Raw genomic sequence first — 144179 nt, forward strand, 5'->3', positions numbered from 1 at the left:
TTTCGCAGTTTGTATTGAATCCGGGTGTACGTCGGGTTATTCTTTTTTTCTCTCTCTCTCTTTCTTCCTGTTATGTAATCGAGCAGCTGTTAGAGCGCATATATTGGCCAAGCATGCAAACATGCCAAAACCATAGTGACATAATACAACTACACGTTACTCCGCTGCAAACTTAAAAAAATAACGCGATACCGCTAGCAAACAAAGGTTTCGTGCAGATATTCCTAACAGCCACATCGCGAGCCGTTTCCCGCGCATCCGGAATGATAAATGCAAATGCAACGAGATGGCGCCACATTAATGGTGAGAAGCAGTGAAGACTTTTACTGGGCGTTTGTTTCGCAGCACTTTCATGTACGCCATTCCAACTGCCATGGAAGGAACTACCCATGTCGTATCCGCATGTGGTCGTCGGAACGCTTCCCTGGTACATGATCTCTCGACAGTACCAAGACAGTTTTTCGAGGTGTGTAGAATGCGATAATTTCCCCTACCGGGTGGAATATGAAGTGGCATCCGGAAGCTATTATAATTCTCGCTAAGACCTCTGCCGCGCCTGTGGGTGCATTGAGTTGGTTTATGTAGAACTTTTCTGCTGTATAGCTGTATCAACTTTGGACATTCGCTTTGGCTGTTTCTCATACATTTAGCCTATGTAGTCCGTGAAACGATGTATGACAAAGGGGTGTATCCCTCGATTGCACAACGTATTATCATAAAAGTAACTAAAAGTATCTCGCTCGTGTGGGTGTAAAACCGACCGAAATTCTGCGCCCATTAACGGCACAGTTCGGGGTCAAACACTGTCGATGTCCGTGTGTTTGCCTGGCATAAGGAATTTGTGGAAGGCCGTGATGAGGTTGAAAACGAAAGCCCCTGTCAAAGCTTAGACTCGGCCCTCAGCTAGCAAGGTGCTTGAAACAGTTTCTTTTTCTTCTTTGTACGAGCGCGGTATTTTGCACATTAATTTCTTGTGCGATCGTCGTACCATCATCGCTGCATCTTACTGTGAACTTTAAATGAATGAACTTGGTTAAACTTGCTTATCAGAGCAAAACGTGTGTCCACCAGCACGCAAAGCGAGTCTCCTACATGACGACGTCAGACACCACACTGCAGCTGTGGCATGCGCAAAATTAAGGGAAGTAGGCTGGACGCCACTAGAACACCCTCCCTATGGCCCTGACTTATAGCCGTGTGACTGACGCGTTTGGGCCACTCAAAGAAGCTCTCGGAGCCAACGGTTCAACGACGACGCCGACCCAGTGGAGGAGTTTGTGCGCAACTGGCTGCTAATATAATCCAATTTCTTTTTGTGAAGAGGGGATCAAAAAGATACCGTACCGACCCGCGGCGAAAAATGTATTTCTACGTCGGGAAAAAATGCACAAAAACAATGCACACTTGTTTTATCTCGTGCTGCTAACAAAAATAAAATAAAATGTAAATATGTAACCTGATGAAGATCAGGTTACATATATCACCTGATCGTCTGACATATCTCACGTGATATGTTTTCTTCTTGTGTCTAACGCAGCCATCGGACTCTGCTGTTTGTTGGCCTCCTGCATTCTCAAAGACAGCGGAAAGGATCATGGACACTGAAATTTGGAGAAAGGGAACGAAATAATCGATCATGTAATTGACATAGATACTGTGATAGCTCGGGTATCCCATGTAGCAACAGGACAACCAGGGATAACCAAGGACAAGATCAGGAAGCGCAGACCGTTCACCTCCGCCTTACAAAGGGTCCGCGCGGGGACCTTTGACGTCATGCTGACCGACAGTCGGCGCGGCGGCACACGCAGCACCACAATATTTCATGATCCATTGCCTCGTGTGAACTCATCCTCAAAGGGACAAGTTACATCTGGGACACTTTCCATGCGTAAGTGAGAACACCCTCGAAGAGGAATGCGGATATGCAAGGGAGCAGCTGTTATCAGATTTATACGTATACAGGGGAGGGCGTATGCAAGGAAGGTTACAGGAGTATTTGCAGATGCCATTCTTCTGGATGTACTGTCGGTTCTATTTGCGTGGGCTGCCTCAACAAGCCTGGTACAAGAACCCTCTGATATCGTGTAAGTGCGACACACAGAAGAAGCAATTTGTAATAGAACCAAAAACCGCTGAAAGCAGAGGACTTGAACCCAACACCGCTTACCTGAAGGCAAATTATCGTTTTCGTTTAGAACAATGTGCCCCTGTACCTTCAGCATAGAAACAGACGAAGAGCGAACGGAAGTGGGGCCAATGAAACGCAATGCACTGAAGCGAGCAGTGTAAGATGCGCCCTCAAGTCAGGGCGCGTTTATATAGCAACATACGGTATGTTAGACGTGGACGTTATTCAAGGAATACGCGTTTCAACAATAGTATATGGGCACTACTTTTCGCGGCGTATGTTAGAAGATATGACCCATGGTTCACACAACTTTCTCATTCATCGTCCTCGTAGACACGTGAGACAGCCACATAATTACACTAAGAAACAATTATCCTTTAACCTGTAAGTAACTTTTAAGTAACCTCTTCACAGAGAGCTGAAGCCAGAGCTTCGCTAACTGGGCAAAGTAGGAATGGTTCATAACTTTAAAGCGCTACAGGGACAAGGACGGAGAAAGATATATAAGACATAGGCGCACTTCCAACAGATATTCCAACAATTTATTGAATAGTACACCAACTGATTCAATGATAACTGGAGCCACCCTTCCGTGGGCCCTGCCCTGCCATCTGCGGGCACTCTTCCATACACCTACTTAGATACGCTAGTTCCTGATCAGGCAACAGGATGGAGGGGTTAGTGACACAGGCATGCCCCAGTTGTGACATGTTAGCTGGTTCGGTTATCTCACTCGTGGTCCTATCGGTACCGCCTGTGAAGCAGGTGGATCGTTTCTATAGCGGCTCTCTGCCACACTGATTGCAATGTACACCCTTAAAAAGTGTTGTTACTTGAACCCCTTTCCTTGCCACATATATCACTCCCTTTTGGGGAGTACAGTTACTGTCAGGCAGAGAGAAAGGTGTCATGCTACTCCTTTGAGAGAGTGAGAACACTCCTTTTTTTAGAGTAACTGAACTCGCCAAAAGTGAATTATAGATGTGGCAACAAAAATGAGTTAAAGTACACCCCTTTTTTAAGAGTGTAGAAGCATCCATCCATACCGTTTGTTGTCGACATGAAGCCAATGTTCCCACAACCGGTCGTTGATGCAGTCCGTCCCAGTCTGTCTCACATGGAATTAACCGCATGACAAGGGTACTTGATGCACAACCTATTCCCCGTATTCGACATATGGGGTTCTTTGGCGACCTTGCCGCTCAATGTAGTTGACGGAACGACAAACCTTCCCGATTTTATTTGGAGCAGAGAGGTCCATTTGAACACCAGCTCGCCCAGCCATCTTCTTTGCTTGGTGCGAAATATTATGCATGTCGGGAATGATTACGGTGTTCTTCCGCCGTACTGGCGACCTTGTTTCAGAAGTTACAGGGGGACAGCCCCTTGAGGAACGACTCGGCGACCGCGGAGAGCAAGGCTAACGGATAGTCTAATTCACGCAGCTTGAGAGCCTGTTGCTCAAGTTCTCCTGAAGCCTGTTGGATGTACCACCGTTGCTGTTTTACTGACTTTGAATTGGCCGACGCGAACGGGAGGGGCGCTTGGTACATCCAACACGTGTGGCTATCAGTGAATCTCGCATGCATGTCTAAAAACCGGATGCAATCTTCGCAAGGCAGCTGAAACGCTATTGAAACAGTCCAACTGCTTCACAGGCAGTACCGATAGGACCACGCGTGAGATAATCGAAGCAGACAATCGGAGCATGCATGTATCAGTAACTACTCCATCCTGTTGTTTGATAAAGGACTAGCGTATCTAAGCACGTGTATGCAAGAGTGCTCGCAGGTGGCAGGGCAAGACCCACGCAAATTTGGCTCTATTTAGCATTTAAGCAGTTCGTGAACTTTTCAATAATCATTCGATGAAACTGCGCATCTGCGCATACCTCCAGTTTCTGGTCCATTGTAATTAATCTTTCGGTTTCCTGTCTGTTGTAATTAATATTTCTCTTTCCTGGTAAACTCTAGGTGAATAACTAACCAATAAGCAAGAAGACACAACACTGTCCCCATCACGGCCAACTCAGTATCACCGCTAGCATCCCTGTCACTAATAGCAACTACTGCCTCAGTATCAGTTATAACAGCAGTATCTCCCTTGACAATGAAATCACCACTGGGAGGAACATTCTCGGCTGCCGCCACGACAATGTCAGGTATAGTGACACCAACATCGCTTTCATTCGCAACTGCCACGCTAACAGCTTCTAGAGCGGGATACTCTTCCTTATTGGCCCTAACGGCCCATCTTCCTTATCGTTTTAGCCTACCACTCCCTAATTTACTCATATGCCTTATTCACTAGACACAACCATATGGTTGGGGAGTCAACACTGGTGGCAGGAGCCGGAGCCACAGTGTGTACTGTCATCAAGCAAGATAACTACTTAGACTACTAGTCTATATAGTAGAACTGTAGTAGTTAGTATACTAAATACTACTTACCCTACTAAGCCTATCTTACATACCAGACAATAACGCTCCAAAGGGAGATTGCTTTTTCTACGTGGCATGCCCTGCAAACAACCCTGAAACTCCGGAAGAGTCGCTACGTGTGTGTGGGGGGGGGGGGGGCAGTACAGTCCTGGTGGGCTTACTAGAACATGATATGCCCCTCACCGTGATCACGATCAAAGAGCCGATTCGCTGTAAGCCAGCGGCGACAGCACTCAACAGACCCTCACGGATGATGACTGCTTACGGATGATATTTGAACGCAGCTCCGCTCTCACTGTTTGGAAAATAGCCATGCTCCCAACATGAGAGTGTATTCATATTGCCATCTGTAGGATGGGACAAGCGAAAGCTTGCCCACATCACATTTCAAAAATAGTACTGCTCTCGCCATAAAAACGAAGAACGGAATCAACAAGTGCTAAGCAGGCTGTCCCACTGAACTGCCAATCCCAACCATCCCTCAGTAGCCTTCATTGGGACAGGAGTGAATAACAAACCGAAGTTCGACAGTGTATTGGCGACAGAGCGACAGAGTGTGTATGGGCATCAAATGGAAGGTCGGCCACGCGGCGTGCCACAGCTATAGTTAATGCAACTATCGTCACAAATCGGCAATTAGCGTTCGGCAACTGGTCCGTGTCATCAGTCGCCGTCCCCCGAGTTTGCCGGTGTCGTGCAAGCATTAAGAGTGAAACTGTCGGCGTCTCCCATCCCTAAGCTGTACTCAATGACGACGACGACGTTTCCTTCGAAACAAATGCCTGAAATATATTCCGGCTATGCTCTAATGCGATCGAACCATGTTTATATAACAAACATATCCATCCCCCCCCCCTCATCCTGCGATCGAGCGATTGGGGAACGGCCATCTTGACACAACGGCGTCTGAACAAAGCGAAATATACAAGGTATTTTTTATACAGATGTTTCATAAAAACTATAACGGCTATAGACATTATGATTTTACGTCTGTCGGCCGGCATGTGTTCTTGGCCATCTGTTGCTCAGCCGCCGAATGACTAATTCCTAACAATCGTTCCTTAACTATTTAGTTATAAATGCCACGAAGTAGTACAACGAGAACGTCTGCTCCTTCCGGACACCTGATATCATAGCCGTTTTCAGACCAGAAAAGTGTTCCGTAAATTGTCCACAAAAAATTCGTGAATGATAACATTTTTTTATTAATTTTATTCATTGAGCATCATCAGAGTCTTTACATTTGGCCCAATGTGACTAGGGTGAAAGAGCACACTGTCGCGTCTTGCGTTCTGAAAAAAAAAAGATTAAAAGAAAACAGAAAGCGAAACCCAAGGTAAGGGGAGTTCAGATAGCGTCACTCGATACAAGTGTTTTTGTTGCGTTTCTGCAAGTTAAAGCTCATCTTCGAGACATGAAGCGGCTCCACTCTGCTCCTTCACTCTCTCGCATTAAAGGTGAAGGAAATGCGAGTCCCAGAAGATGCGCAATGAACAAAATAAAGAAGAAAAGGTGTTTCTTCACGAATTTTCGCGGACGATCTACCGTACGTATTTTTCTTCCGATAACGGCTCCGATTTCACGTGACCGAAACGAATGGATGTTTTCATTGGGACAACTTCATAGCTTTTATAATTAATAAGTTAATTAACGGTTTGAAGGAACTCTTCATTCGACGGCTGAGCAGCAGATGGCCAGGAACATCCGCCGGCCAAAGGTGATAGTGATAGAAGTGAAAACGGGGTGTCTATAGCTCTTAGTTTTCTTACGAACATTTTCACCGAAAAAGACACACTGTATGTCGGCATAGGCTGAGCGGATAAAAAACACCATCTAACCAGATACTTCGTGTCCGAAAAATTGATATACTCTGATAATATGCTCAGGCGTGCCATCATTATAAAAGAGGACAGAATGAAGATGTGCTCATCAAATTCAATGAAAGGAAACAAACAAATTTAATATAATGAGCGGGTTAGAAGAATAGGCAAAAGGTAAAAAATCTCGCCGCACTCCACAATACGTATCGTATTAACGTACGTCGTTTAACGTATTATTATCACATTTATTGACGAAAGTGAGCTTTGTGCAACGTAAGTATGACCCAAATGAATTTTGCTCTTCTAGCTTGATCATTATAATATAGGTAGAAAATGCATCCTTAAAGGGACAGCCTCCTACCCTCTGGCCCTTTCATCAGGAATATCATTCGATTGCCCTTCGTTGAATATGGAGCACTACGAGGTGACCTAAAAAAGCGCGTCACGGTTATTAAGTAGCCGAAGTAAAATTATAAAGACTGCTGAGCATGCCGCGATCTGTGTTGGCAACAATAAGAATGGCGATGTCGCCCTCCGCGAAAATCCGAGATAGGTTACAGAAATCGTCTGGTTCTGCGCGCGCTAGTGCACTGGCGTGAGTAGACGACTTTCAGAAGTGAGTGGTGTCATCGGCAGCTCTCGTACATTTTTCATTCAGTTCCCATGCGGAAACGCGCATTCTAACAAGATGCCCATATGGTGGTTCAGAACTACAATGATAATCCCCAGAGGCATGTTAAAAGTCACAGAAGAACGCCGCCTACAATCACAAATGTACAGTCGCAGGCCACCGGGGCGCACGATCGCATATTACACCTCCGACAAAAAATAGATTACACGCGCTTCCATTAGACACTGCACACTTCCATTGCACACTGGTCATGTTTGCAGATGGAGCGCGGCTGACGACGTACATGGAGGAGGAGGGCTTGACCATTTTAAAAACTGCATTGTGTACTGCATTGTGACTTAGATTACACATATCTGATTATGCGTCACCTTATCGATGACCCCACAGTGAATGCATGGGCTACATTCTCCGTTGGCGTATACCGGGTGTTTGAGTTAAATCCCCGGGCTCAATAATTCTCGAACAAGTGCATCGATCTAGGAGCTTTCTTTTTTCACGTGTCTGTCAGGTACGATGAACAGGCCCTGCACTGTGCGAATAAGTGGAATGCGCTCATTCTTTAAATAACAGTGCAAGCGAGATTGTGATAAAAAAAACGTAACTTGTGTAAAACAGGGCGCCGTCGGCCTTAAAATGGGTTCAATTCCTTTAAGGAACCTTAGTGGACACCTTTTAGAGAAAAATCTGCCAACGACACGGGTCATTTGTTGCAGTGATTAATTGGTTTCGGTTCACATACTTTTGTAGATGTCCGTGAGGGGCGAAGCGCAAAACGGAGCAATTTATTGGTGGATAAGTGAGTGAAAAAGCGACCTTCAGAGCGACCATTCGTGACGAAAATTTGCAAACAGAAACCAATTAATTCCTGCAACAAATGATTCGCTTCCTTTGCAGATTTTTTCTCTAAAAGATGTACACCGAAGGTACCAAAATGGGTGATACCCATTTTAATGCCGTCGGCGCCGTGCTTCAGAACTTCCATTATGCGTACAAACCATATATGTACAAACTATGACGGAAATCGGAGATGGCGTTTTCGAGGAACAGGATTGCAAAACCCCCATTTTTATAGAGCATAGCCGATAGGCGGCAAGGTGGAGACAAATTTCGCATGAATTTATGGAACATGTTTTGGCCTACACGCCCGTACCTCATACACCTCCGTGGCGTGTATAGGAGGAGCACAGCCCAGACAAATATCAATATCACAAATTTTGTTGCAACTTTCACGATTTTTAATTTGAGACCAAAATGGGATTGACCCGTGCTGTTTACGCACGCTAAAAGCTATTGTATCTGACACATTGGGCAAAAACAGTAGTGTCAATTCATGACGTTTACTCTAATTGCGCAAAAAAAATAACATGACTTTATCTTTTGTGGTACCCTCACTTTCCCAACTCAATTATACAAGAAAAATCTGGTACGGATGTGCACGAGTCAACGTATGTAAGGATGCTCAGGGCATTCCCCTGGTTTGCCTGAAGACGTGGACTGGAACGACCACGACATCGGAAGGGACATCACTTTTCGTGCCCAGCTAAATCGGCATCCCTAAAGTCTCAACTTATCCCATTGTTAGACGTATACTAGCGCACCATGTGTTTCCTGAAGTTTTCAGCCTACTCAGACATGAATCACGCTCGGGCGACTCAGATGTTCACCATAAAGCAGGCGATCATTATCGCAGGTGGGCACTACGGCTACGTAGTAGCCCCTATATCGCTTCATCATTTTGCAGCTGTGTTTCTACGCGGGCTTCAAGGGCACGGTACAGCGTCTGAAGCAAAGTGCATGTTCTTCCAGGACTATTCGCGGTACGCGTTCTGAAGCTCGCCGGCATGTTTGCACAGCATACGCGTACTTTTGGAATGCGTCTCAACACTGAAGCCTTCCGTGTTTACAGTGTGTGAGCGCGTTCATGCATCGCCCGAAAGCTCTACAAGTTTGCTTCGCGTGTTCACCTGGAGGTAACGCTGCACCAAACACAAACAATACCCCACGCACATCCGTTGTCATACCCAGGAAATAATCTTGGATGTTTATACAACAATGCATGTCCTTCGGACATCCTTGTTCGTTATGAGTGTGGACCTATCTGCTGTCACAACGTATGCTGCATTCAACTACTTTTTGGCGAGAAAATTGACTACGTTTGTACCACCGGCTCTTGTTGCTCTCACTTGTTTGGTTGGCTTATTGATTTATTTTGCAATTCTGTCTGCAACATTACAATACTTAAGAAGAATAGGTGCATAACGCAAACCTGTCCCAGCAAGGTGAAAGGAATTGAGGGCGACCTGCAGTACGGCTTTCCCTGTACTCATATCTTCCTGAGCGCATGCGGTGCAATCTTGTGCAGTCTGCAACTGTCCATTGTTCGCTGTCTCCTGCCGCCCCACACTGTGTATGTGTCCGCGCAGAAAGTGAGTCAGCAGAACTGTATATTTATACAATATTCGCATCATATAACTTAACTAACCCTATACGACAGAAAACACGACGGTTCGTATGCACGTGATCATCAGGAATGGGCAAAAGTTGTCTAAACAACAAATATATATGTTTACACTCTCCCTCCAGCACATCCCTGCGCTTCCTACCATGCACTCTCTTGTTTGCATTTCGTTCCTCGTCCCCGTTTCCATTCGTTGTCGCTGACGTTGGGGAGGTATATACGAGATGGCCGTTGATATTTAAACATGTGGTACTAAGAAGTAACAGTCGTGCTGATGAGTGACAAAGATGTAAGTTAGTGAAGTAGATGTTCGTGTCGGAAACTGAGACAAACTGAATGTTTTCCATGATTCATTTAAAAAGAGGGCATGTGTCGCCATCTTCTGTAGAAGAGGAATACCATAGCACGGTACGAGGCAATCCATTCCCCACTTGGATTGACTCTCAGTAACACTCCAGGTTCGATTTACACTAAGACACCGACGCTGTAGATATCGCCGATCGATGTAAGGTGTTGGGTCTCGTGATCAAGACGACACAGACCATGAACTTTGATAAAGGCAGCGTTATCAGCGAACTGATAGCGACTTGCGGGGGCTCACACGCTCCCAAGCAGTGGGCGCGAGTGATGTGTGGGAAGCGGATAAAAGCGAGTGGCGTGACAACGCAGGGGTGCTTTTTCCTGGATATTGCCGGTTGCGGGCTGGTCTGTATTAAGCAAGTGCGAAAGTATGGAATAAATCCTTGTTTGTTGTTTGAACCTTTTCCTTTGCTGTGTCTTCCTTGGCGACGGAACGGACGGACTGACGCCCCGAGGTTGTGGAAACACGGGTTTCCACAACTGGCGCCCAACGTTTGGGGTCACAGTTCGTCCGTTCGACAGCGGGGAAGACGCAGCACGCGTTGTTAATTTTTCGTTTGGTACGTTTTTTTTTTCTTTTCTTTCATTCAGGACTCGCCGGTTTGTTTGCGTTCTTTTTCCGGGGTGTCATTTTTTTTCAGCTATCGTTTTGTTTCAAGTGTGTTTGATTTGTTTTGAGTGCTCCAGAGCTCCCACTCGGTGCCCGAGCCCCGGAGCCAATGCACCATTCGCCGCCAGGCCGATACGACCTCCGGAGCGGAAGGAAAGGCCTTGTACTGCAGCGGTCCCGTTCGCAGGAGTCGCAGCCATCGGACACCTCGGTGCCTTCGGAGCCGAAAGGACCAGCCGAGGACAAAGAGGTACATGCAGTGCCTCCGCCCCAAGGTACGTTAACTAAGGTATCTAAGGTAAGAGATTACATCGCCGTTATCGACACGGGAGCTACAGTCTCCCTTATCGGCGATTGTGTTTACGAGCACTGCGCATCACGGAATGTGGAATTGCAATCCACAGATATCACTCTACGTCTTGCTTCCAATGACGTGATTCCAGCACAAACTGCAGTTGTGCTCTGGCTTCGCTTTGATGGGAGACGACGAAAGCAGCTCTTCGTCCACCTTCCTGGGCTGGCAGTGCCCGTTATCCTGGGCAGGGACTTCATCATCCGGCAGAAATTTGTGCTGGACCTGCCCAATGGAGGATACGTCTACCACGGATCGTCATGATTTTTTCCTTTCGCCGTGCCACAGGACAGCAGTTCAGCTAAGCAAGCTGCAGCAACGTCCGTCGAAACGTCCCCACTCCCGACTGTCTTAGGGTCATTCCATGGTGCCGAGGAGGAGCGCCGTCAGCTTGAACAAGTACTGCGGCAATTTGACGGTGTCTTCACGGAAAAACCCGGTAAGTCGTCTGTGTTACAGCATGGCATAGACACGGGTAACGCTAGGCCCAGGCGTTGTAATCCGAGACCATAGAGTGTGCATAAGTGTGCTTTGTTAGACGCTGCTCTTGATGAAATGCTCCAAACCGGTGCAGTTCAAACGTCCCAGAGCCCTTGGGCGTTTCCTGTCGTCCTGGCTCCGAAACGTGATGGTACGGCTAGGTTATGCGTCGACTACCGTCGACTTAACGCAGTAACTGTACTTTCTTACTTACTTCAGTAACTTTCCGTCCATCGAGCCTATTATGTATTCCCTGGGCAACGCTACAGTGTTTTCAACGCTTGATTGTAGTAGACGGTTTCTGCAAATCCAAGTTGCCCCGGAGGATGTCCCGAAGACAGCCTTTACCTGTCATAGGGGTTCGTTTGAGTTTGTACGGATGCCTTTCGGTGTGTCTAACTCTCCCGCCAGTTTCCAACGGCTAATGGATACTGTATTGGGAGATGCGAAGTATAACTTCGCGATGGCGTACATGGATGATGTCGTAGTGTTTTCCAGAAACTTTCAGGAACACTTGGAACACCTGTCAGTCGTCCTTGCAAGGATGAAGCTGGCGGGGCTAACCATCAACCCCCGCAAGGTGCAGCTGGCATCGCCTAGGATCAGCCTTCTCGGCTTCATGGTGGACGGAGGAACCATCAGTCCTAGCAATGACAAGCTAAAGGCGATCATGGAGTATCCGGTTCCCGGTAACGTAAAAGCCTTGCAGCGTTTCTTGGGTATGGTTGGTTTCTACAGACAATTCATTCCTCATTGCGCTGAGTTAGCGCAGCCGCTTAACCAGTTGTTGCGCAACGATACACCCTGGCAGTGGGGAGAGGAGCAAGAACGATCCTTTCGGGCTCTTTCTCACGCAATCGCTGATACGGCCAGGCTATACTTGCCTGACCTGAAAAAACCGTTTGTAGTACAAACAGATGCTAGCAATTATGGTGTTGGCGCAGTTCTCTTGCAGGAGCATGACGCTATTCTCTGTCCAGTGGCTTTTGCAAGTCGCACACTGAATCCTGCAGAACGGAATTACTCCGTCACGGAAAAGGAATGCTTGGCGATCATCTTCGCTCTCAGGAAGTTTGGCCTGTACCTGGACGGCACCACTTTCACCGTCCAGACTGACCACCAGGCATTTTCTTGGCTGCAGCGGCTCCGCAACCGATCTGGACGTCTTGCCAGGTGGGCCCTGACGCTACAAGGCTACTCCTTCAACGTGGAGTACAGGCGGAGCTCGACGAACGTGGTAGCAGACGCGCTTTCCCGTGCGCCTCTACCGGAGGGGGGACAGGAAGGCACCGAGGCGCCTTCCCAGCTCCTGGCAGCAGCACAAGTGGCACGAGACGTATCTTCGTCTTGGGGCACGGTCGTGAGCAGAGAGCAGCTCCTAGACGCTCAGAGAGCGGACGACTTTCGTCAGCGGGTGTCTCAATGGTTAGCTGAGCAGGACTCAGCAGGCACCGGAACGACTGACGGACGGCACGACTCCTATCTGCTGGGCGAGGATGGCATCCTGTTCAGATACATACCCCAGGCGGATGACGATGACGGCTCATCCCCATTCAGAGTCGTGGTGCCACGGAAGTTGCGTAAGTCTTTCATACGATACTTTCATGATTCGGCCTTGGCAGGTCACAGCAGTGGCAGGAAAACTTATGAAAAGTTATGTCGTGTTCCGACATGGCCAGGAATGAGGCAGGATTTAACAAAGTATGTTCGTACTTGTCCCGTATGCCAGAGAGCAAAACCTCGTGGTGGTTTACCCCCCTGGGCGCTTACAGCCTATTCAGAGCAATATGCCCTGGCAGATAGTTGCTTGTGATGTGATGGGACCGTTTCCACGTAGTCCTAGAGGTAACCAGTATTTGTTTGTGGTTACTGATCATTTCACGAAATGGGTTGAGCTGTTTCCTCTCAGGACGCTGACTTCCCAGAGAGTGTGGGAAAGATTACTCGACACCTTTTGCCAGTTCGGGTTTCCTGCTCAGCTCATCACAGATAACGCAACCTACTTTACAAGTAAGGTGTTCTAAGATTCTTGCGCTGTCTTAGGCATTCGGCACAAGAAGACTTCCCCATATCACCCTCAGGCTAACATTACCGAACGTGTTAATCGGAACCTGAAAATGATGTTGGTTGCTTTTACTAGTCAGCACCACCGTGATTGGGATCTTCGCCTGGCTGAACTGGCGTTCGCTACACGGACAACAGTAAACAGATCTACAGGCTTCACCCCGGCGTTCCTGAACTTGGGACGAGAGGCCCCTTTTCCGGTGGAGAATGCTCTGGGCCTCCGGGATGTTGCTACCCGGCCTCCTTATTCAAGGTTTGCTGAGGACCTCCGGAGTCGACTGGACGATGCAGCCCGGACGGCTCGGGAGAACCTGGACGTCGCAAGGTTGGACCAGGCTCGCCAGTACAACCGTGGACGTCGAAACCTCACCTACAGCGTCGGTGACCTCGTCCTTCGACGGACTCACCCGCTAAGTGATGCGTCGCGAGGCTTTGCAGCTTCACTCGCAGATAGGTGGGATGGCCCCTTCGAGGTAAGTGCGTGCTCCTCCGGCCTCACTTACAGGATTCGTCGTTGTGACACGGGCGAAGAAACTGGGCCAGTACACATCTCGGACCTGAAAACTTACCACCTCCGAGACCCTGAGGGCGAGGAAGCAGACGTTGAGCTTCCTCCTCTAGACCTGGACCAGGACCCCGTTCCCGGACCTTCCAGGCGCTACAGTTTGCGTCCCCGCAGGCGGCGCATGTAGCTGCCACTATCTCCATCGCTAAACTTAGTGCTTGAGACTTAGTGTACAGTGTCTTGTTCGTGTGATTACCGTTTCTTCCACGACAGGTTTTCTGGGGCCTTTTCAGACCCTTGCCGTTAGGAGATGCCTCCTGACTGTTCCGTCTTTTTTCGCACTTTTTTTAGTTATGGCTCCTCAACCAAAGCAACAAGGAACGGCCGTCCGTTCTGGTCAACAGCAACACCGCCAGCCAGGGAGTTGCCGAAGTTCGCGGGTTGCCAGACCGCCACCTCCCCCCAGACGCCCCTCCGTCGCGACGCGGACAGTTGTGGCTTTCAATCGGCCTGTTTCTTGGGATTCCAGGGCCCGCTGGTCGAGCCAACAAAGACTGCTCCGTGGAGATGACTCCGACCAAGTCCCTCCTCCGTTCCGGGACTGACACTTCTGGACAGGCATCCCGCGGACCCCCCGATTGATATAACTGAGGACGAAAGACGACTGCTGTGTCCGGTCTGCGGGGTGCCTGAAATTCACCGCTCCATCCATCGCCAGGGACGCCTTCACCACGCCAAGATGGACGCCTTGCGAGAGGCCAGAACAACCGGCTCTGATGTCGTTGCTGCCGTCGCCATTCTGCAACGCCACCGCCCGGACTTGTTGCGTGGACAGGACCCCCCTCCACCACCTGCTGACCACATCATAGACATGCCTGACGACATTGAGGTCTAACGTGAGACTTGGACATTGAATTTCTGTAAGGTGTGCATCACCGTTTCGTATGGGACTTACTCCGCGCAAAAAAACTTTTGAGGGGGCGGAAGTGTTGGGTCTCGCGATCAAGACGACACAGACCACGAACTTTGATAAAGGCAGCGTTATCAGCGAACTGATAGCGATTTGCGGGGGCTCACACGCTCCCAAACAGGGGGCGCGAGTGATGTGTGGGAAGCGGATAAAAGCGAGTGGCGTGACAACGCAGGGGGGGGGGGGGGCTTTTTCCTGGATATTGCCGGTTGCGGGCTGGTCTGTATTAAGCAAGTGGGAGGGTATCGAATAAATCATTGTCGGTTGTTTGAACCTTTTCGTTTGCTGTGTCTTCCTTGGCGACGGAACGGACGGACTGACGCCCCGAGGTTGTGGAAACACGGGTTTCCACAAAGGTTAGGCATTTTATCCAGACAACGTTACTGTTGTCGCGATGTTAGGTCACGGCTATCAGCGAGACGGGTTGAAACAACGTTTTTACTGCGTGAGGGCCGCATACGAACTGTTGGAAGTACCGCACGAACAGTGAGCACGAAAAGGGCAGTCAGGCGCGGTTGTCTTCATCAGCAGGTGCCGCTAAATGTTCCCACCCCCACCTCCGAGACCGGAGGTTGACGAAGGTAGGGCTTGAAGGCGTGTTGGAAATCGTCCCGGCTGCGAAAAATGCGGGGTCGTCACCGCGAACTTCCGAATAGGTAGGAAGCGGGGAAACTGCGAACTTGCGAAGAGTCGGTAGCCCAACGTACGGCTCGTGGAGCCGGTTGGACGGGAATGAAAGGTGACGAGGCATTTGCCGAGGGGCCAGTGCTTGGTAATACTCCCGGTACGCAGCCGTGACGGGGTCTATGGATACAACCTCAAGGCGATCTGGGAACTTGAGGGCAACTGTCTTCTCTTGGCCCGAGTGTACCAGGAAGGCGCCAGGACCTCTTGGCTGAAGGCACCGTGAAGAAGAAACACTTGTGTAGAAGTGGAGAGGGCACGAAAATCGCTCGACAAGATGAGTGGCGTGGGGGTTGGTGAGCGAAAGTTACCCACATGTTCTTGGAGGCGTCTGGCTAAGTGAAGACGGCTTGGCTGGCTTAGAGTCGCTGTGTCGAAGAACCGGCTTGAGAGACACAAGGTGGACCCGAAGGCGAGGGCAGATGGTGTAACGCAGCAACCTACCTTGGAAGCTTCGTGAATACCGATGAGCGTTAGTAGCAAGTGCTTTACCCAAAGGTCTTCAGTGGCGCGTAAAGTGGTCTTCAGCGTACGATGCAAACGCTCAACTCGTCAGTTGGCGCATGAGTGGTGGCGTTGCTGCGGTCGCTGGTGTGAGATATGAGGCGCCGTGAAATGCATGGTGTTTGGAAGTGTAGAAGCGTCACTGCATAGCGGAATTTCGGATAGTAGGATAGGGTTCAGTTGCAATACATGATGTCCTCTTTTCGGGTCACCAAATATATAGGTCGATGGTCTTCCTCTACAGGAGTTTCAGTGACGCCCGCCTGGACAGCGGCCACGCCACCAGGCCCTCCAGAAGATCCCGTAGTCATCAATCCGGACCCGTGTAAGGGATGACCATCGTCATCCACATTGCTGCCATCAACATTTTTAGTCGCATTTTTAGCCACCGTTTTGCCTCCCATTGGGTGAAACCTTAGCTGACTCTTTTTTCAGAGTGCATGAACAATTTCCTTGTTGTAGTTTAAAGAAGAATGAAGGGGCTGGGAGAAATAGGACGAGTAGATATTTCTAGTACAAGCTCCGAGTACAAGTCAGCACTTACAAGTTCATGGAAAGATTCGAAAAGAAATATATCACGAGAACTAATTCCAAGCCCTGGGACACACATTCGCACAAACAATATGCATGCAGCGCGTAATCCTGTAGCCCAAGAGTGCTTTCAGTCTCGCGGTTCAGAAAACCTGCTCTCCTCGGCTGTCAGTCTGCAAAGTCATTTTCCTCACCAATAATCAGACGAGCGACTTCATTGTCCTTCCTTTCTTTTTGCAGTCGATTTTTCCGCCGCCCCTCGCGCTTCTGGACTGGTCGCTCTCGCTACCAGATAATTCTTCGCAGCGAATGAAGAGTCCACTGTCAACTTTAAGTCACGAGACGGGAGGAGGGGCTGAGCGAGATGGTCGCCGGTGTGCACTCTCTTGCAAAGCAATTTCTTTCAGGCAATTAATAAGGAAGCTGTACCGGGGTGGTTGGTTAGTACATACTTGAGTGAAAATGCAGCAAGAGACGTGGACACTCACCTGTTTTAACCCACCGGTCCGCGTCTCTTGCTGCATGTTCACTCAAGTAAGTACTTTCAGGCAATTCGCAGTTCCGAAAGGAAATAATTTGCGTGGTTTCTGAAGGTAGTGTGCTCACATGCATGGTGTAATATATATATATGCAGGGTGTCTCAGTTAAATCCCCCAGCTAGTTTACTCGCGAACGGGTGCACCAACTGAATAACTTTCTTTTTTACAAGTATCTGTCCGATACCACCTACAAGCCGCGCGCTGTGTGAATGAGTGGGAGGCAGTCATTACTTAAATAAAAATTTAAATGAGTTTCGTGAAAAACGTAACATCTACAGCGGGGCGCTGTCGGCACTAAAATGGGTGCTACCCCTTCTGGAACCTTCAGTGGGCACTTTTTCGATAAAAATCTGCAGGCGAAGCGGGTCAGTTGTTGCAGTGATTAATTAGTTTCGGTTTACATACTTTATTGCAGCCTAACAACACCCGAACTTTATTTGCCCCATCGTTCCAGCAGTGTTATGCTACGCATCCGCCTACATGCGGACGTTCTATTGTTTGTTCATTATGCAGGTGTATCCACACAGCTATGTCAGGGGCGGAATATCGCCAAAGCCACCTCAGTGAATCAGAGCCCTGCTGTTTTCACGGCATTGCCTCCATTTTCTCATCAGCATTCGCATTGTTCAGCATGCTGAAGAATATTGCTTCTGTCTTCTTGTGCCTCTTGCTGTGCCGCTGTACGGGCCATGGAGCTCCTCACAATATGTGCGATGTGGACCCAAAGACAGGTAATATATGTGTCAATGTTTAGAGACGTTATCAGGGATGGAATTTATCAAAGATTCACAAGAGTTTAGGAGGCATACGTCCGAAATCACGTTCACAATGGCCAGCTTGTTACTTAAAGTTCGAGAAAGATTTTAACTGCATCTGAAATTGAACGTGCGTCTCAAGACACTCATCAGAGCTCGTAGCAGTTAAATTAAATCGTTCTCCCTAGGATGCTTGAGACACAGTTACCTACAAGGTGCTGCACTCAAGTGTGCCACATTTCCGTCACTTCATCAGAAAAGAAGGTAAAGTTCAACTTGCCTGAAATTTTTCACAGTGAGAGCCATTTTCCTGGGGATTTTTTTAAAGCTTTCCTTGCCGACGTCGTTTGTTCAGGCACACAGGAGATAAAAATTGTTCGAACTTTCGACCCCATGCATTTTCTACGGCGTATTCCCTGTTATTTTGGGGACACTTCGTTGGCGAACGGCATCACAACGAGTTTCGCCCCATCACACACAGGTGTCGGAGGGCTTGCTCAAAGAGTTGCGGTTCCGCTAAAAAACTTCAGGAAAATGGCCCTCATTGTGCAAAATTTCAGGCGAATTAGACTATACCTTCTATTCTTATGAAGCGACGGAAATGTGGCACACTTGAGGGCCGCCCCCTGTAGATGCCTTGGTGGCTCGATGTTATTTCCTTCATTCGCTGTTGATCAGCATGTTGAAGAATATCGGTTCTCTCTACTTGCGGCTCTGTCTTCGATTGTGGGTCTTGGAGGTACTTGCAAATTGCGCGATGTGAACCAAAAGACAGGTAATACTCGTGTCCATGTGTAGAGCCGTTATCAGCGAGGAAACTGATCGCAGATTCCCAGGGGTTTAGCAGACATACGTCCACAATCACGTTCACAATAACACAATTGATCACTTTCATAATGAGGAGTGCGTCACTGAATGTGACCCTTCCATAAAAGCACACAGATAACTGGGATTGATCTCCATGGGAAGTTTGAGACACAATTATTTAGACACCTTGGTGGTTCCACGTTATTGAAACGAAACACACGCATGAGTACATTCTAGTCTCTCGGGCAGAAAAATGAATTGTTTCGATTCGCCGTGCAGCGTGGTCCGCAAATGGCGACAATGGTATTGGACATCGCTTCCGTTTTCTTCCAGAAATACGCCATATGCGTCATGGGTGATGATCCGGTGCTAACTATGCGCCCGACACATCTCACACGGCGGCTGTACTTTACGAATATGCTAATAATACAGCCTTCCCCGATCGCATACAAAGCCACGGATTCTTTGCAGTGTTAGAGGAGGCAGCAGTTCTTGCTGTCTGTGCATCCATTCTTTCCACCATCGACCCTGAGTTGCTTCGACGATATCGAGTTGTGCTGGTGTTTTTCTTCCCTTTCTTCTTTCTACGTTATGTTTTTAAGCTATATTTCTATACGAAAGAAGATATGAGAGCAATACAGGTGCCGCTTTCTTGTCGTTTTTAGCACCGTAGTACAGCCAAGCGGATATTCACAACAGATTGTGTAACTGGCCAATGATCCCCTAAAATTCATAAGCTTTGAGAAACGAAACGACTTCTTTAGCGAAATGTTATCATTAAAATGGTAATGTTGTGTCAATAGTATTCATGTAAGTCTGAGACAGAAGAAGAGGATGCAGCGAATATCGAAAGTCATCCCCCTTTTTGTTTTGTTTTCTTAATCCTGGAGCGAGCATGTTACGGACACCGCTTCCTATGTCGCTTTCTGCAAGAGCGTCGAAATATTCGGGTATAGTCCTTGCCCCGTTTGGTGCCTCAGTACCCAGGTATTCTCAGCACGGCATTCAACCGTGACAGCCTCCGCGCCATCATTCGCGGAGTAATACGAGAGGAACATGCGCGAGCCGGCAGTAGCTGTGAGTGGCCGTGCCCTCTTTGCTCCTGTGTACACTTCCATCGTGCAGACCTCAGTTTCGTCGTCGAATGTGTTGAACCAACGCCGCCTAGATACAGAAGGCTTGGTTATTGCCCTCCTTCGCTATGTGGACATATGAAGTTTGAATTCTTCTGCTACTGCGAATCGCCGTTCCGCGAATTCAAGAACTCGAAAATGATTGCAGCTAACTTGGAACCTATAGACCTGAATCTGTTGACAAAAAGAGCAACACGCTTTCCAGAAAACCAATCCTGAGAAATATATAGAGCCGTCTTACGCTTTATTTTAGAGTTTTCGCACTTAGTACGCGGGGACGTTCAGTCACTCCTCGCAGACGACGGTGGTTTGCCTCCATGGCTACGACCGCTGAAAGATCGTTTGTGATTGGCTACCGCCGTTGAAAACGCGGTCCCGATTGGCTGACTCTTAGCTGACTCTAAGTAGGCTTTTTTTTTACCAGCTCCCAATGCATAATAGTTAGGATGATCGCCTTCCACGCCGAGACTGGTACGTCACACGGGTTCGAATGCTGTCACCGGTTGTGCTATCTGAGGTTCTCCCTGGTTTTCTAAAGGCTTTGCAGACGAATGCCGGCACAGTTCCCCCTGAAGTAGGCCCCGGACGCATACTAACCCCCTTCCCCCACTCCTTCCTGATGTCCTCTCTCCATCTGTCCACATCTGTACGCCGCTCATAGCCACAGTTGTTTCGCGGCGCTAACACGGAATTAAAAAAAAAAGATGAAAGGCATCAGCAGACTTTCTCAATCCAAGTAGCGTTAGTTGGACTCCCTGCTGCCCGTCGCCACCGATGCACCGATTCGGTTCACCTCAACCGACTGAAGACCTTCGCACCTGACTAGCTTTCTTGAAGGACGCCACCTGGTTAATCTTCCTTCCTCCCGGGGGAAGTTTTGAAGCCAATTCGTCGCCATCACCGCTATTTCGCAGCGGCTCATTCTCTCTTGGCCTTCGATGCCTAAATTCGCTTCTGAGTTTCGCCTTCTCACTTTTTTTTTTCAACCCATGCGTCTTTTGAGTTGAGCTCTGCTTAGCGACTTTTTTTACGTTTTTATTTTTTTTTGTAGGCTGGATTTAGCGGCTCTTTTAGCGACTTCCTCCAGCAGACCATGAGGTCTTTAAAGGCAGTGAAAATGCGAAAACGCGGGTAAAAAATCGGTTCGTGGAGCATTGAACACTCGATGGCGTCAGTCTGATAGAACGTGGAAATAAGAAACGGCGGGAATTATTTCTGGTTCGTATGCTACTTGAAACTGCTAAAGCTAACAATATTGTTGTGCGCTCCGCCAGGAAGCCAGGTATCAGTGTCTCCTCCAAATGAGTAACGGTGCGTTGGCGTGGACTACTGAGAGATATGACAGTGCACCCTGAGCCTACCCGTGCGCATTCGGTGACGATCTCACAGGAACAGGAAATTCGACCAGCAGTGCAATGGCAAGACGCTCGTGAACGTGGTGCTCAGTGCGCTTGTAACCAGCGCGCGTCAAAGTGCGTATCGAACACGACCTCAATTCCTGTGAACCAGAGAGAGAATGTGAGTGGAAGGACAAGTCAAACGGGGCTAAGGGAGTGTTGCCCCGTATGCATTCCCGATTCTAGTCGTTACAAGTCCCTAATAGCCCGCTCTGTGTCAAATTCCACATGCTACATGATTGGAGCTTTTTTTTGTTTTTTTTTTGTTTTGTGTGTCCGTGCATACATGACAGTTAGAAAGAGGCGAATGTGCGATTGCTAACGAGCTTCCAGTTATCCCTAGAGTCACTAAATAGAAAGCAGAGTAGCGATACTGAGCCACACCGGCAAGCGACAGCGCCATCTTGGACCCGACACGGCTGCGTCGACTAGCAATGGGACGCCAATCTCCCCATTCTGCGCTGGGGAACAGCATGAAGCCGAGTCAGCTCGCAACCGGAGAACACGGTTTCGGATGGAGTGGGCTCAACATGAGCGGCGTGTTCTTGAAATGAAAAACCACGTGACACGATCAGCCCAATCCCGGCCACCGAACGGCGGCTCCGGCGCGAAAAAAGAATGCGATACTCTGTACCCTTATTTAGTGACCATAATCTTGCTGTCATATGGCTCTTTTTTACGTGTTTACAATCCGTCTTGAGACTTGTTGAATTCATGATCTCCCTTTCTTTTACTCTCATCTAATCTAATTTAATATACCCTTTTCCTCTATTGTTGCCTTTTAAAGCCGTCCGTCAGTGCAGTTTCTGCATTCAGTACTCAGTGCAGAAGTAAATAAAGCTTTCTTTTTCCGATATCATGGTCGTGAACAAATTAGAATGGGTTTCAAAGCTTCACATTAGTCGACCTAGTGTGAAGTTCCAAAGCCAGTGCAGAGTGCAGTGCACCTAGAGCACGTATTTTGTGATGCGCGCGCCAATAACCGTAATGTCAAATTGTTGAACTGGTTCTGAAGAATATCGCATGCAACCAGAAAGGCTTCCCTCCACCTCAAAGAACAATTGGAAGAAAGATGGTTGGAAAGGTAGTTGAGAGATTTATCCAGACTCCCTCTAAGACACCCGAAAATATTCAGAGACACCGCGTAACTTTTTGACCTGTGTATCCCCTACATGGTGTGCCCGCTCTTGCTGTTTCAGCTTTAGACATACGTCGGTAATGATAAGTTAAGATGTAATGGCGCATCAATAATAATGACCCCCCACCCCATATTTTTCCCACCACCTCTCAGTGTTCGAAACTCTGGATAAACCAGTGACTTACTTAGTTCTCTAAAGCTTCCAATGACAGTACTTGATGACGACTTTTAGCAACTTTTTGTCCAGGTTTGGCTAGGTTTATTAAATTTTTAGACCAAATTTAGTGATACATTCAGAGCTAAAGTGGCAACACTGTCCCGCTCGGCCCATTCTCCAGGATGAAAGGAGGAGGAGGAGAAACGCCCCCGGTGATTGAAGCACACACTGTCGCCGGACGTTGTGCATGCGAGCCATGTTTCATGTTTTCGCACATCTGTGCTTTCATGACGCTGTACTGAACAATTTATTTTTATTGCTCACTCCATCCAGCGATGAACAAAAAAATATAACAAAGGCGCATGCACATTTCGTGACACTCTTGTTTCCTTTACTTTGGCAGCGATGTTTCACGCAACAGCGATTGGACGATCTACGCACCTCATCTTTAAAGTTTGTGCTCGAATGGCCGACGACTTTCACAAGAAGCCCGATGCAAAATTCCTTTATGATGTGAGTGTGCTGAAGGATATACTACTAGGTGTTTTGATCTTCAGCATATTTTTTTACAACAAAACTAATTAGAGCTACCTAGATGCGACATTCGCAGCAGGGTTATGCAGCTGCGGGACCGAGCGTGTAGCTATAAAATTCTTACGATTGATTAATTGACTTAGTTATGTTTTATGTTCTTGACATGATGTTTTGGGTAAATACGATAGGATAGGAGAACTGGATGCAGGGATTATTTCAGTACACCGGATCTCTTATAAATACGAAGGGGTGGACGGACCCCAGTGAGAGCTGCAAATAGCGAGGGAGTGGTGAACCACAGGATCTTGCGTAATATTGGCAGAGTGGTGTTCATATTTAAACCGGCAGCGGTGGTTACCTCTCCAGAAGATCTCCAGAAACTCTGCACGTTGGTGAAGCAGGACGGCCATGAAGAAAAAAAAGACCTTAGGTGAACCGCGCATAAAAGTACGCACTAATTTATTCAGACGTAAGTAGTAACTGTAAGTAATTATTCTTTCTAAGGAAGTAACTTTCATCTGTATCTAGTTGTCTTCTTTCAGTGATGAGTTACTTTTTTGATGCCATAGGTTTTTCGCCGATAACTTCGGAGAACCACGCTTTCACTACCCATTGTCGCATGTTATTCGTGGCTTACACAACTGTCCCTTGCTGTAAAACAATGGTGATAGGGAAGGGCGCTGCTGTTACGCTACTAAGAAACACCTACGTGGTGCGTCCCCTGCATGCGGACGTTATCCTTTACTCGAGGCTACCCATGCAATGACACCCCAGTACCTCACTATGCTGGGATGTGTTCTCAGTGCCCTCGTAGAGAAGTACGGTTTAGGGCAGGTTGTGTAAAACCTCCAACCCATGGCGGACCAATCTCCTTTCGGCGATGCCGCGTGCGAACTCTACCCATCGATACCTAAAGGAATCGCGCATGTCACACAATCACGGAACTGCAAGCGCTACAAAGGAAACATGTTTTCGTTGAATGATGTGTTAGGACGTGTACCTGTACTTACAAAAAGATTACACGATAAATCTGTACACATGTTTCATGTTCCTTCTTCAGGCCGTCATGTTCGGCTGTGCCAATGCTCTTCGCTGCATCGAGAAGGTGGGAGAAGAAATACCGAAGGTGACACTTGATACTTATACATTGAATAGATTGGAAGAGCGACAAATACAAAGGATAGAATGCACAGCCATGCTTTATTAGAGAGTTTTAGTATACCGCTACCGGTGCCCGGTAGGCTACCGCGGCTACCGGTGGACTTGCTTACCGCAGTCCCCGGCTCCGGTATAACAGGGTCGTAGTATAGCGCGACTCTACCACGACATTTCACCGGTAGCGACGCACGGAGACGGGAAGGAGAGCGGCGGCGCTGCTGTCGATCTCGCCGGTGAAGCGAGCGTTAGGCTGTGCGGTATTTCGCCCCTCCGACCGGCGGCCGGTAGGACCGGGAGGCCGGTATTCCGCTCGCGCTTGCGCAGAGAAGGCATGACGTCAATACCGGCCCCACCGGTAGCCTATGGCCGGTATACTAAAACTCTCTATTAAATGTGGTGTGAAGCGGCAGACAGACAGGTTGTGTTGCTGGCGTAGTCTAATACCCGAAATGCACTGATACAGGATCCACATCGTGCGCAATCGTGATTAGGCAGCAATTGTGATGGTTTTCAGGTGCGGACAAAACGAGTCTCGGCGACAGAGATCAACAACGCAGACACTTGTCCCCGTTCGCGTACATCATTAGATTACACACTCCGAGGAGGGTTGGCGCAGGAGCAGTGGCTTCCTTTCTCCCTCACCTTCTCGCTACTCGCACTGCCGCTGCCGGGTTGGCAAGATGGCGGCGATCACAGTGGCCCGGACGAAGAAAACAACATCGAGAAACACCGGAACAGATGAAATCCCATATGTATGTATTAATTGGAATTTCTTTAAAGTAGACGTCCTGGACCAGTGTTTTTTATTTATTTGAAACTTCTGGGAGTATTGTACAAAGCCTCCACCAGACGGCTGCAAATGAAAACCAAGATCATGAATGTGAAGTGCGGACGGTACGGCGTGCCCAGCAGGATTGCGGACCGAGCCCGATTGTCTGCGACAGTGCGTTTTGGGTATAAGAGCTTGTCGTTTGTAAAGTGCACTCAGGAAGTCATACATGTGACAGAGGACGCGAATTATTTTTAATTGGTTTGTAGCAGTAAAGTTGCAGTAAAACCGCTGGAAGCGACGTCTGAATGCGAAAAATCCCCAATTTGTCAGGCAACAGTGATCTATGTTCCCGACTGGCTTGCTACATATGATGACTACGTAGCCGACACCTAGTCGCATGCACTGTAGCGTAGAGTTGCGTTGTTTGTGGCGACTTCGCAACTGTTGTCCCCAATGTAGTTTAGCAGCAGTATTTCACGAGCAATTCACATCCAGTGTTTTCCATAATGTTGTCCACAATGTAGCTTAGTAGTCGTACATGACGAACAATGCGCCCTTGTTCATGCACAAATTAAGTGTGAATGTAAGTAGGAAGTGTGAAAGCTTCTGTGAGCTTTAGTGAGAGCCATGCTTCAGAGGCACGTTCTGCTTTACAATTTGTGTATTCCTGCAATACAAATCGCATTACGGGTGGGTGACGTCTACGACGCCTTCAAATTCCGAATATAGGTTCTTCACTCGAACATGTGCTTTATATGGCATGATATTGACCCTTATCGTGGCTGGTGCTGGACTGGTACATGGAAGACTTCCTGGGTAGGTGATCACCACGTAGGTGATCTGAAGATTGCAGATTCAAGCCCTGTCGAGAACGGCGGCATCTTGGCTGAAGGGTACATGTTGCTGTCACCCATAGCCGACATTAAATGTGGTGTGCCGTGTGTCAAGATTTCGCTGCACGTTAAAGAGCTTTCAGGAGGTCCATATTAATCGACAGACTCGACCACAGCGGCGTCGCTCATGATCGCAGTTGTATCGCGTCACAAAGCCCGGGATTATTAAATTAATACTCTTACATGAATACTTCTATCCTTTTTTTTCAAGGTAAATTGAGGGTCAACTGATGATTCTCTGCTTCCTTAATTCGCATCGTCATGAAGCAGTAATACGTCTTATTAATTTTTTTTCTAGTAACACCTTTCCTTTAAGGTGATTCTGCCAACTAATGTCGCGTCTAGCTAGACATGACAAGTGCTGACCAACCTTTATTGGAATCCCCGATAGGAAGCTTGGAGAGAGAATGCAATCCTTGGAGTATATGTTCAGCTTCGTCCTCAGAGTCTCAGCTTTGCAAATGACTGCACTTTGTAGATCGATTAACACACTTGAAACTTACAACTAATTCAGTAGCGTTCTTTTCTTTTGTTGTTGAACTTTATAATAATGATTGATTTTTCCTCACAGTATGGAAAGTGTATCATGGAACTGTACTTATCCAACTGGGTGAGTATATTGTCCAACATGTGTCCGTACATGTTGCCAGCGGTTTATTGTGTTTGTGCATGTAACGGAAGCAGTACACAAGACACAACAAATGTAAATGGAGACAAAAAAAAAGATGTAGTCCCCCTGGGAGATACAATGTCGAATAGATATTTTCTAACCAGAGGCCTTTTGCTCATCCTTCAGTGTTGCAACATCGCAGTGCGCATTTGGTGTGGTGTTTAAACACACCAATAGGTGAACAAGAAGTAGCCTCGCATCAGCATGGTAGATAAGGGTAGGTTGGGTGGGGTTAGGTTAAGTTGAGTTGGGAACACGTACTGCCCACCCACGACAACTGATCAAGCCCAATGGACTGGGATCTAGTAGACGCATGTAGCAGCGTCAAATTTGCTTGAAGAAGTGTCACTACCATGATGTGAGTTGTGTTCATTTTTTTTGTGCTCTCCACGGGTAGTCCAAATTTGCGAATTCACAATATTCATCTTGCAATGATGCTCTACATCTTCTGAAACTTCTGCCGTAATAACATGAGCAATAAAACATTAGAGCCTTAGCAGGACATTTGATCTGCCTAGTACCTCAATGTCAGTATGTTCGCTGATACGTTGAAGTAATTGGCACTATGTTATTTTGCAGACGAGAATGGCAGAATTGGATGACCATGACAAAAAATTGTTTGTCAAAGCTGGGGTAAGTGAACCAATTAATATACAGGCAATAGATTGAGCATTCTGACATGTAAAGTCACAGTCCTCCCCCAATCCGAAACTAAACAACTTTCTCATGGTACAGTGAGTCATCCCCCTAAACATGTTAATGAGCAACAAATTGTTTAAAGTTGAATTTTAGAAACAGCAGTGCTGTGTCTGTCATTCACATCACGTTCCTATTTCGGCAAGCAATCAAGCCACCTACTGGAAGCAAAATTTTCGTGTTATGTTTAACCATATCTCAATACGGTCCTCAGTGAGCTTTGTTGCTTTGTGTTGGTGGCAGACTTTTCTGAGTTGCACAGTGTCCATGCAGTGTGCCTACCAACCTGGAAGGCCGAGAAATATCAGGGAATTTGCAAAAAAGCACCTAAAGTGAGGGAAAATCACAGACGTGTGTTGTGGCAATGAACAGCAAGAAGGAGTGTCGTTCAGGGGATGAGCGGCAACGCGTGCACGTTGTCGCGAGTAGAACAACTTTACTTTAAGATGATGAATGGGGAGTTTCATCACCAAGGGTGCTACTCTATCCATTTGCTAGTGGAGATGTGTTGAATGAAATAATGAGCCCCTTCACAATAAGGATAGAAGTCCTATTGTGTCCTAAAAGGTCAAATGAGGTTGGATATGCGTTGGTGGGCTGAATTCGCCCACGAAGCAAGCAATTTTGAGAGAGAGAATGGGGGAGAGTCCAGCTGACTAAGAGGCCCCAGAGTGTGGTTCAGGGAGTTTGGTAGTGTGAGGAATGAAGAAGAATGTGCTCCTGATGCTCTAGAGCACGGCAGTGACAGCATCTGGGAGAGTCAACTTGTCTACGACAAGCCACTGAGCTGCAAAGCCACATCGAGTCGCATTCGATGAATTAATGCAGCACTTTGTCAAGACGACAAGCTGAAATGTAGAAAACTAGTGCATGATCAATACTACTCAACAGAGAGAGGTAACATTTCCTTGCGTTTGAGGAACACATAATACGAAGAGGATAACACAAGGCTGAATCATGTGTTTGTAGCAGCCATATTCGCGCGACAATACTGCGCGGGATCTCCTCACGCTCAGAAATAAACTAGCAGTTCTGCCTACCGCCCTGGTCTGATCAGTCGTCTCCTACACTGGTGACCCGAACGTGATCATGGACAGCAACGCAACGCAATCCTTGGTTTCCTCCTTCGCCGTACGACTGCCGCGTTTTACCCGTTCACGACCGGACACATGGTTTCTGCAAGCAGAACCATAGTTCACCTTGGTGCACACCACATCCCACGCAACGAAATTTCACCATGCCTTGTCCGCCCTTCCCGAAGACATTCTCGTCGACGTAGCAGACATCATCAGCAGTTCCTCCGCTGGCGCTTCGTACGACGCCTTGAAGATTGCCGTCGTCGAGCGAACCTCTCCCTCTGGCCGCCAGCGCTTGCAAGATTTTGTGCTGAACGAGCCTCTTGGCGACCGCAAGCCCCCCCAAGTTTCGCGGCAAATGCAGCATTTTATCTCAAGCTCCAACTTGGACCCCAAGCTCCTCCGCGAGCTTTTTCTTTCTCGACTCCGTCCGTCCGTACAGCCGGTCTTATCCGCTTCGGACAACAGCGACGCTCGCAGCACACGCCGACGAGGTAACGAAAATTGCTTTCTTGCAAGCTTCTGCGCGCACTCTCTCTCCAGTTGACACCACCCATCCGCAATCCTCACCCGAACCCTGCGGTGCCTTCAGCTCTCCAGCGGCGCCATCGGAAAACTCGGAACTCATCACATTACGGATGAAATAAGGCGGCTCGCTGATGCCTTCAACACGTCCACGCGCCGCGGCAGCCACTCTCCTAGCCGTGATGGACAGTCCCGCACAACGGTACGCTCTCGAACACTTCCATCGTCATCCAAACTTCGTCCAGTCTACTGGTTTCACCATCGTTTCGGCCGCAGGGCACGACGTTGCCAATCACCATGCTGATGGCAGGGAAACTTCCCCGGGGATTCCTAACGGCGACCAAGAAGCCTCACTCAACGCGGCAAGGTCGCTTCTTCTATCTAAAAAATCGGTGGAAGCCAGAATTTCCTTGTCGATACTGGTGCTGAAGTTCGTGCTCTCCCAGCCTCTAACCAAGATCGACGGCGTACACCTATCATGTGCGTGACCGCAGTAAATGGTTCCCGTATTGCAGTGTACCACCGCCTCTCCTTGCCTCTGGATTTCGAGATACGCCGCGTCTTCCATTGTGTATTTCTGGTAGCTGACACTACGCACTGCATCTTAGGAAGCGACTTTCTAGCGCACAATAATTTTTTTGGTCAATGTTGCTAGGTGTATGCTGCTTGACAACCTTACAGGCCTCTCTGTGAACAGCGTTTCGACGTGCATACCACCAGCTGGTGTTACTAAGCCCCGCCCCCAAGACACCACCTCTGCGGAGCTCTTACGCGAGTTTCCATCCTTGACTTCCCCCTGCGACTGGACGAAACCCGCCAAGCACCCTGTCCTGCACCGCATACCCACGCGGGGTCAACCGGTCTTTGCCAAAGCACGGCGTCTGAGTCTCGAGAAGCTGGCTATTGCGCGGAAGGAATTCGTCCATATGCCCGCTCTCGGTATCAGACCGTCTTCCAGCCCTTGGTCAGCACCTCCCCCCCCAAAAAAAAAAAAATACTGGAGACTGGAGACCATGCGGGGACTATCGCGTAACATTGCAGCACTTCCCTACCGCTACCCTCTTCCCCACATCTCGGACTTCACAGCCGGCCTTTCAGGAGCAACAACATTTTCAAAAATACCATCAAATGCCCATGGCCGAAGAAGACATCGCGAACACTGCGATCGTAACACCCTTTCTGCTCTGCTTTTTGAATTCCTTCCGATGCCCTTCGGCCTACGAAACGCCGCGCATTCCTTCCAACGGCTTATCGACAACATCACGCACGGCCTTCCTTTTATATTTGCCTGCCTCGACGATTTGATGGTTGCTAGTGCTTCTCCCGACAAACATACAGAGCACCTTCGCACCTTATTCCGACGTCTGTCTGACCATGGATTGCTCATTAACGTCGATAAATGCGAGTTCAGCCTGCCTGAGCGAGAATTTCTGTGCCACAGGGTCAACGCCCATGGAATTTCTCCGCTGAAGTAGGTCCATGATTTTCCCTTGCCCACCACCATCAGCCAGTTCCGCCGGTTCCGGGACATGGTTAACTTCTACCGTCGTTTCGTCCCCCTCTGTGCTGCAATTCTGCGACTACTAGAAGAACTCCGAAAGGGACATACGATAAACTCAGCAGGTCTAACGTGGCCTCAACAGGCCCTCCAGTCGTTCCGCATGCAACGGAAGCCCTCGCTTCAGCCGCGTCCTTAAGTCATCCAGTAAATGGAGCTCCTACATCCCTCATGGTTGACGCATCCAAGCGAGTCACGGGCGCGGTGCTACAGTAGCGTATTAACGGCCGCTGGCCTTTTTCTCGAAGAAACTATCTCCTGCGGAAGAGGAATATACACCTTTGGTCAAGAACTTCTCGCCGTATTCGCAGCGGTTAAACACTTCCGCTACTATCTCGAAGACAAGTCATTCGTCATCCTCATGAACCATAAGCCGCTGGTCTATGCGTATCAACATGGAACCTCTCGCTATTCCCCATCCGAAATCGGACACCTCGCCTTAATAGCTGAGTTCAACGCTGAATTCAAGCACGTTAAAGGAATTCAATTCGTCCTTCCGCCTGCAGCCTGTTCACTTTTCTGGTATCCAAGAGCATGTCCTTTGTGACACGGCAACCGGTTCGCCCCGACCATTTGTACCGAAAATGTTCAGTCGTCGGTCTTCTCATTGATTCATAACCTTTCCCGTCCTGGAGTCAAAGCCACACAACGTTTGGTAGCCACCCGTTAAGTTTGGCCATCGATGAACTCCGACATTCTTAACTGGACGCGATCCTGCCCTGCATGTCAGCGGGCAAATATTCACAGACACACGGTATCTACCCTGACGACCTTTCCCTTACCTGACTCAAGGTTCGCCCAGGTGCACATAGACATCGTCGCTCCCCTGCCTCCGTACCATAACAACATATACCTGCTGACGTACGTCGACCGTTTCACCCGATGGCCGGAGGCGGCCTCGATGCATGATTCTACAGCCAACACTGTCGCGCAAACATTCATCTCAACTTGGATCTCCCGTTTCGGAGTACCATCTCATTTGATCACCGACAGGGGAAGTTAGCTTGAATCCCGACTCTTTTCTTCCCTGACTCGACTTCTTGGCACCACCCGTTGTCGCGCTACAACCTACCACCCGTGCGCTAACGGCATCCTCGAACGTTTCCATCGTCACCTCAAGGCCGCCAGAATGTCCTACGACGACAGCCCAAAATGGAGTGAATACCTTCCCCTCGTGCCGTTGGGCATTCGTGGTCAGACCTCGTCTATGGGGCCTCCCTTCGCCGTCCAGGCCAGTTCTTCGACCCCAGCCGCTTGACGACCTACAGTTGACAGCAACAGACTACGTTGGACGGCTTCGCGACCATTTCTCCCGCGTTCGACCCAGTGCCCCTCTAGTTCCTAGTACCCGTTAGACCTTCGTTCCACCCCACCTCCGATCCGTCTCAAGTTTTTCTGCGGACTGACGCCCTACGAAGGTCTCTACAACCCCCTACTCTGGACCACAACACGCGATCGAACGCCATCCCAAATACTTTGTCATCGACCACGGTGGTCGTCGGGAAACGGTGTCCATCGATCGGTTGAAAGCTGCTTCCACCGAATCAGACACTCAGCCGCCCTTCCTTACAGCTTCCGGCTCCAACCCCACCTGTCAGCTACACCTACCTCCCAAACCCCTCAGGCGGGTATCCTGGAGCGACCTTGTTGCTTCTGGTGGAGCCCTGTAGCGGCCATATCCGCGCGACACTACTGCGCGGGATCTCCTCGCGCTCAACAATAAACTAGCAGTTCTCCCTATCGCCCTAGTCTGATCAGTCGTCTCCTACATGTTGTCCTCCTCGTAGTGTGTGTTCCTGAAACTCAAGGGAATGTTGCCACTTTATAGAGTACACGGGGTCGCCTGCACCTCTCTAATTTGCTCACCGCTTAATAAACGACCCGTTTATTACGAAGTATCCGTATCAAAATGCAGCAGCAGGAATGTTACCACTTTATAGAGTACACGGGGTTGCCTGCACCTCTCTAATTTGCTCACCGCTTAATAAACGACCCGTTTATTACGAAGTATCCGTATCAAAATGCAGCAGCAGGAACCAAGTTCCCTTTTATTTTTGTCAGGGAATTCGCTTCAAATAGCCAGTGAAGACCTCGATAAGTCAAACAATTTAATGACTGCAACTTGCTAGACACATTGTGAGCCAATAGGTCTTGCTTAGGTCACATTGAAACCGAAACCTCTGCGTGTATCCAACGCCACCAATACCAACAAAGCCTGCTTCATCACTCCAAACAGGTGCTTTGTCTTTTAGTTCGAAATTATATCAACAAGGGGATGTATGACATCATCTTCCTCCTCATACGCCCACTTTGGAGTTATAAACTTGTGTGCTTTAGTGCAGTCATACATATGCGCCATCGTTTTTCTTGTATATTCTATGGTTTTGCATTAAAGGAGCTATAAGCTCTACCAAGCTAGCACGCCGACTACGTCGGTTGGCGACAAGCTCCTTCTCTCACCAAGCGTGAGGAGTCAGAAGCAACGTAAAGAGCCATACAAGTAAATATACCACAATCTGCAATGTTTCGGAGATTTCCGGCGTACGAATAAGAAAACTAGGTGGTCGAAATTCCGTCCGTAGTCCTACTCTATGGGACGTGCACCATGTAGCCACACATATGTTGGTGAAGTCACCTAACGTGTCAATGTACACCGTATTATTATTATTCATGCATTAAGAGTCACATTTAATTACGATACGCTTTCAACTATGGGGTCCGAATAGGTCTAAATGTGTCACTTCATCCCAGTCAACAGCGACTGTTGGTGGAACGTATAATCTACGTTGTCTAATGTTGACTAATGTTGAACAATGTTGAATGTAGAATGATAACGCTGAACCAACGCTGTTTCAAATGTACTTGGTCAATGGTAAATTGTGAACGTAAAGAAAAACGTTGATTTTTCATGAAAGAATCAACTGTAGTTATACGCAGCAAATAGTTGGGTTGGTTCTACATTGTACCTTCAAGATATTGTCAACCTTTATCACAAATGGAAACCCGTTGCTTCTTCAGTGCGCACCCAATTGTTTCGCATTGTATTTTATTTTTACGTTCCATTGTGCCGTTCACGTGTAGAGTAAGGCCTGTATGACGTGCTATTTATATCACTCATGCTGCCATTACTAATAATATTTATTTGTTTTATACCCTCATAGCATTACACTTTTTTACCTGTATTTGTAAACGACTCATCACGAATCGCAGGTAAACAAATAAAAAAAATACCTTTTCCACGCCATTATAATGATCGGTCACGGAGGTTGAGGGACATAACAATAAATCAATTTCCCAACAAGGGCGAGCCGAGCGCAACTACGTCTTCCTCGTCGCCATCGACATTCTCCAACCGCCGTTTCAAATAGTCGAGGGCTCGAGGCTGGCGAGTGGCGAGGCGCGTCGTCGTGACAGTCCGGTAGGATGGACATTCATTTTGTCACAGGGAAAGGTCTTGGGAACGTCAGCATCGTGCGTATTTTGTACTGCAATCTCTGAAGCATCGAGGCAGTACTGGCCAATGCTGTGAACAATTATGTTGAGCGTAGCAGCGAATGCCGCAGTGTGCGAGAGGCAGCGTTTCTTTGTTCTCCGCCCTTCAAGTTTCACAGGTGAGTTTTCTTTCTTCATTTTGCCTCACTTAAGATATGGGCGTCCTTGTTTTCTCAACGAGGACATGTGGTAGAAGTGTGGTGCATAACAGTTTAGTTACCGAAGTAAACAGCTTTGCGTCGTTTTCTGGACCTGCAGAATCTGGTTGCGTATCCTGAGAAATTTATGCGAACTGTGGGACTGTGTGCGGTGTGCATGTGTGATATGTATCCGAATATTTATTTAATATGTTCTCATGATATCCTAGTTGGGTAAGGTTTAATGTTGTCTGGTTTATGGCTGCTGTAAATGCCTTCGAGTGTTGACATCAGTTTGCAACAGAGCTTTACTCCATTGTTGAAGTCGCACGTTCAAACAGTACGTGGCGCAGTTATTTGAGATGTCACAAGTTGCAAAATGCAGATATCTTTGTTCACATCTCTTCGAATCATGCACTATTTTATAGGTGCTCGTGATATCTTGTACTGGGAGTGGTGAAAGCAGCGGTGGCCTATTCTATGAGCAGTCTGATAGTACAGATAAGATCGGCTGCAAACGAAATGAGTTGCCTTTCCACATCTGACTGTACTGTTCTCCAAGGTTCCTTGTGTTTTTGTATAACCCCTAATCTGGTTGTTGAGTGAGCTCTGCTCGTAGTTTTGTATGAACTAATAGCTTCTGTTACAGTTCTCAGAGCTCGAACTGCATGTGATTTCGTCACATCGATAGACAGCGTCAATCATGTGTAAAGGACCTGGTGTCTCTCTATAACAATGGAGAGCACGGCATAATCCATAAGACGAAGACATCGCTTGGACATGCCAGTGATTAGGCTGCTTCCGCGTCACACCATCTACACTCCGAAAGATGCTTCGGTAGGGGTCATGTATGTGTTCCCAGTGGTTGTAGAGTGTCTGTTTTTGACGTCTATTTATGGTAGCGTTTGAGCTGCTATCCTATGTTATTGGTTATCTTTCAGAGATGACCGTTGCGAAGAGGCGTAGCGGCCATGCATGTGATTATTATTATTAAGATCATTATCACTGATTATCTTTTTGTACATGTTTAATTATTGATTTAAGATTTTAATAAACAAGCACATAAACGGTCATTATCTTATTGAATATTAATTATTACACATTTGTAGTATTGTACTTGGACAAGGTTTGGGGATACCAGCGCTTTTGCCCCAGCAGAAGTGAAGTAGCATAGTAGGAAGAGGTAGCAGTAGACGACGTAGAATAAACAGTAATTCACAACATTTGGTGAACGTTCTATCAACGTAGAAAAAACAACAGTCAACGTAGAAGTAGCGTTATAAAATTATAGTACATTCTACGTGCTTTTGACGGGACATTTTCTACGTAGAATCTACGCTGCACGCTATCGCAGATTCTACGATGGTGTTGTAGATTTGCAATGTTATTTCAACGTTGATTCTACATTTCGTGGTTGATGATGATGATGATTAAGGTTTTTTTGGCGTATTAGCGACGAGGGCCATAGTGCGCCAAGACAATGGTATGGATGGTTAGCAGTTTAAAAGGATTATTTCAATTTAAAAAAATATTAATAAAATAAAATAAAAACAATATATATGAGCTTAGATGTGCTTTAAATACCCAGTGTCTCTTAAAAACTTGTATATATGGCTAAAATCGACTAGAGGTTCATCACCGAGCAGAAGAGCAGGGTGAAGAGGGACCTTGTATCTGTAAAAGAATGGAAAGTGTAGGTGGCGATGATGTTCTAAAAGTGGGCATGTTATGAGTATATGTAAGACAGACAGGTCTGTTCCACAGTGAGGGCACTGAGGCGTGTCGTCCCTTCGTAGCAAATGCCCATGCGTTAGAAAACTGTGCCCAAGCCTCAAACGGCTCGATAAAACTTCATGGTGGCGGTTTTCAAAATCTTGTGTAGGTTTGCATAGGCGAGGTTTTACTGTATGCAGTTTGTTTGTTATCTGCTTATCCCAAAAAGCTTGCCAATCCGTGTGGATGGCTTTCTTCAGTTGCTGCAGCAAGTCGTTAAGTGGAATTTCAAAAGGAGTTATATCGTTGCCTAAAGCAGCAGAGGCAGCGCGGTCTACTTTCTCATTGCCGGAAATTCCGACATGGCTGGGTACCCAGCACAGTCTCAGCTGGAACCCTTTTTCTTGTATAATACTGGCCAGGAATTGTGCGCGTCTTGCCAGGAGGTTTTTATGTGATTGAATACTGCAGATGGCACGTAACGAACTCAAAGAGTCTGTGTAGATTACTGCGTGTGTCATGTGTGTTTGTAAAACATGGTTCAGTGCTATGATAATACCATAGAGTTCTGCAGTAAAAATTGAAAATACATTGTTTAGGCAATGTGCCTTTGTGCACGAGCCACATACCATAGCACATGACACTCCTGTGGAAGTCTTTGAAGCGTCAGTATATATCTTGGTGTGGTCTCCAAAGCTCTCCTTGAGAATCAGAAATTCCTGCTGGATTTCTGTGGTGGGTGTTTCCCTTTTATTAAACTTTGCAAGTGAAACGTCATATGCAACTGGTGGTTGCCAGGGGGGAGTCAACTTACTGGCAACCAAGGAAGGTGAGTTGTAACTGAAAAAGCCATAACATTCGACGTCTCGTTGTACACGAATGCTGAAAGGTGGCACAGCTCTGGGTTTATTAAGAAACAGTTGTTTGAAGTTGCTCTGTGTCACTGAAGGAAACGAAGGATGCTGAGGGTGGCCTCTTATTCTCAAACCATAGGACAAGGTAATATACGATCTTCGCCTCTCTAACGACCACTCATTTGCCTCTGCGTACAGACTGTAAACAGGGGTGGTTCGGAAAGCCCCCAGCGCCAGTCGCAAACCAAGGTGGTGTACTGTGTCGAGGGCCTTTAGCGTGGACGGTCGTGCTGACCCATAAGCAGGGCATCCGTAATCCATTTTAGAGCGGACTACAGACCGGTAAATGCGAAGGAGTGTTTCCCGATCAGCACCCCACGACCTGTGGGATATGACCTTGAGTATATTTGTGGACTTTAAGCATTTGTTTTTCAAGTTCCTGATGTGTGCCCCAAAAGTAAGCTTTCTGTCAAACACAACACCGAGGAACTTCTGTTCAGTGCATACGGGCAGGTTTTGACCATTGATGCATAGTATCGGGTCTGGGTACAGACCCCTTCTCCTTGAAAATGGAACACAAACAGTTTTCTCGGGTGAGAAACTAAATCCGTTTTGACATGCCCATGTAACCAATTTGTTAATTGTAAGTTGGAGCTGCCTTTCGCATGTACTCAAGTTTGTTGACGAATAAGAAATCTGGACGTCATCAACATATAAGCAATAGGAAATAGACGGGGGAATTGCAGCAGCTATTGAATTCATTTTTATAATAAAGAGAGTAACACTAAGCACACAGCCTTGGGGAACTCCATTTTCCTGGATGAAAGGACGTGAAAGAGTTGTCCCCAGTCGGACCCTAAACGTCCTTCCCTGGAGGAAATTCATCAGGCAACGTAGGAGTCGCCCTCGAATGCCAAGCGCATAGAGATCCCTGATAATACCGTAGCGCCAGGTGGTATCATACGCTTTTTGGAGGTCAAAAAACACTGACACACAGTGATGCCGTCTCACAAATGCCTCACGAATTGTGGATTCTAGTCTAACTAGATGGTCCAACGTTGAACGTGCAGGTCTGAAACCACACTGGTAGTTATTAAAGTAGTTATTGTCCTCTAGATAGTAGATCAGCCGGTTATTGACCATTCTTTCGAATGTTTTACCGAGGCAGCTAGTTAATGCAACAGGTCGGACGCATCTTTCCCGGGCTTTAAAAAAGGAATGACTGTGGCTACTTTCCATGCTGATGGCATCTGTCCCTTGTCCCAGACGGTGTTGAAGAACTTCAGTAGATGCTCTTTGGAATCATCGGACAAATGACTAAGCATTGGATATGCAATGCGGTCTGGTCCAGGAGCGCTGACTTTTACTGAAGCCAGCACTCGTTGGAGTTCCACCATGGTAAAAGGCTGGTTGTACTGGTAGTTGTCACCACCCGTAATTGGAATTGTTTGCCTTTCGGCTTGCTCCTTAATACGCAGGAAGTTTCTATCATAATGTGAGGAGCTCGATACGTCAGAGAAATGTTGACCAAGGACGTTAGCCTGCTCTTCTAGGCTCTGACACGGGATGCCATTAACCTGAAGCAGGGGAATGGAAAAACTAGTGTAATCACCCTTAATTTTTCGAAGTCTATCCCACACAACCTTTGACGGTGTTGTGCGCGTTAACGAAGATACAAAGTTACGCCACGACGTCCGTTTTGCTTGTTTTCTGGTCCATTTAGCCCTGGCTCGTGCCCTCTTGAATGTCAGGAGGTTTTCAGGAGTGGGGTATCTGCGGAAGATACCCCATGCTCTGTTTTGTTGCTTTCGTGTCTGTGTGCATTCATCCGTCCACCAAGGTTTGGGACGCTTGGGGGAGCCGGCCAGATGTCTGCGGGACAGACTGTTCAGCGGCATTTATGATGGCCGTTGTGACAAACTCGTTTGCCTCTTCAATAGACATGTGTTCAAAATATGAAGAAACAAGCTTTGCCTCGTTCTGGAAAAAGCTCCAGTCAGCCTCTTGAAGTTTCCACCTTCGCGGTCGCGTCGAGATGGAATTTGTAGGAACACGAAATTTCAAAACTACCGGGAAGTGGTCACTTCCACGAGGATTCTGGTCCACGGTCCAGTCCAGACAATGGAAGAGGGAAGGACTGCACAGTGAAATGTCCAAGCAAGAAAAACTTTGTGTTGAGGAGTTGACGTATGTAGGCAGCCCAGTGTTCAAAATGCAAAGGGACCTTGAAAGAAGAACTCTCTCCAACATTTTTCCTCGCGTATCCAGTCTTGCGCTGCCCCATAAAGGATTGTGGGCATTCAGGTCGCCCAGAATCATGAATGGCTGTGGGAGTTGATTACACAAGTTTTCAAAATCTCTTTGTTCTATTAATTCTGATGGGGGAAGGTACAGTGAACATATAGTGAAAACCCTATCGAGGCACACTTGAACAGCAACTGCTTCCAACCCTGTAACAAGTGGGATTTGTTTTACAGACACAGATTGCGGAAGGACTATAGCCACACCTCCAGATGCACGTGTGGTATTTGTACGGTCCTTCCTAAAAATAGTATGTCTGCGGAAGGGATTGAAACTTTGTTCCTGAAGGTAGGTTTCCTGTAAACAGAAGCAAGCTGCAGTGTATTTTTCAAAGAGATCGTGTACATCATCTATGTTAGTGTAGAGGCCTCGACAGTTCCACTGAAGGATTACCTGTCCCATAATGAAAGTAGTGATGAATAAAAACAAAGAGAGACTGTACATTATGTAGGAGGTGTAACCCTTGGGGGGGGGGGGGCTGCTTGTGTTTCCCTAGGGACGTACTGCCCCTGCCTCGGCCTCCTTTTTTCGTTCTTTGTTCCTTCCATGGGGAAGGATTGGGGGGAAGGCTTGACGATGATTTCTGCGACATGCAGTCATCATCGTCAACATCCATCGTGTGTGTGGCAGCCTGGGATGAGCCCCCTGTGAGCCCGTCCCAAACTGACAGCTCGCCATCAACCTCCGTAGAGGTTGTGGCCGCTACTTCCCGGCTGCCCACCTGAGCAGCTGGTGCCAGCGGAAGCAAGCTCTCCGCAGGCTTTTCTTGTGTGGGGCGAGTGTGGGGTGGAGACCCAGAAGTCTGCGTCTCCACAGATTTCCGCAGTGGTGCCACTCCCCGGCGCACCACTTCGGAGAACGTGCCTTTTTTGGCAAATTCTACCTGTGTTTTTGCGTCTTTATACGAGATATTCTGCGTCACTTTTACTTTGAGTACTTCCTTCTCTTCCTGCCAACGGGGGCAGGACCTGGAGTAGACAGGGTGGCTCCCTTTGCAGTTCGAACAGCGGACTTCGTTTGCACAGGATTCTGCAGAGTGGTCCATGCCAGCACATTTTGGACAGATCGCCTGTCCTCGACAGACCTGCGACACATGTCCAAAACGCTGGCACTTGAAACAGCGTCGCGGATTCGGGATATACGGACGTACATGGCAATTAAGATACCCTGCTTTGATGGTCTGAGGAAGCCTGTGCAATTGAAAGGAAAGGACAATGTGTTTCGTCGGGATGTCTTTACCATCCCGACGCATCACAATTCTCCTTGCTGTCACAACGCCTTGGTCTTTAAGTCCTTCCTCGATCTCAGTGTCTGAGCAGTCAAGGAGTTGAGACTCTGAGATGACGCCCTTCACGATGTTAAGTGTTCGGTGTCTGGTCACAGTGACTGATATATCAGAAATTTTATTAAGTGAAAGGAGAGCGGAACTTTGTTGCCTTGTGGTCACTTCAATTTGTAGATCTCCTGTGGTCAGCTTTCGAGCATTATAAGATTTCCCTATTGTCTTTTCTAACTCTCTTGCAATCGTGAATGGTGATACCTTAGCCATAGGTTTGGTCTCATCTTCCGAGTGGACTATGAGGAACTTCGCAAACCAAGGTTCAGGAGTCAAGTCGAGGATTTGCATAGCTGGTGCATCGGTGCAGCGCCTCTTTTGGCGCTGATCATGTTTTTTTGTACGAGAAGAATCCATAAAAGAGAAGACTGATTCAGTGCAGGAGGTGTGTCGCCCACCATCGAGCCCAACGAGGGAACGTGTCCCACACGCTAACACTTGCCTCTGCACTATACCCAAGTGCAGCTTCTGGAGAGTGAAAGACTGCCCAAGGTTGACCCTTGCCGCCAAGGATGGTGAAAAGAGGAAAAGGAGAGAAAGAAGGAGACCAAGGAAGAGAAAGTAATGAAAAGGGAGATGGCGACTAACTGAATAATCCTGGCCGGGCCTTCCAGGACCACCCGACTATGGGAAGCAGGGGCCAAAGCGGTGTGTTGCTTTCCCAGAGAGGCCCCGAAGGGTCCAAAACAACCTCCGGGTCCACTCAACCGCCAGGATCCCCCTTTCCCCAGACACGGGAACGCCACGCACAGCTATACGTGGGGGTCTCCCTCCTGCGGCGACCCAACCGTTGGTGCAGGAGGGGGCTACTGCGGCTGCTGCCGGGCGATAGGGGCGCCACTTTCCCGACGCCGGGACATTTCGTGGTTGACTGGGATGATATGGCAACGTGTGTAGCTATACCCCAGTTGAAAAAAAAAAAACACCAGGCTGGTCTGGTGTTTCCCAGTGTGTCCTGGTATACGCGTCAGACTCCTTGATGTGTCCTGGCGTACGCGCCAGCCTGTTGTGATGTGCTCCGGCGTGACGATGGTACTGTTGTGGTGTGCCTGTGCTACATACCAGCCTGGTGTAGTGAGCTCTGGCGTACACACCAGCCTTGTGTGGTGTGCTCTAGCGGTCACACCAGCACTAGTCTGGTGGGACATAGTTATATATCCAATTGTATTCTGTATATGCGAGAGATATCGGAATCCATATGGCGTATCACATCATTACGGAACGTCATAAGGCCCCCTATACCACTCAGCAGAAATACGCCGCCAGCAATATCGCAACACATTTACACCGTTGTGATGTCCGACGCATTTACAATGTTGTGGTGTGCCCTGACGTACACACCAGCCTGGTGTGGTGTCCCGTAGTGCACACACCAGCATTATATCCTTCTGGGATGTATCTATATATCACATCTTAATATATACAACTGATGTGGGGATCCATATGCCTTATTACATTGTTGCTGAACACCATAAGACACTATATGATCACTTAACACAACGACATACGACAGCAATATTGGAACGCATTTAAAAGTGACTCTTGTGACGACGAACCGGTGCCCGCTGCCCCGGACACGTAACACGGTCATCCCATCGACAGCAAGAACGACTACGCGAGCAGGACTGCGCCAGCACGCCGGCTGCAGTCTGTAACCGGAGAGCCGGGTACGCATGGTAGCCGGGTCTGTGTGGTTTCCTAACGCACATTCCGATTTTGGCATGGCGACGTTGTCGTTGCTTTGAAAGACTGGTACGGATTGTCGGTGAGGACCTCAACCAACAATGAAGTTCGTATTTGCCTGTTGGTGCATGTGTCTATTTTTGGAGTCAAGCAAACAACACAAAAACACAGGTAAATTGTGTCTTCCTTACATCCACACGGAACGAGTATGTTGGTTCCATTTCTAGCTCTTTGATAATATATTTGTTACAGAATAGCAGCAACGGATCGAAGACCACGACCGGCACAGTACGTGACCTGGTGCTCGAGTTGCCAGACGCTGTAACAGAGGAAAGATGAATAAACGGCTAGCTCGCCAAACATATAGAGGGACTTTTTTAGGCGATACAGATTTTTCAAAAATAAGTTATAATAAGCTATACCTTACGAAACGAGCCTTTTCTTCCAATTAAAAGTGATTTGACGCTCGAGGAACATGTGGCCAAGAACATCCGCCGGCCCAGGGGTGATAGAAGTGAAAACATCATGTTTATAGTTCTTGTAGTTTTTTGATGAAAAATCTGTATCGCCTAAAAAAAGACATCCGGTATATCAAGGTTACATCTTGTCTTTCATTTCTCTGGCACTCATGTGAATTACACACTGGCGTGAACACGTCAGAAAGGTAACCCATCCGAGTGGGAAACACACCACAACGGAAACACCAGACCAGACCAGTGTCTGAATTCCCATCTCTGGTGTGAAAGACAAAAACACAACAGACCCTGCCTGGTGTATTTTTTCGACTGGTAATGAACAGCACTTCTAAGGTTTATTCCGGTGATGGCGGTGGTAGCGTACAAGTGGAATGAATTTCCCGCACGAGGCAGGTGATGGCGATGAGTCTTCCCCACAATAGTTAGAATTCATGACGTTAAGTCTCGAAGACAACTGTGATCATGAGCGACTCTACAGTGGCCGGCTCGTAAATAAAGCTGCTGTTTGTATCTTCTTTCAGCTCTGCTTCCATGATGTAGTACCAAACCTGGAAGTGATTGGTCACATGGCACAGTACTTTAAAAAAATCATTGGTTAAACCAGAGCAACGATCCTTCTTCTGAACCGGCTGACATAAATAAATGAACTTGAAAGTGATTAGTCTCGAATGCCTTTCTTGCCTTAGAGTGACATGCTCTGCTCGCGGCGACATGCGTCTTGCACTGTGTGAATGCTTAATGTTTGGATCGAACGTTGTTCCCGTGTTGGTTGCGGTGGGAAAACACTGTGTTGCCGGTGTTTGCTCGCCTCGGATCGTACGCCCTGCGGCGCACTTCATGGGGGAACGTGCCACTATTCGGGGGAACGTCGGGCACCTGCAGAAAGGTGTAGCTGGTCAGATGACATCTTTAAACAAAACAGCACGTAGATGGACGAGACGGAGAACCAGACATTAACATCCACTGTACCCCATGGCTAAGTGCACAGCGCGTGCAATGCGATAAGATCGCAGCAAAGAAAGCGCGGTCTTTGCCAGTGGCGGCGCAACGTCCTGATTGCAGGGGCTTCCAGATTCCAACCTGCGCCTCTTTTCATCCCCCACAGCCACCACGAATTCATGCCCAGGTCCGAAAGATGATGTCACTGAAAAGGTTAGCCAGCTGTAGGACTCGAACCCACATCTTCTGGATGATGTGGGTTCGAGTCCTACAGCTGGGTAAACTTTTCGGTGATTTTCATCTTTCATCGGTAATTTCTTAGGCAATTTCAGGCTTTGTATGTATTTGTCCCTTCTATGTTGTTCCAGCCTCGGAACATCAGTTCTCTCATGTTCAACAGTTGTCGATCGCGTCGTATGAATGTGTGTAGTGAGCGAAAATGTAAGAGTGAAAGGAGGATGAATGAGAGAGAGAGTGTGGCTGGCTTGTCCCTTCAGATGACGCACCATTGGAAGTCGCTGGTGAGGCATGTTAGCTTAGCTCAATTGGTAGAGCCCTGGATCGGTAATGCAGAAGATGTGGGTTCGAGTCCTACATCCGGCTAACGTAACGGGGTGTCTGCAGTATGGCTAGTTACATGCTGCATGTGCAGCCAGGAATATGGTTATGGACAATTTTCAGCACTTGGGGTGCTCAGCAAAAGCCTACACATTGGCACCGGAGCTATCGAGACCGTTTATCCATATCTTGCAGTGTTCCGCATATTGGGCATTTATCATACGGACTTCTATTCCCTACACTGAAATACTAAAAAATATTGATTTAGCAAACGGCTACGCAAAGTGATCAGCACTGAACACATGTGGAATATGCCGCCCATGTAGGGCACAAGTGTGACCAGAATTCGAGTATTACGTATAATTACGTATTTTTATTCATATACGTATTATTGCTTGTCATCCCCATCAGAGTTGCATCAATCACTGAATCCCTTTTGGACCTTGTGCTAACAACACATCCTGATGATACATCTCAGTTATCAGTATTCGATGGCCTTAGCGGCCACAAAACATTTCTTTAAAATATATCCTCTTATCGCCCTCTGCCACGTAAACACAGTACTAAACTAATAAATGCCTATAACAGAGCCAACTTTTCCGCTATAAACTGCGGCCTCACTTCCCTATACAACACACAGTTGCTTAGTGAGTACACATCTCGTTCAGTTGAGAAAAACTGGGCTTTGTTCAGTGATGCACTTCGTCACCCCGAGGAGTTACACATGCCCAAAGTCCGCAAGTCTCTCTCATGCACCTTGGTTCACAAATCGTCTCGGCTAACTGCTAAGCAAGAAAAAAAAAAGCCTGTTTAGAACTGCTACATCAAGTAAAACTACCCAGGCTTGGTCTAAGTACACGGAAGCCAACCGTGAATATACATCAGAATTAAAGTTCGCTAAGCATAAATACTTTAACATTCATTTGCCTTCTTTAGTAGTAAACAAACCCAGAAAATTTTGGAATTGCTTGAAACCTGCCAAAGAAAGCTCAATTAGCCTTAAAAACGAATTATTGGTTTTCATTCCACCCCAGCATTGTACCTTGCTTTTGCTTTTTCTCGTCACTTTTCTCCACACCTTGCTCAGCTATCCATCTCAGCATGTCGCCGAAAGACTGTGCCCCTATGACCATGCAGCTTAACCATCACGCCCAACGTAATTGCTAAGGTCATTGACTCTTTAAAACTTTCCATGAGCCGAGTCCATAAATACTAAAATCCTCTGTGCTACAAAGAACATCTCGAGCATCATTTTGTCCTGCATATTTACTCACCCATTAAACGAAGGGACCCAGCCTGCGGACTGGAAGCTAGCAAAGGTCATTCCTATCCACAAGTCCGGTGACCCGTCATCTCCAAGTAACTATCGTCCAATATCCTTAAATAGCATTCCATGTAGGGTCCTCCAGCACATACTTTACTCACTAATAGTTAACTTCCTTGAGAGCAGCAGCTTCTTCTTCCCCTATCAGCACGGCTTACGCAAGCATCTGTCTTGTGAGACCCAACTAGCAAGCCTCATACATGGCATACTATCTAGCTCAGACAGTGCATTTTCTTCTTGATTTTTACAGAACTTTTGACAGCGTACCACACGACGCACTCCTTCTGAAGCTTTCTGTTCTGAATCTCGACAGTAGTGTAATTCACTGGCTGCATAATTTTCTCTCGACGCCTTCTCTTGGTCAGTTGCAATGGTCACCTTTCATCATCCACTCCCGTTAGCTCCGGCATACCTCAAGTCCCCTGTACTGGGTACTCATCCCCTTCTGTTTTCGTATTCGCCTTCTGATCCCGAGATCGGGGTTTCGAAACCCGGCCGAGGACGCCAGCAACTTGGTGGTGCAAGTTGCTTAGACACGCAGTCTTCCGCGAGGGACGTTAAATATGGGGTGCCGTGTGATGAGCTTTCATCGCACGTTAAGAACCCTCAGGTGGGCAAAAGCAATCCACAGACCGACCGCTGCGGCGTCGCTCATGATCTCCGTTGTCTCGCGACGTAAATCCCCAATTATAATTACATTATATATATAATAATAATAATAATTTTAATAATAATAATAATTTTTATTAGTGCCCAAGAACGGCCGATAAGGCCGTGGTGTTGGCGCACACGATACACATAACTCACAGTGGATACAATACAGACATAAACGCACAAATAATTATATACAGACATATATATAATACATATACAGTGGGATACTAACAGAGGTACATTACAAACATAACAGGCACACGTACTTACATATTTACAGACAAATATACCACGCAGTACACGCAATGAAACATCAGCAACAAAACTACAATACATAGATTACGCGCAGCACATAGTTATAAGATGGAATGAGACGATATACGGTACAAAACAAGGGAAAGAATCACGATTGAAAATTCAATGATGAAGGAAAGAAATAACGTGGCGTTTAAGGGATGCGCTGGAGGCGTGGAAAATATCACATTGGGGGGGAAGCGAGTTCAGAAGCATTTGGCATCGGGTAGTTGGCTCGCTGGGGCAGAAGCGTTTAACGTAGAAGACTGGTGGGTTACGGAAAGCCGCGCGAGGAATACAAAGGTTTAGAAGGCTCAGCAGGAATGGCGAATCAGCACCGGCATGAACACATTTGTACAGAAATAGGGCGTTGGCGATAGAGCGACGTGTGGCAAGTGGGTGAAGGTGAAAACATTGCAATAGTGTGTCATAGTCATACAATAACTTTTTTCGTAAAAAGCCATTGTGTATGATATGAAGCGCTCGTTCTTGTACAGCCTCAAGACGCTTTGTATCAGTACCTGAAAGTGCGTTCCAAGCAACAGAGGTATATTCAAGCCTGGGAAGAACATAGGACTTGTAAGGTTCAAGACAGCAGCAGTCTGAAACTCCTTGCATGTATATGACAGGAGGCCCAGAGCGAAGAGCGGAAAAACGAACCGCTGTGACATGTTCATGGAATAGCAGCTTGGCATCAAAAATAACTCCTAAATCTCGGATACTGTCAACACACATATTTCAATGTCGGAGAAGTATCGAAACACAGAGATATTTGTCTTGCGTGTGAACGAGACAACCTTTGTCTCTGCGCTGTTAATTTTGAGACCGTTAGCACTGCACCATGACAGTATATTGGGTACATCTGCCTGTAGCTGTAAGCAGTCGGAAACCGAAGAGATCACTTTCATTAATTTGAAATCATCCGCATACTGAAGTAGAGTGGACTGTTTGAGGCAGGATGACATGTCATTCGCAAAGATATTAAAAAGCAGGGGACCTAGGTTGGATCCCTGAGGGACCCCAGATGTGGGAACATATGCATCTGAGTACGTGCCCGAGACAAAAACAGAACAGGAACGCTGACTTAAGTATGACTCCAAGAATGCAACAAGCGGGTCAGAAACACCGGATGTACGTAGCTTATCTAGTAGGAGGCCGTGACTCATTAAATCGAAAGCTTTTGATACATCGAAGTAGACAACATCAATCTGACCGCGAGCACTGACGACAGGGGCAATGGAAGACATGAAGGATACCAAATTTGTTACCGTAGATCTGCCTGTCATGAAGCCATGTTGAGAGTCAACGAGCTTGCGTTTGAAAAACGACGACAAGTGCGTATATATGATGTGCTCAAACGCCTTAGAAGGCGCGCATAGAATCCTGACCGGTCTGTAGTTGGTCGCAATGTGCCGGTCTCCTGACTTGTGGACAGGGATCACAACGGATGACTTTCAGTGACTAGGGAAATTATTGCATCTCAGTGACAAGTTATAAATAAACGATAGTACAGGTGTAACAACACCAGAGTGAGCTTTCAGAAAAATAGCTGGAATTCCATCAGGGCCAGGTGTTGTTGTGGGTTTCAACCTGCGGATCGCGTCGCTTGCATCACTCTCAGTAATAACAAATGTAGGCAAATCATCCGTGTACGGTGCGGTCTTGAAATCAGTGGAAGCAGTAGTGTTACTGGTACCGTCGTACACCGAACTAAACTGCGCAGCAAACATATTTGCAACGGTTTGGGGGTCAGAGTACAAAGCGTGACCGTCACTGAGAGAAGGCGACATGACCTGACCGCGTTTCTGAAGTTTGTGCCACTTCCAGAAGTTACGAGGATTATCATTTCCATTCGCTTCGACGGTGCTCAAGTGCAACCTGCGGTCGTGCACAACGGCTTTTTTAAAACGTGCGCGAAAAATAACAAATTGTTCGTAGTCGGCCGCGTTCCCATGTTTTTTATACATCCTGTGAAAATACTTTTTCTTACTGAGATAGCGACGCGATTCAGGGGAAAACCAGTGTGGATACTTTAAACGACGACGTGTATACTGCGGAACATACTTACTGCTGTCAACAAAAAATTCGGTAACGCGGGATACGGCGTCGTTTGGGTAGGAACAGCTAAGTACAGACGAGAAATCACACGAATCAAGATGATGGTAGAGGCCGACATGGTCTCCTCTATCGAGAGCCAACCTCGAGGACTTGGTACGCGTGACATGGGCCCGTACGTGTGGGAGTACAATGGACAGAGGGGGGTGATAACCATCAATAGGAACTATAGGCAAGAGCGCGCGCTCGACAGAGGCACTGAAGTTTGAAAAACATAAGTTCAGCATGTAACCGTCCTTGTTAGGGACATTATACAGTTGCATGAGCTGATGAAAGTGAGCAAAGTCAAGAAGTGAATGGCAGAAACGGACTGAGCAGGAGCTATGCGCTGTTGCGTTATTGCTAGTAAAGTCAACACCAGGAGCATTGAGGTCACCCAAAATTGATATTTTACATTGTAGTCGAATTAATTTTTCTCCCAGAAGTAGGAAGTACCTTTCAAGGGCATCTGGGCTATATCCAGAGTGAAAGTAGTGCACGCCTATTAGTATCCGGTTATTGCCACTGGGGATGAGCTCAACCCAAACACAATCGGGCACTAGCTCAAGACCGGAACGACGGCGACAGCTGCTCCACCACTGCTCCGAACCACTGCTCCGAACGTGCAATGCAAAAGCTTCCAAGTTTAGGTTCTATACACGCTTACAACATCTTACAACACGAATTTCTGGTATATATCTGAAAACTGCTACACACTTCAAGTCATCATTCGAGTAGCATATGTTCTTTATAGAGTTCGCTGAGGTAAGGGTACCCAGTGCCTTATGTTATGGCGCCGCTCATATATCTGTTATCAATGTGCAATGATATTAGTAATGTTACTGCTACGAACGGGGGGGGGGGTGCAAATCTTCCAAATCGGCGTTTTACGAGCATTACCACATTTTACAACGTGGATTGCCGGTCAGCCTCCCACGCTGTTTTACTGCAGTGCATAGTTCATCTTGAAGTCAGCAACCATTTCTGTGCGATGACGTCTGTGTGATATACCTATTGCCTCTTAGACATAAGCTTTGGTGGAGCATGTCAACAGCACCTGGGAAAAATGTCTTTCTGACATTGACTATGCACTCTACGCAATGAGGTGCCTTGCGGAGACATAAGCTTACATCAATGTCATTTTATTTGGTTCTTTTACCCCATGGTCGCCGTACTTGCACTCAGCGAACATCACAGCTGCCGGAGTGCAGCTTGGTTGGCACCATATAAACTACCTATTTCAGATATTTCTTAAAACGAAGAAGTACTTTATTTTGCATTGTTAATGTACGTCTTCTACTTCGTCGATGTTGTCCCGAGAAGTTGCTTTTATTTCTACCGAGCACGTGACGTGGAATAGCGCACATCATACGGCGTTCCACATCCTCTGTGAGCCTCGAGTGAGCCCTGATAGAAGATACTTCATAGGAAGGAAGAAAGAAACTTCATAGGAAGAAAGGAACTTCATATTTGCAAGGATATACCTACGACTCAGAATGAGTAAGCGAACATCAAACTATGGTCTGGCAAGCTAATATCTAAGTGTTAGATTCGCAGGCGTAGTCGGTTCGAAATATCTTTTGCGCACACATTCCAATGCTACAGTCTCACATGTCAGTGTCTGTGAGTGACGTTAGATAGCGCATTGCAGTCATCCTCTAAAAGAAGCGGTGTATATTAATTCGCTACACAAGCGCTCGTTGAAACTGAGAAGTCAGGCATGGGCACTGCTGGCTTTTACAAATCAGAGGACGGCATACCGACCTCAAAATATAATAACTGTAAGAAAGCGTGCTTAAAACGTTTTTCAATTCGATTTGTAGCGTACCCTGTGGAACGTTACGGCCCATACGCTACGCAGACGACCCCCATTAAGGTTGGCCGTAATTGTGCGTGTTTCTTTGAATATCTCGCTACGTAAAATGCTGCATAGCACGCACCGTTAGAAAAAAATAAAGCTGTCAAACTGAATGGGGCGCAAATCCCGCTTCTGCGTGCACAGCCGGCTTGATTTGCTGCGCGGTGATTGGTTGGGACGCCTGTGAACGAACTGCTGGACGATATTATCAAACCTTCTCTGATACAGTGAATCACGCGGTACACTCTAAAAACAGAACGTCACCGCATAACACGCTGTGCTCCAACCATTGCCAAGAATGATAGGATTATCGCTTCTGATTCGAAGAGAGAGGTGGGCGTACACCTTTTAGTGGCAGTTTGGAGATGTGAAATTGTCACAAAAAGGCGTACGCCCCCTCTCTCTTCGAATCAGAAGCGATAACCCTATCATTCTTGGCAATGGTTGGAGCACAGCGTGTCATGCGGTCAAGTTCAGTTTTTAGAGTGTGCGGGCAGCTACGCCATACAAAATTTCGCGCTGGTTGTTAAAAGTTTTTGCTCAAGAAAGACATACGGGTCGGACTTTGGCAAACTGTGTCTCGCCTGCTGCTAGAGAGATGGCTTCCTTAGAGTTGCGAAGCCCCGAAAAAAGAAACGGAAATTTTGGGAAGAAAAGTTTTTCGGCTTTTTCCTCGTCTCTGGAAAAAAATCCCAAAATTTCCAGGCGACAGAATTCAAAAATGTAAATTTTCATGCCTTCGATGCGTTCCAACCCACCAACAGTGGCTTAGGTGCCTACAATCTGGTAACAACCACCAACTTGGAGCTCCGTCTGTCTGCTCCAAGCGATCGCCATCGCGTTCACATAATGTCGGCGTTCTGGTTGGACTGGACGAGTTGTTCCAATTACCTAGCTCTGAGTAGACAGCAGTCTCATGGGATGCTCTGCTCTGCTCTGCATTTATGCCTAGAGGGTGAACACTATACTAAAGTTTCTAGCTCATTGTATGCTGCGGCTTGGCCGGCAATGCTTCGACTAAGCAGTGACCGAGTTTGTTTCCATTTCTCCAATTTTTCGGGAAAAACCGAAAGAAACGTTTTTTTTTTCGAGCTACTCAAAATTTCCGGAAATTTTGCATCTCTAGGCCTGCTACGCTTAAATAGATGCAGGACGCGGTGCTGCCAAAGGTATACGCTTAAAAATGAACTTCACCGCATAGCACGCTCCTAGCAAACCATTATCTCCAATGATATCGTTATCTGCCCTGATTTCCTGGAAACAGCAGGTGTCCGCATTTTTTGTGACAATTATGAACAGCATAAGTGTCACAAAAAGGCATACGCCTCCCGTTTTCAACAGATCAGGGCAGATAACGATATCAGTCGAAGTAACGGTTGGCTAAGAGCGTGCTATGCAGTGAAGTTCATTTTAAGAGTGTACAGTAGCGGAGGCTCGTGTCAAGTGATCCGCTAACGAGTTCACCGAGACAAATTAAAGTAACCATCTGAGCGGGTACCTATCATGTTTATTGCTTGACATGAGAAGAGTTATTTCGTGGAAACCAAAAAAATTCAATTGCAAAAACCGATTTCGTGTCCGAATTTTATTAAACCGCTGAAAGTAAAAAACATTTATTAGTAGCAATGGGCGGGCAACATTAGTATGAAAAAAAAAGAGCAAATTAATAGCAATTTCGTAGCAAGATTAAACAACAGCAAATTAATTAAATAACAATGGGCGCACGTACGCCGCGCGCCCCTTGCTCAGATGATAATGTGCTAGTTTTCGCAATTCGCTCATTTTAGAGGAGTGTGCTCATTTAAACTGCGTATCCATTGGCGAGGCGAGTTCAGATTACCTTCAGCGGCATGGCTGAATGTGCTGTCTGAGGTTTTGCCTGGGTTTTCCGAAGTGCTTCAGGACGAATGTCAGCACAGTCCTCCTGAAGCCAACCCAGGATGCATACTAACCGCCCCCCCTCCTTCCTCCTGTCCTGTCTCCATCTGTCCTCATCTGTACGCCGCTCATAGTCACCGTTGCTTCGCGGCGCTGACCGGGAACAGACACAAAATTAAATAAGTTAGGATTACCGTCTTCGCGTTTTTCACAGTTTGGAAATTCTGTTCACGCAGAGCATGCGGCTATTGCTGAGACTACGTAAGACTATCGTTTCCGTTCTGCACATTTTGGAGACTGTTCAATTGAACTGCGCATCCATTTCTGGGGCGAGATAAGGCTTACTGTTTTTGCGTATTTTCATACTTTGGAGACTTTCACCTTGACCGCGCGTCCATTGTGTGGTTGCATAAGCACATTAAGCTTATTATAAATTAAGCTTATTGAATGAACACACTTTAGCACATTATCGAGATTGTGTTTACGGGCGTTGGGCATTCTTTATTGATGTCAGATCAGGCTGCTCGCGTTTATACCGCACCTTGGATATCAGTTCGAGCGCATGGCACGCTGTCCTTTACGTACGCAAGGAGGATACCGTACGATTCACTATGTTTCACTATTTTGTTGACAGACTGCGTATCCATTGTTAAGTTTGATAAGGCTATTTTCTGCGTCTTGCTTGTTTTCGAGAACGTGCTCCGTGTTCACGTACAAGCTGTGCTTCAATTGCCGTGGCCAGATCAGGCTGCTTTTTCTTGTGTGTATCCACTGTAGATTATGCAAACGTGCATGGCCCTCAGACCTTGGACGAAAGTAACTTTTATAACATTTTGAAAGCCCGCGCTTTCGTTTGTCGGTCGCTTATTTACTCCAAAGAGGGCGATGATGTCTCGGTTCCAGTGTCGAAGCTCGTCTGCTTCCTTCTCAGATATGGTGAACCTGGTTGAAGAACATAGAGCTATACTAAATAAGAGGTTAAATTCGCGAACTCAATAATTCGCGAGGAGCCTGGACCATGCAATCATTCGCGGAAGCTTAAATTCGCGTTGCAGAGGCGCGTCGACCCCGCATTGTGCGTCTTAGGCGCCCTTCACCTTGAACTTCTAGGGAAAAGTTATGAAGGGGAAGCACAACTGGATAAATAACTGCTTTGCATTTGCCTTGGTTTGAGCCATTCTGATTGAGAGCGCTGGGACTACTGGGTGCTTATTCGGCTGATATCCTCGTCGTTGCCGAATTGCTCTGTCTCCAGTTATTCTTGTCACCGTGTCGACCAGGTACGATTAAAATACTCGAGATAGTGATGCGGCAACTTTTTACAAAAGCTTATCCTCGTGGCAACATCCTTAAATCCATACACGCTTGTTGGATGACCCAAGTTTGCGGGGAGCTGGAATATCGCGACGCGTACATGCACGCAGCATTCGTGAAGGTTGAAGTATTATCTCAACTTATAAATGGTAAGACCTGGACACATTCTGAGGCAATGCAATGTAATCGCGGGAAAAAAAGAATGGGGGAACGCGAATGTAAGTTACCCCAGCGTCCTGATTAATTTTTTTCCATGTTTGGTTCGCGCATTTTTCTGTCTTTGGTCCGTATATTCGCGGAACTTTAAATTCGGTACAAAAAGAGCGCTCGCGAATTTTGCGAAAATACCTGCGCTTTTGTGGTAAGTGAATAAAAGTTCATTTTGCTGTGCAAGGAGTTGGAAAAGAGGTTTCGCCAAATGCGGTACCACATTGCATAGTAGGCTTTCCGGTTGATGTCAAGAGAAAGGCATGTAGTAGAACATGGAAGCACAATGGACGCAGTGAAGTGTAGGCTAGTCAGACACAGACGGCCCTTTGCAACTTCCTGTGTCACTAACTTATCATGTCGGACAAATGTAATTACGCGCATAACCTCGTGCGTGATTGCGGCCTTTCTTCCGCGCGTTTCGGCTGCTTTTCAAAATTAAGCAACGGAAGTTTCAAATCCTCCCTGTGGCCACACTGAATGGCTTGCGGCTCTTTATGACGTACCTTCCACTCCAAATGTCATGCAGCTCTGAGGAAGATGCCGCCTATCATTTCGAGATATGTTTTACACACTGGGACAGGTAGTTCATAAAGAGAAGCAGGTTATTCCTATTAGGATGTGATACTTTGTTGCGATGTTTCCGACTGGCGTAGTGTATGTGCAACTGGCGAAAGAGCGAGTTTCAAAATGCCGAAGTTCATTTGCATTGCCTCCCCCCTCTCCCGCCAAACGCCCGTCAATCAGGTCACAAAATAACGTGGGTATTGGCCGTTTGTGGTCACTTACCTTTTTTTTCAACAAAGTTGTATCCCAACTTCTCACGGTATTCAATTCTATAGCACGACTGGGCCTTGTGCAAAAAACGGCGCTTGGAAACTTTATCTGATAATAGCAAGAAAAAAAAAATCTAATACAACAACAGCGACGTTATTACAACATGATAACTGGGGAGCTTTATCGCCAGGGAAGGTGCTCTACTACTGTGCTGTTGGTGATACGGGGAATGAAATGATGGGCCTCTTCACAATAAGGACCCAAGTCCTATGGTATCCAGAAAGGTGAAGGGAGCGTTGATGGCAGAGCTTTGGTACGCTGGATGTGGCCAGGTGCCAAGCACTTTTGTGAGAGAGGGGGCGAGAGTCTAGCTCGTTAAGGGATCACGTGAGCGCGTATCAGGAAGGTTTCTGGTGTGTGCAATCGAGAAGAATGTGATATCGATCTTCAAGAGTACTACAGTGACTGCAGTCCACTTGCCTCAAGCGGCAACGCCACTGCGCTGTAAAAGCCACATCGAGGTGTATTCGATGAACTAATGCTGCGACATGTCGAGAGATATGTCGAGGCATGCGGAAAGCGACCGCTGGATCAACTCTGCTCAGCATGGATGGGGAGAATATCATAGGTTCATTGGCGTAAAGCCAGAGGAGTCACGAGGCGTCGAAGTACGGACCGACGATCTCCTCTCAGCAGCGCAATTCGCGACCCTTTCCGAGACCAAAGAGCTGCTTCTGCGATGCTGTCGCCCTGTTCATTCGCTTTGACACCGCGATGGGCTGGAACACATTGGAAAACCAGCCTGTGCCCTGCTTCGTAGACGAGTTTGTAAGAGATTAGCACATCCATAATCAACGGCCCCCTTATGAAAATGAGATCTGCCCGTCTATTGACATATTTTGGACATTCTTTCTGTTTTTCTTTTGACTTTGATTTCCTATAGACAATTGCACCAATAGGTCATCTGCAAACGTTCCAGGGAGAAGTGCGCGTGCCGGCAAATGCTGTGCAAAACGAGAGCGGCGGTGCATACACCAATAGGACGACCATGACGATCGTAGACGATAGCAAATCGCTGTCGTTTTGCACCAGTATGGTGACATCCAATGTATTGCTCCGTAGACGAAAGCGTGCTGGGCGAACTCGATGCATCCTGGACAGGTCCTGGTCGCTCGTCACAGCAAACATCAAGGCGTACGTGACCTTAAAGATGGCAGCGCACGTCATCGGCGGCCAAACCGTTTGTAAACAATGCGGTTGTAGTTTCTGCGCGACGTTTTGGACGTCTTTCGATCACGGTAATTATTTTTATCCCATAACCTCGCGGTAAAACGCGCAGTTTTGCATATAAGGCCTCGTACTGTAGACGACGAGATGTGATGACGACCGAGTGTTAAGACCCGGTGAGCCGATGTGATGTATTAAAACTATGGAGAAATCTTCTACCATGCATGTTGCGGAAGGAGCACCGCATAATTTACGCTAGCAAAATACGTTCATCTGTTAGCTTTATGGTGACGGAATATGTCAGTAAGCGGCAAAACAGCATGTAAACAAAGTCACATTTTACATTTCACATTTCGCAAACCTGTGCAGTGAGACCGCTAGCATCAATGTGAACCTGCATGGCAAATTACCCACTGCACAAATTTGGATTTCAATGCCTCAAACAGAAATCAGTTAGAAACACATTGCTTTATATTGGTCGTGAGTTAATACTCCAAGCAATTCGTCACTTCAGTGTTGGATGTGTGTGTACTCGAATTATGCTGAGGCGACTCACCCTGCATTCTGAGTCGAGGGGCAAGCAGTAAACTCCAGATTGCTAAAGCTGGCAAGGGAAGTAATATATCGTATCTGTTTTCTCGTGGTACTGTGCCAATGACGGCTATGTATTGCTCCACAATAAGTGTAAAAAAAGAATCATCAATACCATATCAATACAGTTTCGCACAACAAATTTAACATAATTCGAAGAGGTACGTAGTGGCCACTTTTCAGCATCTGTCAATAAGTTGCCAACGCTCTGACAACAGAAAATGTGTTCCCTATATTAAGGCCTTCTTATGAGCAGAGAAAAGACAAATATTCGATATATTATCTGTTGAAAAGATCTTAACGGAAAGTGGGTGCGAGCTGAGTAATCAAAAGAAAAGCCAATGACTTTCAATAGATGTTCACAAGACACTACAAATGTGTGTCTGTGTGAGACAACGTTTCCCGATTGCTCACCTTAACTATGTGATATAGAATAGTAGCCGCCACACTATAAATGACAGATGACATGAAAGAAAAATAGGGTCGCATAGGGTCAAATGGTAACAGTCTATAGCATTTCGAAAGGCAACGTATCTATAGCCGGACAATAGAAGAAAAACAAAAGAAAAACTTCTATCCAAATAAGCATCTTTCCAGCTTGGACTTCTTGCTATAGAAGTTCAGGGGGGTGCGGATGAGCCTCATATGCCAGAATTTTCAATTGCTTGCAGTGCAGATGTTGAGTCAGTGAATAAGACCCAATCCGGTGGGGTAATGTGAACAATGTGCTGCAGAAAGAAGGTATGGCATAGAGTTCCGAAGACGCGGCTGAGGTTTGATGCGAAAGGCGACGGGTTCCACTACGCTTTCGGATGGGATGACGAATGCCCACATGGACTTGCCGCTTCAAGATGCGCCATCGGTGTATGCTGCGGCAGACGTAGAAAACTTCGCGTCTACCGGAGCACAGGAGTGATCTCAGAGGACTTGAGGGGGAACCTGATCTGGAATCTTATCGGTCCTGGAGGCCCGGAAGACGCGCGCAGGTGGGTGGCACAGGCAGAGACCAGGGGGAATTCTGCGGTGTGACGCAGTGGCGTATCTAGGGTGTGGCAGGTGTGGACAGGTGCCATGGGCGCCAGGTGAACAGGGGCGCCATTATACGGTCGGGTGTGAATGTGCCAGGTCGGGCACTCAACTTGGCACATTCATAAATGATCTAAAGCACCCGCCATGAGGGCGGTTGTAGTGTGAAACCTAGTGCGGATCTCACGAAAACGCATCCCCAAGGACATCATGTTAACCATGTTGCCATGGGCGCAAGTAGCTCTAGATACGCCAGTGACGTCCTTAGCTATGAAGCCAGTGCGATTCTGGTGTGCTCCCTGCGCTACGTGATGGAAATGACTTTCAGGACCGTATCGAAATTTTATGAGGAGTGGGTGACGGGGAATGGGCGTACGCACACAACCGTCGAGCCGAACTGTTTCCTGCTTACGAAGGACCTCCATCGGGAGTTCACCAGCTTTAGCTAGAATTTGCAGTGTTTCAGCAATTTGGAACTCCAAGGCAGTATGGAAGGCTTCGGGCAAACAGTGTCTGAAGGGTGTTTAACGACGTTGTAGAAATCATGTGCATGATTGGAAGGATGTACAGCAAGGTCGCCTGCACCAAAGCTGTGTGAACGGCTAGAAGGGGGCGTTGATCACTACGCCATCCTAAGCCAGAAATCGCTGAATTGCATGAAGCCATCGCTGCACTTTGGTTTCAAGGTGCTTCATGCGGCGAACCCAACGCAATTTCGAGTTTTGGACCACACCAAGGAAGGGGTGGGAACGTAGAGGCCCGAGCTTCTTTGCAAAAACCTAAAGAGGGAAGTTTCTCATATCCTTGTGAGTGAAACGGAGCACGACGCACATTGCGGGCGAACGGTCCAGGTCGCGAGAGGTACGAATGAACATTAACTTTAAGCTCGCTGCAAACGGCGCTGAGTTGCCTACTGTCCAAAAGGCAACGTCATCGGATGGATACTACCTTGCAAGGAGTTATTGATTTTTGGCTTGCCATTACCACGTTGAAGAGTGTAGGACTCATAATGCTTCCTTGGTAGCGAAAGGAAAGTTAAGCTGAGTTCGAGACCGTGTCTGTGTTTGTCTGTTATCGTCCCTACCTCGTCTCGTGTTTTCAAGTCATGGCTTCCTTGGAGTACGCCTTGATGAATAGAGCGCTTATGGCGTTGGCCGTGGGATGTGCGGACAGCAACAGGTCGGTTCGTAAGAAAATCGTGGAGCCAGCTGAGGAATCGACCACATGGTCAAAGCAACTGAAAAGGCGTGGAGCACACAAATGTGCGGCATCATATGCGAACTTGATGTCCAGGAAAGCCGATACAACGGTCCGCCGATGAGCACGATCATTCTGGACTGTAGGGACTAGGTCGAGAAGTGGATGAATGGAGCTTCAATGGCGAGGAAATCTAGACATTTCATGAGGAAACACACTTTGTTTCTTCGAGACACCAGTCGCGTTGATGCAAAACCGTTCTCTCCATGAGTTTTCCCATAGAGTTCGTCAGGCTCACAGGGCGAAAGGAGGGTAGGACATTTGAGGGTTTGCCTCGTTTCAGGGTAGGCTTGAGAAATGCCCCTTCCCGGTGGAAGGCATGGATCCCCGTCGCCAAGACGTGTTATAAACATGAAACTGAGCTTGGAGTGACCGCTCCTCAAGGTTTTGAAGTGCGGCATAGGTGGTTTAATCTTGTCCTAGGGATGATCACACATTCCAAGTTTCAACGCAGTCTTCAGCTCTATTAGAGTGAAGTCGCGGTCCATAACATCCGGTGGATGAAGCCTGTCTTGGTGAATTTGTCATCATGCTCTGAACAAAACCGCCGTGCACCACAGTCGTCGTGACAGGCGCCGGTGTCGTCAGGACGACGGAAAAATCTGTCGGTAGCATGTTGTCGTCCACACCCTAAGTGATACCCAATACCGCGAGAGGATTCTTTTGTGGGGACGCATCCTTCAGAGCTACAATTGTCCTCCTGGTCTGTCCCAAGAAGCACACCATCATTGGTCCAATATCGGTCCAACATTGGCAGCCAATATAAGTCACATTGCTCCAATATTGGCCGTGCAACTCGGACAGATATTGTGCCAATCCGCCGAAAGACCAACTGTTAGCATACACAACATGTGAGATGTAATACATTATTTGCTGCCTGTCCTTCAATGGTGTTCAACAGAGAAGAGTGCGGTTCGTATTTGAAGTGTCAATTCCAGCCAGTGGTTTCCAAGTGTCCCGCATAGTACCAGATTGCAAATGTACTAAAGCACATAACACTAGGTCAAGTACATTAAAGTACCCATCAGATGCTGTACCTATTTAGTTCGCATTCAAACCTATGGTGACCGCAAAACAAACTTTCGTTGTTTAGTGTTTTTTTTTTGCATAAATACAGTTACATTTACTATTAGTTACATTTTGTTACATTTAATACAGTTAGTTACACTAACTTGTGACCATTTACAAGATCGTAAAATGCATACATAAAGGGTGTGTGTGCCTTTTAGGCATTATACTTTTACTGGGTCGTGTAATACCTAAAAGCCAGTCACACGATTCCGATATAAAATTTTTAGTAACTGTCAATGAAGAAAATAATAGAAGAATTCACTTGAATCATATATTGGGAAAACAAAGCAAAGCCATCATGCTACGTATCGCACCGTCATAACATGAGAAACTACAAAACAGCATCAAAGTGTTTGTAAGAATTGCGGGATAACGAGGTCCAGCCCCCGCCTCCCGCTTCTCCTGCGCGTGTGTTATTTTCCGTTTAGTTGCCAACTCAGTACAATGCTCACCGAAATGGAGGCCACTATATTAAGTCACGCCCTCTGACCCATACTTCCAATTGTTGACTAACACGTTGCAAACTACTAGGTATCAACTCTATTTCGGGTTTCGTTTCGTTTTTCGTTTTACTTCATCTTTATCTGTGTGTGAATAAAGGCAGAGGGAGCGAGCTAAAACAGCACGCTCATTCTGGAATGGATCACGGACTGGGTGGTTGCTCGGGCGAAATGTACGAAGCATATGACCGAGTTAATTCAACAAAGGTTATGGGCCCAGAACTCGCTTCATATGTACTTTTGAACCGTGATTGAGTTGGGACGACTGCGACTACTCTACATCGGGATGACTTCCGAAGGTACAGCGAATGTTGGACCAAGTTACGTGGAAAAATTGGAAGGCAAGAATTATCCCATTTGGAGATTCAAGGTGAGCACGTACTTGAAGACAAAGGGATGGTGGTCAGTCATAACAACGGAGCGGCCACGAGAAGAGGCTGAGAGAACAAGATGGGACACGAAGGATATGGAGGCACTGAATGCCATAGTACAGACCTTGTCTTCGTCTCAAGCGGCATACGTAATCAATCAGACATCGGCGAAAGGAGTCTGGACGAAGTTGGAAGAGGTCAACAGAGGACGGATTGTAGAACGAAGATTGTTTTTGCACCGGAAACTAAACGAAATTAAGTAATTAAGTGGGAGAAAGGAGACAACGCTTCCCACTACATGCATCGGGTTGAGGCTATATCTGAAGAGCTGCGCACTTTCGGGGATTCCCTGGAAGACTCCGAAATTGCCTCAGTAGCGCTCCAAGGGTTGCCGATAATTTTTTACGGGGTTGTTCGAAGCTTCGACGTGTGCTCCATGGGAGAGGTCACACCAGAGCGAGTCAAAAACGCACTCTTCCAAGAAGAATTGAGACAGGGGACGACTCCCGATGACTCAGCATGCAAAGCCAAGCTTGTGCATGACAAACCTGATCCCCAGAGCCGAGGTATCTTCCGGTGCTTTAATTGCAGAAGAGCAGGACACATGGCACGGGAGTGCTACATGAAGAAGGATACAAGGCGTCACAGGGACACGCCGGGGCCAAGACCTCATCGCGACACAGGACGCGCACAAGTGAACAAACCACGAGCAAGGATCGCGAAATCTGCAGCTAACACATGTTCAGATGAGAACGGTCACAAGGAATTTGCTTTTGGCGCAACTACAGTCTTTCACAGGAATCAAGGTGCGTCTCCAGAAAACTGCCATTCTAGGTCGTGGTCCATCGACTCGGAAGCAAGCCACCACATGACGGGACAACAGGATTTCTTAACTGATTTTCGTGAGGAAGAACCAAGACAGGTCGTTATGGCCGACGGGAATGTCATTGATGCTCGCGGAGTCGGACGTGTCATTTTCAAGGTGCGAACAGAGCACAGTGTGCATATCTTAAAGGCAAAGGATGTGCTCTACGTGCCAGGTCTGGCAGACAACCTCATCTCCGTCTCCAAACTGTCCGAGAATGGAATCAAGCTGACGTTCGTGAGAGATAGTTGTACTACATACCGAGGGAGCAGATTCGTTTTTTCCGGGTCAAGAAAAGGAGGCATCTACAGACTGCGAGCTTCCCACCAATTCACAAGTAATGCTACGGTGAATTCAGCGAAAGCGGACTCCCTCCTTTGGCATCGTAGGATGTGTCATTTAAATTACGGTACCTTGACTCGCATGAGTCACCAAAGTCTGGTTCGAGGTTTGCCGAAACATCTACGTGCTGAGACTAAACCCTGTGAGAATTGCATCGCAAGCAAACAAACGAGGACATCATTCAACACATCGGAAGCGCAACGAAGAGAAATACCCCTGGAACTGATCCATGTGGATATCTGTGGACCATTCCCGGTTCCATCCTTGGGAGGTAGTAACTATGTCCTGGCCATTACTAACGACTGTAGTAGAAGGGTCTCGGTACGATTCCTGCAACATAAACGGGAAGCAGGAGAGACAATTATCAACTTCATATGTCAAGCGGAAACGCAAACGGGTATGATTGTGAAGAGATTACGATCCGACAACGGTGGAGAGTTCCTTGGAAGGGAGCTGGCAAATTTTCTCACCAGAAAAGGAATCGTACATGAGAAGACTGTTCCTTACTCACCCGCGTAAAATGGTGTAGCAGAGCGCACCAACCGGACTCTCCTCGATACTGCAAGATCGCTACTCACAGAATCAGAGCTTCCGACTGCCTTCTGGGCGGAGGCACTGAACACGGCCGCTTATGTGAGAAAAAGTTCGAGTAAGAAACTTCTCAACTGGAGAATACCGGAAGAGATCTTCACAGGACGTACCCTGTCGGTCTCATATTTCAGGACATTTGGTTGCCTAGCGTACGTTTCATCTTCGACTTCACATCGTACTGTAGCAGCAGCGTCATAATCATCACCAGCACCGCCATCGGTTACGCGCAGCACTGCGCGTGACCCGAGCTTTCGTTTTCGGTTCATCGCCATTAACCGTCATTAAACCCATCAACCTCAGTAGAGCCTGGTCGCCTCATTTCTCGCTCTACAACTGGTGACCCGAACGTGATGTCTTAGCGTTCCACCATCATGAACGGTGACCAGCACTCCACCAGCTCTTCGCCTCCCAGCCGGCCACCGCCACCGCTTGAGGCTTCTGTGGCACCGCTCCGCCTGCCGCCTTTCTCCATCTCCGACCCTCAGCTGTGGTTTGCGCAGGCGGAGGTTCTCTTCGACGGACGCCGCGTCACTTCTCAAGCCTCAAGGTTTGGCCACGCCATCGCAAACCTTCCTCCCGAAGCTGCGGCGGAAGTCCGCGACCTAATAATCCACCCTCACCCCGAATTACCCTACGACACCTTAAGGGACGAGTTAATCCGCCGCACGTCTGCTTCGGAGGAGCGGCGATTGCAGCAGCTTCTGAACAGGGAAGAGCTCGGCGATCGACGGCCCACCCAGCTCCTACGCCGCATGCGCGACCTCGCCGGCAACCCTACCACGGACGACTCGCTACTACGCGAACACTTCCTACAACGTTTGCCCCACAACGTACGCATGATCCTGGCCGCCGGCGAAAATTCCCGCCTGGATGACTTGGCGAAGATGGCGGACCGTATTATGGATTTTGCTGGCCTTCCATCTCCAGGAGCAGTTGCCGCCCTGGCCCCCCGCACCTCCCCTCCACCGGTGGACGTTGCAATCAATGCCATCAGCACGTCGCTCCAGCAACTCCAGACTACGGTGGCGGCCCTGGTGAACCGGGTGGACGCCATTCCCCCGCAGCGACCACGTTCCCCTCGGCGCCCGTTTTGCCGTCGCTGCTCGCCATCCCGTCAACGGTCTCCTTCGCCCTCTCAGAACCACTTCTGCTGGTATCATCGAAAATTCGGCGATGCCACAAGGAACTGCCAGGCCCCTTGCTCGTGGCCGGGAAACGCTCCCCCCAACCATTAACGGCTGGCGTGGCTGGGGGCGACAACAGCCGGCTCTTCCGGATCACGGACCGCGTGTCCGGATGTCGCTTCCTGGTGGACACCGGGGCTGACGTGAGCGTCGTTCCACCAACCCCCGCAGAAAAACGACACCGACAACCAGACTTGGCTTTGCAGGCCGTCAACAAGTCCACCATCTCAACTTACGGTCAACGCTCCGTCACCCTTGACCTCGGCCTGCGCAGAGTATTTCGTTGGGTTTTTACCATCGCCGACCTCCCCTTCGCAATCCTTGGCGCCGACTTCCTCCACCATTTCGACCTTCTTGTGGATATTAGACGCCAGCGCCTCGTCGACAACACTACTTCTTTGCACGTTTATGGAGCCCCAGCGCATATAGCCGCCATTAGTCCCACCATTCGGCTACCGTTGCCCACTGCTTTCGCCGACATTGTCACGGAGTTCCCCGCTGTCCTGCGCCAATCGCACGCCTCTTGCCCACCTCGCCACAGCGTCACTCACCACATCGTGACACGGGGCCCCCCTGTCTTCGCTCGCCCCAGACGGCTGGCTCCGGAGCGCCTCGTCATTGCCAAGAGGGAATTCGAGCACATGCTCGAACTGGGGATCATTCGGCCTTCCTCCAGCCCGTGGTCTTCCGCTCTCCACATGGTGCCCAAAGCAACACCTGGTGATTGGCGCCCATGTGGGGACTACCGTGCACTCAACATCGTCACGGTACCGGACAGATACCCGCTTCCCCATATTCAGGACTTCACCGCGAATCTTGACGGAGCGACCATCTTCTCCAAGATAGACCTCATCAAAGCCTATCACCAAATTCCCGTCCACTGTAACCACGGACAGAGGACGCCAGTTTGAATCGGCCCTCTTCCGTCACCTGTGCAGCGCCCTCGGAACCCATCACATCCGAACCACGGCCTACCATCCGGCTGCCAACGGCCTGGTCGAGCGCCTTCATCGGCAGCTCAAGGCTTCCCTCCGCGCCACTGACCACGGCGACACAACCTGGCCCGAGCGTCTACCCTTCGTCCTGCTTGGCCTTCGCGCCGCGATCCGCCAGGATGACTGCAGCGCGGCCCACATGGTCTACGGCTGCCCGCTCCGCCTTCCCGGAGCATTCTTCACCCCATCGGCCCCGCTCGTGCACGACCCTTCCTCCTACATCGACCGTCTCCGCCAGCTCCTCCGGGACCTCAAGCCCACGCCTACCCGCTCCGCTCCCGCAACACGCGTGTTCGTGAGCCCCGACCTTAATCAAGCCACCCACGTCTTCGTCCGCCGGGACTCTGTGCGCTCCAGCTTGCAGCCTCCCTATGACGGCCCCTACAGGGTCATCTCACGAGCCGCGAAGTTTTTCCACCTCGATCTTCCACGGGGACCTGACACTGTGGCCATCGACAGGCTTAAGCCCGCATTCCTGGAGTCTGCACCTCTGGTATCGCCCGACCCGCCCTCCCTACGTCCGTGCTCAGCTCCTGTCTCCAGCATTCCTCCCCCTCCACGTCGAGTGCATTGGGCGCCGCAGCTCGCACACTACGAGCCGCCCGCCGCCTCGGGTCCGGCTCCTGCACTCCTTGGCCTCGGCGCCCGACCTTTCCGCCAACCTCGGCCCTCCTCGCCAGCCCTGTCATCCGCCACGGGGGGGAGCCCTGTAGCAGCAGCGTCATAATCATCACCAGCACCGCCATCGGTTACGCGCAGCACTGCGCGTGACCCGAGCTTTCGTTTTCGGTTCATCGCCATTAACCGTCATTAAACCCATCAACCTCAGTAGAGCCTGGTCGCCTCATTTCTCGCTCTACAGTACCAAGCTAGACAAAAGAGGAAAACCTGTCATATTCGTCGGGTATGCTAGAGATCGCAAGGGATATCGCTTTTATGACCCCGCTCTGTAGAAGGTCATCATTAGCCGTGACGTGGTCTTCCTGGAAGGCAAACAAGGATTAACCTTGCTAGATAGGGGAAAGGCCCCTACTCACTCTTACATGGGTCTTGAATAACCCACACATGCCCACACAGGAAGTGAATGATTTATCGTCATCAGAAACGGATCAGTATGAAAAACTGCTCCACGACGTACCACGCGTAGATGCAGATGAGTTTCAGGAATCACAGCAGGAGAGCTCGAGCAGTGGCGAGACATCTTCGCAGAATTCTGATCGTGAAAGCGGTGAGACATTTTCGCAGAATTCCAGTCATGGAACGGTACCACTTGCAGACGTGGGACAGCAAATCCCTCGCAGATCAACACGACTTCACAGGCCTCCGGATCGTCTACAGGTGGATCCCACCCAGAAGAGTTATTGCAACGAAGCGGACGTACAACTCACAGAACCGCGCAGCTATGAGAACGCTCACCGCAGAGGCGAGAGTGGGAATTGGCAATGGAAGAAGAAATACGATCTCACCGTGAAATGAACACATGGGAGCTGGTTCCTCGGGAACCTGGAATGAAAGTCGTTAAATTAAAGTGGGTGTACCGCATAAAAACAGGACCAACAGGAAACGTTGACAAATTTAAGGCAAGGTTCGTCGCCGTGGGGACGTCGCAAGTGTATGGGGGTTGACTATTTTGAAACTTTCTCGCCTGTAGTCAAGTTAACAAGTCTCAGGACCTTGCTGGCTCTAGCGAACGAAGAGGGGATATAAATGAGCCAGCTCGATGTCAAGACTGCATATCTCCATGGACAACTCAGTGAGGAAGTCTATATGGAGCAACCTCCTGGGAGCCCCGACTGTCATTCAACGGTGTGCCACCTGAAAAAAGCAATTCATGGTTTAAAACAAGCCGGACGTACTTGGTACAAAACACTCGATTCGATCCTCCGAAACCAAGGGTACACCAGACTGGAGTCTGACAACTGCGTCTATGTGCGGCAGACGGCATCTACGAGGATCATCTTGGGGGTTTATGTCGACGACATTCTAATGGCCACTACCAAAAAGGACCTGAGGACGGTCATTATGGAGCTAGGAAAGAAGATCGCACTCAAGGATCAAGGTGAACCCAAGTACACAGTAAATTCAAAAACACCCTTTTGGGTATAAACCGCTTACACCTTTTTGTCCTATGGCTGGCACCCTTTTTTACACCGCATCAACTCTAACACCCTTTCAAAAAGGTGTATTGTGCAAAAAACACCTGTTTAAACACCCTTTTAGGAGGGTGTTAAACACTCTTACACCCTTTCGAAAGGGTGTAAGCTCCCGCGGCAGCATGCCGAGCCATGCGGTCCAACGTTTTTGCTTGTATGGCAACAACCACCCTAGCGACGGCACAGTTCCAGCCGTGGTTCCACACAGAACCTAAACTGGAGCGCAGCGCGTCACTGGCAACCCTCATCGTCCTAGCAACACTGTGAGTGAGCAAAAAAAAAAAGAACAATTCAAATAAAATGAAAACAAAACAGTTGGACATATGTAAGGGAAGAGGTGAAGATCGCAACATCGTAACGCCGTCCGTGCTCGTGAAATGAGCGGCGTTACGATGCTGCCATCTTCAGACGATGCCTGTAATGAGCCTGAGCACTCTCGGTAGCCTAAATTGGCGTACCAGATTGATCATATACTGAAATGCAGTTCGTTGGAGAATATTCGCTAAGATTAGTGCGATAAAACTCGTCTGTAAGGGTGACGAACATGTGTCTTTGCAATTAACACGTACGCCTGTAACGAGTCAAGATATCAGCGAGCTTCCTGACATCCCTCCCTGTCAAATAATGTGTTTTCAACTCAAGCTATCGTCTATAATGTGATTACCTAGTGAGCGGAGCTGTCAAGCCAATGTAATTTTTCTCTCACGAATGAAAACACCGTTTTCAACACCAGTGTATAGAAAGGGTGTATATAACGTAAACACCTTTTTCGACACCAGTGTTACTTGAAGGGTGTAAAGACAGGTGTAAACGCATAAGACCACCCTTTTTGATACAGCACTTGGTGTAATAAAGAGTGTATTTTCTCATACACCCTTTTTAGCACCCTTTTTGCGGCCTTTGGTTATCTTTGTGGAATTAAAAAAGGTGTATTTGCTTAAAAACACCTTTTTTTACCCAGAAAGGGTGTTTTTGAATTTACTGTGTACATTCTAGGAATCGAGATAGCACGTGACAAACACAAAAAGAACCTCTCTATCTGCCAAGAGAAGTATGTGAAAGAAATTCTCCAGCGATACCACATGGAGAACTGCAAGGCGGTAACAACACCCATGGAAAAGTATCAAAGCGAGGATCAGGTGTACGATCGTGCTCAGGAAAAAGAGGAAGATCGTCCGAATGTACCTTTTCCAAGCCTTGTAGGAAACTTGATGTACTTAGTACAGGGTACGCGCCCGGACATTGCTTACGCTACTCATTACCTGAGTCAGTTTAACAACTGTTTTCATCTCGGTCATTGGAAAATGGCAAAGATAATCCTCCGTTACCTGCGTGGAACAAGTACAACAGGAATAACCTACAAAGCATGCGGGGAACCAGTTATAGGATACTCCGACGCCAGCTGGAATGAATCGGCAACTGGACATTCGCGGCATGGATATGTATACACTTTATCTAGAGGGGCAATCAGCTGGAGATCGGTGAAATAACGAGCCGTGGCTCTATCCACGTGTGAAGCTGAATACGTCGGAATCACCGAAGCCCTTAAGGAGGGGAAGTGGCTGCAAGCTTTCGTGGAGGAGCTGGATTTTCAGAAATACGGCGGACGTCCACTGGAGTGATAACCAAGCTGCCATAAAGCTGATGGAAAACCCTGTTAATCACCCAAAGTCCAAGCACATAGCACTAAAGCACTTTTTTGCACGACATGAAATCGAAGAAGGTTTTTTGTGATAACCTACTTACCAACGGAACAGATGATCGTGGACTACATGACTAAGCCCGTGAAGAACGCTCAGAACATCATGTGCTCTAAGGGATGTGGTCTATTGTGACTCATTGAATACAGTTAGACATAACATTAGTTTGTTCAACGTGCGAAGGGGGAGTGTTGACTAACACGTTGCAAACTACTAGGTATTAACTCTACTTCGGGTTTCGTTTTGTTTTTCGTTTTACTTCATCTTTATCTTTGTGTGAATAAAGGCAGAGGGAGCGAGCTACAACGGCACGCTCATTCTGGAATGGATCACGGACTGGGTGGTTGCTCGGGCGAAATGTACGAAGCATATGACCGACTTAATTCAACACCAATGACCCCCCAACATTTCTCTCATATTTGCGCTTCTCATTTCCTTTTTGGCAAACGTGTCACACAGCTCCCATATTTTTCGATGACCCACCAAATGTCAACCAAACCCTCTGATCGACAGAAGCGACGCCCAGCATAGTGAAGTTATATTGAGGGAAGGATAACGAACGTATTTTCGTTACCGTTTCTATGTTCGTTATTGCTATACTTTCGTTTACATTATGCACTTCTGATACCGGCCTTTATGTGCTTCTGATACTGCGGACATTGTGGAATGTCGCCGGATGAAAGCTTAAGTAACACGAGAACTTAAGAAAGAGGACAGTGCGTTGGCTTAAGTTTTGTCACAATCTTTCACTGTTTCACCTGGCCACAAAGATCTGGCGGACAATCCGATCTCTGAAGGAGGCGCCCCCTCAAAAGAATCCTCTCTCGGCCTTAGCTATCGTTAAGGGTGTAGACGAAAACATGCTAGCGACGGACTTCTGTGTGGTACTAACGACACCGGCGGCTGCCTCGACGACAGCGCTACTCCGCAGTTTTGTCCACGGTTTGACGGCTGAACTTCACGAAGACTGGCCCCGTCCATCGGAAGTTATGGACCGCGACTTCACACTAATCGAGCTAAAGGCAGCGTCGAAGCTTGGGAACGCGGGCTCGCCACGGGACCCGATAAAATCACCTATGCCGCACTGCGAAACCTTGACGGGCGGTCACCCCAAGCTCTCCTTCATGTGTATAATACGTCTTTGCAACAAGGATCTTTACCACCGACCTGGAAGGAGGCATTGGTTGTTCCCATCTTGAAACCAGGCAAGCCGCAAAATGCCCTATCCTCCTATCGCCCTGTGGCTCTGACAATCTGTATGGAAAAACTGATGGAGAGAATGGTTTTGCATCGCCTGGACTAGTGTCTCGAAAACAACGTGCGTTCCCTCAAGAAATGGCTGGATTTCGTCACCACCGAAGCTCCATGGATCCATTTCTCGACCTAGTCTCTACAGTCCAACATGGTCGTGCCCATCGGGGAATCGTGCTAAGGTTTTCCTCGACATCAAGCGCGCATACGACACCGTCTCGCACATTTGTGTGCTGCACGCCTTGCGCTCGTTTGGGGTATCCGGTCGGCTCTTCATCTGGCTCCAAGACTTCCTTACGGACCGAACTGTGGCTGTCCGTACGTACGTCCCAAGGACACAGCCCTCAGCATCCTGTTCACCACGGGGTCCCCCAAGTAAGTATTCTAATTCCGACAGTCTTTAATGTGGTGATGGCCGGCCTACAAGCAGTAATTCCTCGCAAAGTGTCGTTTTCCGTGTGTGCAGATGACGTCGCCCTTTGGACAGTGGGAAAAATCGCGCCCAGCCATACAGCACGCCTGCAGATCGCTTTAAATGATGTGCTACCTTGGGATGGACGTTTTACCCGAAAAGTGCCTCGAGCTCCATTTCACGCGCAAAGCTATGACCAATTTCCCTCATTGGGTTGGTGCCAAGAAGCTCAAACTGGTACGCTTCCACCGCTTCCTTGGCGTGGTAATCGACTCGGACTTGCGCTGGGCTCGCCATATTAAACGCCTTGAAACTAAAGTGTAGCGATGGCTCCCCGCAATTCAACATCTCTCTGGCCCAGGATGGGGCTGTGATCAGCGTTCCCTGTTCGCAGTTCACGCGGCGTTGGTGAGGGCGATTGTGCTTTACAGCCTTCCTATCTTGCACAGGATGTCAACAACATCGTTAAATACCCTTCAGTCCCTGTTTGCTCGAAGCCCTCGTCGCTGCCTCGGAGTGCCAAGAATGGCTTAAACACGGCAAGTTCAGGCTGAAGCTGGTGAACTCTCGGTTGAGGTTCTGCGTGAACGTGAAACGGCTCGGCACTTCCTACGTTTGCGTGCTCACATTCCCGTCACCCGCTCCTCAGGGAAATTCGATACCGCCCTGAAAACGACTTCTATCGAGGAGTGCAGAATCCTCCAGATCCGCCAGACTCTCACTGGCTGAGGACATTATACCGCCGGAAGTCCCCTGGTCTCTACCGGTACCGCCGAATTTCGTAAGCCTTCCGAACCTTCTGGAAAGAAAAGTTCAGGTTCCGCCTCAAGTCCTTCGAGCCCATTTTCATGCTCTGGTAGACGAGAAGTTTTCCGCCAGTCCGCCTCAGCATTCGTCATACCATCCCAAGGCTTAGTGCAAGGACGACGCCCCTCACCTCCAACCTCATTAACAGCTGCGGAACTCTATGTCATCCTTTTCTTTTTACAACAGCTTGCTGATTTTACCCCGCGGGAATGGACAGTCTTCAGAGATTCCAAATCTGCACTTCAAGCTATTGAAAATTCCGGCATAGGAGGCCCATCCGCACCCCTGGTCACAGATGTGTTACTGGCTTACCAAACTGTCTACGCAGCAGTCCACAGGCTAGTTCTCCAGTGGGGGCCAGCCCACTGTGGCGTCGTAGGGAATGAGCAGGACGACAGCGCCGCAGAAGCAGCACTCTCGTATCGGAAAAGGACCAGTATTTCTCTGCTGAGGGGAGACCGTCGTTCCATTCTGCGCCGCCTCGTGACACCCCTGGCTTCCCGCCAATGGCCAACCGACATCCCCCCATATATGTTGAGCAGAGTTGATCCAGCGCTCGCTTTTCGCATGCCACGAAATACCTCTCGTTAAGATGCTGCATTAATGCACCGAATGCGCCTCGATGTGGCCCTTACAGCTCAGTGGCATTACCGCTTGAGACAAGTGGACTCTCCCACCTGCTGGCACTGCGGTTCTCTAGAGGATCTGGAGAACATTCCTCTTTGTTGCCCCCACTACCAACCTTCCCGAACCGAACCCTCCGAGTCTCTTAGTCAGCTGGACTCTCGCCCCTTCTGCCTACCGAAATTGCTTGGTACCTGGCCCAATCCAGGCCAGCAACGATCTCCGCTCAACGCTCTTTTGACATTTCTGGACACCATCGGACTTCGATCGTTATTGTGAAGGGGCTCATTATTTCATTCCCCATATCCCCACCAGCAATGGGGTAGAGTACCGCCTCTGGCGATGAACCTCCCCAATCTCCATCTCAAAATAAAGTTGTTGTTGTTGTTGTTAGTTTCCGTTATGTTTCCGTTAATCTTTCCGGTAATAGAGCGGCTGTTACAGAGCTGCGGGGAGGCAGCCCGTCCGGCTCTATTAGCACCCTGCTTTGCCCAAGTGCTGCTTCGGTGCCACGCGTACACACTACAAAAGTCATTTTGCGTCGTTCGGGTGCGCACATCTGGCAAGCCTTAAAATGAATAATGTAGGAACATGTCTGTGGTCACGCGGATGCCAGCAACTCAAGATGGGCGTAACCTTCATCCTATGTGGCATTCATAAGTGGGCGCTCTGAGTAGTAAATGATACTGCCATGGTCACAGTGAAATGAAAAAAGTACGAAATAAGTAAATAAAATCGCAGGTTCTAATCCTCGGGCTATGGTGGAGTATAGTCATGTGTTGATGTCAATGGAGTTCTGAGGACTGGGACGAGGTAAACGAGGGATGCACCCTCGAGATCCATTCTGTCCGTGCTCTGGTATGCTATGCAGAGCATTACAGGGAATGGAGTCATGAAAATACGAAAACGAAAATGGAAAGCCGCTCAACTTCCATGCATAACAGAAATAGCCGTTATCCGAATTAAATACCGGACGATAATTTTCGTTTCCGTTTCTGTTTCCGGTAATGGAGTACTGTGGTATGCGTTCCCGTTATTGTTGCCATCTCCAATTTCGGTAATATACCGTTTCTCGTCTCTCGTTGTCGATACCGTTTCTGTTTCCGTTATCATTACCGTAATCCTTCCCTGGTATATATATTCATGTCTGGCGTAGATGGATTAGGGAGCACATCTTCACAATGCCCTCTTCCCGCCATTTTCAACACCTCGCAGTTGTACAATTTGCAGTATAGGCGAGCTAGTACTCCTGTCTTCCACTCACCAAACCAGAGCCCTGTGGCCACTCGCACGGACTACTGATCGTCGGGAAGCGACAGGGTCATCCGGGCGTGCAAAGTCATCCTTCCCAATGGCTCTATTATTTGACGGCTCGTTCAACTCCTATACAAACTTGAACCCTACTTTTTGCTTACCTTCCCGTTTACCATTACTTCCACCCGGGGAGTGGAGGAATTGCGGAAGACAACGACCTCCTCCTGCCATCCCCTGCTCCTACGCGCCTGTTTTTCTTCGTTTCGCTGGCCAGTTAAATAGCTCCTGAACAGTCAGAGCAATAAACCCTGTATAAATAAATATTGGAGTCATTCATTCCCCGTACGTTTCTCAACAATATTGTTATTGATAACTCGGCGACATATTGAGCACGTCAACAGTGGCGTTTCATCAAAAAATGCCTCTTCAAGACACAGCAAAAAAAAAAAAAAAAGAAATCGCAATTCTGGGATTTATGACTGCAGTTGTAGTTTAATACTTGAGTACTTCGTGGAAAAGCATTAGAGAACAAGTATAAAAGCATCGTTAATACAGCACACAGTACACAATTTGATATGCACTTGTGAGCGTAGGTGTTCAGGTATGCACTTGAAAAGGCTCCCTTTAGGTACATGCTAAGAACGAAAGAGAAGACAGATAAAATTACCAACAATGCTTCCAGTATTCCTCTTGCGTCGTAGGCAACGAGTGTCCGAGTTTCTAATCGCTGGTCATCGAGATATTTAGGGAAGATTAACGAATAAACCAATGAGGTCTATCTGTATTTCCGCCAAAAGTAAAGCTGACGCGTATGACGATAAGGTAGCGCTAGCACACAAAATAACGAAAACGGTCACTGATGGAAGCTCCAAAACTCCAAAGAAAACGACGTTCGGATCGGTTAACCCACACAATAGCGGGTGTTTCAGGAAGGTTCCCCAGCTGAATGATTCGTGAACAGGTGGCGCCATCGGAGAACTTTCTTTTTGGCTGAAAGGGACATCGATCAGCAACTCAGTAGTGATTGGCTTATTCGCATACGCTCACTATACAAATAAATATCCTAAGTTTAAAATTTTACTTGGCATTCTTTTAAATCCACTGTTTCACGTGTCGGGACCTTCAGCAAAAAATATTCCAAGATTGAAAAAAGTAAAACTAGTCGATACTTATACTTTTCAACTAATTAACCGGTTTGGGTATACATATTTCTTGCGTGGAATAGTGCCCCGATTGCGTCTTTGGATCAGCTGTCCTGCTCTCAATTTCGTGTTTATTCGCCTGCACTCTTAAAAATGAATTTCAACGCATGGCACGGTCCTAGCCAACCCTCATATCGAATGATATCGTTGTCTGCCCGGATTCGTTGAAATGGGAGGCGTTACTCCTTTTTTGTAACAATGATGAGCAGCATAAGTGTCACAAAAAAGGCGTGCGCCTCTCGTTTTCAAGAAATCAGGTCAAATAACGATATAATTCAAAATTGTGGTTGGCTAGGAGCCTGCTATGTGCAAAGTTGGCAAGGTTGGCAAGAGTCTCTTGATCTTCCTCTACCCGGCTAGTACACAGCTCTCGCGGTGCATTCGTCATCATCCCAGATAATAGTGAGTTTTAGTATACCGTTAATAAAATTATCGTCTCTATCGGAACCTATCGCAATCGTGTGTGACTCAGAATCTTATCCACTGATTGGTTCCGGTTGATACGGTGAGACGCTAGCCACCGTTATCAACGGTCTGCTAAAACTCTCTAATAGCACGTTATCTCGCAAAGGGAACGATACAACCGCAAGCGCTCTTCACCAGCCACGTCGATAAGAGACACGAAAGACACCAAAGCCTCTCTGGCAGCTGTTCCTAATCCTCCGTCGCCCCCTGCGTGAACCGGGTGGATGAATGCGAAATTGACAGCCGGATATCTCGTCCAAAGAGCGCATTGCTGCACTGCTCTGCGAAAGAATATGTAAACACAAACCGATTAATTCCTCGAAAAAATCAGTGTCGACGTGTTTTTTTTTTCTTGGAATATTTTTCGCTGAAAGTCCCAATACGTGAAAAGCAGGTTCCGTAAAATTGGACAGTTGGGATTTTTATTTAATCACTGTGCAAATGAGTGTTCACTTGTAAGTTCCTGACCGATGTCCAAAGGATCTTTACCAAAAAGAAGGTTATTCGATGGTCCCACCTGTTTACGAATTATTCAGCCGGGGAGACCATCGTGAAACACCCGGTACGGTTGCATTGCAACAATGGATAATACGTTTCAGTTACATTTTGTAGAACATTGCGAGCTGATAGTTCAAAACAACAAACAAACAAATTCAACATTATTCAAACATTATTCAAAATACTCATGGGTGTCATTTTCATGTGGTATGTGTGAAAATGATACGGTCTGTCACCGTTCTAGGGCAAAGACTCTACAGTGAGCGGATCGTGCGGCACGACATGTGGGCTTCCTTGGTCCATGTCGCCTTCCTTGGTCCATGCAAGGCGCCACAGACTGTAAGTACCCAGGGCAGAGTCAACTATTGACTTTACTCGAAAAAAGTACCGTTACTCGAAAAAAGTAATTGATTACCGTTTCCGTTACTTCTACTCAAAAAGTAATTGATTACCGTTACCAATTACTCGACTCCAAATGTAATTGAGTAACGAGTAAAAAAGTAAAGCGTTACTCCGTTCGTTACTCTGCATTCCCGCAAATTATACCCGTCTTTGTGTGCCTCAGAAAAAAAAAAAGGTTCAACAGCGGAACAGCTGAAATAAAACGGAAAACAAAAACGCGTAGGACAGGTAGATCTCTACGTCTACTGTATTTGTCTATTTGTCGCCACAGGGAAGACGTTGACCAGATTGTGGAAGAATATTGCCTGGAACTTCCCCATGACTCAGTAAACCTCCAGAGCTTCAGGTACCACCACACTGGCGTAGGAAGCGATTAGGGAGAGAGACCCTGAAATTCCAGAACGTTACAATGACCTGCGCTTGCTATACTAGAACGATCCAAGTTAATGCTGACTGCACGAGGGGCTTGACTTGGAGCAGAACATCTGAAAGATAATCTCTGCCGGAAATGTAATGAATTACTGAGTAATCGATTACTGCAAAAAGTAATTGATTACTCGAAAAATTACTTTCGCAGTAAAGTAACTGATTACTCGAAAAATTACTAAAAAAAGTAATTGATTACAAGTAACGCAATTACTAGTAACGCGTTACGCACAAGTCTGACTCAACACTACCTAGACGATAAAGCCTAATCACCCGTGGACGTGGAGTAACAGTCAGCCAATCAGAAATCTGTTTTCCACGGCGGTATCGAATCCCGGTCGAGCTTTCACCTTCACCGGTCCTGGGAAAGATATCGTGACACACTAAAGACGATCTACGTCTCCAATGTTCTTTCCAAACCGGATTATAGTTGTGCTGTGTACGGTTCAACACGGCCATCAACACTTGTGGATCCAGGACACCACAAAGGACTGCGTTTAGTTCTCGGGAGATTTTCCGAACTTCGCCAATACAAAGCCCGTGCATAGAATCAAATCAGTGGTCTTTATAGCAAGGCAGGTTTTACCTGGCTGCTTCATATGCATTAGAATCAGGGTTCACCCCCAGAACCCAGCATACCAATGAGTGAAAGGTATAAAATTCAGACAGCATTTCTTGAACAGCCCTTAAGCTGTGCCTTCTTTTAGCATTCTAATGTAACAAGCAGTTGATCACTATAGCTTTCCAGAGTACAACTCTATCATCCTTGAGTGAAGTAAAAAAAAAATATCCGTGGCAGCGCCCTCCAAAATGGAACATGTACCTCTTCAGATACAGCAATCGTGAAACTGTGAAATACGATACTGCAACAGGAATTTGAGGTGCTAAAGAATAGCTTTGGCAGCCATGTAGAGCTGTACACGGATGGTTCAAAGACTGTTTCCGGGGTATCGTGCGCTATGATCACTGACACTGCTGTAAGGTCACGTCGTTTGAAGGTAACCATGTCTGTCTTCACAGCAGAAGTGTATGGCATAATTTTAGCCCTTAATTATATCCTTACGGACTATCTGTATCATTCATTGTCGATGGTGCAAGGAGGCTAGCACGCACTATATCTAACGGGTTATCGGTTACTTTTCTGCTCGGTACACAGCCATCTCGGGATACCCGGAAATGGCCGATTGAGCAGCTGCTGTTGCCCTAAGAAACAACATAACGCCCTTCGACATTCCATCAAAAGTCTATGTTTAAAAAGCAGCAGACACTGGCAGAGCTTTTGGGACCAACTGACAAGGAGCACATTACACATTATAAAACCCAAGGTACACTCCTCCATTTGCATCCAATCAACTGTATGAAGTGCTATCCTGTCGGCTCCGCCTGCGACACATCTATTTAACACACGGATAACTTACGGGAAGAAGACCCTCCCGGGGGAGGGATGCAGTCACTGTGGGGAATAACTCTCAATCCCTCACATCCTCATCGTAAGCCTAGCATACCAGCATATTTGTGAACATCATTTTCTTTCGTTCTATAGAAACTTCTTACCACTGCACCCGGCGCTAACCCAAACAAAACCCAAGCTTTCAGCTGTCGTAACCACGGAGATGAACCACTAACGTCTGCGAGCAGTCCAGGCGTACGAAACGGGAAAACTTTAAAATAAAGCTCAAAACTGTCCCATATTTTTCTTGTCACTAATTTTGTGGAATGTGTTCTACAGATTCGTGCCTACAGGTTCCAAGTTAGTTGCAATCATTTCGGAGTTATTGGATTCGTAAAAGGGCGAACCGCAATCTGACCAAGTCGGGCCATATATGACCACGTAAAGAAAGGAAAGGAAAGGTAATAAGCAGACCTTCTGTAGCTAGGAGGCGTTGGCAGAGGCTGCAATATTGTGAAAATGTTGGAAGAGCGCAATACAGCGTAACCGGCGCGGATTCTTTCCCCGTGCCATTGTTACATGGCGTCTAGTTCTGCTGGACCGTCGTTGTCATTAGCGATGCGACGCCTTTGCACCATGCGCGGAACACGGGGATTGTATATGAGCAGTGTTTTCCTGCTGGGTCATAACAATCGTGCCGTTTGAACGAATCTGCTGGTGTCTTTTGGCTGTTGCCCTGTCAACATTTCACAACGCTTTTAGAAAAACAGAACACAAGGCTTTTATGTGTTGCTTTACATACGAGAGAATGACGTTGGAACGGGTTGCACACTTGCAATACAGGGCGATATTAGCGACACTTCCCCGTTAACGGCTCAAGCTTGGCGATATGGGGAAAATCCTGGCAAAACCTTGGTGGTGTGCTGAGAACCGTTCTGGGCCATGTCGAACAGTGGGAACGCATGTCAGAACGCTTTTTCAGTACAGTCCGGTGCACACAATACATCGACGCTGTGCCAGAATATTTTGGAGGATCAACTACATGTCCCTATTTAAGCAGGGTACATTTGCTCCTACGTAAACCCACATGCCAAGTTTTACATTAGGCGAGGTACTAGAGTGTAAATATGTTGAAGCTTACTGTGTGAGATATCACGGCCATGGCCACGGCAGACATCTCCGTTAGTGAGACTTCTACGGATGATGTGTCGTCATGCAGCGTAGGGTGACGTAGGGTGACGTAGCGTCCTAAAGAGAACAAATGCGATGGTCGATTTCCTATCTGTTCTCACATCAGGGGTTGGTGCCGAACTTTGTATGATGACGTATCTATCAAACTGTGGGGCACAGAAAATGATATTCTGTAAAACAGAAAAAAGCATTTCCCTTTGTACACTTCTATGTGCTATGAACTGATGCAAATGTACGAGTGCGTCAGAAAACTGATTAACATTTCATTATTGCCTTCCAGTCCGGACAAGCATGCTTCGACGACGACCATGTGGTACGTGTGCTTTTATCTTCTAATTGGACAACCAACTTTATTAGCTACGCCATGACCGCATAGATTGACAGAAAGCACCAGAATCTTTCGTGAAAAAATGGCTGCACCATTCGGCATTCCGTCAAACACTCTTCAATGCTTTATGGTGGCACTATAAGACATTGGTGCCACAATATTAATCGAGGTGCCAAAAACAACCCAAATGACGCACGATTAGACACAGGCAGACACGACGCAGACACCTAGCTTCTTGATGTCTAGAGAGAAGTGCTTGTTTCATCTCCGATGACGCAGCTTGCAGCTCACGCACCCGTTTCAAGCGTCTGAAAAACGTCATTCCTTCCAGAGCTCGCTCTGCCCTTCAATCTTCATTCGACTAGTATACCTTAAAAGCATATCTAAATATAGGCGTGATGGGTATGTAACACAACCCTCAGGATAGCCTAAAATATCTATGTACCACGCTCCTGGCTCTGTTAAAAGCGGCTGTGCTACGCTAAAATGGCAAGTACTCGTATAATTCGAGCCCTGACTTCGACCTGCTTTGGATCAAACCTCCAGGACGAGAGGGCACTTCAACATCAAGAGAGTCACCATGTAGTTGATACTGAGACTGAGTTACTGAGTTGACTGAGACCAAGCTGATAGGATGATCTCGCAATCACAACTTAGCAAGCAGGCGCTTCATGGACAGACCGCCGTTCTTTCCATCACCCCATCCAAGATACTGCAGGCACCTGTGAAGATAAACAGTAAATACATGAAACAAGTACACTGATAAACAATTTGTGCGCGTGCGTGTGACCACTGGCAGTTTCTAAAACAAGTGAACTACGTATGCACTATTTACACACGCTTTCGAAATTTCTGCTACAAAATTCTGCTATCCCAGGGAAGGGGTTCACTGCAAAAATCGAAGTACGATTAATTAATGCATAATTAATTCGGCGGAATGCGCGTATTTTCTTGTTTTTTTCGTTTATAGCGACATACCGTCCACCCACTACCACTACGCAGCGCTATCCACCTCTACCCACACCTATCCACCCCTAAGAATCACTATCAGTAACTGCAAAGCCACAACAAGGGCGGCAGCCTTCTCTCCCCCTCCCCTGGCCGCGCTGCCGTAGAGAGGTATTCCATCTACCACTGTGTTTGCAAGGCATGCCGGTATTGAATAAGGAAGGGAGAGGAAAGGTTTTCCTCCGGCCCTTCACACATCAATCAGACTGTCACGCTTTTCGAACTCGGGAATTGTAATGCTAAAGCATAAAAGATATTCTACTTTGCATGGTGTTGAAAGATAGAATAAACTAATTAATTAGCATAGTAAGTGCGAATTTGGGTAGTTCCTTCGTAAGTCCCTCTTGATTCGCACTTAGTATTCGAATTTGTCTATTCTAACCTTCTGTTATTTTATTATTTCATTTATGAGTTATATATTTTCGATTCTTTAACTTTACTAATCGCTTTTTAGTACTCGAAATCATTCCCAAACGTTCGACCACTTTAACAACAGCAAAGTCGTATGACTGCCACGGTTCGCGGTTCTACATTTGTGGCTGTAAGCGGGTCTGTCTCCAATCCACGTAGCTCCTGTGTCGTGTTACTCTCCGTTGGGGAGCCGAGTGCCGCAAGGATATTTATCACATTAAGTTGTCAGTTACAACGCATTCGCAAAATCAACAAGCACAATTACCTGAAGCTCTCCTAGGACATACTGAACACGGACAAACAGAACGATGTGGGGAAGAAAACTGTAACAAAAAAAAAAAAAGAAAAGAAAAGAATCTAGCTCTGACTGCTTAGACTGCTACGGTTGCGAGCCTTGCAGGAGACAACAATATTCCACGCTCCACTTTTCGTGGTACCCTTGCATTAAAGCTTCACTGCTGGTTTGAGTCATCTGTCTATCTACCTACCTCTTTCATTATCAAATCTACCTCTTTCATTAATATCCCTGGAACATGTCTACCTGGTCACGAACGTCCTGTATATCCCTTGTGATCCCACACTGTTAAAAAAAGAGTGTACTTTAACTCTTTTCCGTGCAGCATATATCACTCGCTTTTTGGATAGTACAATTACTCTCAATAAGGGAGTCTCCTCACAACCTGTAGGGAGTGGGGATACTCCTTACTGGAGAGTAATATTACTCTCCGCTAGGGAGTAAGGGAGTAACTCCTTTGTTGAGAGTGATTGTACTCTTCAAAATGGAGTTATATATGTGGCAAGAGAAAGGAGTTAAAGTACACCATTTTTTTAAAGAGTGCAGTAAACAACACATGCCTCAGGTACGCCTACAGAATATCGCGCTCTGCATGCTTGCATTCCGATGTATAAGGCGCAGTTCATATATCCTGGGGAAGTTCCTGAACTATCCAAGAGACCAGGATATAAGCACTGATTGAACGTCGTTCTAATGTCACCGGGATGTCGTCTTAGATATACACAAACGTCGGACGTTTATACAATTTGTTTTTTACTGTCAGTCTTATTTTTACTGGGTAATATATCGATGGCGCTGTGAGCAAGCAAAAATGCCTTGTCTGAGCTTCCGATATAGCGTGAATAAATAGTATTTGCGTGATGCTCGCTTTGGAAAGCATTTACGTAGCATCCTTAAAGAAACAGATGAATGGCCTTACAGCTCTAGATAGCAGGTAATCACAGTAGAGCTCACAGCCTGAATTGAAAACACAGTATTTGACAGGAACTGACGCTGTCAGAATTGTTGGCATACGTTGACTGGATGCAGGTGTAGCGACATTGCAAAGGCACATCCATCGTCGTCACCGCTACAAACGTCTTACGCCCTTGTATAATTAGCGTGATTTTGCTGAAATGATGTTTGAAACGTTTCTTTTTGTTTTGCGGTTACGACCGATTGGCATCGCGAAGCAATGCAAGTGAAATGATGACTCTTTACAGCAGGTATACAAGCAGAGATCCGGTGCATCTTACAGTGACATTGCTAGATATGTTGTTTCGAGCAACGTTAATAGTCTACGGGGAGTTATTGAATGTAACAACGCATTGAGTAGTGCGTTTCACACGCTTCAACGTCCGATCTTGCCGTGCTACTTCGGCATTTGGTATAGGTACCAATACGCATTTTCTGCATTTTCAGCCAATAGGGGGTGCACACGGGTATATGGGGAATGTTGCAGACATTTTCACCATATTGGTTGAATCTTTGCAATGTTATCCCATATTGTCGACATTTTCCCCATTACTGGCTCGCACTTGGCAATATGGAGCCCTTGTGTCAAGTTTCAGCCAATATGGGGAAAATCCTGACAACGCTTCGCCTTTGTGGGTCAATATTCTGTGCTACCTGAGGACCTTTGTGGGATCTTGGTTGCTTGCTGAGAACACGCACAATACATGTAACAACATTTCTTCAGTACAGCCTGGTTGCTCAATATATTTAAGAGAAATACTAAGAAGCTAAGGCTGAATATAACAATAATGAGAGGCTCAGCGAAACTGAAGTTCGAAAATGATCAGCAGAACCATCCGCTACCGCCAGAACGCGGTCGAACAAGTTTGAATCTCGATGGGTGGATGCCACATCCCAGACAGCCCCGCCACCGCCACATCAACGCAACTGCCTCGACTAGCCTTGGCTAGGAGCTTCGACTGAAGCGCACTGTGACAAAATCTGTAGCCAACGGAGCTCCGGAGCAAGCGTTGCCAGTTGTTTTCAGAATCTGCGCCTGCTTTCACCAGCTAAAAATACGCTACGCTCCCCCGGCTGCTTCAGTATGGCTTCCTGCGGCCGCCCACAGAGCCGTTCAGCTCCTTTGCTCCCTTTCGATCTTCCTCCCTGCCCTTTCCTTCTTACGTCTATTCGTATGATTTAGTTGGCCTTCATGAAAGCGACATTTTCCGTTATGTGGAGTGTTACTGAAAGTAACACTTAGTACAGTAAGAGTTACTGAAAATAATATTGTATGAGCATCATAAGCGTTGTCGTCACTACCTCTGAACTTTGATCGCTTTCATCGTTGCATCCATAAAGGCGATCGGCGAGGCCACGAGCGTTCATCAGCCGGCATCGACATCTACGAGCTCTTTAATTCGGTCCTTTACCAACCTGAACTCGTAGTGCTAACAACGTCTTTAACTTCTAACTTCAATAAAAGTCGGCTTTGGTAGCACGCCTCCTGCCCCACACCTTTATTCATCAATATCTGTCCTGGCCATCAGGACCGCCACTTTGCCGTCGCGCGACCAGCGGGGCGACACCGTAATCCAATTTTTGTGCCTGACATCGCGTGGTCGACAGGAACTCCATTCCGTTATGGGGCAAGATGGTTTCAGATTCAGTCGGGTCCGATTCCCTGCGGCATCTACTCTGGATCATTCAGTAGTGACGGCTGTGTTCATCTCCCTTTCGGAGCGTAATAGGATTTTCCCGAGCTTGTCTCCGAAGCTGTAGCGTGTTGGAGGTCAGCAAAGTTCCTTACCTTGTACTTTTTTCTCTTCACCGCGGAACACTGTCTAAGGCTGATTAGCGATTTATGCGAGTTTAACATGACGCATTTACGTCATTTTATAGCTTCGATCACTGATGATTGTGTTAGCAAGTTATTTTTCATTTTCAACATTAGTCTAACGCAGGTTCGGAGAACGCTTTGCCACTGAAGTCGCTCGAGAAATCAGTCTCTCTAACAGGACGAGCTCGTACTAACTATTACCGGCCTAAAGCCTTAATGAACGTCTATTTAGCCTTTCATAAAACGCCTGCTGATCCATACTTTTATTCATCAATATCAATATTGGCCAAATAGGAACATCATCTGGACTAGTGGCTACTAGCCACTCTTTCCGTTTTTGTCCCTCGAAGATCCCCGCTTATTGTGTTCCTTACTGTTTTCGTTTTTTGGTGATTAAATATTGGTAACGATTTCCGTTCCTGCAGAAGATATTTCGTCTGTTTTTGTGTCTCTGCTCTTTCGGTGTCGGGTTTCGTTCTCGTTGGTTTCCGATTTTCGTAAGACGAATGCAAATATATTTTTTTGTTTCTGTTTCTGGTATTAGTAACGGAGCCATTATTGTTTCTCTCTTTATTTTCGTTTCCTATGGAATTCAGGTAGATACCGTTTATCGTTTTAGCATCTGTTTCCCGTCACACTCCCTGGTTGCGTGGCATGAAATAAAAATGCTTCATATAGCCGCGGAGATGCATATTGTATTCAAATAGTGCTGTGTTTCCACAATACACTAGGAAAAGTAATTCGCTATCCAAATAGTTTGGACAACCTCGCATGTCTTCATGTACAGGTCTACGTATGTCATATGAAAGTTTACTTTTGCCGGAAAAAAAAAAACAGAATTCGCGTGCCGTGACGAACGACTCAGCTGAAATGACGACAGGTCTAAAGTTGAATAAGTCTCTTACGATTCATGTTATTGCACCACGACCTGGATCCGGACACAGGTGTTCATCTATCTGTACTTCCATGGTACGGTCTGTTTAATGAACGCAGCAACACAGCGCAGCAACCATCGAGACGAAGGAAGAACCACACAACATAGGCGCTGAGTAACAGCTGAAGTTTATGCTATGCACCGCAGCAAAAGGAAACGGAAATGGGAGGGGAAGAAGGGAATACAAGCACAGTGGCTACACATGAGACGCGTTTAGATAAGCAATCTCTCGTAATTGAAGTTCAATGCAAAGAGCACTGACACGGCTTTCTTTTCTGCCACGGATCTTGAGAGCTTCGAATATCGTTCTGGTGCGCTCACCGTTCTATCTGGCGAAAACCCGAGTGCTCTCTAGCAGAGGCCAGTAGCCACATGCTCCTCAGTGTAGCGCAAAACTGCTTCCTGCCCCTGATTTCAGAGAAGTAGCATGTTAAATAAGCCTATCATTAACGCACCTCCCCGTCTGGCTTACGCATGAATTGTCACAAGTCAACGGAATGTCATCAAAGTACAAAATCGCTCAGCTTTCTGTTCTAAACAACCGTCCGTTTCTCCTTTTCTTCCTACAGCTGTGCTTCTTCGAGCAATGTGGAAGGAAATACAGCGAGATAAAGGCGCTGGCCCGTCGTAATTGGAACCTACCAGACAGCCATTACGACGAAGATGCTGCCTGTGCAAAATATCCTTGAGGTGGCGTTCATCTGCTCAAGATTGCCTGGTCGTGTCGTGCACGTTACTTCGATTCGACTAAGTGACTGTTGCCGCCGTCTTGTGTTCAATATGCACTGCATTCAGACACTTTTTCAGAACTGCTCAGAATTGTGGACTATGTGACTCTGTAACATATTGATGCTCCTTTGCCACTTGTGTGTGTAATTGTTGAAAGTGTGTTACAAGAGCTATAACGTGAGGTTGCGTAAAGTAGGATGCAACTCGAAACAAGGCTGATCCGAGTGCCGTCAAACTACTTTGTAAGTGTAGGTTATCCCGAATGGTTTTAAATTTGGTTTGCGGATGTCATCGCGAACGACGGCACAGAGATAACCATGACACATTACTCATTATAAGTGCAGTAATGGAATGCCAGATAGTTCCACGATACCACCATGCAATAACACTTGTCACTTGTGCACCTGGTACGGTTGAGTTCGGTTAAAGGGAGACTCCGCAAGGTTTTGAAAAAAAAAAGTGAGCGAAGCACTTCCTCTATGCCGAATACAACAAACTCGTTCGTTTTGCGCTGGTAGTTGGTAAATGATGACACTAGCACACACAGACCGAAATGGGAAGAGCAAAAGAAAAAAATAATAGTTCCATACTGCGATGGTTCGTCTGGAGCAGGATACTATAACGTCACCCACCAGCATTGTCGTCCGCTTGCAAACCTTCGTTCTCCCCTGATGACGTCTATGCAAAGCATTGCAGGCGTGTACCCCTGGATTGAAGCCGGGCATGTGATCTTTGACAGGAACGCGATTGCCGCACATAAATCGTTTTTTTTTATGTGTGGTTATTTCCGGTGTAGGAGTGTTTTTCAAAGCAGCTTGCTTGTACGGATAGTGAGCTATTTCATTCACCAGCAAGTATTTGTACTTAAGCCGGGTGACACACGGGGCTGTGACGCTACCTACTGCCTGTGCGCTGCCAAGGAAAGACACCGGAAATTAACAGCACATGTCATCTCTCAGGCGCGGTGGCCGCTCATTTTTATCAGTGGGGCCATTTACAGCAATCCAGCAAACATGCACACTATATACGTAGCAGGAGAAAGCGAATAGGTGATTTGCGTCATGCACCTACTTCCATCAAGGGACTGTGTCAGCAGACTCAATACGCTAGATCGCGGTTTTACTAGTGGATTAGTTTTGCACCCTGATAACAGGTACCCTTCACAAACTTATTGAGTGGTTCATTGCGCATTTTTTTCTTGCCCGAGCTTTTTGCTTGGTCACGGAGGACAAAAAGTGTTCCACCTTCCTGCGTCCATGCACAGATTATGAACCGTGCACTTGTTCATTGGGACCCAATCTAACCCTAACCCAATCCGAAACGAACACTGTTACTAACCGTTACCTTTGGCCGAACCGGAATTGACCCAAAAATACCGGTAACTGGTTCAAATTACGGTTCATACGGAACCAAGGGCGGGGCTTTGCATGTTGTGCATGAACATGAAAACACATTTTTCGTTTTCATTTTCTTTTAATTACTGCAATGATCCGCTTCGGTTGGAGATTTTTCTCCAAAAGATGTCCACTGAAGGTACCAAAAGGGGTAGTACCCACTTCAGTACCGAGGCGCCCTGCTTTAGAAAGAATGTTTTTGGATGAAACTCATTTGAATTAAATAACTGCGTCCCATTCATTCTGCGCAGCTTGGAGGAGGTGTCGGATACAGATATAAAAAACAAAGCAAAGCTCTTCGATTGGCGCAACGGTTCTTGAAACACCCGACATATTGCAGATAACAATGTTTATCTTTCGTCATGAAGAGAGTTGATGCCAACCGCCGCTATGAACTATTTGTCAACTATCAACAAATTATTAATAATTCTAGTTAAATAGTCCCTAATTCTAGTCCTTTATATCAGAAGTGTTTATTTGAGCGCCCTATAGCTTCACAGAGGCGCTCGCTTTGTAATTCATAAATATTGAACAAAATCTGCGCAGTTTTGGAACGAGATATTTCCCATATACCACATCCTTTGTTGTGATTTGTGCCGGAGGACAGGCGACAAGACGAGGACAGACGGCAGAGGACAAGGAGAATGTATGCGTCCAGGACATAAGTCATCAAATGATGCAGTGCCGCGCATTTTGGTATTTCACATCTGCCGCTCAACGTAAGCAACTACGAAAGAAAGCCACCCTGGAAACAATGTTTCAAGCTTAGCTGTGGAAACGTAGCGTAGTATTTAGTCTACATGATGTAGTTGCCTTGCAATACAGCTTCGATATCAGTTGAGTTGATGACTGCCCATGCAGCACATGGTGGGATAATAGATGGCTATATGATGTCCAACCTTAGACATCTGGGATAATTATAGAATGCCTGAGGCTAGACCTAACGTCAAGTAGACGTCCACTAGCATAGGAGTAGACGTGCTAATGTAATACTAATAGCCGCCTAACCTTAGACATTGAATGTCTACGTACGTAGACATAATGTACCCTTTTTCTAGAGATGATGCCTAAAATTAGTCATTAGGCATTAGCACTGAAATAGACTTAGATCTGTTTTATACCTCCATTTGGGAAGTAGGTCTAGGATTAGACCTTTGGTATACCTCACTTTTTCTACCCTTATCCGTTGTTTAGACGTCTTGTCTATCGTACCCCGCGTGCATATTAATGTGAATTTTCTGTCTGTGTATAACCCCTTCTGAGTACGTCAGTCGGAGAGCACGCATTTTGTAATGAATTTATTTAGACCAAAAACTGTACACAAAGTATGCAAAACTAGTCACAGCGGTGAACCCTTCAGATCTGTCTGTTACAATAAGCACAAATATTATGCAAAAATGTGATGAGCTTCGGTGGTTAAAGACACGCTAGTCTACCCATTTGTAGTGTCACTTGCTTGAAAGTACTGGCAGGAAGCACCACTGGTCCTGAAGCCACAAACTGGTGTGGATCCTCAAAAAAGTGCGGTAACTGCAGAATAAACATTCCCTCTGGTACCCCTGGTTCTCCGCCTCGTGGACGCTGTTACCCAGACAAACCTGCAAAACAACCCAGGCAGCACATGGTGGGATAGTGGACGTCTAAACATGTCTAGAACGAAACTTTGTGGCTAAGCGGGCGTTCACACGGGCCAACTTTCTGCACCAACTCGGACCAACTGGTGGTTGGTGGCAGTCGGCCGACATCACCGACCATGACCAACTCGAGTTGGTCATTTCAGACAGTTGGTGGTCTAACCAATCAACGCGAGCAGCATTGCCACGTGACCCTCGAGGGCATCAAGCGATTTCGTTCCTGTCGTACTGCGTGGCATGGGTTCAAATCCTACAGGGGTACATGGTACTTTTTTAATTTTTGTTTGTTGCTAGCGCCATATAAACATATCAATAGGCATTTTTTGAGATACTGGTGACCTTCTGGCGAAATAAAATGACTTCGTTTTGATTAATGACAGTTAAAGAAAAGTCACCAGCGGTTGGACTTGAACCCATGCACCCCGATTGCCGTAAGGTTGGTTGTGGGCGGAGCTAACGAGTTGGTACGTGTGAACGTGGAGACGGCACCGTCTCGAAATTGGTCCAAAGACGGTGCTTCGAGTTGGTGTGAGTTGGTGCTGAAAATCGGCCCGTGTGAACGCCCCCTAAGGCTACGTGTGGATGTCTTATAGACGTCTAACAGCCTATACGTTATTTAGACCTCTACAGAAAGCAGTTTACTAGACATCGCTCAGACATTGCACAGCAGACATCTAATTTTTGACGTACAATAGATGTATAATTTCTGAACGTACAGTAGAAGTCTAATTTTTGGCGTACAATAGATGTATAATTTCTGAACGTACAGTAGAAGTCTAATTTTTGATGTCTAATAGCTGGCTAATTGTAGACCATATTGAAAAACACCTGTATATGGCCACACGGATGACGTTTTGAACTTCCATGCCTTGATATATAGGGCCAACATGGTGCCGTGCGTAGCCTTATCATGCAGGTGATGTAGGACCTACCTGAAGCAATACAGAATTCGATAGTGGTCAGATATCTCAAGTGAAACATGTCTAATCCCATATCACGCTACAGAGCACATCCAAAGCCATAAGGCGGTTTCTCACATCCTGCATAAATACCACTGGGGACAATCTAGGCCCATGTGAGATAAACCGATGGGGTGTATATGTCCATCGTTTTAATGCACTATGGAGGAATAACACATGGTAAAATTACTTGTCAAATTTGTCGCAACAATGAAACTCCAGTGCTGTGATATATCTGGTCACTAAAAGCTTTGCATTTGAAGATCTGCAGTGCACAGAAATGTACACTTCAAGTGCTAAAATTAAAATGACTATATAAAAACTACCGTGATTTTCAAAGTATGTACATGGCTGTATGGTTTGTATTGGTGCCCTCTCAGCTTAGTGCCAATATGTTGGAATGAAAACAAGGTACTGTTTGCAAAGTTTCTTGCAGTCTATAACAACATTGCATGCTGTAGTATACGCACACTATCATTAATGCTTCTAGCCTTCTGCTGTAAAAAAATTAATATTCCTGCAAAATGAGATTTATGCGTAAATCCTCAGGGTTTCACGGGCAACAAACAAGAAAAAAAACATTCTCCCATGACTGCTTTCTGACTTGTCCATCTTTTCTAGCCTTTCGTGTCCACCATCAGTGCACAATACTGATGACGTTCACTTGCATGCATGGATCAGAACCGTTACCTTTTTCGGGTCGGTTCGGGTTCAGCTCCGCAGCAGTGCAAAATATTGGTTCAAACCGGTTCAGGAAAGTGAATTTTAAGCAAATTGCCATGGGCTAAAAACAAGCACATCCTTACGATTCTGAAACAACACAAATGTACTTTTGTTGTTATTGTTGCCAACACTGCGTGTAACAAGTCTACATTTCAGGTGCAATGCTACGTGTACCATACTATATACAGGGTGTTCCAGTTAAATCCCCGGGCTAAATAATTCGCGAACCGGTGCACCAATTGAATAACTTTCTTTTTTACAAGTATCTGTCCAATACCGCCTACAAGATGCGCACCGCGTGAATGAGCGGGAGGCGCTCATTATTTAAATAAAAATGCAAATGAGTTTCGTAAAAAAGCGTAACTTCTAAAGCAGGGCGCTGTCGGTATTAAAATGGGTACTACCCCTTTTGGGACCTTCAGTGGACACCTTTCAGAGAAAAATCTGCCACCGAAGCGGGTCATTTGTTGCAGTAATTAATTGGTTTCGGTTTACGTATTTTTGTCGCGGCTGGTTGCGGCGAAGCGCAAAAGGACGTAATTCATTGGTGTAATTGATTGGTGTAATTCATTGGTGTAAGGACGTAATTCATTGATGGATAAGGGAGTGAAAGAGCGTCTTTTTGCGCTTCGCCGCGACCAGCCGCGACAAAAATACGTAAACCGAAACCAATTAATTACTGCAACAAATGACCCGCTTCGGTGGCAGATTTTTCTCTGAAAGGTGTCCACTGAAGGTCCCAAAAGGGGTACCCATTTTAATACCGACAGCGCCCTGCTTTAGAAGTTACGCTTTTTTACGAAACTCATTTGCATTTTTATTTAAATAATGAGCGCCTCCCGCTCATTCACGCGGTGCGCATCTTGTAGGCGGTATTGGACAGATACTTGTAAAAAAGAAAGTTATTCGATTGGTGCACCGGTTCGCGAATTATGTAGCCCGGGGATTTAACTGAAACACCCTGTATACTTCCTATGTTCTTTCATCATCCCGCACACCCCCTTACATCCTGCTCAGGGACTGGCCAGGGACATGCAGCAACCAGTCTACCATAGGACCAACGAACCATGCGACCGCCAATTACAACTGCAACGAAGTTGTCGTCTGATGTGGGGACAAAGTAGAAGTGTCGCACATGTTGAAGATATTGAGGTAGAAGATTAATATACTCTAAATCCCCTGTCACCTGATATATGATGGACTAGACCCGATGCAACTACTACAGAATTAATGACTGCGATTATTTACCGCACCGTCACATGTGTAGTTCAAGTGCCGTGTAAGACGCTACGTTGGGACTTATGTGGGAGGAGTGTAAACACGGAAACCGGTAGCTCGAGAACCAGACGACCGCTGTAGTAAATTTTGCCACGTTCTCCGAGTACTCTCCAGAAATATGAAAACTGTCCGACGCGGGCTTCCTTCCGAAAAAGGGCCTCAAAGTTTAGAACAACAGAGATACGAACGCGTCTCTGCCCACAACCCCCGAACCGCTAAAGACCGACCCATGGCTCCATTTGACAGATCGTAGAGCGACTCAAGTCCTACTAGGGCGGAAATGCTGGCGGCGACCTCACTTGCGGGGCGGATGTTACGGAGCTCCGAATGTATAGGAAGGGCAGACGGAATTTCCAAGTCTCTCGACTACTTTTAGGATTTCCTGCAAGCCGTGAGCGTGGACGTGAAGGAATTGGGGAATCCGTCAAAACAAACCGCGTCCTGGTAGAACCGGTTTAGGGCTAGATATTAGACCGAGAACCCCATCGACACCGCAATGTCGTTCGATGGGGTTCAACCGCCACCTCGACCGGTTGCGCACTGCTGTCTAAGTGTGCTTAAATAGCACTCAAAGGAATGCACGCATCATTGTATGCTTGATGTTTCGTCGACTAGTAATGGACATACTCTATGCATGTTCCATAAATGAATGCAACCAGTCCATCAGTTGTTTTCAACATAAAAAAAATATATTCATTTGCAGTGATACTAATAGAATTCGCACTTGATAATCTGCCGTATCTGTGCAAACATGACTGAATATGACTAGTTCGTTCTGGGCCCCAGTTTTGAAGGGTATATATATATATATATATACAATCAAATAATGTTTGTTGCTGTTTTAATATATCACTTCCATATCTCAAAATAATTCCCCACGTCCTCCCCACATGAAGCAAAACAGGTCACGTAAGATCTACCATAGCTCCTTTTTGATGCCTTGTAGGATTCTACAAGTCTGCTACATAGCCGGATATAGGCAATGTCACGTCCTACAACTCTCCTATTATGCCGAATATGGGACAAGTAGGACACCACAACTCTCCTACATAGCCTAATATGAGACATGTCGGATCCTACGACTCAGCTATATGTGAATGAATATAGGACAGGTAGGGTCCCACAACTTTCCCACATGATACAAAATAGGACATAAAGGGACCTACATCGTTACGTCATTGAGGTAATTATGTAACGAAGTTACCACAAACTTTCAAGTTCAGAATTCAGTGAGAAATCAAAGTTCTTAGTACCATGGGGGGGGGGGGGGGCGAAATTCTTTGCATGCGTAATCAGTTAGTATTTTCACAGTTGGGAGCGGAGGTCCGAATATGCTTCGTCAGTTCGGCACAAAGCAAGAATCGGAATTCCAAGTTCTGCAAGTCCCCATTTTCCGCGCACATTTCATAGAACCTTGCCCTATCATCTCCCCATTAGAAAATGCACAAGTAACTAAAAAAAAACGAGCGTTCCGCTGCGACGTGGCTCTGAAACACGTCGAAAACTTGGTACCGTACATCCAGTACATCGCCCAGCAACGCGGAGCTGAACGACGCGAGGGGCGACCAATCAGGTTAACAGTTAGAATATTCTACTATGACGGGTGAAGATATACACAATATATATAAGACAACAAACAAGCTGCGATACATGTCTCATTCCAGAGGTGTTGCCTTCTCCGATGTCTATGGCATTTAATAATCCTGTAACGCTGCTGCAGTCGAGGACTTGGTGGCGCTCCCTCGACGTTGCCACTGCCGACACATGAACACAACACCGGTGCGACGTTTCGTCTCAGTTCATCGCACTTGTCTACTACAGGTCTTACACGCCAGCTCGAAGTGGGCACCCTGTCCACAACCGACTGAAATCTGTGGCTGCGCCCCGCAAACCGCCATTATAACAACCCTCTGTCTTCAACTGGGCGGTTTCTTCGTATCCTTATTTCCCTCAGACGCCTGGTGTCTTGCGTGCCTTTTGCGATTCCCGTTTGTGCCTCTGTCCCCCCCACCCCACCCCGTGGATTGAGTCTGGGAGTGCTCGCCCCCCCCCCCGTTACACACTTTCTGACTGATTTATTGCACTTCGTACAGCTTGGGACAAAAGTTTACGGAACACGCGAGCCACGTACTTTTTCTTCGGTGCGACACCCTAGCGGCTGCCGGAATCGGGTGAGTCCACTGTTTCGAAGGGGTGGACGGATGCGCTATTAGCGACACACAGTGGTGGTTCCAGTGTCGCTTATGCGTGCCTGGGAAGTACAAGTTACCGCTGTGTGTCGCTAACAGCGCACCCTTCCACCCCTCCGCAACAGTGAACTCACTCGCTTCCGGCAGCCGCTAGGGTGTCGCACCGGAGAAAGAGTACGTCGCTAGCGTGTTCCGTAAACTTTTGTCCCAACCTGTACCACAAACCTTGCCATGGTCAACTCCAGAACCCTGTGAACCTGACACCATTGGTATGTAGCTCTTCTCAAACGGTCTCCGCACACAGTGACAGTGGTAGGATCTCTGTTTATTGTTCTCTAAATTTATGGCCACCGAAAGAACACATGCACGCACGGGCCATTCCGTTAGACCGTAGAAGATTACGACGCTGGGCTGACACTGGGGGAGCCGTGCTCCCCCATTCGTAAATGAGGGGGAGCCGTCGCTCCCCCTGCTCCCCCTGTTCGGGCGCCCCTGAAGTCTGGCGTCGCGCATGTGGCAAGGTCACCGCCATTCAGCAGCGAAATAAAAAGAAAGGAACCCGCGTCTTGCCTGCTCGAACGAGAAGCAAAATAGAAAATAATCTCTACAATTGCTCATGATGCTTTGGGGAAGTTACATCAAAAAGTGACAACCACTACAGTCAAGTGGTTATGATGAGAGGTCTGTTGCAAAAATAGAAAAAAAAAAGGCAAGAGTGAGAATTGTTGTAAACTGCGTCGACGGATGCACAGATCGGGAGAGAAAAAGAAAAACAGTTGGACGAACTGTAAATTGCTGGTCTTCCGGGCTCCGGGACACACGGGCTCCACACAGCAAACGTGCCACCAGCGAATTAGAGCGCTGTCAGCAGAATGTGTTGCACGCGCAAGAGCCCTGCACGGGCCCGGGCCCGACCAGGACCGCGGGCCGGGCAGGGCTTGTTATTGGCTGTGTGCTCCGGGCCGAGCCGAGCCCGGGCCGAAAAATATACACCACCACCGCGGGCGGGGCCGCGCCCGGGCCGACAAATATGTTCCCGAGAGTCAGGCCAGGCCGGGCCACGTAGCTAATTCCACACAATGGAGATGCATTAGTCCATATCATCATGCGCTTGCGTCATTCCTGTGCATATTTTGCAAAGACAAGCAAAGGATACTGCATTATGCATATGATTCGACCCCCTAGAACATTCTCCAAGCCACTTTACATTGTTCCTCACTCCTCACATATTTCACAATCACTTTGGCAAAGCTTGGTGGGAGGGGTAGGAACTGGGAGAAGCAGTTTGTCGACAGCATGCTCTACCTCCACAAAATCTTGACAGTGTAACGATAACGCCCATGCCCGTGTGCGTTCTGGATTTGATTTGGTCTCGTGCGGTTACGCTGTTAAACCGCCATCACTTGTATCACTGCTTGTATGTTTGTCTTCTCTCATTATAAATTTACTTAAATTTGTTTGATAATCGCCAGAAATGCGTTCGTCGCGCGGCTGGAAATACTAGGCCGGGATCTACTTGCCGGGTCACCGGGCCGGGCTCTAGTCACTGGGTCACCGGGCTGGGCCGGGCCGCATAAAAATATGAAGGTCCGGGCCCGGGTCGGGCCGGGCCTTTTTTCGATGCTCCCGGGCCGGGTCGGGCCCGGCAAAGTCGGCCTGTGCAGGGCTCTAGCACGCGCTTTTAGATTTCCAGTACATGGGCCCTATTGAGATATGAACAAGTGAAGCCTGCTTTATGTTTTGTGTCGAATAATTGTGCATGGAACAACCAGCTAGCCTGCATCCACCTATTGTTTCCATTGGCAGATTGCCCTCCACCTTGCGCAAGGACACTAATCTAGGCGACAAACCAAGACTTGACGTGACGTCACACTCCTTACACTCTCGTTTGTTTAACTATCGCGGCGCCGGTTCAGTAGAGTGGTTAGATGGATTACGAGGGATCTAGCAGATTGGAACGTTTTACCTCCCCGACATTGCTGCCGTCCTCGGCCGGGATCGAACCCACGAGCTTGAGCTCAGCACGCAAACACGTCACCGACTGAACTACCGAGGAGGGCTGTGATCTCCTAGAACCTTCCCGTTAGCAGCTGGCGCTGTGAAAGCAACCATCTGTTGAAAGCGGCCGGTATCTGTCACGAAGAAGAAGCAAAAGGAAGCAGCGCGAGCTCATGCAACCGGACGTGTAGAAGTTCCAACAGTCCAGTCGTCGTTCAGTCATGCATGGACCTCACTGGACGTGGTTTCTTGGGCTCACATAATCCCGCTTCACGTTGCATCTTCTGGAAGGCGAGTGTTATGATGCTATACCTGTCAAGATACGCGCATCTCATGCGCAGTTTAAAGCACAGTATATGCCGTTCGCAGTTTCGCGAATATTGGTAACTCCGAAGCAGAAGCCGAGGAGCACTTTATGCGTTAATTTTCCTTTCTCCGAACTATGAGTAAAGTAGAGCACCCGGTTAAGGCAGGGGTATCGTTGACATAGATCGAATAGAGAATCGAATGACATAGAGAATCAAAATTGGTATAGACATACCGAGCTCGTAAGCGAAGTAGTTCTATCTCTGAAAACGAGCATGCGGCGACTTAACCGTTAGTGTGCTGAGAAGTGCGTGCCCTGGTGCATTAGTGGACGTGTTGGTGGACTCTGTTTCAGAAAAGCCAACGCTAATCAGGGCAAACTTGAAAATTCCATCGCAGCGCACTGGCCAGACTTCGCTGTCCTGGACATGGAACTCTGTCCAAGTGTTTCAACTTATGTCAGTCATGTCGAAGCATTTCTAACAGTAAGCCATGAGATTCGTCTTACCCGTTTCTTTCGAAAAATTGCGCTGTCAAATAGGGAGAGCTGACGGCGACGCTGCACAAGGGGGACAAGGCTGTCGTGGTAGTTATCTTCATCAGATTAGATTGTCACCTTGGAGTCAAGGGCAGGTTGAGATATGGGGGGCATCCGAACATCCCGACACCTCGTTACATAGTTTTGATTCACCTCGACAGTGTAGCAGCATGCTATCCACGACAGGACCCACTCCCCCGCCCTCCGAAAAATCCTCGATCCTGCTTGTAGTACCTATGTCTTTTCCCGGCGTGCCTTTATTCTGTCCATGAACGTGAAAACTGTTTCATCGTGGCAGTTGATTCGCGCAGGAAAGTTATCGTCGAAACGTAACACATCACATGGAACATGTAATAAACATAGTCCGGTGAACTGTTGTCAGCATGTGGGCCCTTTAATGTCCTATTGGGAATACTAGGTGGCGTCAAAAGGTGCGTTCTAGTATCCGCCGCGTGATAGTCGACAATCCCTTACTTGATTCCTTTGTGGCGGATCTCTGAAGCTGATACATTGGTGATTCAACTGCCACAGGATGCAATTTTATGCGCAGCGTGCCGAAGAAGCCAGCATTACACAAACCTAACGATTCGTATACCACTCGCTCATTTCAATCGCCAACTGAGTTGAGTGTCCTGCGCGTGCGTTGTCGAAATTGCCACCAATACCAACAATGACAACGCTCTAGTGACTAGGTGTTGACTGAATTCTTTCAGGAAACGGACAGACTTCTCAATATCCATATGAGAGCAGAACCAACGCCAAGGAGGAACGTTGGCTACGTGCTACTAGGTGTGGCCATACTCCGGGGAAGCCAACAACCAAGCACCCTCATGGCTAACTTCAATCAACTTGTACAGTGAGTAGACCATGTGTGTCCGACGTGAGGGTCCGGGGTGCTGCCATATGAATATCTTAGCGGCAGGCTTCGAAAGGATGGAAATGTTGCGCTGATTACACTTGCACACACTTGATGGTTCAACGAAACCGCGTTCAAGTCATACGCACCAACACTCACATAAAGATACTTTTTCTACCTGGTCGTTGTCCCGAAAGAGCCGCGGGTAAACTCAGTTGCCCGTATTCACCAAGCCACTTAAACCGTTGTTTAATGACGTCGGGTTTAAATCGATCACGTAGTCTCTCCGGCTCTGAAGCTGAAACGCACGCGCACTATACACATTGTACGAGCTGATTGAGGGGAGGGAGAAAGTAGCTCACAATTTGCTCAATTTTGCACGCAGGATCTGCAGACTGCTAACCGTGGTATCGACATCATGACTACATGGGCTGCTTGTCGCTCTACTGGTTATATGCCCCTGTGGAGGCTCTAATTTGTCCATACAAATCTGTTGACACAAAACACTGCTCGCAATATTTGCTTGTATGCCTCTGCGGGATATTTCTACATGTACATTTATCGAATAACCAACATGCTAAAGACATGCTTGCTTTTTTAAATCAAAATTTCTCCCAGTTGACATGTACAGCAGCACCATGGATTGATGCCGACAAGCATAACCCGATCTCACCAGCACAAAATTGCGCCGAGAAACAAGCTCATAGCGATTTCGGAAACATAGTGCTTTCATAATGACACAGAACGCAACAGTGCTTTCCTAGGGAGCTTGCATCTTTCTGGGCAAGCAAACGAAGCTTTCAAGAGGATGTAGAGCTTCCTGCATGTGGTGCCTTTTCCAGAGTGAAACGTGAAATATTGTACCTTGTTAATGCACTGGGACGTCCCACTTATAACACCAGGTACCCTCCAAGTACTACTATTCTGGGACGTCACTCTTAACATTTCACAGGCGAGCAACGTGTTCGATATTTATGCCTTCACATCCTGGGCAACATGTACCATCCTCCGCTGTACAGCTGTAAAGTACATGGAGGTATAACTGCTTCATGCGATCACCCCCTTCTCCCCCGCTCTTGTGACCTCCGTTTACACGACTGATGTATTTTTAACAGGACACACTTAACAGTAAACCAGGAACACAAAGATCTTTCACAAGTACCGGCGATCACTATAGTGTGCAACAAATCGTTAAATGTATCAACCAGAACCAGCAAGGGCAGCACAGCAAACACTATTGTTAATGATGCATAACGGAGGCACTAGGTGTTGTATTTAAGGAACCACGCATAATCAGCGCCGCTTTTGTTGCTGGAGGTAACAGCTGTTTGTGCACGACTTCCGGTCAGCTTTGGATCGGAAAGCGACTTGTGTGTAGCTGCCAATGTTGACATCACTAACGTGGACGATATCTGTTCTAAATTTGCAGAGCGGATTTCAAAATTCCGCTCCATACCGATAACTTTTTTTGGCGGGGGGTTTATTGCCTCACATACTTCGCTCACGGGTCTATCACAACGTTGTTTTTCCTTAATTTCTGCAATTTCGTCTTGAAAAGTATGCAACAGTATCTAGCAAAAACTATTTTGGGTTTTTTCTCGAAATGCTCAGTTACAGCTGCTCCGCGCTAGACCGGCTTTAAACTACCCCCCCCCCCCTTAGTTTAAATCTCTCCTATGCGAATACATGAGAGTTAGACCATTACTAGATCGCCGGGTTTATGCCGTGTGAACGGCGAAAAAAATGACATTGCGGGCAAATATTCATTGGAGTGCAACCACATCCGCCTAACGAACGCTTCTAGTCGACAGGTAAGTCTAAACTTACCAGTAATTCGCCTAAAAATTTCCGGCGAAGCGTAGATTAGGCCTATGCATTGCGCACACAAACTCCATGGAGGCCACCAAGGGTCTCACGGCAGTCGGCTTAGAACAGCAGGGTGGTGATTGGTGGTTTGCGGACGAAGTTCTCAGACGTCACTAAACCAGTGACTAAGTGGGACTGCTGAATACGGGAAAGTAAATTCACTCTTCCCGGACAATAAACCGCATCGTCTGCGTGTCATCAGACGCCAGACAATGATGGATAGCGTGGGAAAACCAATCTGAAATGGCGCGCTCACTCTGCGATTTCCTAGTTCTGGTACCATCTCAACCACCACACACTAACAGCTGCGACTTCGCTCCAATTTCCAGCTACCGATCATTTTTACTATGTATCCTAACGTATGCATTGCATTGTCGTGTTCATCACGTGCGTCCAGGTTCGTACTGTTCGTGTGTGGACAAACATTACTGTTCGGTCGGTGCTATTGAATGGAATAGGCTCCCTAGTGCGCCGAAATGAATGTCTCGTAAGTCTTTTGTCGATGTCTACTAGCTAGAGAGTCTGCGGTATGGGCTTCTGGCTGCTTCTCATGGCTGGCTCTCTTCTGTTTACAGAGTAATTAAGCCAGACGCATTGGTGCACCGAGCAACTCTTAATCGTAATATAATGGACCCAAGCGTATGCAGGGCTACAGGACCGTCACCCTGGCAGGGACCTGGCATGCCGTCTATGCAGTCATCATTCGTAAGCAAAGTTATCTAATGTTTCGAAACTGAACAATTCGTCGCATGGGTACTATGTACGATGGAAATAGTGCCACTCGCAGTATGACATTGGCGCGGTTTCACCAACGCTGCTTAGCTTCGAACTAAGGTCAAGGGTAGCGAAAAACTGAAATTAACACTTTAATTACTTTTAGCAACATTAGTCAGATATGTGCTGAGTGTTTTAGTGACAATAACTACTCTTGATGAAGTAAAGGTGAGGGTTACAGTCAAGTTCAGGGACTGCTGATCTCGGTTGAAATGTTAATCTGTGTTGGTGAAACTGTGCTACAGTAAAATATTCAGTCGCAGACCCAGACCAGAACGCTGGTAGTCTGACCGACCTTGTACGGGAGAACATTTATAGCAATTGCGTCGTCTACTTGATAGATAAAATGCGCGTGGGAAACATGCACAGGGAACTGGAACGATTCCCCAGTCAACTGACGGAGACGCTGTTATTGCCCCAAACAACTGTTTCTACTGAGTATACAGCCGTGCACAGCTGGACAGAACAGTTGTGACGAGCAGGTTAGTACGCGTCGTGGGCCAACTTCACAGGTCACTGTGCCGACATGCGTCTGGAAGGTCTGCAGGAAAACCGGAAAGAGCATATCCGCAGGAAGAATTCATTCCCGACCTCAACCAAACGAGCCAACCAGCCATGCCATTTAGTCTTTCAGCAAAGATCGAGGAGCGTTCCCAGCTCGACAGATGGCGTCGATAAGACAGGTGCCTGGCCCAAGACAGGTTTCGTTTCATTTCGTTTTATTACCTTAAAGGGACTATGAAATTTCCCGAACCCCCATACTTTTTTTCGATGGAAACCGTTCTTCCCGCAGAGAAACTAATATGCCACAAATTTTTCCGGACGAAATCGCTCCACTCTGCGAGGAGCGCGCGCTGGAAATGTCTCTTCCGCGTTCCTCCTCTCCCGCGCATATTTCCCTGCCGATGGTGTAACTGTACGGACCGCTCTTCGGTTCCCCGTTACGTCACCGGTGTTGCACAATGGCAAGTAATGCCGCGAGCTCGCGCTGTGGCTGCCGCCACTGCCGAAATCTGCCGATCGCGCGCAAGCTGGTGTCATGGAGATTTCCACTCCCGATGAACGCATACGCGGGATCCTACGGCGCATGCTCCTGGCGGGATTCCTCGGCTCGGCAACACGTCACGATGACGTGTTGCTGAGCCGGCCGTGGTCGCGTCAAGTTACCCGTTGTGTCTCCGCTCTGCAGCTCTCACGGCGCGGCGCCAGCGGTCCTCCCTTCGCCGCTCCGTTTAAATTCGCTCCCGAGAAATCCGCTCCCGCGACGAAAGTAAAATTTCGGTTCTAGACTCAGAAAAATGTCTTCTTTCGAACGAAACGAAGAAAAAAATCGTTTCATAGTCCCTTTAAGGGCCGTAAGGCATTAAATAAGGGGGGAGGGTTACACCAAAAGAGGGCAATTGCACAGTAACAAAGGTCACTAAGAAATTAAAAAAAAAAGAAACATTCTTTCATACTTACAACCTATTTCGAGAAACAACACAGCATACTTAATTATTTGTACGCACATGCGTAAATACATTAAAAGAGATACAGCTCCTCGCACATGTTAACAAATCGTGCTTGTCCGCCGCCTTGGAAAACGTCTGACGGAAGCATGTTCCAATCCCGTACACCTGTCAACAGGGGCGAGTTTTTATGATACTCCGTCCGTGATAGGGGAACAAACAATGTATGGGGATGGCGTGTACGTTCAGAATAGGGCGGTGCCGCAGAAAGATAATCAGAATTTGTATCGTAAAGATTGTAAATTATTTGTAGACGATGAATCTTTCTCCTATTTGCTAGCAAGGGAATTTCTTTTTGTCGTTTAAACTCTGTTATACTGGATTCGCGATCGTATTTATTAAATATAAAGCGGACCGCCTTCGATTGCACAGATTCCAACTTTTGAACAAGATAATTTTGCCATGGGCTCCAAATCGACGAGGCATACTCTAATTTTGATCGTACAAATGAGGTATATGCCAAAAATTTGACTTCGGAAGATGCAAGATATAGTGTTGAACGCAAAAAACCAAGCGTCCTCAAGGCGGCACAACAAGTCTGTTCAATATGATATTTCCAAGAAAGATCATTACATATATGCACACCTAAGTATTTATACACAGTAACCTAGTAAGTCTAGCTGTATACCGTCAACGGTATAATCACTTGCTATGATTCTTTTCGACCTTGTAAGGCTCATACATTTAGTTTTAGATACATTTATCTCCATTTGCCATCTGTTGCACCAATCGCACAAAGAAAGCAAGTCATTTTGAAGAATAACAGAATCGTCTAAACAAGTGATTCGCCGATACAATACCATGTCGTCAGCATAAAGCCGCACAGTACTATGAATGTTTAAATGAATGTCATTGACATAAATGAGAAACAAGAGGGCCCACGACAGATCCCTGTGGGACACCTGACAAAACCTTCGAGACGGGGGATAGTGTGCCATTCCATTTAACACATTGTGTTCTATCAGTTAGAAAACATGAAAACCACTCTGTGATATTTTTGTCGATGCCCTGATGTCTTATCTTATTAAAAAGTCGTTTATGCGGGACTCTGTCAAACGCTTTTTTAAAATCGATAAAAACTTCGTCAACTTGTTTCCCGTTATTCATACATACAAAGACATCAGTGACGAACTCGAACAACTGTGATTCACATGAACGATATTTTCTGAACCCGTGTTGATTTCTAAACAGAATTTCATTTATGTCTAAGAACTTTCTGACATGTGAGCATATAATATGCTCCATAACTTTGCAACAATTAAATACACGTTAACGAAATGGGCCTATATTGAGAGATGTCAGTGGGTTTCTAAGTTTTCGGAATAGGAGTAACAATTGCATGCTTCCAGTCTGAGGGCAATTCTACATAGTCCATTGATTGTTGAAATATTATCTGGAGTATCTTTGACGACGAGTTTTTAGTAATTTTTAATAGTTTAGAAGAAATGTGGTCACAACCAGGAGAACTAGATAGAGGCAAGAAATCTATTACTTTAGAGATGCCCTCAGCCGTAAAGACAATTGGTCCGTAGTCATTCACGTGTGTAACATTTTCATCATTCAACATCAGTACACGTGGGAGAATGTCCGATTCTTGAACAAACACGGAGGAAAAATAAGTGCCTGGCTATGCACGCGCGCTAGATTTTGCCCCATCTTTCCCAACTGTGGTACTGCGGTTCAGCTTACGGCAAAAGGACAAATGCCACGAGTTTTGCTGAACGAGGTGTTCATACGCTCTTAGCTAAGCAAGATGTGTGCTCACCCCATGCATATAAGTATTGATGTTGAAGCTACCATTACTGTTCTTGCAGGTTGAGTCGCTGTCATTCAGGCATGTGACTGGGTTCCAACCGCTGCCTTTGAAAACAGCGGAAGTGCTCTCTTTTAGCGCTGCGGCCCTTATAACTGCCTACACGGATGCTTATAGACCACTCACAGCTCCATGCCGGAGTGTCACCCAGGCGAATCCAAAAGAATTGGTAAGCCGAGATTGACTGTCATGGTTTGGATAGTGAACGTTATAGGGGTAAGGAAAAAGGACCTCAAGAAAAGGTGGCAAGAACGATACACAGAATACAGAATCCTCACTTCGGTTGTGTCGTTTTTGTCCCGTGTCACTTGGTATTTTCCCCTTTAATCGTTATCCCAGTCAGTCTGCGCCCTACATCGCCTTCTAAAGGAAAGGAGACACTTTCCCCAGTGGCCAAAAGGATAGCGTCACCAGTCAGGCTTTTAGTGACAGGTGTCCTCGTTGAAAATGAGGAATACTAGATGCAGCATTGTTCTATGGGGAAACGGGAAGCACCCAACGTCTTCCGGAAAAAAGCAATTTGGGAAACAGACCGCGAATGACACACTCTACAGCCGCTGGCCATGGCCGCTGGCACAACGCTATGTTGGACATAGGCGCGGATCAAATGAGTGGGAAAGTCTTGACCCACGTATCTGCCGGTTTTTGCAAGTGACCGTAGTGTAGTAGTATGCTGCCCAGGGGTGGTCCCCCTACAAAAAAAATAATTAAAGAGAACGGTCTGCCTCTGGTAGTATCCAATTGTTTCCTAGTATCCAGTGTTTGCGCGTTTGTGCTCCTTATTATTACAAACAGCAATAAGATGTGGGAGCCAGAATGAATACCGCCACCCGTTTACGCCATCAATTCACGGCCGCTCACTTGGTCAGATTATGGTTACATACGTACAGTGAACTATGCAAGTGTCCGTGGTAATAAACAGCGGCAAGATTAAGACGAACAGCCGACCACATTTTTCGCTGGTCATTTCATGACAACGCGGCCTGAGCTGGGAAACTGCTAGGTGTGCGACCACGCTAGATTGGCCACCCTAATCCCGGCCACCCGAATCAGCCGGGAATCTAGCTATTTTAACAGCTTCAATCGTGTTCGTCTTCGGCTATCGTCGTCTGCTAACCCACGTGAACTTCGGCGTGTGGGCCAATGCAGGCTCTCGCCACATTCTCAGTGTGAATGTGACTACACCTTATATAGTTACCGTAACGCACTGCCCGGTTGTATCGAGGCTGGGTGAAAAAAGTGTTATGCCTGCTCGGATTCTGGCAAAAAAGAGAAAGAGAATGGCAAGGAAATGACTAGGCGAGTTCCCCATTACAATATTGCGGCGAAAACTGGAAGCAGACGAGACAAGCGTCTGGGCTGCTCTCCCGTTAGCGTGCCCTACTTCACGTCCTGAGGTCCTCAGCTGCAGAGGGAGCCGAACATTACCATATTGTTCCCAAAAAATTAGTGATTAGTGATTTTTTATGTAAGGGTTGTCTGCATGTTGCACGTACCACAGTGTTGGATAGCGGGTGATTTCGACCAGCTGGGGTTCATTTGACGTGCGTCGTAAACCTCCGACAGACGGCGCTGAAATCAATGTTTATCTCTTCCACATTGCTACAGTCCTCGGTCGACTTTCCACACGTTACCGATCTTTCTCGTGCACATGTTAAGTGTGACGTGAAAGGAGTTTTCACTGTCAGAATCCTGTTTCGAACATCAGGGGCTATGTCCTCTGAGATCCGGCAGAGAAATTTAGTTGGAAGGTTGGGTTGGGTTCGTAAGCAATTTCAGTAGTGTATACGTGTTCTAAAAACGCTAAATGATAATGTATGCCATTTGATCTGTTGCATTAGTTTTGTAGTAATGCTGACTTCTACCTTGAGTCCTTATTTTCAGGTGTGCCACAAGGAATGATATCATGATATAGTGATCAAACGTAATTTGTACCTTGAAACCGACACCATCCGATTCGACAAATGGGGCGGTACGTTTGACAGCACTGTCAAAGTAGCGTACGACTCGGATTGCACTATGCCGGCAAAGGTATGTATACCATTGTGAAGGTCCTGTATCTTAGTAGCCTTACCACAGCCAATTCCTGTATATATAACTGTATAAGTGTACATAAAAGTGTATATTTTATATTTTTATTATAAAAGTGTATATAAGTGTATATAAACGTGTATATTTTATATTCCCTGATTCTCTCTTACACTATCTTTTTACATTTCTGGTGATTCGCTTATACAGGTTGCCCTAGGTAAATGCGAACATATTCAAAAAAATATATGCATATGAGGTGCCATATAGCATATGCTGAAGGGTACTCCTTAGATGGGCATTAGTAAACTCCTAAGGCAATGTCTTAATTTACTTTCAATAATTATCTTTTTAATTATTGTTATTATTCTTTTCAGAAAAAAGAAATCCGTTCGATAGATCATCCGCACAAAAATCGTGATAGAAAACATTTTTTTTGTTCATTAAGCATCTCGGAGACGCGTCTTTCCTTCACTCCCAGTGTGAGAGAGGGAAAGACCGCGCATTCGGCTCTTGCGTGCTGGAAGAACATTAACAGAAAACATAACATTAACAGAGCATTAACAGAAAAATGCATTACAAGCAGCAGAAAACAGCAGAAAACAGAAAAACAGAAAAAAAAGTATTGACAGAAAAATGCAACCCAACATAAGGGCAGTTCCGATGTCACAGGGTGCATTTGTTTTCGTTTTGTTTTTGCAAGGTAGAGCTCAACAGACGCGCTCAACGTATGAGACAGCACTGCGCTCATTCACCCTCTCACACTGGGGGTGATGGAAGACGCGTCTCCGAAGATGCGCGATGAACAAAATGAAGAAGAAATATTGTTTCTTCACGATTTTTCTTTTTTTGCGAACGATCTATCAGATTTTTTTTTTGAAAACTGCTCTGGTATCAGGTGACCGAAGGTACCAGGTGCTCTCATACGGACAACTTCGAAGCCGCGCTTTGATTTCGAGTTTGCTAATGCCCTCCTAAGGAGTACCCTTCAGCATATATATATATATATATTTTTTTTTTCAATATATGTTAGGTGCGACACCCCGTATTCAGTGTGTATCACAAGCATCTGCGGCGAAAGTTCCAAACGATAGTTTCTAATAGTGTATTCTACAGAAGCGCCGTGTCAAATGGCATATTTCATAAAACGCAACGGGTGTGCTCCACAGCGGTGTTAGCTTTCTGCCTGAAAGAGGAGATTCATTTGCAGACACTTCTTCTGTGCTCTTCGTATGACAGCCACGCTGCCCTTGCATGTCGGTATCTCGATCAATTATCCCGGATAGGCATGACTACTAATGAAATAAATGAGTTGATCGATGAAAGAGGTTAGCCTATGGGTCACGCCGACGTGCCTGCCGACAGGTGGCTACGAAGGGCTCTGCTCGCTGTCGCTGCACGCGCCCTCGTAGCCCCATGTGCAAGGAGCACCGCGGATAACCCGGGAGTACCTGCGAAATTGAATCAGTACGCTGCAAATTCGAGGGAAAGGAAGATGTGGCGTACTGGTGCATCACGCTGCGCACTTATCATAATCCTGATAATCTAACAACGACCGAACTTGAAGTTGTGCAGGGGTTCCACTCAGCAGTTGGCAGTAATGTGTTCGCTTTTAATGTATGGTAAAGGTAGCGCCTCAAAGTACACGAAGAAAATGTCACTCGGCGATTCTCCTGAAATGTTCGCTACAGCATTTTGAGCTACTTGGTTGCCTTGGTTGCCTGCGTCCCACGCTGCTTGTAGTGCGCATGTAGTGTAGTGTGCATGAATGAAATTTGTGTGGGCACGTACTCATCCTTGGAATTCTTTTCGAGGAATAAGTTTCGCACATAGCAGCAGTGACACGCTGAGATTTAATGCAATATATCAATTTAAGTGGAAAAGTTAAACATCATGGTATATGCTCTGTACGTCACGTAATTTCTTGTAGTTCCCGCTGATATTAGCTTCTAGCTGCGCCATTTTCGAAAACATAGCGATACATGCTACTATATTCACAGTGTTTGAAATTCTCGAGAATCTAATACTTAAAAAGGTGTGTGGCACCAACAACTTTATTTTTTATGGTGAGCAATGCAGAGGTTCACTAGGCATTCAAAGATGTTATGCGTTTTGTAATCGTAATGTGACGTTGCGAACACCATGCAAAAAGCATCAAACACCGAAAGCAATCGAAAATAAAGTGAAACTGCGCGAGACTTCGGGGCTCGCGATGCCGCGATAGGCCATCCACCAGCCCAGTTGCTTTCGCACTGTCGCGCACAATCTGGATCGACCAGCAATCATGGTCGGCGCAATCCCGCTGTGCGCGCCGCGCCGTCCGCACTTCACGTTCGTGATCTTGGTGTTTCGTTTGCAGCCGTCTGGTGGAAGCTTTGCATAATGCCCTCTGAAGTTTCAAATTCAAAGAAAACACTGGTCCAAGATGCCTACTTGAAAGAAATTTACATTAATACAAATGCGATTTTGTGTATTTCGGCGTTTGGCGGTTTTCCTAGTGCGGGCCGCTGTCATCGCTGCAATCTTGCGAAACCGGAAGCGGCAGTGCGAGTAGCGAGACGACGAGGGTGAAAGGAGCCACTGCGATTGCGCCAACCCTCCTTGAATCTTGGAGTGTGTAATCATGTTCCCGAATGGGGGACAAGTGTCTGCGTTGTTTATCTCTGTCGCCAAGACTCGCTTTGTCCACACCTGGGGGAGATCACAGTCACTACCTAATCATGATTGCGCGCGATGTGGATCCTGCATCAGTACGTTTTGTGTATTAGTCGACGAGGTGCAAGGTTCTGCCTTTCACAGGAAGACACGTGAGTCGAAGCAGAAGAGCATCTCGCGGCCCCACAAAAACCGTTCCGTGCGGAGCGAGCGTCAGCGCATAGACGTAAACAATCTTACATCACCGAGTGCCATTTCCGCGCTCCCATAGGGTGGGTAGGCCGGTAAGCACACCAGTCCTTCTCGCTCTCCATAGTTGCCCGCCATCCGAGGAGCGTCGTCGTCTTCGCGGCATCTTTTAAATTTATCGCGTGCGCTATCTAGTACGATCCCACAGTTTGGTGACACAACCTTCGAATGGCCGCACTGTCACCGCCGTACTTTGGTAGCGTTTATTCAATTGTCCGCTAGCCGAAATCATTTTCTCACTGCCTTCGAAAGAGGACATTTCGGGACATATTTCACGGGTGAACAAGCTTAAGAACTTCCTGTCGACGACTTCATCGGTGTTCCTTTGTGTCCTTCTACGATATACGCTTATGTGGCTTTCTGTGTTCCTATGTTTGACATACTACACCACAAACTTTATGTTGCGTCCAAAATACCAGACACGCTGCTGGAAAGCAAAAGACCCGTCCAAAACTGCGATAGGATAGTCTCTCAAAATGTGTTCCTGGGAAGCCAACCGAAGCCGTGTTGTCCGAGCTTCCAAAGCAGATATTAAGTTAGGGAAATAGGGGAAAATGCAGGTGCTCTACCTCTGCACACACAGGAACCGCTTAAGAAATTTACTTATAAATAAGTTCTGCAATAGTGCAAGGAAAACGCGTGCAAGTTGCACTTGAGCAGTATAGCTGTCTGGCTTTGACCGAATAGCGTCCCTACACCCTGCTGCGTCCCTATATATAAGGCATAGACTGAGAAGTTACCCGTCAAAATGAACTCTTTGCAAGTTACCGTGTGCAAAATGAAACTAAGTTAATGATGAATTTGTTCAGCATGAAATGTAATTCGCAGTTACTGAGTTACTTTAAAAAGAATAAGTTACTTCCAAGTTACTACAGACACAAAATAACATTGCGCAGGTGCAGCGCGCGTGAGCAGTTGAGTTAGGCCTTGAGTTGCCTGCGGCGGAGTGCAGCACGCTTAGATCGTTTTCGTTTATGTCCAACATTAGACCTCTCCCTATTTGTAAAAAAATGACTTTCGACAGCGCCAAAATTCGGTAGAATTCAACCACGCTTGAAGCTAAAGGTGAACAAGGTGCGCCCGAAAGCTACTACCTTGAGGTGACTACGACATAGTCCCTTGAAGGGAGGCGACCCTCGGGCCTATTTTTCTTTCCATGGGAGACAGCGAACAAGTGTCCGTTTCGTGGAACCCAGCCCTCCTTCCAATTTGTTTCGGTTTCATTCTGTCGACCAATGTCATGATGGTGTTTCTCTTATAGAGGTCTTTCCGAACGCTTTGCATCTTACCCCAGGTAGGCGCACAGTGGTTCAGCTTCATTTCAATGGCAGCCGTTCTTACGTCCTGAATAAAATAATGTCACTGATTGAATATCACGTTTTATGGCAAAAAACGCAATAACGGAACCGTAGAGAAAGCAAGGAAATATGTGGACGAGAGTGAAAAGCGAGCTAAAGGTAACTAGGAACTTTGGCATAGTTACTTGTAAAAGGAACGAGCTCCTCTGACAGTTACTTGTAACGCTGTCACTCTGCTATAAGGCGAAGATTGTTATGATTTGTTCTATTCAAATAGCGAGCTCGTAGTTGTGGTAGTGGTGTGGTGGCAAGACGAGAGAAAAGAAGGGTTGTTGAAGGGACAAGTTGTGTGTGTCCCTTGTCCCTCCTCTCGGGGTTTCGTTACCCTGAATGGATGTCGGTTTGCGAAAGGTCCGGATATAAAATGTAGATGCGGAATTGTTCCGACTGTGAAGGATTACATACTGTACAGCTATTAGTTCGAAGACTTTTTTGAGGGAATGAGTGAGTTTGTACAAATTACGAGGAAGCATTACAACCTGCTGACAACATATTTCTTTTGTTGACAGATGTGTTGGTCTTTCCAAAACCATAACTTCACGGGCGGCTACGTCATCTTCGACGTCCACTTTCACTACCTGTGTTCAGCACCACCAGCATTCGTAGTTTCCAAGTGTGACTTTGGCGTTGTGAAGCGGGCAAAAGTTAATATGAACAAGAACTACCAGGGGATAAAGTGCGGGGACTCGTGCTGATAAGCTCATGTGAAGAATGTGATTACCGTTTGGATGCGGAGTATTGTTTACATGGCCGTGAAGCAATCTGATGTGATATGATGCAATATATGATGTTCCATCCATGACTCCTGCCTGCAATCTTCCTGCTGTGTTTTGCTGCCTTCCGTGATGGCTGAGCCAAAGTCTTAACCGAAAGCTGGAAAGCCCAAGTCCATAAGTATGGACTCTAATATAAAGCTGTGGGAAGTGTCGCCTTTACATTTGCGTTATGAGTACGGCCAGGTGGATACCCTCTCAGAGACAGTACGTAGATTGCAATATAGAGCAAAAGCCGTTCTATCCTAAAAATCCGAATTTTGCTATGGAAATGAATCAGCCATGGAATGAATCGACCATGGTAGGTTTCACTTGATACTCTGTCAGTAACATCAAAAATTAATTCGAATATAGAATCCCGTATTTTATGTAATTCGCTTCGGTATTCAAAAGAAGTCGAAAATTCGTATATATGCGCAATAGCGAACGACCCAAATCACTAGCAATGTCGCTAACATTAACAATGTCATTAACATGAGAATGGATGTCAAGCATGCCATGCCCAAAGCATAGTGGGGGAGTAACGACATTTTATAGCTTTAGTTTTCGATCAATCTGGGGACACTTCCGCGAACAGAGGTTCCTCCTTTCTGCCCTTTCAGACGAAGAGATTTCCTCCTGGCCAATACAATGAGCTTCAGAAAGAGGATAGAACGGTTTCAGTGGCGGATTTAAGGGGGGGGGGCGATCGCCCCCATACGGTCCCGTCCCCTATGTAAAAACCCTATCTCCTGGACGATGCTGCGCCGCAAAACACGAAATTTCCTTAAGACCGCGTCCCCCCCCCCCCATGACAGACCCTTAAATCCGCCCCTGGTGAGCTTTTTACTATATACAGGGTGTTTCACAAAAATCCCCCGGCTGCATAATTCGTGAATAGGTGGCGCTATCGAAGAAATTTCTTTTGGTAAAGAACCTTGTGACATCGACTATGAATTGAGTAGTGAGCGGGTCATTTGCATGCGCTTATTAATAGAATAAACATCCTAACTTTATATTTCACTTCGCACGCTTACGGAACGCGTTGTTTTACGTATCAGGAAAAATATTGCAGAAAAAAAGCCGCGTCGACACTTATTGATTTTTTATTAATTAATTCGTTAATTGAATATTCATCCGCCTGTTTGACACACGGGGGTGACGCAAGATAAGGAACAGCCAGCAGGAGATGCGTTGGTGTTCCTTGTCCTTCTCTATGCTCTTGAAAATGATGGTGGTGGTGGTGGGTGGTGATAGGGCTTGCCGTTGTCGGCCTCACGTATGTGGGCAACGTCACGACTGACGCCCTGGGGGAATGTGCGTCCTGGGCCGACTTCTAAGGGAACTGTGCCGACATATGTCTGAAAGCGTCTGAGGAAAACCCAGGAAAACCCCAGACAGCACAGCCGGCACTGGGATTCGAACCCGGGTACCTCCCAGTCTCGACGTCTCTCGTCTTGAAAATGAACTTCACCACATAGCACAATCCTGGCCAACCATCATCGCGGATGACAACGTTCTCTCTCTTGGTTTGATGAATATGGGAGGCGTGTATTTTTTTCTTTTTTTGTACAAATGATGCAAGGCAAAAATAAACAAATGAAATGTTCCGCCTGCCCTTTTTAACAAATCGGGTGATAACGTTGTCATTCAGGAAGATAATTGGTTAGGGGATGCCATGTGGTGCAGTTAATATTTACGAGTGTATCCTACTAGTTTACAGCGCTTCGCGTCATCATCAATAATAAGAGCACGTTATCTCACACACGGAAGGACAGAACCACCTCAGGACAGTCGCTTTGCGAGAAAATACCGAAGCCTCTCTTGCGGCCTTCCTTGTCTTCCGTCACACCCGTGTGTCAACCAGGCGGATGAAAGCGAAATTGACATCCTGATACCTGATCTAAAGAGGGGATTGGTGCACTGCACCGCGCAAGAAATATGTAAACCGAAACCAATTAATTTCTCGAAAAAATCACTAAGTGTCGACGCGGTTTTCTTCCTTGCAATATTTTTTTTTTACTGAAGGCCCGATGCGTAACACAGAGGTTCCGTAAGCGTGCGTAGTTAGAATGTTTATTAAAATGAGCCGCTCATAGCTGGTGTGCCAAGGGTCGTTACCAAAAAGCAATTTCTTCGCTAGTACAGTCTGTTCACGAATTATTCAGCCGGAGGATTTTCGTGAAACACCCTGTACACATGAAGGCTGCGGGCGCGTAGTGTGTGTGTGTGTGTGGTGAAATGACTTGGTGGTGACTATTTTTCCGTGCTCTGTCAACAAATGTTAACTTCTAGGACGTGGGTTCAGTTACGGCAGGTATTCTGTTATTTTATTTATTTATATGCCATCAGGGCCAAGAAGGCATAATACATAAGCAAGACACTAATAAAAATATCGTGAGTCAATTACATGTGTGGCAAGCACATCGTACTATTTGAAACACACACTATTACACAAATAAGTAATACAGTAATGTGTAACAAATTTAATACAAAACAAGAAACATATGGCTCACGTAAAGTCGAAAGAGTTAATCAATCAGTGCATCTTCGAAAGTTGAGACGTCCCGGATGGTGACGATGTTACGGGGAAGAGAGTTCCACTCTCTTGCCGTATGAATGTAGAAAGAATCGTTCCATGAATATGACATTTGCTGTTCGTCAGTAGTAAAACGTGCCGCGCGGTTCTCGACAGAATTCAAACACCTTGATAAGGCTATCACTGCAGGGTTCCCAGAGGGAAACGGTATATTCCAGTTTGGAGGGAATAAGTGTCCTGTATAGATGTAACATAACACTTGATGGTGCCCAATAGAAGCAGCGTCGGCTAAAGGCCAGATGTAGGAGGAATGAAAGTATGAAAGGGAGTAAAGCCATGGATAAAGCATAGCGGCATTACATGTGTGAGTGATGTGGGTTTTCCATGACGGGTGGGATGGTGTATGAACACCAAGGTACTTGAAAGATGCAACAGACTCGAGAGCATCATTGTTACTAGCCTACATCGGATGTTGCGACGCGAGAGAATCAATGTTTACGTATGTCAGTTCCACAGACCACGTCTTGCACCATGTTTGTAATGAGTTTTGGTCGGGCTGAAGGAAAGGAATGTCAAAAGGACTGGTTATAGCTCGACCAATTATAGAACCACCAGCATAGAGTCGAATAGATAACAATGCCGTCAGGTAAGTCGTTATTATACAGGGTGTTTCACCTAAAGTGATAAAAAATTCTGATTGGCTACGTACTCTCTGCAGTTTTGTCAGTACGTCGCCTTTGAAAATTTCCTAGCGAACCCCACTTTTTTATGGAAATATGAAGTCCTTCACGGATGCCCACACACCCAACAAACTATGCACAGTATCGAAAAAAAAAGTCCTTTAGCCTGATTGATTTTTCCAAACAAAAGTGCACGGTTTTTGTAGGGAGAGGAGGAAGTGTTCCCTGCCTCTTCTTTTACCTTCCTTACCACGTTGACCTTGATGCTGGTGACAATGGACTTACCAAAACGAAACAAAACAACCGCCTTATCACAAAGAAGCCGAGACAAATGAAGGGTGGGGTAACTTTCTCATCTAGACCCAGATTTCGCGCGCGTTTCTCCGCGAAAATCAAGCAGGTGGGGCTTAGGCATAGTTTTTTATTATTTTTCGACCATTTCTGTTGTAATACTGTGCATAGATCTGGTTGGGATTTGCGGTTATCCGTGGAGGACATATTTCTGTACAAAAGTGAGGTACATTTAGCAAAATTATAATGACGGGAAAAAAGCCATTAAAGAAATAAATAAATGACACTAGACGTGTTTGAAATTCAAAATTACAGATTAAGATGGCTTCTATGGCTGCACGCAGAGAAACAGATACTCATGGGTATCTATGTATGTATATATATACATATACAGCGTACATATATATATATATATATATATATATATATATATAATGAAAAAAATAGCCGGAGCTCTTTGGCTGCACGTATAGCATATGTTTGTAACTCAAACGTCGCCATGCCAGTACTGGACAGCTGTTTCGGCCTTGTTGGGCCATCATCAGCAGTACGCAGGCAGGCAACGTTTGAGTGGATGGCGTCAGAAGGTCACGTAACACGTGATTCCTCCCGTCAGGGTGAGATAACTCACTCACTGAAAGCCCAGTGCAAAGCCAGTGAAGTATAAAATGAAAAAAAAAAAAAAATATATATATATATATATATGCTACAAAATTTAGGTTCGAACGACCAGGATGTTGAATATAGATAGGGGAGAAAAGACACAAGAGACTGAAGTAGGGAGTAGGGGAAAGTTATTTATTAAGCTGGCATTTAAACGAAGGGTCTGGGGAAGTCTACGTTTCGGCGGAAGCTCCGCCTTCTTCGGGACTGAGAGGAAAATCTCTGTACAAGGTCTTTTAAAAGGTTACAAAAGTGTCCTCACAGTTGGTACAATTCTACTGCGAGGCAGTCGTCAGTGAGTCATGTTCTGGAAGATTCCGGAAGGTTCCTGGGTCATCGGCCGGGGAGATTACGTGTCAGAGCCTTGGGTCGCGCTCGTTGAAAACCTGTTGTCCGGGGTGTTCTTAGCGTCATTGTGTCCAGCTGTAAAGAAAAGAAGAAAAGAGGCAGCGGGCACTCCGAGGACATACAGAAAAAAAGTTATCCGGATATGCTTCTTACAGTTGATAGCACTCCTTTATCCTCATTTATTAGAGATTGGAATTTGTAGATCAAGTACGATTCGCGTTGCTCTCTGCAGCGATCGGATGTGAAATTTGACTCTAAAATAAAAAGTGCGACGTTATTAATGGAATGACCGGGTCGACTAAAATGGCGAGAAACCGGGAGGCTACCTTTTTTCGAAACATCTGATCGGTGGTTATTGAATAGAATCCTAAATGAATTTTTACTTTGACCTACATATTGTGCGGAGCATGTTGTACATTGAATGATATAAATAATGTTACTGGAGTTACAGTCAAAGTCGCCATTGATTTTAAGGGAGAAGTCGGAGTTTGTACTCTTGACCGCTGCAGTGCTTTGCATTGATTTGCATATTTGGCATCTTTTACCATTGCATGGATGGCATCCCGCCGTAGGTGTTAATGGTTTGGGAACTTTGGAGTTGACTAGTCTATCTTGGAGGTTGCGTTGCTCCAAAGTTCCCAAACCATTAACACCTACGGCGGGATGCCATCCATCCAATGGTAAAAGATGCCAAATATGCAAATCAATGCAAAGCACGGCAGCGGTCAAGAGTACAAACTCCGACTTCTCCCTTAAAATCAATGGCGACTTTGACTGTAACTCCAGTAACATTATTTATACCATTCAATGTACAACATGCTCCGCACAATATGTAGGTCAAAGTAAAAATTCATTTAGGATTCGATTCAATAACCACCGATCAGATGTTTCGAAAAAAGGTAGCCTCCCGGTTTCTCGCCATTTTAGTCGACCCGGTCATTCCATTAATAACGTCGCACTTTTTATTTTAGAGTCAAATTTCACATCCGATCGCTGCAGAGAGCAACGCGAATCGTACTTGATCTACAAATTCCAATCTCTAATAAATGAGGATAAAGGAGTGCTATCAACTGTAAGAAGCATATCCGGATAACTTTTTTTCTGTTTGTCCTCGGAGTGCCCGCTGCCTCTTTTCTTCTTTTCTTTACAGCTGGACACAATGACTCTAAGAACACCCCGGACAACAGGTTTTCAACGAGCGCGACCCAAGGCTCTGACACGTAATCTCCCCAGCCGATGACCCAGGAACCTTCCGGAATCTTCCAGAACATGACTCACTGACGACTGCCTCGCAGTGGAATTGTAGCAACTGTGACGACACTTTTGTAACCCTTTAAAAATACCTTGTACATAGATTTTCGTCTCAGTCCCGAAGAAGGCGGAGCTTCCGCCGAAACGTAGACTTCCCAGACCCTTCGTTTAAATGCCAGCTTAATAAATAACTTTCCCCTACTCCCTACTTCAGTCTCTGGTGTCTTATCTCCCCTATCTATCTATATATATATATATATATATATATATACGGCGAAACACATGTCCGACTTTCACTGGGATAATGCTTTCCCTCTCCCAATTTTAGGAACTGTTACTTTTTCTACTCTCACTCTGTGGGCTGGCTTTGGAGCCTCCTTTCGTCGAACTGAGAGCGATTGCGCTCAAAAAGTCATCGCGCGCTATGGTCCGCTTGCTCCCAAAAGCATGATATTCGACTATTTTTTCCAATGGGATAGCTCGTGAATATCGCTGTGAGTTATCATGAATTTCAGTGAATTCGGCACGCTCTGGCTATTGGTGGAGCAAAAAGTGACCTTTACTTGGCAAATTTCCGAGTTCAGTTCGCAAATATTTACATAATTAGACTTGGAGTACATGACATTCACATTAGGAGGTGGCAAAAACGTAATAAGAACAAATGTTGTTGACCGCATGATTCCAGGTGGCGTAGCTTTTTTATTATAATTCAACGACACGTTTTCTAGGACACCCTGTATATATATATATATATATATATATATATAGGACAAATAGGTTAATATATCAGACGGCTACAAAGTTGAATAAATGTGAAATAATAAGACATGGACTACAGATTACAGGAATATTAACAAAAACTAATTTATTTAATGGGTAATTTAACACATACATTAAAAAAGAATGGTCGACATTTCAACAATGGCACTGTCTTCCTCAGGACAAAAGAAAGATGACATCAAGAAAGATGACATCACCTCGCGGACTTAACCTTGCAGAATGTTCCAGAATATGACTCACGGACAACTGCCACATGGCATAGTTACACCGATTGTGACGTCACTCAGGGAACCTATTTAAGCAATATGCAACCCTTGTACCTGTTTTGTCCTGATATATATGTGAATGAAGGACATCCGCGTGTACATCTTAAAATCTGGTTTCCCCTCAGACCGTTGCAGGCAACAGCGTGAATCATTTCTAATCCACAAATTCCAGTCTATGATAAACGAAGACCCCCGCGTATTATCTACAGTTCGCAGCCTTAGCTCCTAGACCAAGTCCGCGGACGCTCTTTCGTTCTCTCAGCCGTCTCTTTTTTTATCATTTCAGGTTTATCAGACGACCAAGGATAACTCTCCTGGAACGCCCCTGCAAGTACTCAATGGACCATTAGCAACAATGTCCTGCAAAATCACCAAGTCCGCTCCACGTGCACTGTTCCCCTCTCATTTTCCCCCTTTCCCATGTATATAAGCCCTTGTCACCTATTTCCAAGTTTAGTCCTGTTGAAGGCAGCGCTGGCTGCCGAAATATCGACCCCTAACTATAAATCTATTTCGAGTACTCCCTTAATTATTAATGTAAAAAAGTAGCAAGTGTTTTAACACTTACACGGCCTCCCAAGTCTCTTCATTAGTTGTAGTATATATATATATATATATTTCCCAAACGTCGCCACACCAGCATTGGACAGCTGTTTCGGCCTTATTGGGCCTTCATCAGCAATGCGTAGGTGGGCGACGTTTGAGCGAGTGGCGTCGGAGGTCACGTGGAACGTGATGTCCTCCCGTCAGGGTGAGAAACTCACCTCTGAAAGCCCAGTGCGAAGCCAGTAAAGTATTGTATATGTACTGTAATGTATAAGTATTGTATATGTATTGTAATGTATAAGTATTGTATATGTATTGTAATGTATAAGTATTGTATATGTATTGTATAGTATTGTATATATATTGTATGTAATGAGCCGCTTGACAGTGATCCAACAAATAAATTGGCTGCCGAAATCACCAAAACCCTAAAATCCCTAAAAGCGCGTGAAATAATCCACTCCTGCCTATATGAATTTCTAGCCCCCCAAAACCCTAAACCAGGCAGGTTCTACATGTTACCGAAAATCCATAAACCAGGAAACCCAGGGCGACCTATAGTTTCCTCAATCGGCACCGCCACGGAGAAAATTTCTAGCTTCGTTGACCACCTCCATAAAGATATACCTCCCCGATTACCCTGATATATTAAGGACACCAACCATTTCCTCGAAATACTTAGCAAATGTGAACCACCCAATGCAAGCTTGCTTGTAACGCTAGACGTTACCTCCCTTTACACTAACATCCCACATGAGGATGGCGTTCTAGCAGCGGAGGCGGCGTATCTGAAGTACTCCGATCGCGCGGTTGACCCATCTGTATTACCAACTCTACTCAACTTGATCCTCAAAAATAATAACTTCGAATTTGACGGCCGCCACTATCTACAAATAAATGGCACAGCTATGGGAACCAAGATGGCACCAACGTACGCAAATATTTTCATGGGTGCACTAGAGGAAAAATTTCTAGCCGTGCGCGACAAAAAACCTAGTCTATACAAACGCTTCTTGGACGACATATTCATGCTTTGGCCACACTCCGAAGAAGATCTCAAAGGATTCATTCGCGATTTCAACCTGGTACACCCCGCCATGAAGTTCACCCACTCCTTCTCGGCAACGACTGTTAATTTCCTAGATGTAAAAGTAACCTTAACCGAGAAGGGTTTTTCCACTGACCTGTACCGAAAGCCAACTGATGCTCAGCAGTACCTTTCCTTTAACAGTTGCCACCCGCGCCATACTAAACTCGCCATTCCTTATAGCCAGGCACTCCGATACAGGAGGATCTGCTCGGACGACGATGTTCTAAACAAAAACCTCGCGGAATTAGAGCGGACCTTCGTTAATCGTAATTTTCCACCCAGTCTAGTAAGAGACGCCCTGTCCAAAGCACGACAAACAGACCGGAGGAACTTATTCGATAAACGCAACGACGAACCCAAGGGCGACCGCGTAAACCTTGTTCTTACCTTTGGTGCAGCCGCGGGTAATATTAACAGTATCCTCCACCGCCACCATAGCATCCTTCTGCAATCTGAACGGACACGACAAATATTTGCCGAGAGGCCACGAGTTACCTACAGACGTGCCCGCAACCTCCAAGATAGACTAGTCAACTCCAAAGTTCCCAAACCATTAACACCTACGGCGGGATGCCATCCATGCAATGGTAAAAGATGCCAAATATGCAAATCAATGCAAAGCACGGCAGCGGTCAAGAGTACAAACTCCGACTTCTCCCTTAAAATCAATGGCGACTTTGACTGTAACTCCAGTAACATTATTTATATCATTCAATGTACAACATGCTCCGCGCAATATGTAGGTCAAAGTAAAAATTCATGTTGGATTCGATTCAATAACCAGCGATCAGATGTTTCGAAAAAAGGCAGCCTCCCGGTTTCTCGCCATTTTAGTCGACCCGGTCATTCCATTAATAACGTCGCACTTTTTATTTTAGAGTCAAATTTCACATCCGATCGCTGCAGAGAGCAACGCGAATCGTACTTGATCTACAAATTCCAATCTCTAATAAATGAGGATAAAGCAGTGCTATCAACTGTAAGAAGCATATCCGGATAACTTTTTTTCTGTATGTCCTCGGAGTGCCCGCTGCCTCTTTTCTTCTTTTCTTTACAGCTGGACACAATTACGCTAAGAACACCCCGGACAACAGGTTTTCAACGAGCGCGACCCAAGGCTCTGACACGTAATCTCCCCGGCCGATGACACAGGAACCTTCCGGAATCTTCCAGAACATGACTCACTGACGACTGCCTCGCAGTGGAATTGTACCAACTGTGACGACACTTTTGTAACCTTTTAAAAGACCTTGTACATAGATTTTCGTCTCAGTCCCGAAGAAGGCGGAGCTTCCGCCGAAACGTAGACTTCCCCAGACCCTTAGTTTAAATGACAGCTTAATAAATAACTTTCCCCTACTCCCTACTTCAATCTCTGGTGTCGTTTCTCCCCTATCTATATTTGTATGTAAAGTATATATATATATAGGTTGAAGAGGAAAAAATATCAGACGGCTGCGAAGTTGAATAAAAGTAAAATAATAAGATGTGTACGACAGATTACAGGAAAGTTAACAAGAACTAATTTATTCAATGGGTAAATTAACACACAGATTATAAAAGAACGGTCGACGTTTCGACAGTGCGCTGTCGAAACGTCGACCGTTTTATATACTTACTATGTAAATATAATACATACAATGTAAATTCCTTGTTGAAAATTCCTTTCTTCTGTTTTACGTGCGAACATTATGATCGGGCTCAGAACATAATTAAAATGCTGCTGTTGAATATAGACTGAATTCGGGCTATAACAAAACTGGCAGATAGGTCGTGGTTAAGACCTGTATACGAACTAGAAAATAATTTTCATAAGGATGTGAAGTTGTTTATGGCGCTTATGTTACGAACAGACGGTACTGTTTGTATATAGTTTCTGTTTGTAACACCAGCACACAAAATAGCGTCAGTTCTTCCTTTTAGTAACCTGGGTTCATAGTTTGTGAATCGTTCTGTGTCCAAAAATTGTAAACACATATGTATTTTAGTAATATACCTACAACTTGCGCTTGACCCTGCCGAACTACCTGCAGCTGTAATTCACGTGAATACCAAGCATGTCTACCACGTTCCACAAAGGGAGACGACGACGAGACGGAAACGGAGACAAGAGGAGACCATTTTGTATCACCAACAGATATGCATTTATTAGAATATGCGTGGCTAATAGCTCACTGCTGTTGTCATTGAAGTTTTTAGTGGCGGTGGTGGAGGTGACGTTATGGGAGAAATGGATGAACCCACACAAATAGCATACATGCTGATAGAGCGGTGTAGTACTGATAATTTCTGTTCCCAAAATATTTTATTCACACACACAGTGCCAGCAAGGTACACTTAAAGGAAGCCGAATAGGATGGACAGTATTTTACATACAACGCGGTACTTGCCAGTTACTCCACAACACAAAGGCAACGTGTCACGACACAATTGCACTACCAGTAAGGAGAACTACATTTACGTTTCAAACCTCGCCCAATCAAACAGGCACTGTTGTGCGTGCCCTCCATCTCAACTTTTACTGCTCACGTGCAAGTTCTGGGCTGTTGCTTAATCACCATATTCGTCCTATAGAGCTACACAACTGGCTTACAGAATTCCTGGTTCATACGTCCGCGTGGCGCTTCCTCACTGAAGAGCAGACGCCACAACGCGTGAGTGGGAGCTTGCCGTCACACTCACAAGGATAACGCGCTTCGACATGTTAAAGAAGAAGATGAGTCCTCGTTTGACTGCTAGGTGAAAATTTGCGAAATCCATGATATGTAGACCAATGTGTCCTCGTTCGGGTATTATGAAGCACTTGAGACTTCGTACTTCTTTTATGTCCAAACCGTTTTGTTGCGAACTGGATACCGCTATTATTTTCGGTGCGGTTCAACAGTGTCAAGACAATTTCGGTTCGGTTTCAGATCCAGTTGCGGCAAAAATAATGATTCGGGTAAGGTCTTCGGTTCGGGTTATAATGGATGACAATATGTTCTAAATACCAAATGTATTAATTAGGTTCCGTTTAATATTCGGACACAGAAGTTCGGTACGTGCAAATGAAACATCGGTTTCCCTGTGTGCCGCTGCTCTTTCCAAAAAGCACGCTCGAGAGCATTCAGCCCGAGGACATGGCCTCGAAATATATACTATGTGATGGTAAGTTATTGGAGCGTTCTTTTGCCCTTCACTTGCAAACAATGGAGAACTGCAGAACGCTATGCGATGGAGAACGCTGCAGAACTACAGCCGGCGCGTTTAATATAATATCGCGCAGGATGCTAGTTTTGTAGCGATTTCATATTTCAGCACAGTATTTATAAGCTGTAAAAATAGGTGCAAGCCCAGTAAGCCACGAATATCCAGGAGACGTACAAAATGTGCCGCAGATGTCGAAGACGTCGAGACATGCTATGTTCGTCCCATGAATATTCTTGATTGGGTCCGAACTATGTCGCAGATGTCACAACTATAGCTATGTTCCATGGGCGTCACATGGACGTCCAGTATGTCTTCTCAAAGTATTTTAGTTGTTGGGGATATCCAATTCTGTACACCCCCTGTACGTCCCAAAACGAATATCTTGGGTACATCGAGATTAGGATATTATGCGTTGATCGCATCACGAAGCAAAAAGGACGTGCAGACAGGGGCTGAATGACGCTTCTCGGAAACAAAGGGTGGTCTTGCTTCTTCCAGAACTGACCGTCTATATGTTACGTTGAGCACCTATTGCGAAAGCGGCAGGGATACGGAATTCTGTGGCACTCTCAAATTTGACTTTTGATGAACCTACTGAGTGTCTCAGACCAAGAGCAATAAGAAACACAGGCATTATCTTGTTGCAGAGTTCATACACCATGCAAGTGCTCACTTGACTGCTGTTTTTGTGCATAATCGCATTAGACTTAGACAGCTCACCCACCGTTTTATTTCGGAGGCGAGCAGTACTCTCGAAGTCGCGGAAGGTCGTGCGACAACCAATGTAGTATTTGTTTTTTCATGGAAAGGGAATGCTAGTACCTTCCGCAGATTTTTGGACTGTGAGCGTTTCCATTTGTCTGTTTTCTTTATTGATACCGCCACGATCTGTTTGCTTTATGGGAAATACCGAATACAGGCACAAGGGGACACGGGGAACGAAATAGCTATGTGGTGGCCGCTCTCTATTGTTACGTGCCCGTTAATGGTGCCGAGACCAGCCCACCTACAACTCTCGCAAAATGTTTCAATATATTGTATTAGTAGGAAATTTGCATAAGGCTCTGAAACTAGCTAGCTTTGAAGATGATAAAAGCAGCTTCAAGGTCCCAATAAATATCCACGTGGCGTCTCGACCTCAAAGCTGTCAATATCCCACGGACGTCTACTGTATATTTGTGGGATGGTCGTGGAATGTGCAACAGGGGAAGATTTTTTGTCCCCCGGACGTACAGATGATGTCTGTGGGATTTGTGGCATGCTCCATGGGACGTTCAAATCTCCAAGTCAGGATATCACATGTATGTTCAGGGGATGTCTCTGGTTTACTGGGAGGGTACCGTTGCATACAATGAAGTAGTTGGTACCGTAACCTCAAACCTTCAAATCTCTTCTTTGCGTGGGTGCTTAGCATAAAGAGTGATCTGGTAATAAATGTACTTGAGGATTTCTGAATCTGAAGATTATAGGAGATAAAGGAAGGCAAACAAATACAGCAGAGGGTGCCCTTCATTTCTCACACTTCGGATTTCAGTTACTTATTAATTGCTTTAAGTATTATGTCTATATACATCTCTTGCCGCTTTTCCATAGCAAATCGTTGTCTAGGAAGGCGTGATTTTAATATAGATATACCTGAAATTATAATCTTATTTCTTTACACATTAAGATTACCGTCTCCTGGTTATTGGAAATGAAGGCACCTCTGCTGACTTAAGTTAATCATCAGAAAAAAAAATGTTTTTTTTTCTTGCTTTGAAACAACAAAATGTTTCTTTACATTGGTGTGCAGCTGATTTGTGGAAAGTCATTTCGAGTGTACCAGCTCCCTGCATTTATCATAACGTAACCGCCCAAGGAAAGCCACACGGGCAGGTTCCCATTTCACGGCTCTACGGTTCTGAGGCTGAAACACACACATACGGACAAGCACAACACATCCACGAGGTACCGGTATCTGGCTTTATCGTCGATCGTCATTTCTCAAGTCTCCGATTTCACAACCGAAGCAGCCCTGTAGGAGAATGGCGATGTCCGCAGCAATGTTCACAATATAGTAGGTGCCTACCATAGCTGGAGCCAACACTGGAACTCATTTGGTGACTTACGACACGATTTCAGATTTCGACATACTCAAATTTGACAGGCGAGCAACAGAACAAAGCACTATCCGTGATGTCAAGAGAATACTGATAGCTGGCGAAGAATACAGCAAACGATTCGCCCAGACTCGGTACTCTCGTTCCCAGGCCACCGCAAAGAACCACACCCTGCGGGGAACTGTTTTCAGACGCGAGAGCCAAAAGCCATCGCTGCTCTGGGGCTGTCCTGCCTGTCGACCAATCAGAAAGGATTTATTTTGAAAGTTTTAATCTTGAGCGTTCACATCGCAATAGTTGATTTTACGGCTTTATCATTACACCGTGGATTTTTTCACTATTTATTTTCAGGAGTTTATTATCGAAGTTTATTTTCCGAAGTGTAAACCAGAGTGATCCCGCTCTGTATACATTCAGCCTATGTCGACTTTCTTGCTGCTTAAGTCAGAAGCTGTTTCAAAATCATCGTCTTAGTTTCTAAACACAATTCCACGACGATAGTTCATACTATGGCACATTACGGATTGAACACCACTTATATCAATATAATCAACATTCGTATTTCAGTTTTCAAAACGCAAGCGTCGTCGTAACCGCATTCCGCTAGGGGAGCGGCAAAGGCGAAGCCTTAGTCCCTGTGCAAAAGCTGGTATTCATAATGTGTTCGAAGTCGAGCGTCAAACCGAAATGTTTTTTTCGGTTTCTTTCGGGTTCGTGTGTAAAGGCTCGCTTCCGGTTTAGCTCCAGAGTTCACATATATCGGTTAGATTAACATGCTCTGAGGCTGTCAACCGGTTCGGAACCAGTTCGAGGTTCTAATGTGCTACAAACTTAAGGTAGCCAGTAAAAATGATGTAATACATCTACGTTACGTTTTTTTTTTATGAATTTATTTCCGTTGAACGACCAACAGGACCCCCTTTCATCCTTTCCGCGAACAACATGCCGCAAATCTAGGCAGGCAAACCGTTCGACTCCCCCCACCACCCACTACCACACACCAACCCGAACCTGACCGGTATCCCGAACCGAAAAGAGAATAAACAGTCGAAGCTCTTATATCGGTTCGGTTCCGGCTCCGCTCAAAGATGGCGCTAGTAATTACGGTTCAGCTCCGGTTCAGCTCCAGCTAAAAATTACGCTTAATTACTTGGCGGTCTCGGCGGGCGCGGGAGAGCCGAGAGGAAATGCAAAACCTTCGGCAAGTGCTGTCAATTTTGCGTCATCCGGGGTCGAGGGGCCCTGGCAACGACCATGCTATCCACGACGTTCTGAGACGTCTTGCCTCTCTAAAGATGCGTGCCTGGGACCACTTTGCGGCGTTGCATGCAGCTGAGCGCTGGTCACAGGAGTCCTGCTGCTCGCGACTTCTTCTTGGCCGCTTTTTTCGTCGCCCTCCAAATGCTGTTGCGGAGCTGGTGACCTCTGGCGTGTCTGTTCAGGCAAGTCCTGAAGCCGTTCGGTCAATTTTTCGTGACCACTTCGCCGCCTTGTACGGCGATGTCGTGCCTGCTGATGACGAAACGCAAAGCTTTCTGCAAACTCACAAGCACTTCGTCCTTAGCGCAGATTCGTTTACTCTGGACGAGTATACGGCCGCCGTTAAGGCCCTGCGAACTGGAAGGTCTCCCGGCTCCGATGGTCCCCCGCCGAATTCTATAAGTGCTTCTTGCGTACGCTCTCTGGCCCGCTGACAGCGTTATTCAATGGTTGTTTGGCGGACGGCCTCCTCTGCCCGTGCATGCGAGAGGGTGTGGTAACGTTACTATGCAAAGACCCGTCTAGGAAGCGGGACCCGAATACGTATCGGCCTGTTTCCCTACTTAATACGGACTACAAGATAGTTTCGACCGCAATGCTGCGTAGAATTTCCTTAGTCCTGGGTCTTGTAGTCCCCCCCTGTCTGGTCTGTGCTGTTCCTGGACGGTCAATCAACTTGCACACACAGGCCCTGCGTGACGCCATCTACTGGGCGCACAGCCGTCAGAAACCCGCGGTACTGGTGTATTTTGACCAGAATAAGACGTTTAGCAGGGTGTATCATGGGTATATGTTCCGTGTACTGGAGGTGGCTGGCTTTCCTCCCGTAGTGGTGGGCTGGATTAAGGCCCTACACAGAGATTCCTCTGCCGTTGTCGGCGTGAACAGGGGCGTTTCCGGTAGGTTCCCCATCATGACCGGTGTGCGGCAAGGCTGCCCTTTGTCCCCGGCGTTGTATGCCATGATGTTTAGTCCTCTCTTAGAAACCTTAGTAACCTGCCTTCGACCTGTTATGTTTCCGTTGCCGGGTTCGTGGAACCTCTCTCTTTTCGCGTATGCAGATGACCTCTCCTTAATCCTCAGTAACGAGGACTCGATAGGTCGTGTTCTCGTTATTTTAGAGAGATACAAACAGAAACGATGAGAAGGAAGGGTACTGAATTCTTGTCATTAAATGCACTTCTTCAGTTATTCTGCATCGGGGATACAGGCATGTTTTCAAACAGAAACATTCGCCCAGACTCGGTACTCTCGTTCCCAGGCCACCGCAAACAACCACACCCTGCGGGGAACTGTTTTCAGACGCGAGAGCCAAAAGCCATCCCTGCTCTGGGGCTGTCCTGCCTGTCGACCAATCAGAAAGGATTTATTTTGAAAGTTTTAATCTTGAGCGTTTACATCGCAATAGTTGATTTTACGGCTTTATCATTACACCGTGGATTTTTTCACTATTTATTTTCAGGAGTTTATTATCGAAGTTTATTTTCCGAAGTGTAAACCAGAGTGATCCCGCTCTGTATACATTCAGCCTATGTCGACTTTCTTGCTGCTTAAGTCAGAAGCTGTTTCAAAATCATCGTCTTAGTTTCTAAACACAATTCCACGACGATAGTTCATACTATGGCACATTACGGATTGAACACCACTTATATCAATATAATCAACATTCGTATTTCAGTTTTCAAAACGCAAGCGTCGTCGTAACCGCATTCCGCTAGGGGAGCGGCAAAGGCGAAGCCTTAGTCCCTGTGCAAAAGCTGGTATTCATAATGTGTTCGAAGTCGAGCGTCAAACCGAAATGTTTTTTCGGTTTCTTTCGGGTTCGTGTGTAAAGGCTCGCTTCCGGTTTAGCTCCGGAGTTCACATATATCGGTTAGATTAACATGCTCTGAGGCTGTCAACCGGTTCGGAACCAGTTCGAGGTTCTAATGTGCTACAAACTTAAGGTAGCCAGTAAAAATGATGCAATACATCTACGTTACGTTTTTTTTATGAATTTATTTCCGTTGAACGACCAACAGGACCCCCTTTCATCCTTTCCGCGAACAACATGCCGCAAATCTAGGCAGGCAAACCGTTCGACTCCCCCCACCACCCACTACCACACACCAACCCGAACCTGACCGGTATCCCGAACCGAAAAGAGAATAAACAGTCGAAGCTCTTATATCGGTTCGGTTCCGGCTCCGCTCAAAGATGGCGCTAGTAATTACGGTTCAGCTCCAGCTAAAAATTACGCTTAATTACTTTTTCCGTTTTCGGTTTCGGTTCCGTTCGACGCTGTGGTTTCAAGGATGTTTGAGATGCCACAGGAAGCCGGCGTCTGATATTGGCCTTCCTATTTTTATGCAAATACACATGTTTTCGGTGTTTCCTTTTTGGATATTTTCTGAGATTATGTATTCTGAAAAATAATTTTCTTAAAAATATGCTGGCACCGCCAGGTTTAAAATAGGCGAGTGATTATACCAAATTACTGTCATTGCCAATTTATGTTATTGGTATCTCATCTTCCTGACAGTTTGATTAACATCTTTGGGACAAAAGAAGCCTTTCTGGCTCGATACAATGTTTCATAGAATGGTGCCACCAGCACTAGTTATCTCAAGCGACGTCGTCATCGCGTATCGCGACGGGGGCAGTAGTGACGAACATCATTATTCTGAACGCATCCGCCACACCAGCAAAGTTGGATGACTGGCACTGATGGTAGGTAGCAGCCGCCTGACTCGAATTTCGCGTTTGCGGCGGGCGCCGCGGTAACAGTTCGATCGAGCCGCATAGGCCGTTTTTATGTTTCTCCCGGGCTGATGTCGCATATGAGGGAGTGTTTTGTTTGTCCGTCCGGGGACTTGTCGGACCATGACGGAGTCCTCCTGGAGTTTGGCACCTCCGTGGTTGTTCGGGTTGTTGGAGGCTGGACGTCACTCTGTTGAGTGACGCTGAAATTCGTGGCAGTGTAAGTAGTTGGCTGGAGGCTGGGTGTGCTATGGCTTCCTTCTCGCAAGAGTGGTGGGAAGAGACGAAAATTGGGGCCGCGAGGCTTTTTCGTCAGTGGCGGGCTCGGCGGGCGCGGGAGAGCCGAGAGGAAATGCAAAACCTTCGGCAAGTGCTGTCAATTTTGCGTCATCCGGGGTCGAGGGGCCCTGGCAACGACCATGCTATCCACGACGTTCTGAGACGTCTTGCCTCTCTAAAGATGCGTGCCTGGGACCACTTTGCGGCGTTGCATGCAGCTGAGCGCTGGTCACAGGAGTCCTGCTGCTCGCGACTTCTTCTTGGCCGCTTTTTTCGTCGCCCTCCAAATGCTGTTGCGGAGCTGGTGACCTCTGGCGTGTCTGTTCAGGCAAGTCCTGAAGCCGTTCGGTCAATTTTTCGTGACCACTTCGCCGCCTTGTACGGCGATGTCGTGCCTGCTGATGACGAAACGCAAAGCTTTCTGCAAACTCACAAGCACTTCGTCCTTAGCGCAGATTCGTTTACTCTGGACGAGTATACGGCCACCGTTAAGGCCCTGCGAACTGGAAGGTCTCCCGGCTCCGATGGTCCCCCGCCGAATTCTATAAGTGCTTCTTGCGTACGCTCTCTGGCCCGCTGACAGCGTTATTCAATGGTTGTTTGGCGGACGGCCTCCTCTGCCCGTGCATGCGAGAGGGTGTGGTAACGTTACTATGCAAAGACCCGTCTAGGAAGCGGGACCCGAATACGTATCGGCCTGTTTCCCTACTTAATACGGACTACAAGATAGTTTCGACCGCAATGCTGCGTAGAATTTCCTTAGTCCTGGGTCTTGTAGTCCCCCCCTGTCTGGTCTGTGCTGTTCCTGGACGGTCAATCAACTTGCACACACAGGCCCTGCGTGACGCCATCTACTGGGCGCACAGCCGTCAGAAACCCGCGGTACTGGTGTATTTTGACCAGAATAAGACGTTTAGCAGGGTGTATCATGGGTATATGTTCCGTGTACTGGAGGTGGCTGGCTTTCCTCCCGTAGTGGTGGGCTGGATTAAGGCCCTACACAGAGATTCCTCTGCCGTTGTCGGCGTGAACAGGGGCGTTTCCGGTAGGTTCCCCATCATGACCGGTGTGCGGCAAGGCTGCCCTTTGTCCCCGGCGTTGTATGCCATGATGTTTAGTCCTCTCTTAGAAACCTTAGTAACCTGCCTTCGACCTGTTATGTTTCCGTTGCCGGGTTCGTGGAACCTCTCTCTTTTCGCGTATGCAGATGACCTCTCCTTAATCCTCAGTAACGAGGACTCGATAGGTCGTGTTCTCGTTATTTTAGAGAGATACAAACAGAAACGATGAGAAGGAAGGGTACTGAATTCTTGTCATTAAATGCACTTCTTCAGTTATTCTGCATCGGGGATACAGGCATGTTTTCAAACAGAAACATTCGCCCAGACTCGGTACTCTCGTTCCCAGGCCACCGCAAACAACCACACCCTGCGGGGAACTGTTTTCAGACGCGAGAGCCAAAAGCCATCGCTGCTCTGGGGCTGTCCTGCCTGTCGACCAATCAGAAAGGATTTATTTTGAAAGTTTTAATCTTGAGCGTTTACATCGCAATAGTTGATTTTACGGCTTTATCATTACACCGTGGATTTTTTCACTATTTATTTTCAGGAGTTTATTATCGAAGTTTATTTTCCGAAGTGTAAACCAGAGTGATCCCGCTCTGTATACATTCAGCCTATGTCGACTTTCTTGCTGCTTAAGTCAGAAGCTGTTTCAAAATCATCGTCTTAGTTTCTAAACACAATTCCACGACGATAGTTCATACTATGGCACATTACGGATTGAACACCACTTATATCAATATAATCAACATTCGTATTTCAGTTTTCAAAACGCAAGCGTCGTCGTAACCGCATTCCGCTAGGGGAGCGGCAAAGGCGAAGCCTTAGTCCCTGTGCAAAAGCTGGTATTCATAATGTGTTCGAAGTCGAGCGTCAAACCGAAATGTTTTTTCGGTTTCTTTCGGGTTCGTGTGTAAAGGCTCGCTTCCGGTTTAGCTCCGGAGTTCACATATATCGGTTAGATTAACATGCTCTGAGGCTGTCAACCGGTTCGGAACCAGTTCGAGGTTCTAATGTGCTACAAACTTAAGGTAGCCAGTAAAAATGATGCAATACATCTACGTTACGTTTTTTTTTATGAATTTATTTCCGTTGAACGACCAACAGGACCCCCTTTCATCCTTTCCGCGAACAACATGCCGCAAATCTAGGCAGGCAAACCGTTCGACTCCCCCCACCACCCACTACCACACACCAACCCGAACCTGACCGGTATCCCGAACCGAAAAGAGAATAAACAGTCGAAGCTCTTATATCGGTTCGGTTCCGGCTCCGCTCAAAGATGGCGCTAGTAATTACGGTTCAGCTCCGGTTCAGCTCCAGCTAAAAATTACGGTTAATTACTTTTTCCGTTTTCGGTTTCGGTTCCGTTCGACGCTGTGGTTTCAAGGATGTTTGAGATGCCACAGGAAGCCGGCGTCTGATATTGGCCTTCCTATTTTTATGCAAATACACATGTTTTCGATGTTTCCTTTTTGGATATTTTCTGAGATTATGTATTCTGAAAAATAATTTTCTTAAAAATATGCTGGCACCGCCAGGTTTAAAATAGGCGAGTGATTATACCAAATTACTGTCATTGCCAATTTATGTTATTGGTATCTCATCTTCCTGACAGTTTGATTAACATCTTTGGGACAAAAGAAGCCTTTCTGGCTCGATACAATGTTTCATAGAATGGTGCCACCAGCACTAGTTATCTCAAGCGACGTCGTCATCGCGTATCGCGACGGGGGCAGTAGTGACGAACATCATTATTCTGAACGCATCCGCCACACCAGCAAAGTTGGATGACTGGCACTGATGGTAGGTAGCAGCCGCCTGACTCGAATTTCGCGTTTGCGGCGGGCGCCGCGGTAACAGTTCGATCGAGCCGCATAGGCCGTTTTTATGTTTCTCCCGGGCTGATGTCGCATATGAGGGAGTGTTTTGTTTGTCCGTCCGGGGACTTGTCGGACCATGACGGAGTCCTCCCGGAGTTTGGCACCTCCGTGGTTGTTCGGGTTGTTGGAGGCTGGACGTCACTCTGTTGAGTGACGCTGAAATTCGTGGCAGTGTAAGTAGTTGGCTCGAGGCTGGGTGTGCTATGGCTTCCTTCTCGCAAGAGTGGTGGGAAGAGACGAAAATTGGGGCCGCGAGGCTTTTTCGTCAGTGGCGGGCTCGGCGGGCGCGGGAGAGCCGAGAGGAAATGCAAAACCTTCGGCAAGTGCTGTCAATTTTGCGTCATCCGGGGTCGAGGGGCCCTGGCAACGACCATGCTATCCACGACGTTCTGAGACGTCTTGCCTCTCTAAAGATGCGTGCCTGGGACCACTTTGCGGCGTTGCATGCAGCTGAGCGCTGGTCACAGGAGTCCTGCTGCTCGCGACTTCTTCTTGGCCGCTTTTTTCGTCGCCCTCCAAATGCTGTTGCGGAGCTGGTGACCTCTGGCGTGTCTGTTCAGGCAAGTCCTGAAGCCGTTCGGTCAATTTTTCGTGACCACTTCGCCGCCTTGTACGGCGATGTCGTGCCTGCTGATGACGAAACGCAAAGCTTTCTGCAAACTCACAAGCACTTCGTCCTTAGCGCAGATTCGTTTACTCTGGACGAGTATACGGCCGCCGTTAAGGCCCTGCGAACTGGAAGGTCTCCCGGCTCCGATGGTCCCCCGCCGAATTCTATAAGTGCTTCTTGCGTACGCTCTCTGGCCCGCTGACAGCGTTATTCAATGGTTGTTTGGCGGACGGCCTCCTCTGCCCGTGCATGCGAGAGGGTGTGGTAACGTTACTATGCAAAGACCCGTCTAGGAAGCGGGACCCGAATACGTATCGGCCTGTTTCCCTACTTAATACGGACTACAAGATAGTTTCGACCGCAATGCTGCGTAGAATTTCCTTAGTCCTGGGTCTTGTAGTCCCCCCCTGTCTGGTCTGTGCTGTTCCTGGACGGTCAATCAACTTGCACACACAGGCCCTGCGTGACGCCATCTACTGGGCGCACAGCCGTCAGAAACCCGCGGTACTGGTGTATTTTGACCAGAATAAGACGTTTAGCAGGGTGTATCATGGGTATATGTTCCGTGTACTGGAGGTGGCTGGCTTTCCTCCCGTAGTGGTGGGCTGGATTAAGGCCCTACACAGAGATTCCTCTGCCGTTGTCGGCGTGAACAGGGGCGTTTCCGGTAGGTTCCCCATCATGACCGGTGTGCGGCAAGGCTGCCCTTTGTCCCCGGCGTTGTATGCCATGATGTTTAGTCCTCTCTTAGAAACCTTAGTAACCTGCCTTCGACCTGTTATGTTTCCGTTGCCGGGTTCGTGGAACCTCTCTCTTTTCGCGTATGCAGATGACCTCTCCTTAATCCTCAGTAACGAGGACTCGATAGGTCGTGTTCTCGTTATTTTAGAGAGATACCGTCGAGTATCGAATGCGCGAATCAACAGAGAAAAAAGCGCTGCGCTGTTCATTAATGTCACTCCCTCCTGTCCGTCTCCATTCGGGATCCCTGTTAGGAATGAAGTGCGGATTCTCGGTATGCGTGTATCCCCGATGCAGAACAACTGAAGAAGTGCATTTAATGACAAGAATTCAGTCCCCTTCCTTCTCATCGTTTCTGTTTGAAAACACGCGTGTATCCCCGATGCAGAACAACTGAAGAACTGCATTTAATGACAAGAATTCAGTCCCCTTCCTTCTCATCGTTTCTGTTTGAAAACACGCGTGTATCCCCGATAGAGAACAACTGAAGAAGTGCATTTAATGACAAGAATTCAGTCCCCTTCCTTCTCATCGTTTCTGTTTGAAAACACGCGTGTATCCCCGATAGAGAACAACTGAAGAAGTGCATTTAATGACAAGAATTCAGTCCCCTTCCTTCTCATCGTTTCTGTTTGAAAACACGCGTGTATCCCCGATGCAGAACAACTGAAGAAGTGCATTTAATGACAAGAATTCAGTCCCCTTCCTTCTCATCGTTTCTGTTTGAAAACACGCGTGTATCCACATGGGGTCTCTTCTCTTTCTTGGTTGCGTTTTCACGAGCGCAGCGTCTCGATTCTCACGGATTTAAGGGGCCTAGTGCTCCCTATCACCTGTAGAGCTCGCCTGGCTGCGTCGTGGTTCCTGAGCAAATACTGGTATCACGGGACAGCTTGCCTTCCTCGTCGTCAGGTTTTCCTTGCAGCAACTCGTACGGCCTTTCGGTTCATCTGGGGCAACGGAGCTGAGTGGGTATCCCGTGCACGAATGTACCACCCGAGAGCGGTTGGCGGTTTGCGGGTTCCGCACGTAAAAATCAAGTGTCTTGCGCTCGGGATAAAGGCAATTTTTGACGGCCTTAGTGACCCTGGCCACCCCGTCCACGATCTCCTGCAATACTGCTTAGGTCCAGACGTACGTCTGTTTCGCCTGCTTGTGCAGAATAGACCGCGCTCTGAGTTTGTGGCCTCGCACTTGAGAGAGTACATTTTGAACGTCCGTCGCCTACGCGCATCATTCCCGTCGGAGGATTTCTTTGTCTGGTCCGTCAAGCAGTTTTATGCTGCTCTTCTGGAGCTCCTTCCGACGGCGAGCTCGGCTGTGCCTCGCCCTATCGCGTGGCTTCATATTACGGCCGGCTGGTTGGATACGCGCCGTGCAAGCTTGCAGTGGCGTCTTGCGCACGACGTTTTACCTCTCAGTGACAGGTTGTCCCGCTTCGGTTTGACCAGGCCTTTTTGCCCTTTCTGCCCTATACCTTTGAAACGTCGGAGCACGCTTTTCGCAACTGTCTACTCCCAGATTCTTTGTGACACAAGGCTGAGGTGCTTTACGGCATTCCGTTCATTCGGTGGGGCACGGTCCAGTTACTGAGCTCGCTCCCAGTTCCGGTCGGCGATAGACGCCAGTTTGTACTCCTGGCGGTAGAAATAAACTACCAGGTCTGGATAGCACGCTGCATAGCTGTGCGCGGTGGCCGTGCTCGCACCGCCGTTGAGGTACTGAACAGGGTCAGAGCGGGCATCCGTAGAGTGTTATACAGGAAGAGAGCAGTTCTTGGGGCCGTCCAGTTGGGGAGGCGGTGGCAAACATCAGCGACCCTCTTCGAAGAAAGCAATGGTAGGTATGTCATCCGCTTCTAATATCCTTCCTGCTGCTGTCCCACGAGCAACTCTCCGTCAGTTTTGGTTTGTTGCGAGTTGGCATCTAGCACGTATATCAATCCCAGACCTGCCGTGAGCTCGTCTTCGGGTGTTGGCGTTGCGATGGTTGTAGACTAGTGCGTTTGTTGCGTTAAAGGGAGCCAGTCAATATGGCTGGTCTTCCACGATGATGCCAGTACATATATATATATATATATATATATATATATGGGCCGGCGAGTCATCGAATAAACGCCAAACGAGAGTGATAGCTCTCCTTACACAACTGCATGAAAACTGCAGGAAAATTATGCTGTGCTGATGAGAGCCAAGAAGCTCGAAGCTCTCCCGTGGAGGGAGACAATGTAGTGCATGCCTGCTCTTCGTTTTTAAGGCGAGGGCAGTACTATTTTTGAACCGTGATGTGGGCAAGCTTAAGCTTGTCCCATCCTACAGTTGGCAATACAAAAGCACAAGAGTGATAGCTCTCTGATAACAACTGCATGCAAAGCCTGAATGCTCCAGCCTGGAGCGCACAAGCATTTAAGCGTCGCGCGTGGAACGTGCGTTTGCCAGAGAGCAGGCGATATGTCTGGAAGCTTCGTCAGCACGGCCCGGGAGTCACTTGACGCCCCCGGGACTGGGGGACCTTCCACCCCCACATAAAAAATGCGCCAAAACGAAGCACCGTTGCAATAAATTCTGTTTCCCTGCAATACTCGCTAACTGCACCAGTTCCTGGCCAGAACGTACAAATATAATTTTAGTTTGGTCACTTGCATCAAGATGTACTTGCGTATTAGGCGAACATACAGCAGAACTACCGGAAGTCCCGCAATGCTCCAGCGCCTACATCGCCAGTTCCAATTTTTTATCACTTTACATGAAACTCCCTGTATATGCAATATATATTAAAACATAAATGTGTACTCTAGCACAAACAAACTACTAGCGTGACCTCCGAACGTGCATATTAACTGCAGTGAGGCTAACTGGGTGCTCCAACTCTAGCCAAAGTTTACCTACTCCTAAAATGAATAATTCAAAGATTTAGCAAATTGACTAACTCCGATGTCGAACAGCTCCACCTGTAGGGTTCAATGCCAGTAACCTAGGGGCAGTGATAGAATATACTTAAAATAAATAATTTTATCTTATCATTGTACTCTTTTGACCCGGGCGCACCGAGCCCCAAAGGTTGGTGTCAGTCTCTTAGCGGGCTTCCCTGGGGAGGCGGCGCCCCCCTAGTCCATGTTCCGGGGGGGCAAGACCCCCCCCCCCAGTCGCAGTCGGCACATATGATATTAACCTAATGTATGCATGTTTACGCATAATCTTTGTATGCGCCTTTATGTTCATTATGACAGAAGTTGCATGATGGCTCAGATAAGTGTATAAGTAAATATTCCACATATCTTGGAGGCTCATTCACCCCTTCTCAGCAAATTACCAGCTTCTTGATGGCTCCATCTGTCTTCTCTCTTAGCAGTAGTGGCAAGAAGGAGAACATAGCACTTACCGGGGCACCTCATGCGGTGGGGAAATTACAACAGCGACTAAATATGTGACACACCTGTATTACTCAATAAATTGAGATTTTGCAGTGTCATACCTTCAACACAGAGCCATTGCTTTCTCACCAGCAGACACCTTCATAAATAACCACACCAGAAGGTGTACCACTGGGGAGAAGCAGGTATTCGCATACCGCAGAAGCAAGTTGATGAGGTGAGGATTACATATGCATCTAAGTTCTGCAAAGCAGGTGCCAAGGTCAACAACAACAAAACCATGGCTCCAGCTGTCTCCTCCCATGTATGGGTGTTGGCACACGCTTTCTTCTATTTCAAAGGCAAGGAGCTGGAAAAAGACAGATACTTAATGCATGAAGATATAAAACGCAATCTCAGCTGATGCGGTGTTCTGAAGCACAGCAGAGATGAAGCTGTATACTGCGCAGACATACATGCTTCACACACACACAGACACACAAAAAAAGCTTTCCATAAGAACAAAACGTGCACAAAATCGTAATATATCTAGCAACTGCATTATATAAAAATCAGACATTATGTGAAAATTTCGTCCTGCGTTGAACTGCGCAAATTCCCCAATCAGTTTGCCTTTGAATAATGGAAAGGCAGACCACAGGCAGACAAGCACATTCGAAAAACGGGGGGAGAAAAAACAACTGATTTGTATGCCCAATTACACAGCAACACGCAGGCAGACGCGACACTGTTTCAAGATCATCTAAGCATGTGCGTTTGTACAATCGCCTTTTGCGTGTACCTTTTGACACAGACTCTTCCTCACACAGCACAACTGTCCCTGTATTCATTGTGCAAAGAAGCGCAGAAAACGCATGCAATACAACGCAATCAGAGGTCCATTTACCTGTATCAGCAGTTTGTCCGTTACGGTATCAAAAGCTTCAGCCCCGTAATGCTTACTTCACGTTATCCGTACGGTGATCGCCCAAAAGCGTCCCACTGAGATTTTGCTTCGTCGACGGCTTGTATTTCACAAATAGAGTGACACTCGTGCTATCCTCACGCAAACGTCCCGCGAAAATGAAGAACGAAAAGTTACACAACTAGAAGTAACATATGAAGCACCCTCGCGCGTTTCCGCATATTTCAAATCCGTTGACGGGATCCCAAACGTGGAGCGGCTAATACCGGAACGTCAAATATGAGTTGGGAGGCGCATTATGTGTATGGTTTCAGCTTTTAGTTTTACTTTTTAGTTGTCTAAGCGGTGCACAATCATTGTTTGTACACGACACATTAGCAGGGCAAATTTTCCCCCTACGCGTTTTACTGCATGCGAGCAGCCATTTCACGCAGCCCCACGTTTTGAGGGCACTGGCAGCGGCTGCACCACTGATCTCTATGTATAAAGCATGGTATAAAGGCTGGATAGCGGATGGGTGAGGGTATCGCGGGAAAGGGTACGACAACCGGCCGCCATATTGCGGTGCTCAAAAGAGCCATTACAGCCCATTGGAATGCATGTAAGCTGTGACAAGTTTTGCTGTTTGTAAGCGCTTCCCTTGCTTCTTCGCTAAAATTTTGCCACGGATCGCTGCAGAAATCCCTCGTGATTGTTTTCCTTACGTTTTTTCCCGTCACATCCCGTCACATACATGTTATTTCCTGTCTGTTTTGTACTCGTGTGAGGTTGTGTCGACCCAATTTTGTACTTTGAACTTCGATTATGTGATTTGCTGGTTTTGTGTGGTGTTGTATTTGTTGTGTTACGTTTCCTTTGTCGTCTGTCAGTGTGTGCAGCGTGTTGCTTCCCGTGTTTCTCCCATTTCCTTTCTGCTCGGGGGTGTGGAATGCCAGGGAATGTTTGGCACGTTTGTTTATGTAACTACCTTAATATGCTTGGGTATGAACATTATGCTTTGCACAGGAAGTTTAGATATGACTAGTTATGACACGAAATGCCGAACGGCACTAAAGCACTTCCAAAGGACTAGAATGATATGTGATATAAAGGCTATATGACGGTAAAAACATATCGCCTAGAAATATGTGCACTGGGGAAATAAATGGCGGTAAAGACAGTTCAAAATGACTATAGAGGTAGAGTGAATAAGTCATAAAAATGCTAAAGCAAGGTCTTGTGCTGAAAGCTCCAACATCAAAGTATCACAAGTCCAGTTGCAACAGAAAGTTTGAAGCAGTCAAGCAGGTAAGTGGGCAGAGTGCATTACTGGTTGTTGAATATGATCAACCTTGACAATTTCTTTCGCAGCTGAGGCCTGGCTGTCACCTTCTCTGTATATTCCTTGGCAAGGTGGTACAGCCCGATACTGCTGCAGCACTGGGAAACTTCTTTGATCAGACGGATCACGGATACATTGATCGGATGGGCTGCATTCAAACATGTGTTGTCGCAAACTTAAGCAGCGAGAATAAAGAGTAGACATTCGAGGTTGAAAAATTATTTATTGTCTCTAAGTAAAGTAAACATGCTGGAATGCACCAAAGAGACATGTGGCTGGTGTGTTTGTATATCCCACTAGTACGAGTTTGTACGTCAGGCAACATTTTCATGCAATACTTTTTTCTTTATATGCTTTTGCCCATCTTAGTATTGTCTTATCCAATATGGAGTAGCTTTTACTTCATATGAATGCATAATTCAGGAGTGTTTTCATATATTGTACTAGCTGCAGCTTTAAGGTGCTCTTCGTGCAGTACTGATTCCAATCATCAACCATCGCTTGAAACTCTAAAGTAGGGAACATGATTCTAGAGGCTAGATTTTCATGCAAATACACACTTTCAACCAGAGCTCGAGGTAACTCGTTATTGCAACTAAGTTCCTTTTTTTGGTAACTATATAACTTAACTCGCTACTTTTGCGGTGTGGTAATTTTCAGAGGAACTCCTTTTTCAGGTAACTTTGCCAAAGTAACTTAAGCTACGTTCCAAGTTACTAATTCGTTTTCACTCACGTCCACTTATTTCCTTGCTATCTTTACGGTTCTTCCACAGCATTTTATGTCATAAAACGTGATGTCCAGTCAATGACAGTATTCTGTTCAGGAAGTAAGAGCTGCTGCTATTGAAATGAAGCTGAACCATCGTGTGCCCACAGGGAATAAGATGTAACGCGTTCGAATTGTTGGACATAAACAAAAACTCAACAAAGGCAACTCAGGCTCGAACTCAACTGCACTTGTGTAGTGTTATTTTGTGTCCGAAGTAACTTGGGAATAACTCGTTCTTTTTTTAAGTAACTCTGTAACGTTTCAAGCTACGTTTCGGCCTGAATAACTTAGTTCTTAACTTAGTTGCATTTTTCACACGGTAACTTTGTAACGAGTTCCTTTTGACGGGCAACTTCTCGATCTATGCTTTCAACTCTGCATGCTTTTTGTACACTAGATAAAGTAAGATACTTTTGCCCCAGTGAATTTGTTGTGTATTTTAAATATGCAAGTGAATTCCTAGAGGTGCATATTTTGAGCAAGATAAATGAATCTTTCATGCATGTGTGTTCAACCAGCTTTTAGTGCATATAAATCCGGCCTCTACATATGTCGCATGCATTATTACTTTCTGGAGGTGTTCTGGGAAGTCGAACTTGTTGGGCACAGCGTCTGTCGAAGCAGTTGTTTTTTAAATGTTTGCTGCAGACCAGTGATGTCGTCGACGGCGTCCAGTCCTTTCGCCTGACATTTACCGCATATTTTGTTTAAATGTTCTGGGCGGCCGTGAGGGAACCTGCATTGAACAATTTATGCCATCAATTACGGAAGGGATGACAAGGCTAATCCAAGCAAGCAATCGTCGACACCGTGACCAACAAACTGAGCCGCAGATACCACAGCTGACAAGCGCACTTCAACGCCTGCTGCGTGCCGAGACCATACCCGTGAACTGCAGGAAGGCTAGACTATCACAATGACTATCCAGATAACGTACGGCTTAAAGTTTAACGCTCAGATCTTGAGATACGATTCACAAAGTGCCGCGCACATGCATCAACAGCAACGTTTTGTCACCCCGCTCGTGGACCAATAAATCGCATTTATTTGTAAAACCAAGTCACTTACTTGTGAAATGTCGTCCACGGTGCCTTGCCAGTACGGTCAGCACACCCATAACCACAGCAGGCGGGCATGACGCCACAAAAATGCTACGCAAAGGCGCATGCACATAATGCAGCTGAGTGGCGGACGGCAATGTTTTGAGCTTCCCAAGATGGCGGCCGGTGACCGTACGGTTGCACCGTCAATCCGCTATCCAGCCTATTACTATAGAGATCAGTGGGCTGCACCGGTCCACTCTCCTCCAGTTCCCTCTCCCAGTTCCCACTCTACTCCAGGAGTGTGAGAGAAACGGCGACAGGGAAGTCAGACGCGCATCTGACGCCTCGTGACTCCATTTTTTCTTAGAGTGCATAGAAACATTATGTGAGCGGAACGTGCACTGTGGTATTTTTCTTCTGGTTTTAACAGAGTTGTTTCATTGCAGCTGGCAGAAAACGCTCGCACTGTTGAGTGCAAATTTCCTTAAATATCCAGCAAATGGCACGTCGCTGTTTGTCCCCGATGGTTTCAGTGGTGCTTTCCGCGATTTCTGAAAGCGCAGAAACGTTGCGACATGAGTTTTGTTCGGAAGTTATGCAATATTTTTAACAGTGTACGGTGCTGAACAAGTACCGAATGGATTTACAGACGTTTGCGTGTACGAGCAGGAACCCTAGAAACCATTTCGTAACTCGGTACGGTGCCATTCGCTGCTAGAGTGTCACTCCGTGAAACGAATACGCTGGAGCGTGTTCCTAAAGTTTTGTCCATCACTGCAAAATCAACCCTCTATTTATGAATACCGAACGCTCTGAGATTACCAAAAGTACCACCAGCTTAGTTCGGAATTTGTGCCATATTTCATCGGTGTACACTCAACCCTCGACTTATGAACACAGCAAGCGTTTCTCATACATCTGGAAAATCAGTGTATATGTTTTAATTTCATGTATATAGTTTTTTTTTTTCTGTTGTTTTGCGCAGGGTTGTCCGAATGCGAGAGCGTTGTGGTTGGCGAGGAAATAAAATGACGATCAGGAATAATAATTTCCATCAGCTCAACAGCGTCTCATGTGAACCTGAGAAAAAGTAACGATGGCGATGGAGAAAATGGGTAGACACTGCATAGATATTAAGAAAAGATAGTACACACAGGTGATTTATGAGTGCCGAAGAGCGTATTATCAGACAGCACTTCCTCCCATGAATTTTCTTACATACACTGCCATAACACGTCGCTCGGCGTAATTTCATAAATACCGCAACAAGAAAATTACACGCGTGAGTAATACCCATGGTACACGGTCATTCTTACCGTTACCCTACCTAAACGCGGTTATCCTAAACCACCGTTCGCTGCTGTTGCACGAACTGCGCTCAAAGCTCTTCTGACATTTCTGGACACCGTCGGACTTCGATCGTTATTGTGAAGGGGCTCTTTATTTTATTCCCCCCATTCCATCCAGCAATGGGGTAGAGTATCGCCTGTGGCGATGAAACTCCCCACTCTCCAAGGTCAAAAATAAAGTTGTTGTTGTTGTTGCACGGCGTGTATCATCACTGTTTGGTGTGGTCACGTGGATTCAATCCCGCGGATTAATATTTACTAAATTGAGCACTTACAAATAAAATTAAGAATTACAGCTACATATAAAATGATCGAATAATCTATTCCTAACATACTTTCCCTGTATCGACCTTGTTTTTAAACTACATAGCCAAATATCCGCGGGAGTTCAACATGGTCGCGTAAATAGGGGAGTTGTTGGAACATAGGGCAGATAAATTGTCTTCCCAGATGCGTATTAATGTCTCTATCGTTGCGACAGGCCAATTAATACGCTTCTGGGGAGACTTCTTACCGCACGGTTCCGTCGACATGCTCGCGGCCATATTCTCGGTTTTGCAGCCTAAACCGAGGTTGCCCAGGTCCGTGTACTCTAACCGCCGTTAGCGGCGTAACTGCAGTTAGGTCGTCCGTGTAACTGTGGCGAACGGCAGTTATCTGTAACCGCGGTTTGTCTAACCACAGTTAAGGATAACCGTGCAACAAGGGTAAGCGACACTTTCTGCACACAGTGGTAGCTGGCCCGCATTGAGTTGCACGTAACGCAAACCTGATTCTGACTCTAAGATATACACAAAATATTATTTAAGGGTTTCGTTTTAAGATTTCGTGCAGGGGGGGTAGGACTTCTAACGTCGGCCATTCCGAAGACAGCACTACCATGCCCAAGTTGCCATTCGTGTACGCCGCGCCCAACGACATTTTTGCATTATCACCAACATAACCGATCCTGAGTCTTGGATGTGTTCGGTGTTCGTTTCAGACAAGCACAAGCCGGTGCGCTTCCCTATGAGAGTCACGATGCACTGAGTGGCTGGAATGGCTTATCATCCAATCTCTAGGAGCAGCGATAGTAGCCCAGAGGAAGCAGCTGTGGATGGAACAGCTGCTATTCGACTTGACCTCTCCCTGTTTAAAAAAAGATGACATTTTGTTTCGCGAAATGTAACGCACCGCTAAAAAGCTAAAAATAGTCTTCGTCACTGTAAAGCGCGGTTCTCGAGCAAAGAACTGTCTAGTGGTAACGTAAACGCCGAAGTAATGTCGATACTGGATGTTCTTCTATCTATTCTAAGTATTTAAAACAAAATAAAAATAACTCTATGAGCAGCATACATGCTGTTTTCGCAGTTAAGTTACGCGGCAGGCGAGGTTGTGACTACCGAGGACTAATTACCTAATTTAATTAATTAACTGCTTATTTACGAAATTTCCGGTGAAAGCAGGACAGCCTAAGCGTGAGACATCCTTCGTTGAAAGCCATTCTATATTTTAATACCCTCAACCGAGCGCGCACCGTGAAATATTCATCGCCCAACAGCGTTGCAAACAAACCGAAACCGGATTTTCTTCTCCGTTTATTTTCCTTTTCTTTCCTTCCTCTTTCTTTTCTTCTTTTTCTTCAGCCTTTTCCTTCCCTTCTGTTTTCTTCTTTCTCTTTTCCTTTATTTCTTCAACCATTTTCCTTTTTTGAATAGCAAGCCCACCTCCTCTGTCTTTGACTGACCTTTCCTTTCTTAATCAACATATACCCCCACCCGAAACCGGAAAAACGCCAGTGGGCGCGCAAGAAAAACAGCTCTCATTGGACGTCATTGGGAAACGTACTTTAGAGCGTTGGTCGTGACTGGAGTACTCGGCCAGCTCGCGTGGCCGAGTCGTTACGTGCTGGCCAAGTCACGTCGCGAGTGGGAGGTACCCGCGTTCGAATCCCGGTACCCGCCATGCTGTCTGGGATTTTTCCTACGTCTTCCTCAGATGCCAGGAAATCTAAACGGGTAAATTAAACGGCGCTGTCGTCGGTGATGATTTGCTCATTCTGAAATCGATGAGTGCTGTTAGCGACGGGAACTTACTTGAGCTTCCTGAAGTAGGCTCCCGGGTCTTCTGTGGCCATCTGCCTGCGGTTGCTGGACTCCTTCAAGAAATGAAGAAATTTCATCAATTCGGCTTCCGTGTAGTCACGACGACCGCGATGCGCTGGAACAGAAAAAAATCGGTTACGTTGAAATATTAAATATGTCGTCCAGTAAAGACTCGCTTGAAGCTGTGCACACACGCAGGAGATCACGGTGCATCACCCCCCCCCCCTACATAATTTCAGTTGATCAACTTCCAACATTGTCCTTCCCACGGGTCTTTTTTCAAGTGTTAAAGTTCGAAGCGTCGGGTCACATGATGATGGTAATTACTGCGGTGCGTTTTAGAATCATATGTCGGAAAGCGTTCAAGACGTTAAACCTACTCTCTGTGTCACTTATTGGTCACCAGTATATCGTTCTCTCTATTATCGCTCTCGTCGGCGTCGTGAAAGAAGTTCGGCTTGGCATTTTTTTTAGCTCGACGTCTCTCCTCTCTCAGTGCCGGAAATGCGCGTCTATATTGGCAGCGTTCGGCGTCGCCAGGTGAGATCTGGCCCTAAGAGGTTGAGCATGCTCTTGTCATGCATTTCATTGGAAGAAATCTAACTACGCCACCATTGGAGGAAGACGAGCTGCGCAACTATTTCACGGCGGAGTTTCGATACCGCGGTCAGTGGTCAACGGGAAGAAAATGACATCGTATTTTTGAAATTGACTGGGACGAATGCGATCACCCATTTAGAGCCGCGGCTGCAGACGCATTCCCTGCTGTGAATTGCTCTGTTACTCGTGATGAAACCACTTCTAACTAGCCCCGATTCTGCATAGTTGACTCCGCACCAAAAATACGTTGAGGTAACAGTCCAACAGCAACTGATACCCTATGATATTTCAGTGAATACAATTTCTCACACCCAAGTGGCATCGGGAATTAGAAAATGAAACGTTTTCCTTTGAGTAGTTAGGCGCTCCTGCACTGAAAAGCACTTCGGCAACCCTGGGGTTCACCTCACCGGTATTCGTCCTGTACTGCTTTCTGCTGGTTTCGTGTTTACTGCCGGCGAATATCTTACGGCGAAATCGGCGAAGTAGACGACTGGTCATCCATGTGGCACGAAGCAGATACAGGGCGCGTGTAGGAGAAACAGCCGGAGGCCCGCACGGGCCAATCGGTGACGTCACGCATCGTACGAGACCTAATAGAGGAAACATTCGGAAGTTTCGGTTTCGGTTTGAGTCCCGAGTGCCAAACGAGTCCCAAGTGCCAACGAGTCCCCGAATGCCAAACCAACATTATTTCTCATTTCGAAAGAATGTATACGAACTTATTTGGCGCAGCCATTGTAACAGTTTCGTATTGTATCAGGGTCCCCCTTTAAATACCTCATCTGAGTCTTCGTCAAACTGACACTGGAGACTTTTTTTTCTCGTTTTGCTTTATAAAGCAACGACACACAAAGAGTCATCATGTAAAATGCAAATGCTGTAAGTGAAACGGCACGCGCACAGACAAGTTGGTGGATCATGTTCGTGATGAGGAAAGCCAGAGCACGGGACGAACAGCTCGATCGTCAGTGAACCGCTGATTTTGCTTCCCGTGGGTCCCGTTCATCCATCGAATTCCTGATACGGC

At 46.8% G+C, this 144179-nt stretch overlaps 2 protein-coding genes and 1 long non-coding RNA gene across 5 annotated transcripts; 2 read left to right on the forward strand and 1 right to left on the reverse strand.

Moving 5' to 3' along the window:
* The first annotated feature begins 24061 nt into the window (after positions 1 to 24061).
* On the forward strand, positions 24062 to 85945 carry LOC135373964 (uncharacterized). The gene is made up of 7 exons (XM_064606994.1): positions 24062 to 24127; positions 24674 to 24911; positions 26396 to 26434; positions 27074 to 27127; positions 74869 to 74963; positions 78314 to 78346; positions 84352 to 85945. Exons 2-7 carry the CDS (start codon positions 24840 to 24842, stop codon positions 84392 to 84394), a joined length of 336 nt encoding a protein of 111 aa, XP_064463064.1. The 5' UTR covers positions 24062 to 24127; positions 24674 to 24839; the 3' UTR covers positions 84395 to 85945.
* Positions 85946 to 94774: 8829 nt separating this feature from the next.
* LOC135373958 (uncharacterized) lies at positions 94775 to 109439 on the forward strand. Of its 3 annotated transcripts, none has more exons than XR_010416687.1 (6): positions 94775 to 94977; positions 96244 to 96386; positions 96772 to 98957; positions 102349 to 102516; positions 104232 to 104378; positions 109147 to 109439. XR_010416687.1 is itself a non-coding variant. In XM_064606990.1 (6 exons), exons 1-5 carry the CDS (start codon positions 94912 to 94914, stop codon positions 104247 to 104249), a joined length of 525 nt encoding a protein of 174 aa, XP_064463060.1. In that variant the 5' UTR covers positions 94786 to 94911; the 3' UTR covers positions 104250 to 104378; positions 109147 to 109439. The 3 variants fall into 3 exon arrangements, 2 of the variants coding, with proteins under 2 accessions (XP_064463060.1, XP_064463061.1); XM_064606990.1 differs by having other exon boundaries at positions 94786 to 94977; positions 98828 to 98957; XM_064606991.1 differs by lacking the exon at positions 94775 to 94977 and adding an exon at positions 95001 to 95477 and having other exon boundaries at positions 98828 to 98957.
* A 29139-nt stretch (positions 109440 to 138578) lies between these two features.
* Positions 138579 to 139316, reverse strand: LOC135373961 (uncharacterized). The gene is made up of 2 exons (XR_010416689.1): positions 139142 to 139316; positions 138579 to 138809 (listed from the first exon to the last, which is right to left on the reverse strand). It is a non-coding gene; the product is annotated as an uncharacterized LOC135373961 (long non-coding RNA).
* Positions 139317 to 144179: the final 4863 nt, after the last annotated feature.

This window comes from Ornithodoros turicata, unplaced genomic scaffold, assembly GCF_037126465.1.
Source record: "Ornithodoros turicata isolate Travis unplaced genomic scaffold, ASM3712646v1 Chromosome36, whole genome shotgun sequence".
NCBI lineage: Eukaryota > Metazoa > Arthropoda > Arachnida > Ixodida > Argasidae > Ornithodoros > Ornithodoros turicata.

Excerpts from the sequence above, each read along its gene's own strand:
- LOC135373964 (XM_064606994.1), top strand. The coding sequence starts at position 24,840 with ATGGCGGCGATCACAGTGGCCCGGACGAAGAAAACAACATCGAGAAAC. Across the intron at positions 26,435-27,073 it reads AACTGTACTTATCCAACTGG|ACGAGAATGGCAGAATTGGA; the intron begins GTGAGTATATTG and ends GTTATTTTGCAG. Across the intron at positions 27,128-74,868 it reads AATTGTTTGTCAAAGCTGGG|GGCAAAGACTCTACAGTGAG; the intron begins GTAAGTGAACCA and ends TCACCGTTCTAG.
- LOC135373958 (XM_064606990.1), top strand. The coding sequence starts at position 94,912 with ATGGACCTCACTGGACGTGGTTTCTTGGGCTCACATAATCCCGCTTCA. Across the intron at positions 96,387-98,827 it reads AACTTCAATCAACTTGTACA|AGTAATTAAGCCAGACGCAT; the intron begins GTGAGTAGACCA and ends TTCTGTTTACAG. Across the intron at positions 98,958-102,348 it reads CGTCTATGCAGTCATCATTC|GTTGAGTCGCTGTCATTCAG; the intron begins GTAAGCAAAGTT and ends CTGTTCTTGCAG.